Source organism: Gobio gobio (genome assembly GCF_949357685.1).
Source record: "Gobio gobio genome assembly, chromosome: 5".
NCBI lineage: Eukaryota > Metazoa > Chordata > Actinopteri > Cypriniformes > Gobionidae > Gobio > Gobio gobio.
This window is the reverse complement of record NC_137101.1, coordinates 64,305,131-64,430,552: the sequence shown is the minus strand read 5'-3', so window position 1 is coordinate 64,430,552 and position 125,422 is coordinate 64,305,131. Positions and strand designations below refer to the sequence as shown.

Sequence of the window (125,422 nt, the reverse complement as noted above, 5' to 3'; positions counted from 1 at the left end):
ATGACTCGGGGCTACCGAGTTGTCTCAGAGAGTGATTCGTTCATTTTGTGTTGACCGCGCTTGCGCATTACGCTGAATCTGTACTGGAAACAACAAAAATGATTAGTTCATCTTTTGAGTCTCGAGTTCGGGTTTGAGTCTTTCGTTCTTCCTGTCAGTCCCATAGAGTCTATGCTGTCAGTAGCGGAAACAGAAAAGATTAGTTCTTACGAGTCTTTTGGGTTTGAGTCTTTCGTTCTTCCTTTCAGTCCCATAGAGTCTATGCTGTCAGTAGCGGAAACAGAAAAGATTCGTTCTTTCGAGTCTTTCAGGTTTGAGTCTTTCGTTCTTCCTGTCAGTCCCATAGAGTCTATGCTGTCAGAAGCGGAAACAGAAAAGATTCGTTCTTTCGAGTCTTTCGGGTTTGAGTCTTTCGTTCTTCCTGTCAGTCCCATAGAGTCTATGCTGTCAGAAGCGGAAACAGAAAAGATTAGTTCTTTCGAGTCTGGGGTTTGAGTCTGTAAGAGTGGACTCCTGCAGATGGTTCAATCTACAGGGTTGCCATTAGACTAAAAAACGTTATCAGAAAGATGGAAGAAAACTGTACATTTCTTGTCTATTTCCACCCACTGCAACTCATACCAACGATGGAGATAAGCGCAGTTACAATAGCAAAATATGTGGGAGAGCGTTGCTATAATGTGACTATATTGTATTGCAATAGGGAGCACTTCAAAGTCAATACTAAATCAAAACTAGTTAGCACAGTATTTGTAATAGAAAGGATTTAATGACAAAATCTGGTTATGGTTACACTTAAAATAGTTTCAAAATGGATGGATGAGATGATAAACTTATACCATTAATCGTACACAGCATGAATACAATGTTACCTGAGAGATAGAGAGAGAGAGAGAGAGAGAGAGAGAGAGAGAGAGAGAGGGGGGGGAGAGAGAGTGGGGGAGAGAGAAGAAGAGAGCAAAGACAAGAAGCCCAGATGACTTCAAGAGCCAGAGGAAAAGAGAGCGAGAGCCTAGTTTCCAATCTTCTTTTATCTACTGTATTCCTTGACCATGTGACTGAAACCAAATGTATTCTTTTAAACTGACCAATCAGACCAAACTCACACATAACATTCAAACTGACCAATCAGACCAAACTTCCCCAACAGTAAAAGGTATGGCACCCCCTGCGGCCTACAGGCCTGCCTTTTGTCTTCCAGGTCCTTCTGATAAGCAAATGTGTTGACAACAGTAAAGCAAATTTCTTTGTTGGATTTCAAATATCAAATATCTTTGATTATTTTCAATCCTTTCAAGTCTTTCGTTCTTCCTGTCAGTCCCATAGAGTCTATGCTGTCAGTAACGGAAACAGAAAAGATTAGTTCTTTCGAGTTCGGGTTTGAGTCTTTCGTTCTTCCTGTTAGTCCCATAGAGTCTATGCTGTCAGTAACGGAAACAGAAAAGATTAGTTCTTACGAGTCTTTCGGGTTTGAGTCTTTCGTTCTTCCTGTCAGTCCCATAGAGTCTATGCTGTCAGAAGCGGAAACAGAAAAGATTAGTTCTTTCGAGTCTCGGGTTTGAGTCTTTCGTTCTTCCTGTCAGTCCCATAGAGTCTATGCTGTCAGTAACGGAAAGAGAAAAGATTCGTTCTTTCGAGTCTTTCGGGTTTGAGTCTTTCGTTCTTCCTGTCAGTCCCATAGAGTTTATGCTGTCAGTAACGGAAAGAGAAAAGATTCGTTCTTTCGAGTCTTTCGGGTTTGAGTCTTTCGTTCTTCCTGTCAGTCCCATAGAGTCTATGCTGTCAGAAGCGGAAACAGAAAAGATTAGTTCTTTCGAGTCTCAGGTTTGAGTCTTTCGTTCTTCCTGTCAGTCCCATAGAGTTTATGCTGTCAGTAACGGAAAGAGAAAAGATTCGTTCTTTCGAGTCTTTCGGGTTTGAGTCTTTCGTTCTTCCTGTCAGTCCCATAGAGTCTATGCTGTCAGAAGCGGAAACAGAAAAGATTAGTTCTTTCGAGTCTCGGGTTTGAGTCTTTCATTCTTCCTGTCAGTCCCATAGAGTCTATGCTGTCAGAAGCGGAAACAGAAAAGATTCGTTCTTACGAGTCTTTCGGGTTTGACGTTTGAGTCATTCGTTCTTTTGCCACGTGACTTGTCACCGTATTGAACACTAGTTCACAACCTTTTTACTAACAAGCACGTAATTATTTTACGTTACATTATTATTTTCTTGTCACATTGTGAACACTTGTAAGGTTTCTCTCCAGTGTGGATCCTCTCATGCGTTTTCAGATGTCCTGACCTACTGAATTTCTTGTCAGTGTGAACACTTGTAAGGTTTCTCTCCAGTGTGGATCCTCTTGTGTAATTTCAGAGTTGCTGACACACAGAATCTCGTCACAGTGTGAACACTTGTAAGGTTTCTCTCCAGTGTGGATCCTCTCATGCGTTTTCAGATGTCCTGACCTACTGAATTTCTTGTCACAGTGTGAACACTTGTAAGGTTTTTCTCCAGTGTGGATCCTCTTGTGTAATTTCAGAGTTGCTGACACACAGAATCTCTTGTCACAGTGTGAACACTTGTAAGGTTTCTCTCCAGTGTGTATCCTCTTGTGTAATTTCAGAGTTGCTGACACACAGAATCTCTTGTCACAGTGTGAACACTTGTAAGGTTTCTCTCCAGTGTGGATCCTCTCATGCGTTTTCAGATGTCCTGACCTACTGAAATTCTTGTCACAGTGTGAACACTTGTAAGGTTTCTCTCCAGTGTGGATCCTCTCATGCGTTTTCAGATGTCCTGACCTACTGAATTTCTTGTCAGTGTGAACACTTGTAAGGTTTTTCTCCAGTGTGGATCCTCTTGTGTAATTTCAGAGTTGCTGACACACAGAATCTCTTGTCACATTGTGAACACTTGTAAGGTTTCTCTCTAGTGTGGATCCTCTCATGCGTTATCAGATGTCCTGACCTACTGAATTTCTTGTCACAGTGTGAACACTTGTAAGGTTTTTCTCCAGTGTGGATCCTCTTGTGTAATTTCAGAGTTGCTGACACACAGAATCTCTTGTCACAGTGTGAACACTTGTAAGGTTTTTCTCCAGTGTGGATCCTCTTGTTTAATTTCAGAGTTGCTGACACACAGAATCTCTTGTCACAGTGTGAACACTTGTAAGGTTTCTCTCCAGTGTGGATCCTCTCATGCGTTTTCAGATGTCCTGACCTACTGAATTTCTTGTCACAGTGTGAACACTTGTAAGGTTTTTCTCCAGTGTGGATCCTCTTGTGTAATCTCAGAGTTGCTGACACACAGAATCTCTTGTCACAGTGTGAACACTTGTAAGGTTTCTCTCCAGTGTGGATCCTCTTGTGTAATTTCAGAGTTGCTGACACACCGAATCTCTTGTCACAGTGTGAACACTTGTAAGGTTTTTCTCCAGTGTGGATCCTCTTGTGTAATTTCAGAGTTGCTGACACACCGAATCTCGTCACAGTGTGAACACTTGTAAGGTTTCTCTCCAGTGTGGATCCTCTCATGCGTTTTCAGATGTCCTGACCTACTGAATTTCTTGTCACAGTGTGAACACTTGTAAGGTTTTTCTCCAGTGTGGATCCTCTTGTGTAATTTCAGAGTTGCTGACACACAGAGTCTCTTGTCACAGTGTGAACACTTGTAAGGTTTCTCTCCAGTGTGGATCCTCTCATGCGTTTTCAGATGTCCTGACCTACTGAATTTCTTGTCACAGTGTGAACACTTGTAAGGTTTTTCTCCAGTGTGGATCCTCTTGTGTAATTTCAGAGTTGCTGACACACCGAATCTCTTGTCACAGTGTGAACACTTGTAAGGTTTTTCTCCAGTGTGGATCATCTGGTGCTGTTTTAAACTGCCTGCTGTACTAAAAGTCTTCTCACACTCAAAGCACATGTACTCTCTCACACCAGTGTGTATTTTCTCATGTATATGTAAATATTGCAGCAGTGAAAAACTCTTTCCACACACAGAACATGAATGTGGCTTCTCCTTCGTATGAACTATCAGGTGTGTCTTCAGGTTTGATGGACAAAGAAACGTTTTTTCACACTCTGATCACACTTGAATTTCTTGATTTACAAAAAGCATTTGATACTGTAAACCACAATAACCTTTTGCAGAAATTACTCGATTTTAATTTTTTGATAGATTGTGTAAATTTAATTAAATCTTATCTTTCTTCCCTTTCACAACTAGTAAAAATTGATCATTTTAAATCTAGTTCATTATGTCTGTCAACTGGTGTTCCACTAGGGTCCATACTGGGCCCAGTTCTCTTTAGCATGTATATTAATGATTTACCCATGGTGTGTCAACAATGTAATATCCTAATGCAAGCTGAGGGATATAAAAAAAGAGTGAAGGGTACTCACCTAAGCATTGGAGATAGTGTGCTGATTGCTAACAAGGGAGAGAGAGGGAGGAGAAAACTCGCCGACAAGTGGGAGTCAACCCTGTATGTTGTCATCAACCAGAATCCCCAGATGCATACCTACAGGGTGCAGGATCAAAAAGGAACAAGGAGAGTTGAACATTGCAATCTCTTGTTGAACATCAGCTTCTTACCCATTCAGACGGAACTCGGAGGAGCCAGTAACCCGTATCTCAATGACTGTGATGATGATGGGGAGTCAGTTGCTCATCCACAGCCCCAGAATCTTGCAGATTGCTTGGTGAAAGTTCAGAGAGACGGACAAGCCTCTGGGTATTAGATGAAACGGAACATTCCCTGGGTCAAAGCTCACGAAGTGAAACTGGATCTGTGCAGTTCCATACTGAGGGAGAACAGCAGAGTCAAGATGGTGATTGTTCTGAGAAGTTTTGTGATCAGGACGGTCATATTACAGAGCCTTGTAATGTTCAGACAGACTGTCTTAGTCTTGATGGTGACAGAGCCTCCTCCATGGTGGAAACAAGAGACATGCCCAATACGGAACAGCCTAGTCAAGAGACTGGAGACCGAGACACTCAGGGTGTAGAAAATACTCAAGAATGAATTACACGTGCTGGAAGAGTGGTTAAGAAGGTCAATCGTCTTATTGAATCTATGGCACAAAGGCAGTTAAAGATTAAATCACTTACAAACACATTGGGTAGAAAGTCCCAGTCACTACTCAACTTGTTTTAAGACTTATTCTATAGTCCAAGTTCATATTCTCTGATACACTTGAATATTATCCCTGTGGCCGTAAAGCAATCTATTTGATGTGATTTATAGATGTTATACATTTGACTTGATGATTTGTGGTTTAACACCTGGTATGGTGTAAAAGTCATCATTTTATTTTGGGAGTTTTTTAAGGCTTCATCACCCTTGAATTTCTCTCGACCTTTTAAGAAGGTAGCATTTTCAGGCTGAAATGGGTAAAGAGACATTTTGAAGACCCTAGTCAAGTGTATAAGTGAAGTTGGTTGACTCTTTGGGATTTTGGTGAATTCAGAAGGGGGTGAATGTAGCAGGTATTAATTATAACTTGTTCTAATTTATATTCAGACAAAATCCTAGTTTTTCTACTACATATGTATGTGAGAAAAGAAAAGAAAAAGTATTTTTGTGTGTCTTTAATAAGTTTTGCGGTCGTCGCAGTTGTGACGTCATTGGCGCGTCGTGCGCACGGTCTGAGCAGAGCGAGGTATGCATTGTGTGCACTCCTGTTCAAACGAGTGTTATAAATGAATATAATCACTAATTCGTTTATTTGTTTAATTAAAAATGTAAATGAGTATGCACTAGTATGTAATCTATCCTCTTAAAGATGTTTTTCCTGCATAAGTGAGAGTTTAACCGAGTGAATGCAGTGTCACGTTGTACTGTATGTTAGTGTGAAAGTTGGCCTGTGAGGCGTGTCTGCTGATATCTTTTCTATGTTCAAATGTTTGACAGGAGAAGGCTGATTAACTTTGCACTTTAACACTGAATGCAACATATTTACTGCATATTTTCAACTCATGCAGGTATGGTTATGAATTGTTTTTGTGATTTCTTCGTTATGTGTTCAACCGTATTGGTTATATAAAATGCTGGAATGTGGGTGATTTAAAGATGTATATTATATGAGTTTGGTTAGTGTATATGTATGTGTATATATATATATATAGTATTATTTCACTGACTGTTGATACATCTGATGTGATATTATTTTCTTTATATTTTCTATGACTGTAAATGAGATTGTGTATCATGAACTCGCTCAGTCCGCGGGAGGTCTGAGCAGAGCGAGGAGAAGGCTGATTAACTTTGCACAACACTGAATACAACATATTTACTGCATATTTTCAGCTCATGCAGATAAAGCAACCTCTGGACCAGCAATTCGACTCCAGTCTTTATTCATTACACCACATAACACAACGCAGAGGGGTAGCCGAGCCGTAATGACCGAGACACACGCGAGGCCCAAACCGGCTACATTAACGCCACCTGTTGCTACCAAAGTCACGTCAGATCGTTTTATTTTTAGCTCCTTGAACATTTTTGTAAAGTCTTAATACGTTTGAAAGGTATTATGTTGTGTAAAATGTTAATAGCGAATGTTAAAAACTGAGTTTATGTAATGGTTAAAAACTAATGTTAAAAACAAATGTGATATATTTTAAAAGTGGTTAAAATAAGTTAAAAATCTGTCAGCTCATGCATTTTGGGGAAGAGGAAAAAATTACTTTAGCTGGAAATGGAAAATGCTTTTAAGCACCATATGTAATTGATAACATAAGCTATGTTTTATTTTGAGTTGGAAAGAGACAACTTACAGAGTAACAGTGGTTATTGTCATTTTGATTTATTTAATCACACAAAATGTATAACTCAGTATTTGCTGAAAAATGGGAAAAGAAGACAACTTGTATTTTATTTTGAAGCTGTGTTTTCTTAGTGATCATGGAGTGTTTGTAGCAGAGGAGAATTTAAATTGTGATTGTCTAATAAATCCTCTCTGCCCTCTTTCTGCTGAGCGAGATGAAAAAATGGATGCAGAGTTTGCCCTGTCTCATTTATTTCTCCTGTTTCCAGAGAGAGCATATAAGCTGTATACGTGGTGCCAGCCGGTACCTGTAACACATTGTTAAAAGCGCTATATAAATAAAGTTGACTTGACTTGACATGGCAAGATGTCACATGTAGTGGAGCTGGAATCATCTCAATGACTTCATCAAATTGGTACCAGTGGATGTCATCACGAGAAGCCCAAAAAAATCCAACACGATACATACACTTGACTTGAACACATGTTTTGTCTGTGTCAAGGACAATGCCTGGGTACAGGTCATCATCATATTTCAGTATCCACCACTGTCCAACATCTGGATGTACCAATTTTTCCACTTCCATGGGTTGTGGATTTTCCTGATTGTCTGCTGGCTGTGCAGGCATTGGTATGTTCTGACCAAAACTGAAGTGCTGTGTGTTAAAGCACGTACAGTTTAGGTCTTTCTTTGTTGAACAAAATTAGCTGACATCACGACATATCAGCTCACCTGGAGCAAGGGTGACGACCTGATGTATTCTCATTGAAGAGGGCACTGCTTCTATAGGACTCTGCATCATTTCTACAACATCAGTGCTTTTTTTCTCTCTTTAATGCTCCTCCTACACCATCGAGGGCCCCTTTCCCATGGCTTGATTCAAAATAGTTCCGTGTGCATGCTTTAAATCCACGTTTGTGGATTTCTGTAGTAAAAAGCATGACATTTCCTTTCTGTTTGTACTGTGTACAAGGTCCATCACTAAAAAATTAGGACATTTCTACATGAGTAGCCTGAAGGCGGTCTAGCACAGGATCAAGATATTTCCAGATAGCAGGAGGACCTTTGTATCTAGAAGGGGAGATTGTGGTGAAGCACACAGGCTCTTGTTCCCCTACATGCATTACCCCAGTGTGTAGAGTGGCTTGATCTCTGATGCATATATACAGACATAGTTCTCTGAAAAATCAATGTGGATCAATGCCTCATCTATTGCCAGGGTTTTTTTTTGTAGGCATGTTGCTGTTTGATATTGAACAGGTGCTTCTTAAACTTGTTAATGTTGTTGTGAAGCAAATCTGTAAGGGTCTCCTGTGTACAGTTTTCTTTAAAGTTATCTTTACTGTTGAACTCTTCTTCATGTGGTCTTTTTTTTCTAAAGCCTTGTCTTCACTGTAGAAAAGATGCTTTTGCCATCCCATCATATTGACTGGAGAGGGGGACACGCTTTTGTTAGCATAAATCACATTCCCCATACATACATCCCTTGCTAGAAGAATCACAAGACACCATCTCAGCCAATCGCTCTACATTTGAAGTCTCAACCACCTTCAGCTGATTCAGCTTGTCAGCCACAAAGCTCCAATTCTCATGGAGCTTACACTGGCATGTGTCTCGGTCAGATATAGAAGGGTGAACAACCCAAAAAGGTCTAAGAAGGTTTTATAAATTATTAGCTATTCATCAACTCAAACCCCCTGCAGTTCCTTCACACACCCCATGGGTTTAAAAGACCCAGTTTGGGGAACCGTGCATTAGACAATTGCACATGCTCTAAACTAATTTTCTACTCTCAACTTATGATTCTTCTGCCTGTTGCACTTCACCTTAACAGTGGCTGTCATGGCAGCTCTGGCATATGTTCAGGACATTGTGGTGGAGTGCTTATTTTTCTCTTCTTTCCTTGCTTCTTGTGTATGCTGCTCTCCACTCTTTATGCCTCTGACACTGTGCTCTCTCATTTAGGTCACTAATTGTTTTTTTCTTACCTGCCTCAACATTCCTTGGTAAATGGACTGCATTTATATAGTACTTTTAACAGACCCATGGCCATCCAAAGCGCTTTACACATTGCCTCACATTCACCCATTCACACACCGACGGCGGTGTCAGCAATGCAAGGCGCCATCCAGCTCGTTGGGAGCAGCTGGGGTTAGGTGTCTTGCTCATGGACACCTCGACACTTGGTCAGGTGGAACCGGGGATTGAACCACCAACCTTCCAGTTTGTACCATGAACCACTGAGCCACTGCCGCCCCCCTTCTCCATCTTTGCCTCTCTCTCGCAAGGTACTGTGCCCTTTTTTCTGGGTCAGCATCTCTGCGTACACGAAACTGCCTTTGCCTCTCTGCTGTTGATGTGGGTGCCATTTCTGACTAGGATGCCTGTTGAAGTTTTAGTGGACACATTACATCAAATAATTTATCTATAACAAAAATATGAGTTATGATTTTGGTAATAATATATTTACTGGAATCATTGATTAAATTAAGTGAATAACTCAACCCTGTCACAAAGTTTACAACCCCCGAAACAATGACATATGTGATGGGGTTGAGTGTGATTTGCTCAAAATGGCCACTGCTCTGTCTCGGTTCATGGATTCTCTGTCTCACTCACTGTGTGCGTTGTCTTGGGCAGAGCCTAGGATTGGCTCATCACGCACCTGTGGCTGGCCATCAGCGCACCAGCTGCAGCTCATCACCTTCACCCTATTTAGTCTCTCTGTTTCTCCATTGTCTTTGTCAGTGCGTTGTTGGATGTTCCCTCGTGTGTCACCCCGTCGTCTGCTGTTCCTGTGTCCTCGGTGTGCGTGGATCCCTTTCCAGACCTCCCTCGCTGTTCTCCCGAGTCCTGGCTGCCCACAGCCTGCCCGTGCTGCCAAGGGTCCTCACACATGGCAACATCCAGACACTGTCTGTACCTGCGACCTCACATTCTGAGACTCTGTCTTTACCTGCGATGTTCTGGTCAATAAAGACTGTGTTTTACTTGCTATTGAATCCTGTCTCTGAGTATCCGTTACATGCTCTTAATGTGGTGTAGAAGAGTGGGCCACATGGCAGCCAATGAAATAAGTATATTTTAGATTTTTATGGATTAAAATAAAATTTTGAAAAGTCATCATTTTCCATCTTAATTGTATGTGATGGGGTTGAGTTGTTGAGCTTGACAGTACCCTCCCTGACTATAATACACCTAAACAAATTAATAAAAAGTGTGATACCACTCATCTTCTTCTGCACCATGCTGAGCTGAATGATGCAACTTCCTGTGAATGATGTCACATTTGGGTGGAGTCTAAATTATTATGGGCGGAGAATGGTTGGCATGACAGGGTTGAGTTCAGACTGAGGGACGCAACTTTATAAGTTGTTATTTATCAGATATCTTGCATTTTTTTTGTATTTTTATTTTCAAAAGCAAAGAACACAAATAAAGACTTGCATTATTGCCGAAAATTATAGACACTGTGCACGTTTTATTAATTATTTTCCAAGTACAAATGGTTTATTATCATGTTAATTATTGTGTCTTCACCCCAAATACCATACTTTTACATATTCTTGTGTTATTGAACAACTGTTGTTTTAATGACCTAGAACATCACAATCATTACAGTTATCATAACACACACCGTTTCTGCCTATCTTGTGTTTCCAGTGAATGTGATCAAACAGTCGAGGAGAAGGTTTTTATTATTTCCAAGCTTGAGATCTCTGTGACTTACAGTCTCTGACGCCCAGACACGTTTAGAGCAGAAAAACAATAATAGACAAAACAGCACAAACACAATAATGTTCTTCAACCCCTAAAACACACCTGGATTACAATATGTGCAACAAATCACAATTACTGTATACACACATGAATTATAAACCATTATATCAAACTAAATGATCACACACACTGATCTCACACATACACACACACACACACACGCACACACACACACTAATATCACTGTTTATATGAGGATTTATCACACACATGCACACACAAACACAGATTTCACTGTCTATATGAGGATTTATCGCACGCACACACACACACACACACACACACACACACACACACACACACACACACACACACACACACACACACACACACACACACACACACACACAGATCTCACTGTCTTTATGAGGATTTATTACACACACACACACACACACACACACACACATACTGATATCACTGTCTTTATGAGGATTTATTACACACACACACACACACACACACACACACACAATGATCTCACTGTCTATATGAGGATTTATTACACACACACACACACACACACACACACTCTGATCTCACTGTCTATATGAGGATTTATTACACACACACACACACACACACACACACACACACACACGCACACACACTGATCTCACTGTCTATATGAGGATTTATTACACACACACACACACACACACACACACACACACACACACACACACACACACACACACACACACACACACACACACACACACACACACACACACACACACGTTGTTTCAGTGACACAGTTTCACTGATGATCCAGAAGTCCAAACCCCAAACCCAGGATAGAGTGTGTGAGTGAATGTGGTCTGGACTGTGTGGATGAGGCTCATTGTGTCTCCAGAGACTCTGTAGAAGGACAGAGTTCCTGCACTGGGATCCACATACACTCCTACTCTATAAATATCAGCATCATCATCATACACTCCTACTCTATTATCTCTAGTGCTGATGATGGGCTTTACAGGGAGATCAGTCTCTGTGTTATTGTGACAGAATGAGTAACTGTCAGGAGAGCAGAGAAAACTCCAGGACTGATCTTTACGTCCAAACACACATTCATCACCCTGTCCCTTCCTGCTGATGCTCTGATATGACACTGATATCCACACACCAACACCACTGCACTCAATCTCCCAGTAAGAGCGTCCACACACACTCTCTCTACACAACACCTGAGGACAATAATCAAATCTGTCAGGATGATCAGGATACGACTGAAGCTTTGGATAAGTGTTAGTAATCTCTCTGTTCCTCTCAGACAGACTGAGGTCTTCATGCGCTGTATTCCGGTCCGGAGTCAGCCGAAGTGAGTCTGATAGAGAGAAAACACATCAGAATGAGAGATTATGAATCTGATCTTTTAATGTATCTGAACTCTTCACGTTCAGTATATCATCAGTGTCTCAGTTCAGTTTAATCATCATTCACATGATCAACTCTAAAACTCTTCTGTCATGTTTTCTTTCCTCTTCTCCAGGAAGAACATGAACACACTCATGAGTTTCTCTGCTTGTGTTCTCAGTGACTTACATTGTAGGAAGTCGCTCCTGGTCTCAGGATCAGGGACTGTGGAAATCAACAGACATGAAGAGTGTGATTATCATGACTAGAGAAAATGATCCTGCATTCATCTATCTATCTATCTATCTATCTATCTATCTATCTATCTATCTATCTATCTATCTATCTATCTATCTATCTATCTATCTATCTATCTATCTATCTATCTATCTATCTATCTATCTATCTATCTCATCACTCTGGAATTATAAGTTTCTATCTGACATTTATCAGAATTGAGTTTTTCACATATTGTTATTCTGTCACAACTCATTTACATTATGGGATGTTTATGTTTAAGTTTTGGGACTTTACATTTAGAAAACAAAAGGTTAATCTTTCCACAAAGTCGAACTCTAGCTTGGTTCTATCCATCTATCTATCTATCTATCTATCTATCTATCTATCTATCTATCTATCTATCTATCTATCTATCTATCTATCTATCTATCTATCTATCTATATATCTATCTATCTGTCTATCTATCTATCTATCTATCTATCTATCTATCTATCTATCTATCTATCTATCTATCTATCTATCTATCTATCTATCAGCTTTTGAAACTTCTTGAAACTTTAAAGAGAAGAAGTGTGAAGAAGTCTCAAATGCCAGTCAATTATTCACTACAGAAAGTGAAAGTAAAAACTAACCGAGCTTATGGCATCTGATGCTGCATTAACATATTCTCTTAGAGACGATGAGAGATTAATCAAATTTATTTTCTTAATATTTCACTTGTGACCAATTGTGAAGAAATTTTTGGGAATCGAGAAGTATTTCGTGTTAAACAAGTTTTTTTTTTCAGTCAAGAATAACTTAAAGAGGTTGTTGTTTTCTAGACTGTAGTGATGTGATGGTGAGGACATTTTCCCACTGGTTAATCAACGTGTGCCAACACATTAATACCAGTATCACCGGGACTAGTTCTGCATGTTTTCAACCTGCCCACAGGGGAGGGATCTCACTCACAGAGTGTAAGACACAGACGGCCGCTCTGCTCGGGCATTCTTAACGGCGCGGTGCAGAGCAAAGTGAGTGTTTCAACTTTTCAATGAATTCTTATGAAAGTTTAGCTTTCATATATGATCTGATAACACTCCAGACTGGACACGCGCCTAGAATGAGAGCCGCGCTTACCTCAGCTCTGCTCAACTCTTCTCTCATGCTGATTGAGATCTGACTCCTGCTGCATCTGTGCCGTAACTTTCGTTCAGCTCACTCACACGTTATTGAAAAGACACGTTCAGTTTTTAATTGTAGTGTCTATTCTCTAACTGAACGAAATTATCGTATTAATCAAACCGAAGGCGGGGACCGTGTATGTGGGCAAGTAGCCGTGGCTTTGGGAGTGGCCTCGTGGGGCAGCGAAGCAAGTGCATTCTGGGAGTTGTTGTCTTTCATCCATTTGAGCCAAAAATACATTTTCTGTCTTTTCTGTCTAGAAGGCACCAAATTCAAAAATAATTCTACATTTCTACTACATAAATGACTGTGGCGGAGGGGGCATGGTTTCGCGATGTCTGCAGCGGGAGAGAGAGGGCAGAGCCAAGCGGTGAGTAAGTAGGTCAAGTGCAGATGACGAACACCTGTGTCTAATTGCAGTAATTGGCATGGAGAGACCACATATAAGCCGCTGCGAGGAGAGAGACGAGAGGGAGAGTTTGGATTGGTTTGGACTGGGACTGCACGCACGCCTGCTGACTCAAGGAAACGAAGTGGAAACCGAGTGATCAATCTGAAAGAAGTTCTGAGTTTATGTATTGTGTTTATGCGCCCATGTGCGCTTGTTGTGTTTGTATCTGAAAGTTTTGAGTATTAAAGTCGCGAGTCCCAGTCACGCCGACCCTGTCTTCTTCCTTCCACACCCCCACAACATACGAACCTTCGTTACAATGGTGCCGAAACCCAGGAAGGAAGAAGATCGCCGCCGCCATGCAGTCTCCGCCGGGAACGCCGCTTGTGGACATCGTACAATCGCTCGCCGGTCTTCACCAAGAACACCATCGAGACCTGCTGGCCGTGAGGGAGGAGCAAGAAAAGCGCTTCGAGGCCCTCCTCCGCGCCCAGCATGAAGACCGCGAGCTGTTCCGGAGCTGGATAGACCGGGAGATTCAGGCCGTCCCCACCCCCGCCAAAGACTCGGCCGCCACCTTGCCTCTCAACAAAATGGGTCCACAAGATGACCCAGAGGCCTTCATCGACCTGTTTGAGAGGTCCGCCGAGGTTCGGGGATGGCCCAAGACGGACTGGCCAATGCAGCTCACCAACTACCAGTCGAGAATCTCCTGGTCTACGACAACCTGAAGCGCGCCATCCTTCAGCAGGTCTTCCCTTCCCTTGAGGCCGGCCCTTCGCGTTCGCGCAACAGCTCCGGGACTGATGGCCGACGGGAGTGACTATGCTAGATATGGGGGTAATAGAAGAGACCAGCAGTGACTGGGCGAGCCCGATAGTTTTAGTACCTAAACCTGATGGCTTTGTCCGGTTCTGTGCGGACTATTGTAAAGTAAACCCATGTCTCCCATGTCCAAAGAAAAAACAGCTCTCACCACGGCATTTGGATTACACCAATTTGTCACCCTTCCTTTCGGCTTGTTCGGGGCTCCTGCGACCTTCAGGGTCTGATGGACAGAATTCTCCGGCCGCATGCTGCATATGCCGCTGCATACCTAGATGATATCATCATCTACAGTGCGGACTGGCAGCATCATATGCAGAATTTGCGAGCTGTCCTGAAGTCGATGAGAAGGGCGGGGCTCACGGCCAACCAGAAGAAGTGTGCAATTGGGCGGGTGGAAGTAAGATATCTGGGCTTCCACTTGGGTCATGGGCAGGTGCGTCCCCAAATTGATAAGACGGCAGCTGTTGCGACCTGTCCGAGACCCAAGACCAAAAAGGAGGTTAGACAGTTCCTGGGGCTGGCGTGATATTACAGAAGGTTTGTGCCTAATTATTCGGACCTCGCTAGCCCGCTGACTGATCTAACTATAAAGGAGGTACCAGATACAGTTCAGTGAACGGAGTGGTGCCAGCAGACTTTTACTCAGATAAAGGCTACTCTGTGTGGTGGACCGCTTCTACAGGCTCCTAACTTTTCTCTCCCTTTTCTTCTGCAGACTGACGCCTCGGACAGGGGGCTGGGCGCTGTCCTGTCCCAGGAGGTGGAGGGTGAAGAGCGGCCGGTGCTGTACATCAGTCGGAAGCTCTCTAAGAGAGAGACGATGTACAGCACCATAGAGAAGGAGTGTTTGGCCATCAGGTGGGCCGTTCTCACCCTTCACTGGGGCGGGAGTTCACCCTCTGTTCGGACCACGCCCCCTTGCAGTGGCTCCACCGCATGAAGGATACCAACGCGCGGATCACCCGTTGGTATCTAGCTGTACAGCCTTTTTTGTTCAAGGTGGTCCACAGGCTGGGTGCTCAGAAGGCTGTGGCTGACTTCCTCTCCAGGAGGGGGGGGGGGAGGCTGCAGGCCGGATGGCTCCCCGGCCTGAGTCAGGAGGTGGGGGTATGTGGCGGAGGGGGCGTGGTTTCACGAGGTCTGCAGCGGGAGAAATATATAATGATATATAAAAAAAATATATAAATGAGTCACGTGACGTGGTTGACGAGAATGGCTGCTTGAGTGAGAGCTGCGCCCACCCCCGCATGAAACTAACTTTGAAACTTGACATAGAGTCCAACTTTAGTTGAGTTATCGTGTGAAAAGTTGACGCTATATGCAACTATGCCAAACAATACCAGAAGCACCACAAATAGTCCGAAAACTGGCTCCGGTGGAGCGAAGGCTAACGAAGTGGCTAACGCTAGCCAAGCTACCCTGAAGAAAACACAGCTTCATGACGAGCCCGGCGCCGACGAAACGGACGCTAGCACCATCCCCGGTAATGTTGCCAAAGAATTTGCTAAACTCACTGCATTAATCCTGGAAAAGTCAGATGCTCACGACAAGAAGCTGGAGGCTATCTGGGTTACAACAAGTGCAACAGATAGCAAACTAGCTGAAATTACAACCCGCATTTCTCAAGTCGAGAGCCGTTTGGGCTTTCTCGAGGAGGCTAATGAGAGACAACAAGCTAACCCTCCAGCCACAGTTACAGAGGTGGAAGCCCTCCGCCAAAAACTGGATGATATTGAAAATCGGGAGCGAAGGAATAATTTACGGTTCATCGGGTTTCCAGAGGGTAGCAAGGACGGAGATACCATGTCATTCCTCATAAAAACTTTACCGGAGATTCTGAACCTCGCCTTCCCCGGGGGATTGGAAATCGACAGAGTGCACAGGATTGGAGGATTGCGCAAGAGCTCAGGTCCTGAGCATCCCTCGCCAGCAAGACCCATCATCGCCAGATTTCTCAGATTTCAGGACCGAAACCGCATCTCGGAGGCTGCACACAAGATGGGTAAAGTTACGTGGAAGGAGCATCGTATAATGGTCTTCGCCGATTTTTCCAAGTTGGTCAATGAGAAGCGCATAAAGTTCAACGAGTGTAGGAAGATGCTCCTTGGAAAACGCACAAAATTTTCTCTTGACTACCCGGCAGTGCTCACCGTGAGATCAGCGCAGGGCCCCCGCCGATTTGATGACCATAAAAAGGCCTTGGCTTACATTCATTCCCTTTGATAACTTGACGTTACTGCGTTTCGAATTAATGGTATTCAGCGCCACTGTATCACAGCCTTAAATTGTGAGGGACTGGCCCATGTGTATTCTTTTTTTTTCCTGTTGGTTTACCTTCGGCCCCCGGAGTGTACGAGGGTTAGTTGTACGCACAAAATGTTCTGGTTCATAGCGGCTTCAAGTTAGTGAGTCACGGACCAAACTGAGATTAGTGTAAGCATCTGGCTTCTCAGATGCATTTTCATTGCTTTTGTTATGTGTATGTTTAAAGTTTACAAGTTTCTTGTCTCTTTTTATTTAGTGATGTTCATAAATGAGTTATTCCGGTCAAAACTGGTATAACAGTCGTTTTACATTATTTCAGCTAGTAGTACAAAAGGATTAAAGCTTATGAGCTGGAACGTCAGAGGCCTCCATAACATGGTGAAGAAGAAGAAGGTGTTAACTTTCATTAGATCTAAAAAATGTGATGTAGTATTTATGCAGGAGACCCATTTACTACCACAAGAATCTCAAAAGCTTCGGGGTGATTGGGTGGGCTTTGTGGCGGCTACCTGCGGCAGTAGTAAGAGCAGAGGAGTGGCTACCTTAGTTAACAAACGACTACAATTTAAATGCTTAAAAGAGAGTGCAGATGAGGCAGGCAGAATGCTGTTGATGCTGTGTGAGATTCAGGGGATTAACATCATACTAGCGAATGTGTACTCTCCAAATAGAGACGATCCGCCATTCTTTGGGTTACTCAAGAAGAAACTGAATGATTTGGGGGACTATCCAGTTATCATGGGGGGCGATTTTAATGAGATAATGGACCCTATACTAGACCGTAGCTCTCCGTGGGTCCGTACTACTAGGGCACACGCAGTGCTCAAAGATATGTGCAAAGCATCGGGTCTAGTAGACATTTGGCGGTTACAAAACCCATCATCGAGAGATTTTACTTTCTTCTCTTCTCCACATAGTTTGTTTTCCAGAAAAGATTTTTTTTTGGTGTCTCAATCACTGGTATCAGCTATGGGAGCGAGCGACATTGGTAATATAATTATTTCAGACCATAGTCCAATATTTCTCCATATTTTGTCTTTTAATAGGCCAGCTAGGTCAACTAGATGGAGATTAAACTTTAGCCTTTTATTAGATGAGAACTTTAAGGCATCACTCAAATCAGAAAATTAACCTCTATATTGAGACCAATCTCCCAATGGCTCTGTCAGCAGGGGTAGCATGGGAGACTTTGAAAGCCTTTTTGAGAGGCCACATAATTCAATATGCGTCTTTCAGGAAGAAGGAAAACAATGCTAAGCTCCAGGAGCTTGAAAAGCAGATCATAACTGCAGAATCAAAGTTTTAAAAAAATATGTCCTCGGAAAATCTTACCAGGTTGACCAGACTAAAGTATGAGTTTAATTCAATTATGACCCAGAGGGCAGAATTCTCTCTATTTCGGGCAAGGCAGAAATACTTTGAGGATGGTGACAAGGCTGGTAGACTACTTGCCAGGTACATTAAACAAAAAGAGTTGCAGAGGCACTGAGAGCAATGAGTACCATTCCTGCTATTAGGAGGGACAATGGGTCTGTCCTGACTGATACCAAGGAGATTAATTCAGCTTTTAGAGACTTTTATATAAAACTTTACTCTTCGGATTCAGGGCGGGACGGGGAAGACAGTACGTCTTTTCTGTCAACTCTTGATCTGCCGGTGTAGTCAGAGGATCTGCTTGAACGTCTTGAATCACCTGTGACTATTGAGGAGATAAGTGACGTTATTAAACACCTTCCTTCAAGTAAAGTACCAGGCTTAGATGGCTTTACGGCCAAATTTTATAAAGCTTATGCTGAGGAACTTGCACCATTACTTCTAGACACCTATAATGAAGCTCTCGAGAAGGGTAAACTTCCTCCCTCATTATCTGAGGCCATTATCACCCTTATCTTGAAGGAAGGAAAAGACCCTTTAGACTGTAAAAATTTTAGACTTTTTAGTTTGACTTCCTGTGACAGTAAAATACTATCCAAAATGTTAGCTAATCGGCTGGACAAGGTAATAACCTCCTTGATCCATTCTGATCAGGTGGGCTTTATACGTTCGCGTTCCTCGGCTGACAACATCAGAAGACTTATTGATATTATGTGGGCCACTCAGGATAACACCTCTCCCATGGCTGCTATCTCGCTGGACGCCGAAAAGGCGTTTGACAGGGTGGAGTGGCACTATTTGCTCTCCACCCTCGAATGTTTCGGCTTTGGCAAAAAATTCATATCTTGAATTAGGCTCATATACACTCACCCCTCAGCGTCAGGGCTTACGAACGGTATCATCTCCCTCCCATTTGAACTGTAAAGAAGCACGAGGCAGGGAGACCCTCTCTCTCCTCTACTTTTTGCAATTGCGCTTGAACCCCTAGCGGTTGTTATACGTAGAGAACCTGCATTTCCAGGCATACAAATTGGTGACAAATGTCATAAATTGATGATGTATGCAGATGATATCCTTTTGTTTGTCACAGATCCCGAACATTCTCTTGCATCATTACTTAAAATTATTGACAAGTTCTCATCTATTTCTGGTTATAAAGTCAACTGGACAAAATCTGAGGCTCTTCCTCTCACACCATATTGTCCCAAATCCCTCTTCCAGTCAGGCACCTTTGCCTGGCCTAAGAAAGGCATTAAATATCTTGGGTTAACATTCCCCCCCAAATTGACGGATCTGATCAAAACAAATTTTGACCCCCTACTGGACAAACTGCGGGCGGATATAGAACGGTGGTCTCCATTGTATCTCTCTATGTGGGGCAAGGTAAACATCATTAAAATGATTTGTGCTCCGAAATTTAAATACTTACTACAGGCTCTCCCAGTCCAAATTCCTTTGCGCTATTTCAAACAATTTGATCAACTTTGTAATAATTTTTTATGGAATAACAAATGCCCCAGGATGAACCTGCGAAAGCTGCAGAGGTCAGTGGACAGAGGAGAATTAGGTGTGCCCAAATTGCTCTTTTACCATTATGCGTTCACCATTAGGCATATGGCACGGTGGTCTTTACCCCCTGAGAGAGCCCCGTGCTTTCACCTCGAAAGCGTGGTGTCCTCCCCTCTCATACCCATAGCATACATCACAGCTAAATTAGCCCAACAGAATCAGTCACATCCCATTTTGTCCCACATTCAGTGGGTCTGGAAGAGAGTAGCTAAGATCTTTAAATTTGATCCACCAGTCTGCCTGGATCTGGCAAAATCCCAAGCTCTGTATAAATAAATCTCCCTTCCTTTGGAATCTATGGTTGCAAAAAGGGATTAGGGTGCTCGGAGACTTGTACCAAGATGGGACATTAAAATCTTTTGAGGCTCTTAGACAGAAATTTGATTTACCATGTAATCAGCAATGGAAGTATTTTCAGTTAAGACACCTCCTGGTGCAGGTCTTCGGCTCCCGTTCAGTAGTTCCCCTGAGCTGTGACATATTAGAGAAGATCCTAACAATTTATGGGCGCGGCCATGAAGCCTCTGTTTACTATGCAATGATCCTTACGGCCTCGGACTCTAATACATTGTCCCTTAAAATGACATGGGAAACTGACCTAAAGGTGTAATTCACAGATGCAGAATGGGGCAGAATTCTTAGAAATGGGAAAAAAATCTCAAGAGAACTGCGAACGCGACTTATCCAATTTAAAATACTGAATAGATTCTATTAGACACCATCCAGGCTGCATAAGGTTGGTTTGGTTGATAACTCGGATTGTTGGAGGTGTCGGGACAAAAATGGTACCCTAGTACACATGCTCTGGAGTTGCCAAAAATTCAGACTTTTTGGTCTTCCCTACATCTAGTCGTAGAGAAAATTGTCAACCAGAATATCCTGTTCACCCCTAGTTTTTTTATTTTGGGGGACCCCTCCGCATTAAGTGATCTGACCCCTCCACTCTCTAACTGGACCCAGACTATCCTTATGTTAGGCCGGAAGCTTCTGGTCAAAGAATGGAAAGCCCCCTCTGCACCTGCACTGAATTTGTGGTTCGTTGCTCTAGGTCAGCTGGCTGCCCTAGAGCAACTGTCCTACAGGCTGCTTGATAAAGTGGAGTATAACTTGAAATGGGGGAAGTATCATTCGTACATTTTGGGTGTTTAATGGCGTTCTGGCTCATAAACATAGCATTTAACTAGAAAACATGATTGACAGACACTTTTTGATACAATTCTGTACCTACATATAGGAAAGGTTGTAAATTCAAGGGCTCTGTGCATCACTGTCATGGTTCTTTTTTATGTCTATGGTCGTGTTATGTCTTCCTTTATTCTATTTTGTTGTATGTGTAGTGTATTTTTTTGTTTTTGTTTTTGTTGACGGATTTGTGTGCGTGTTTAAATGTTTTGAAAAACCAATAAAATATTAATCATAAAAAAGGTAGTAACACGTCAACACGACTATCGCAGCAAAGTTCCTAGACCGTAGACTAGCATGACTCTCTGAACAGTGAGTTTTTCTTGCTTATGCTCTGACCGAGCCATTCATGTGGATTTAGATATCGCTCAGGATGCGCACTGTCGGTGGAGGCCTGACTAACCACTCCAACTTGTAGCGGAGCTGACGGCTCACATCGGGAAACTCCATGACTACAATAAATATGGATAGCATACATAAAGATTAATGCAAAGAAATGTGCATATGACACTTACCTGAAGAGGGTATGGGGCCGATAGTGTCACTGGCTTCACTCACTCCCACTTTACCCACTATCCTGTAGCGGATCAAGTACTGCTGTCCAAACTCCAATCCAGTCAGTATAAAGTCTTCATCAGGTGTGTTTATGACATGCCACTGTTCCTCTTTCACCTGCTGGTACTCCACTCTGTACTGCACAGTTTCTCCAGTTGGGGACTTCTGCAGTTTCAGGGACACACTGTGCTTCAGGACATCCTTCACTTCTGATGGGGGAGGCTTCGACACGGGCTGGTACTGCGTGTCTGTCAGCTGCCCTTTTTCATACAGATGAATGGAGGAGCCTGGACTGGATGGATCGGAGATGGTAGACATAATGAATCGGTATCTCTTTTCATCTTTATTAGCCTCTGAAAAACTTCTGAAAAGAGACAAGGTCTCTCTCATCTTTGAGATGACAGCAGGATCGTTGAACCACTTTCTGACAGATGCCACAGAAACCATGTTTTGTTTCCCATCTAGCTCTTTAAAGGCTTCAGATTCCAGAAACTCCTTCAGGGTTGAAAGATACGGGTCTTCATACTTCAGAGATGTGAAGGTCAAGCACACCACAACATCAATATCAGGATCAAAGAGGATGGAGTTGAGACGATCTGAGTCTTCAGTTGTGATTCTCTTCAGTATCTTGGTGTGAGAACTCAAGAGGTTAAGTTCAGACATTGCAACATTTAACCACTGGTTAAGCAGGTCAGCTTTAAAAGGGGAGCTGTAGTGGATCTTCAGGACGTCTTCCAGTGACTTCTCCTTCATCTCTCCTCCTCGTATAGCAGGCAGGACCCTGGCCACTTCTTTCATGAGCACTGTTTGGTAACTGCTGAATGAGCTCTGAAATAAGCGCAGCCTCTCTTTAATGTCACTGAAAACATTTACCAGTGTTTTTCTGGACAGGTCGTTGCATGTCCTCTCTACTTCTCCCAGCCCCTCTTTTATATCTTCAGTTTTGGAAACCAGACGTGTGGTGATTTCTCTCTCCAACCGAGCAGCTTTTGTATCCAGCAAAGCAAGAGGATAGAGCCAGACTCTTATTGGAACTGCATTCTGTGGATTCTCCTTCAGGTGATTGGGGAGCTTCTTGTACACCTCTACGGCCTCTGTGTAAGTGGTGGGGTTCTGCTCAAGACGGAAGTCACCATGAAATGTGCAAGCAATGCTCTCAGACTTTTCCTTATCACTATCTGTCATTTCTACAGCTCCTTTTCCCTCAATAGTAAATTCAGGGATCTTCTTGACCATGGCATTCAGTTCTCCCTCAATCTCCTGCTTTTTTTCCTCTTCTGAAAATGTCCGATCAAACACCATGAAGGCCTGAGCTCCGTACAGTACAGCCGTGACCACATGAGTTGCAGTTTTCTGGTCAAACACCTGAGGGTAAGTGATTCGGCCCAGATGGGTCATAGTGAGCTGTTTGAATCTGGTGTTTTCAGTGTAATACATTGTTACTCTGGACTGTTGGTTTGAGGATTTGGTGTCACGCAGAAACTTGGCAGATCCTCCCACCTCCACCAGCCCTCCTAAGAAGCTGGCCTTCAGGGAAGCACTTACATTCAGGAGACTGGACTTACTAGAGAGAGAGTCAGAGCTACTGAACTTCAAATCTGTCATGAGCTGTGGACGGGTGTCCAAATCTTCACTCAGTGACTTCTTATCCCACAGAGTAACACCTGAAATGAGAAATGACTTTAACAGTTGCGTATACGGACACAATGTACTGTTGAAGAAACATGAGGATGTTCCATCTATAAGACTACTAATTTAATATCTTAGTTTCATGGTGCCACTCTTCTCTCTAGTAATGTCTCTAGTCATGACCACACATGTACTGTTTTGTTGATTCATATTTGGGTGAAAAGGGGAATAAAAAGCATTTTAGTAGGTACAGTACAGCACCTGGAATGAAGGAATCCTTGCGGCAGTCATACAGCATCCCAGGATACAGAGGTCTTCCTAGAGCTGCCACTTCAATGGTCTCTAATGCCATGGCTGCAGTAAATAACAGTGAACAATGGGGATATATATTCATATTATACATATGAAGTTTAATAATGACTACTTTATCATTCTAAAGTTATTTTTACTTGTTACTGATTTCTTTAGTTATCACATTGTTTTAAAATCCCTTGACAGGGATGACATATGCATCTGATTAGTTTGAAGATATAACAGAGAAGGCAAAAGAAGTGCTGCACGGGGTGTGAGTTCCTTATCTCGGTGCTCTTTGGATGTAAGGGATGGTTCAACTAAAAAAATAAAGAATTTCCAAGGCACTCGAATGGTGTAGAAAAAGTAAAAAAGCCTTTAATTCTTCATGGCTTGTTCTTTTAAAAACAGTTGACAAGTACACCTACGCATTGCAGCTTACAAGCCTTCATCAGGGTGTGAGTAATGCCTAGTTCAGACTGCACGATTTTCAAACTCGTCGGATCACAGTTTTTTTCACACTGCATGGCTATCTTGGGTAGCATTCAGTCACTGCTGTGTTCACACTGCACGGTGGCGTTTCATAGTTTGTCCACCATATGGTACTCTACAACGTGCAGATTGACAACACAGCTGATCCAGCTGAGTCATGCTGCGTGCCGCGAACATTCACAACAGATCATCCGTGAAGTGCATGGTAAGATGGCAACTGTCACAAGACATACATTGTTTGAATAACAATTAAAAGAACATCCCCATCAGTTTAATACGCTCGTTAACGCTGGTGTGGAAGCGTCAGCGGGAGCGTTCAGCCTCCTCGTGTGAAGACCGAAGAGTGTAAAGACCATCGACTCTACTCTGCGCAACTCCACTCGAGCAAGGACACGACAAGGCACTTGACTATAGTTTTCCTTCTACTTTGTCCACTTTGTGTTTTCATCTGTTTATTTCTCTAACCCCTATTCACTATGTGCTTCCAAATTGCTACCATTATCACATACACCCGTAAATCACGCTCGTTACATTCTAGGCGACGCAATCCGAATAATCTGCAAAGTGTACCTATTTCCTCTGCTACATTAATGTCCATTCCAATTGGTCTGTGGAATTGCCAGTCTGCTGTAAACAAAGCAGACTTTATTCCATCTATTTCCACTCATTCATGTCTCAGTCTCATGGCTCTAACTGAAACCTGGATCAAACCAGAAGACACTGCCACTCCTGCAGCTCTCTCAAATAATTTTTTCACACACCCCACGCCCGATTGGTAGGGGTGGAGGTACTGGTTTGCTCATCTCAAATGATTGGAAATTTGAGCCCATTCCTTCTCTATCTGGCAACTGCTCATTTGAATCACACTCAATCACTATCACTCACCCGGCTAAAATCCATGTTGTAGTTATTTATCGCCCTCCAGGTCAACTGGGCAACTTCTTGGAGGAGTTGGATATTTTACTCTCTCACTTCCCTGAGGATGGCACTCCTCTGGTACTGCTTGGTGACTTCAACATCCACCTTGATAAACCCCAGGCTGCTGACTTCACCACTCTTTTGACCTCATTTGACCTTAAGCGAGTATCTACTACAGCTACTCACAAATCAGGTAACCATCTGGACCTGATCTACACACGCTGCTGCTCCACAGACAACACTTCTGGTTAGACCTAAACTGCATTTCGTTGCCTTGTACTTGTACTTGTGTAATGACAATAAAGTTGAATCTAATCTTTAGTTACTCCACTGCACACCTCAGATCACTTTCTCATCACTCTTAACCTCATACTGACTCCGGACACAACACACACTCCTCCGCAGATCACCTTTCGGTGTAATCTACGCTCGCTCTCTCCCTCCCGTCTATCCACTATGGTTTCATCCTCACTCCCTCCACCTGCTCAGTTCTCAGCACTAGACACTAACAGTGCTACTGACACTCTTTGCTCCACTCTAACATCTTGCTTAGACAACCTCTGTCCCCTTTCATCCAGGCCAGCCCGCACCACCCCCTCTGCCCCCTGGCTGTCCGATGTTCATGTGAACATCGCTCTGGACTCCGGGCGGCAGAGAGGAAGTGGCGCAAAACTAAAAACGCTACTGACCTAACCCTGTATCAGTCTCTTCTCGCTTCTTTCTCTACTAATGTCTCCACTGCTAAAACTACATACTACCACAACAAAATCAACAACTGCTCCAACTCTCGTGCACTTTTCAAAACATTCTCCTCGCTCCTTTGTCCCCCCCCCCTCCTTCGTCAAACCTTACTGCTGATGACTTTGCATCATTCTTTACTAACAAAACCTCTTCCATCAGCAGCCAATTCTCCACACCACAAACCGACACACACATCTCAACAACCATCACACCCACGCTTCCCTCCTTCTCTCTGAAGCACATGTCTCCAAACTCATCCTTTCCAACCACCCCACTACCTGTCCGCTTGACCCTATCCCCACCCACCTCCTTCAGGCCATTTCTTCTTCTGTTACTCCTGCACTCACTCACATTGTCAACACCTCTCTTCACACTGGGACTTTCCCCACAGCATTTAAGCTGGCTCGGGTAACCCCACTGCTTAAGAAACCCTCTCTAAACCCAGCACTTTTAGAAAACTACAGACCGGTATCCCTTCTACCTTTCATTGCAAAGACACTTGAGCGGGCTGTGTTTAATCAGCTCTCTACGTTTCTTGAACAGAACAATCTCCTGGACATCAACCAATCCGGTTTAAAAAGCGGCCACTCAACTGAAACTGCCCTGCTCTCAGTTACGGAGGCACTGAGAAAGGCAAGAGCAGCCTCCAAATCCACAGTACTTATCTTACTGGATTTGTCTGCTGCTTTTGACACAGTTAATCACCAGATCCTCCTGGCAACTCTCATGAAGATGGGCATCTCAGGAACCGCTCTCCAGTGGTTCAAGTCTTACATCTCAGGTAGGTCCTTCAGGGTGTCATGGAGAGGTGAAGTGTCTAAGTCACATCATCTAGCTACTGGAGTTCCCAGGGGCTCAGTGCTTGGACCACTTCTCTTCTCCATCTACATGTCATCATTGGGATCGGTCATTCAGAAACATGGCTTTTCCTATCACTGCTATGCCGACGACACTCAACTCTACTTCTCATTTCAACCTGAATCCATCGGTTGGTGTTCGTATCGCTGCCTGCCTAACAGACATTTCAGCCTGGATGAAGGAACATCACTGCAACTCAACCTTGCAAAGACAGAACTACTTGTGGTCTCAGCCAACCCGGCACTTCACCCCAATCTCTCCATTCAGCTAGGTTCATCAACCATAACTCCGTCCAGGACAGCCAGGAACCTTGGGGTTGTGATTGATGATCAGCTAAAATTCACTGACCACATCACTGCAACAACCCGGTCCTGCAGATTTGCACTATTCAACATTAGGAAGGTTAGACCCTTCCTATCAGATCATGCCACACAACTACTGGTCCAAGCTCTCGTTCTCTCCAGACTGGACTACTGTAATGCTCTTCTTGCGGGCCTTCCGGCATGCACTACCAAACCCTTGCAATTGATCCAGAATGCAGCGGCGAGGTTGGTCTTTGGTGAGCCGAAGAGAGCACACGTCACGCCTCTCCTCATCAGTCTGCACTGGCTACCAATAGCCGCTCGCATTAAATTCAAGGCACTGGTGCTCACCTTCAAAACATCCACTGGCTCTGCACCAATATACCTAAACTCGCTCGTTCAGACTTACACACCCTCCAGGAACTTGCGTTCTGCCAGTGAACGACGCCTTGTGGTGCCATACCAGAGAGGCATGAAATCGCTGTCACGGACCTTTTCCTGGACCATTCCCACCTGGTGGAATGACCTGCCTATCTCAATTCGTGCGGCCGAGTCTGTAGCCATTTTCAAAAAACGTCTAAAGACACATCTTTTCCAGCAACACCTGACCGATCGAGAATAGCACTTATCATTCTATTCATTGTATGTCTGTCTGTCTAATTTATTAAAAAAAACAAAAAAAAACAATTCTGTGCTAGACTAACTGAGACTTGTTACAGCACTTGCATATTGCTGATATTGTTGCCCTTCGACTGCTCTAGCTGCTTCTATTGCCCTCATTTGTAAGTCGCTTTGGATAAAAGCGTCTGCTAAATGACTAAATGTAAATGTAAATGTAAAATCAGTTCTCTTAACTCAAATAAGCATGACAAAATTTGTGACTGCCAAGTTCAGTTTTGCTGTTAACCTCTTAACTGTCACCCCCCTTTTTGAGAATACACTTGAAAATGCACTATCCAAACTTAAAGGGCTGTAATTCAAGAATGCTTTGGAATATAGACCAAAGTTTGGTCTCGTTTTAAAGACGACGTTCTGCAGATTATTGCGGAAGTGAAAGCAATTCAAAATATGAAAGTATGAAATAGTTATGGAAGTTTAAATTTACTGTAAATGAAAAATACTGTACTAAATATTTTTTATTTCATATAAAATATATATTTTACAAAAAAGCATTTACTCTAAAATTACTATAAAATCAAAGCCATATGTCTAACCAATTTGTGCTCCAAATTTGAAGTTGATATCACAAAAATTGAAGTCCCCATGAGATTTTGTTTAGGGTGCTGTACCAAAAATAGCCACCGGGTGTCATTCAAATTCCATTTATTGTTGTTTTGATGCATTTTCCTGTAAATTTCTGTCCAAATATTACTTCCATCACAAAACAGTCACCAAATATGGACCCTTGAGACTCAGACCTTTCCGACAATATGCGTTTTGTCAAGATTGGAAAAGATTTTGAATATAAAGTAGTTAAAATAATTGTTGTAATATGAAACATGACAGCGCCCACTAGGGGAGGAGCCCACTAGAATCATTTAGAGTAACGTTTCCATGGAAACACAATGTTCGATTTCAAAACGGTTTTCACAGGATGAATTTTGAGTTTGTAAGCTTTCAAATGATACCTAATTTGTGATAATTACTTAAATATATGATATGAAAAAAAGGCGATCAAAAAAAGAGCACCAGGCGTCCCACCTGTGGGACGGTGACAGTTAAAGGGTTAAGCCAAGAGTGAAATGGAATTAGCTTACGTTAGGTTGTTCCAGTATAGTTGACTGACTGTCAGTTCTGTCAGGTCCATTAAGTCAAGAACACACAAACAATAATAATAATTAAGAATTTTTTTTATTGAATAGATTGCAAACAAGTTGATGTTCCTGAATTGAAATTTGGCGGTATGGCTCTGTTCAGGGAGTCCTCTGACCTTTCATGAGCACCATGAAATAGCAGAGAGTCAGAGGACCAGCAGCAGCAGCATTAGGGAACGCTCACAGTTTAGGACTGAGCGCTAAAATATCCCCCTGTGAACAGAGCAGGCAACATGACAAAAGCAAAATGCCACGTTATGCATAAGGAGGAGCTGGGGAGGTGGCGGGCAGCAGTAGCGAGCAGCAAGCATGTATGAGCAAACCGAATGTGCTTTAAATAGGGCGCCTTGTTTGAGCTTTGGCCATTGAGCAGCGAGGGGAGTTAACCAGCTAATGCAGCACAGCTGAAGCAGATCAGCTGGAGCAGATCAGCTGACGGGACAGTGTTGTTACAAATAACATAGCAGCGTCTTGACTACCTGGCCTGCCAGAACTGACGCTGACGCTCAATTTTAACTCGGACAATGTGACTGAAAAAGATTCTTTAATAGCGTGACAGTTTGACAGCATGAGACGTATCATCTCTCCCCTGCCCGTTATTTTGAAAAAATTATGTTTTACAATATTTTGCAGTCCATTTCCAAAGCTAGACTTTAGCTAACCACAAAGCTAGCTAATGTCATGGCTATCAGTGGAAGACCGCTAACATTAATGCACTTGGAAATCGCAACAAACTTTTTCTGCCTACATAAAGTAATGATTACTGTATTTATAACTAGTATATTTGTAGTTCCAGTCCCTGTGTAACAGGTTAAAGAATGAGATATATTTTTTGTAACCTTTCATTTTCTATTTTGTAGTTATGTGAGTTTATTTCACCAAAATTTTGTATTGTTCATTCATTTTATGGCCGTTTATAGGCATTAGGAGAGTTATTTGTTGTGTAAGTGCGCCCTCTATTGGATAGAGGCTGGAACGATGGTCATATATTGAATTTTCATGTTCCTTTCTCAGTTTGCGTTCTACTTGACTGAGAGAGGTACGTGCTCACTTCAGTGCGATGTAAATTTGAAATATACCTGTTCTGACTTTAGTTAAATGCACATGGTAACTTGTACGTGTATTTTATGATGAATGCATATACATTTATTTGAGATGTGTTGAGAACTTTGTTGTTTTGAGAGCTTAAGAGATTGCTAACATCGCTAACCTCGTGTGTTGTTTTGCTGTATGCTAGCGCTTGCCATTCTATCATTTTGTGATGTTTCAGTTGTCCTATTTCTTTGTTAGGCTGATTCTGATCGAAGATAGAATCCTGATCTTTTGCTCTCTTTGAAATTTGTACATGTATGTACTCCCAATACCAGGTTTAAAATATAATGTGTTCATTGAATAGTTTTCTTGTATTGATTGATGTTCACTGGCACTGAACAAAACGTCTCGGTTACGTATGTAACCCTCGTTCCCTGAAGGAGGGAACGGAGACGTACGTCAGAACTGACCGACGAATCGGGATCTGTTTTCAGAGACCGACCTACTTCGAGTAATTAAAAACGAGCCAATAAACATTGGCATGCGATCACGCATTCCACGCACCGCCCCGTGTCCGGGCAGGGAAGGACAGTCACTGCTGTTCCTGCAAGACCCACTCAGCGTGACTATTGGATAACGCTGGGAAAGCGCGCCCGTCTCGGGAGATGGTACGCTGCGGACCACATCCTTCAATGGAAGGAGAGGTGGAATACACATAAGGACTAACCTAACAGGGTAGTGCAACAAATGGCAGTCTCTGGGATGGACCCAACCTGGTTCCAGGGGGGGAAGAACACAGCCAGAGACGACAGAGGAAGCTCTGTCGAGGGAAAGATACGGGGCTAGCCGAGTAGGGTAGCTGGTACCGTGGAAAATACACATATGGGGTAGCCTAGAGGGGACCGCAACATATGGAACCCAGCCTACACACACGTTCCACAAGCATACGGGTGCAGGCCTGGCATCAGACGGCCGCCACGTCTGACACCGAAGGGGTGACGGAGGAACTCACAGGGTTAGCCGAATTTCGGGGAACACGACTGGAGCAAAAAAGACGCACGTATCCGGCCCAGAGGGCGGGAGTGGCGTATGCAAGCCGACACTTAGAACGGGCACTTAGCGCTGCTGGCCACTGGGGGCGAGAATGCGGAAAGATACCGGCTCTACACGGAGGCTATAAAATCTAGCGAACGTGTTAGGTGTCGCCCAGCCCGCAGCTCTACATATATCTGTCAGCGAGGCGCCTTGAGCCAACGCCCAGGAAGAAGCAACACTCCTCGTTGAGTGTGCTCGCAACCCGAACGGGCAAGGTATGTCTTGGGACTGGTAGGCCAAGACAATGGCATCCACTATCCAGTGGGCCAACCTCTGCTTGGAGACAGCCTTTCCCTTCTGCTGGCCTCCGTAACAGATGAAGAGCTGCTGTGAGGATCTGAAGCTCTGAGTCCGGTCAACGTAAGCGCGAAGAGCGCGGACGGGACATAACAAAGCTAGGGCTGGGTCTGCCTCCTCCGAAGGCAGCGCTTGCAGGTTCACCACCTGGTCCCGAAAGGGAGTGGTAGGAACCTTGGGCATGTATCCAGGCCGGGGTCTCAGGACAACGTGAGAGTTGGCCGGCCCGAATTCTAGGCACGATTCGTCGACCGAGAGTGCATGCAGGTCCCCTACCCTCTTGATTGAAGCCAATGCAATCAGGAGAACTGTCTTCATGGACAGGATTTTTATCTCAACAGACTGCAAAGGCTCAAATGGGGGACCCTGAAGTGCTCTGAGCACCAGGGCTAAGTCCCAAGAGGGTATCGAGGTAGAACGAGGAGGATTTAGTCTCCTCGCACCTCTGAGGAACCTGACGATTAAGTCGTGCTTACCTAAGGATTCACCATCTACTGCATCGTGATACGCCGCTATTGCTGCGACGTACACTTTGAGGGTGGAGGGAGACAGCCTTCGATCCAACCCATCCTGCAGGAAGGAAAGCACAACGTTAATCGAACACTTTCGGGGGTCTTCCCGGCGGGAAGAGCACCACTCGACGAACAGGCTCCACTTCAGAGAGTAGAGGCGCCTCGTAGAGGGGGCTCTAGCTGAAGCGATGGTGTTTACCACTGCTTGTGGTAGGCCACCTAGAACCTCCGCGTCCCGTCCAGGGACCAGACATGGAGATTCCAGAGGTCTGGACGTGGGTGCCATAGAGTGCCCCGCCCCTGAGAAAGCAGGTCCTTCCTCAGGGGGATCGGCCAGGGAGGGGCTGTCGCGAGGAGTGTGAGTTCTGGGAACCAGGTCCGGTTGGGCCAGTAGGGCGCAACTAACAAGACCTGCTCCTCGTCCTCCCTGACCTTGCACAGTGTCTGTGCGAGAAGGCTCACTGGGGGGAACGCATACTTGCGTAGGTCCCGGGGCCAGCTGTGCGCCAGTGCATCTATGCCTAAGGTACCTCCGGTCAGGGAGTAGTACCACTGGCAATGGGTCGAGTCCGGAGAAGCGAACAGGTCTACCTGTGCAACTCCGAAGTGGTCCCATATCAGCTGGACGCTCCGGGGGTGGAGTCGCCATTCGCCCGGAGGTGTCGACTGGCGAGAGAGCTCGTCGGCTGTCTGGTTCAGCGCACCTGGGATGTGAATGGCACGAAGTGACCTCACAAACTTCTGACTCCACAGGAGGAGATGGCGGGCGAGCCGGAGCATGCAACGGGAGCGTAGACCACCCTGACGGTTGATGTACGCAACGGCCGCAGTGCTGTCCGAACGGACCAGTACGTGCTTGCCCCGAAGCGGTTTCTTGAACCGGGCCAGGGCAAGACGTACCGCCAGTAACTCTAGGCAATTGATATGCCAACGCAGTTGGGGCCCCGTCCACAGACCCGAAACTGCGTGCCCGTTGTACGTGGCCCCCCAGCCCGTGGATGAGGCATCCGTGAAGACCACAGCATGCCTCGACACCTGTTCTAAGGACACTCCGGCCCGGAGAAACGAGGGGTCTGACCACGGACTGAAGGTTTGGCGACAGTAAGGAGTAACTAGGACCCGGTACTGACCGCTCTGCCACGCCCATCTCGGGACTCGGTCGTGCAACCAGCGTTGAAGCGGTCTCATATGAAGCAATCCGAGCGGCGTTACCGCAGCTGCAGATGCCATATGCCCCAGGAGCCTCTGAAATAATTTCAGTGGGACCGCTGTCCTGCCTTTGAACGTATTCAAGCAGTTCAACACTGACCGGACGCGCTCTGGAGTGAGGCGCGCTGTCCGGCTGACCAAATCCAGCTCCATACCGAGATAAGAGATCCTCTGCGCGGGGCAGAGTTTGCTCTTCTCTCGGTTGACCCGAAGTCCCAACAGGCTGAGGTGACTGAGCACCATGTCCCTGTGTTCGCACAACTGCTCCCGAGACTGGGCGAGTATGAGCCAGTCGTCGAGATAGTTGAGTAAGCGAACGCCGCGTTCTCTGAGCGGAACAATGGCTGCCTCGACGACCTTCGTGAAGACGCGAGGCGACAGGGACAGCCCGAAGGGCAAGACTTTGTACTGATATGCCCTCCCCTCGAACGCAAAGCGCAGGAACGGTCTGTGTCGAGGAAGGATAGAGACATGAAAGTACGCGTCCTTCAGGTCGATCGCTGCGAACCAATCTTGGGGACGGATGCATTGGAAAATGCGTTTTTGCGTTAACATTTTGAACGGAAGCTTGTGCAGGGCCCGATTCAGAATGCGCAGGTCCAAGATTGGTCTTAACCCACCCCCTTTCTTGGGTACAATGAAGTAGGGGCTGTAGAACCCCGACCTCATATCGGCAGGAGGAACCGGCTCGACCGCACCCTTCGCCAGCAGGACATCGATCTCGGACCGCAAGACATGGGCATCGCTGCTCCGCACGGAGGTGAAGAGGATGCCCCTGTACTTGGGTGGCCGGCGTGCGAATTGAATCGCATAGCCGAGTCTGATGGTACGGATGAGCCAGCGAGACGGCCTGGGGAGACCTAGCCAGGCCCCCAGAGACCAAACTAGCGGGACCAACGGCACCACAGACGTACCCGGGGTGAGGCAGCGAGGTGGAGTATTCAGACCCGACTCGGGAGGCCCGGGGGCGGCCCGGAGTGTTGTCTGAATACTCCAGGTGGGGCAGAGAGTGGGTGAGAAGGCCCGGGGGCGTCCTCGGTGCCCACTCTGCTGCCCCCTGGCGAGGGGTGAGAGGGAAGGAAAGGAGTGGCAAGGCCCGGGGGCGTCGCGCACTGCCAACCTGTCCCTCTCGGGGCTCAGGGAGGGAAGAAACTGCTCTTTTATTGAGAATGTGGGTACCGCTGGACCCCGGAGGGCCAGCGGCAGGATGTTCTTTACGGTACCAGTCTTGACATTCTCCCCCCGGAGGAGGGGTGCGGACACCACCTCCCCTGGAGCAGCTCCTCTTCTCCCTGGGCTCCCCGTGTCAGGGCCGCTTGCCCTTGCGCTTGCCTGCCGACTCAGCGGGCCCCGACACGGGTTGGGCGGCACCCTGCTTCCCCGATGGTGGAGGCTGCTGCTTGGGTTTAGCAGGGGCGGAGGCGGCCGCAGGGGGACGCCCTCGGCGACGAGCAGGCGGAGGTGCTGTGAGGATCTGAAGCTCTGAGTCCGGTCAACGTAAGCGCGAAGAGCACGGACGGGACATAACAAAGCTAGGGCTGGGTCTGCCTCCTCCGAAGGCAGCGCTTGCAGGTTCACCACCTGGTCCCGAAAGGGAGTGGTAGGAACCTTGGGCATGTATCCAGGCCGGGGTCTCAGGACAACGTGAGAGTTGGCCGGCCCGAATTCTAGGCACGATTCGTCGACCGAGAGTGCATGCAGGTCCCCTACCCTCTTGATTGAAGCCAATGCAATCAGGAGAACTGTCTTCATGGACAGGATTTTTATCTCAACAGACTGCAAAGGCTCAAATGGGGGACCCTGAAGTGCTCTGAGCACCAGGGCTAAGTCCCAAGAGGGTATCGAGGTAGAACGAGGAGGATTTAGTCTCCTCGCACCTCTGAGGAACCTGACGATTAAGTCGTGCTTACCTAAGTATTTACCGTCTACTGCATCATGATACGGCGCTATTGCTGCGACGTACACTTTGAGGGTGGAGGGAGACAGCCTTCGATCCAACCCATCCTGCAGGAAGGAAAGCACAACGTTAATCGAACACTTTCGGGGGTCTTCCCGGCGGGAAGAGCACCACTCGACGAACAGGTTCCACTTCAGAGAGTAGAGGCGCCTCGTAGAGGGGGCTCTAGCTGAAGCGATGGTGTTTACCACTGCTTGTGGTAGGCCACCTAGAACCTCCGCGTCCCGTCCAGGGACCAGACATGGAGATTCCAGAGGTCTGGACGTGGGTGCCATAGAGTGCCCCGCCCCTGTGAAAGCAGGTCCTTCCTCAGGGGGATCGGCCAGGGAGGGGCTGTCGCGAGGAGTGTGAGTTCTGGGAACCAGGTCCGGTTGGGCCAGTAGGGCGCAACTAACAAGACCTGCTCCTCGTCCTCCCTGACCTTGCACAGTGTCTGTGCGAGAAGGCTCACTGGGGGGAACGCATACTTGCGTAGGTCCCGGGGCCAGCTGTGCGCCAGTGCATCTATGCCTAAGGTACCTCCGGTCAGGGAGTAGTACCACTGGCAATGGGTCGAGTCCGGAGAAGCGAACAGGTCTACCTGTGCAACTCCGAAGTGGTCCCATATCAGCTGGACGCTCCGGGGGTGGAGTCGCCATTCGCCCGGAGGTGTCGACTGGCGAGAGAGTTCGTCGGCTGTCTGGTTCAGCGCACCTGGGATGTGAATGGCACGAAGTGACCTCACAAACTTCTGACTCCACAGGAGGAGATGGCGGGCGAGCCGGAGCATGCAACGGGAGCGTAGACCACCCTGACGGTTGATGTACGCAACGGCCGCAGTGCTGTCCGAACGGACCAGTACGTGCTTGCCCCGAAGCGGTTTCTTGAACCGGGCCAGGGCAAGACGTACCGCCAGTAACTCTAGGCAATTGATATGCCAACGCAGTTGGGGCCCCGTCCACAGACCCGAAACTGCGTGCCCGTTGTACGTGGCCCCCCAGCCCGTGGATGAGGCATCCGTGAAGACCACAGCATGCCTCGACACCTGTTCTAAGGACACTCCGGCCCGGAGAAACGAGGGGTCTGACCACGGACTGAAGGTTTGGCGACAGTAAGGAGTAACTAGGACCCGGTACTGACCGCTCTGCCACGCCCATCTCGGGACTCGGTCGTGCAACCAGCGTTGAAGCGGTCTCATATGAAGCAATCCGAGCGGCGTTACCGCGGCTGCAGATGCCATATGCCCCAGGAGCCTCTGAAATAATTTCAGTGGGACCGCTGTCCTGCCTTTGAACGTATTCAAGCAGTTCAACACTGACCGGACGCGCTCTGGAATGAGGCGCGCTGTCCGGCTGACCAAATCCAGCTCCATACCGAGATAAGAGATCCTCTGCGCGGGGCAGAGTTTGCTCTTCTCTCGGTTGACCCGAAGTCCCAACAGGCTGAGGTGACTGAGCACCATGTCCCTGTGTTCGCACAACTGCTCCCGAGACTGGGCGAGTATGAGCCAGTCGTCGAGATAGTTGAGTAAGCGAACGCCGCGTTCTCTGAGCGGAACAATGGCTGCCTCGACGACCTTCGTGAAGACGCGAGGCGACAGGGACAGCCCGAAGGGCAAGACTTTGTACTGATATGCCCTCCCCTCGAACGCAAAGCGCAGGAACGGTCTGTGTCGAGGAAGGATAGAGACATGAAAGTACGCGTCCTTCAGGTCGATCGCTGCGAACCAATCTTGGGGACGGATGCATTGGAAAATGCGTTTTTGCGTTAACATTTTGAACGGAAGCTTGTGCAGGGCCCGACTCAGAATGCGCAGGTCCAAGATTGGTCTTAACCCACCCCCTTTCTTGGGTACAATGAAGTAGGGGCTTTAGAACCCCGACCTCATATCGGCAGGAGGAACCGGCTCGACCGCGCCCTTCGCCAGCAGGACATCGATCACGGACCGCAAGACATGGGCATCGCTGCTCCGCACGGAGGTGAAGAGGATGCCCCTGTACTTGGGTGGCCGGCGTGCGAATTGAATCGCATAGCCGAGTCTGATGGTACGGATGAGCCAGCGAGACGGCCTGGGGAGACCTAGCCAGGCCCCCAGAGACCAAACTAGCGGGACCAACGGCACCACAGACGTACCCGGGGTGAGGCAGCGAGGTGGAGTATTCAGACCCGACTCGGGAGGCCCGGGGGCGGCCCGGAGTGTTGTCTGAATACTCCAGGTGGGGCAGAGAGTGGGTGAGAAGGCCCGGGGGCGTCCTCGGTGCCCACTCTGCTGCCCCCTGGCGAGGGGTGAGAGGGAAGGAAAGGAGTGGCAAGGCCCGGGGGCGTCGCGCACTGCCAACCTGTCCCTCTCGGGGCTCAGGGAGGGAAGAAACTGCTCTTTTATTGAGAATGTGGGTACCGCTGGACCCCGGAGGATGGAGAACAGGATGTTCTTTACGGTACCAGTCTTGACATTCTCCCCCCGGTCCTCCTCCAGGGGGAGGAGGGGTGCGGACACCACCTCCCCTGGAGCAGCTCCTCTTCTCCCTGGGCTCCCCGTGTCAGGGCCGCTTGCCCTTGCGCTTGCCTGCCGACTCAGCGGGCCCCGACACGGGTTGGGCGGCACCCTGACGGCCGGCACCCTGCTTCCCCGATGGTGGAGGCTGCTGCTTGGGTTTAGCAGGGGCGGAGGCGGCCGCAGGGGGACGCCCTCGGCGACGAGCAGGCGGAGGTGCAGCCGGCGACTGTGTGGAGGCAGCAGCAGGTCGCCGGGGCAGGATGTTCTTGATGGCCTCCGTCTGCTTCTGTGCCACCGAGAACTGCTGGGCGAAGCTCTCGATGGCGTCGCCGAAGAGGCCGGCCTGACAGACAGGGGCGTTGAGGAACCGCACTTTGTCGTTTTCACGCATATCTGCCAGGTTCAGCCATAGGTGGCGTTCCTGGACCACCAGAGTGGACATCGCCCGACCCAGGGTGCGTGCGGCAACTTTCGTCGCCCGGAGGGCGAGGTCCGTTGCGGTACGCAGTTCCTGCATAACCCCTGGGTCGGAACTACCCTCGTGCAATTCCTTGAGCGCCTTGGCCTGGTAGACCTGCAGGAGCGCGATGGCATGCAGAGAAGACGCGGCTTCTCCACAGGCTGTGTAGGTCTTGCCCGTTAGGCTGGACGAGAACCTACACGCCCGGGAGGGGAGACGCGGATGGCCCCGCCAGTCGGAGCCGGTCTTAGGACACAGTTGCATCGCAACCGACCGTTCCACTGGAGGGACCTCCACGTAACCCTTAGCCGCGCCTCCATCGAGGGTAGTGAGGACGGAGGAACTCGCTGATCGTGAACGAGCGCTGTAGGGCGCCGTCCACGACTTCATGAGCTCCTGATGCACTTCCGGAAAGAAAGGCACTGGGGCGGGGCGCTGAGAACCAGCACGGGCCGTCCCGAGATACCAATCGTCCAGCCGCGAGGGTTCGGGACACGGTGGAGGGTTCCACTCGAGCCCGACACTCGTGGCGGCCCGGGAAAGCATAGCCGTGAGCTCTGGATCAGACTCGGGCAACGGTGCCACACCCGAAGGGGGCAACGCAGCCGAATCCTCATCTCCAGAGTCCATTAGCTCGTCCCCCGATGCAGCTATCGACAACATATCCTCTGTTGGAGCCCCGAAATAAACGGGTGGCCCCCCATGGGAAGGACCACCGCGATCTTCCGGGAACTGCGCCGGCGCAGCGGAGGGGGGAGGGGCCCGAGCAGCCTGTTGACTGGGCGGGGGTGCCCTGACCGTCACCCTCAGATCTCCACCAAAGGCATCAGCCAAAGTAGCAGCCCTCTGCTTTGCAGTGGGAGGACCACTAGATCGGGGGATACGCAATGGGACTCCACCCCTTTTCAGGTATTGGAGCCTAGACCGTAGCACTGCGATGGTCATGTTCGTGCAGTGCGAACATGAGTCATCCACGAAAGCCGCCTCTGCGTGCTGAACGCCCAAACACGAGAGACAGCGATCGTGTCCGTCAACTGGGGACAGAAATCGACGACATCCAGAAAACACGGTTTGAATGACATCTTGAAAAAGACGCAGGGTCAAACCGTGTTGCTCTTTTAGTGATAGAGAGAGAGAGAAAACCGCTCCGTCAGTGCCGAGGCACGCAGGGGAAATGGCCGCGGCTCACAGCAGTTCAAAAGTGCAAGCCCGCTGTGAGCACTCAGAGAAAAAAAGCCCAGCAAGCCGTGAGAACAGCTGTTCGTCCTTTTCTTCCTGGTCGCGACCACCGCTGCAGGGCACCGTCACACCAACACTGGAACACTGGAAGCAGGTAAGGATCTTCTGTAGACTCGTTTGTAGAAAAACTCTTTGTTGGGAACACACAGATTACTGCAATGCTCGGCTCCGAAGTTGAAAGCGGTATGCGGCACTTCCACTTCCTTATTTATACCCGCAACGCGGGGCGGTGCGTGGAATGCGTGATCGCATGCCAATGTTTATTGGCTCGTTTTTAATTACTCGAAGTAGGTCGGTCTCTGAAAACAGATCCCGATTCGTCGGTCAGTTCCGACGTACGTCGAACGTGACCGACTGAAAGGGAACATTTACATTTTGTTTCTTGCATAATATTGTATGCAGTAACTATTGTGTTGCATATTGTTAATGTAAAAGCTAAAAGCCAATAGTTGATGGTAGGAATAGTATGGAATATGACATACACATGATAATTAATCTGTATTTTATGTGATTTAAATATTCAGAAAGTTTGCATTCCACTTGACTGAGAGAGGCTGATTCTGATCGAAGATAGAATCCTGATCTTTTGCTCTCTTTAAACTTTGTACAGAATAAAGTGCCTTGAGGAATATCAGCGTCCTGTCTTTAATCCACCAGAACACAACGCAATAGTCGGCGACGTGCAAAGCGTGTCGGCTACACTTGCATTGTAAGTTAGGCACTTGGAGTGAAGGAAAGTGTTGCTGACTTTGTTCAGACGCAGCATTAACGAGTCACCTTTTAGAAGGCAGGCAGAAAATGATTGAAAATGGTTTGTTGTAGCTTGATGGATAGAATTAAAAGAGTGCATGTAAAGGGATAAGCAAGTTGACATTGTAATTATAAGGTAGCTCATATTTATACTGTATATAGTTTATATTTTGCTGTTGCTATTTATCAGAACTTATAGAATTTAACTGAATATTTTTTTTCCAGTCTTGCTCAGTTATATTTATGAAGCTTACCACATCTATTAATACTATATAGATTTTTTGTTTTGTTTTTGTTATTGTGTTTTCGTCCAAAGGACTTTAAGTTTCATATCTTAAGTTTGTATTTTTATACATTTTATTTATCAGAACTTTAATATATTTTTATGCTCCTCTGTTCTGTTGTAACAATAAAACAAACAAGTTTATTTTTAAACTGCATTATCATATTATTTTAGAGAGGCTGAGGGATCATGAATAACTACAAATAAGGGAAATCTTTTTAAGTTTTTTAAGTGTTTCTATATATATAGTCTATATATACAGTCTATATATCGGCCGATATATATCGGAATATCGGATTTTTAAATCACCAAATATTTGTATCGGTATCGGCCTTAAAAATCCTTTATCTGTCGGGCTCTATCACACGTGCGTCAGACTAGAGTTCTCGCGCGAGACTGGAATTGTTATTAAAATTGTCAAATGATTTCGGGCATTTGTCGGCGATTTCGCAAAACCTGTCGGCGAGTCAAAATCGGGGCTAAAATCAGGCAGTCTGAACTAGGCATAACAAACACAATCTCAAGTTCATTATATAAGCAGAAATTAATTAGTCTTATTACAATCACCTGGTGCTGTGCAGGGCAACCTGAGGAGATAAAGTTCAAGGAATACATAGAGGACATGTCTCTACAACAAAGTTAAATCAAATGCTATATGATAAGAAAGAGAGAAAAAATACATTGGATATATTCAATATACTCCGAAATTGGATATATTCAATGACAAAGTTCCCAAATCAAAATATTCAGGTCAAATATTGCATATTTTTGACTTGTATATTTTGATTTGGATACCTTGTCATTGCGTATATCGAATTGTGAATTTTTTCTCTCTCTTATATTAGCCGGTTCCTTCAACACTGCACTGGCTGCCTATTAAACATTGCATACATTTTAAAATCTTGCTTATTACTTACAACGCACTAAATGGTTTAGCTCCAGTACTTGAGCGAGCTCTTAACACATTATACTCCATCACGTCTACTGCGCTCTCTAAATTCTGGCCAGTTGATCATACCGAGAACATCAAAATCGACTGCAGGCGGTCGATCCTTTTCCTATTTAGCACCTAAACTCTGGAAGTCTTCCTTCCTTACACTTTTTCAAACATACAACCCCAAATCAGAAAAAGTTGGGACAGTATGGAAATGCAAAAAAAAAAAAAAAGAAGTGATTTCTAAATTTACTTTGACTTTTGACTTCATTGCAGACGATATGAACACAAAATATTTCATGTTTTGTCTGGTCAACTTCATTTCATTTGTAAATATGCATCCTTTCCTGTCATTCAGACCTGCAACACATTTTTAAAAAAAGTTGGGACAGGAGCAATTTAGGGCTAGTAATGAGGTAAAATGGTTAAATAATGATGTGATTTGAAACAGGTGATGTCAACAGGTGATTGTAATTATAATTTGGTTCAAAAGCAGCATCCAAGAAAGGTCTAATCCTTTAGGAGCAAAGATGGGCCGAGGATCGCCAGTTTGCCAACAAATACGTGAGAAAATTATTGAAATGTTTAAAAACAATGTTCCTCAAAGAAAGATAGGAAGAGATTTGGATATTTCACATTCAACAGTGCATAACATAATTAAAGGTCCCCTTCTTCGCGATTCCATTGTTCAAACTTTAGTTAGTGTGTAATGTTGCTGTTAGAGCATAAATAATACCTGTAAAATTATAAAGCTCAAAGTTCAATGCCAAGCGAGATATTTTATTTAACAGAAGTTCCCTTTCAAAGCCTACAGCGAACGGCTGGCTTGGACTACATCCTGGTACTTCCTTCTTTAATTACGTCAGTAGAGCAGTAGAACAGACTAACCTCCGCCCACAAAGAAACGCGAAAAAGGGGGCGCGGTCTTGTTGCTGTCCCACGTGGAGAAGCGGACGGTCGCGTGGAGAAAAGGAACTGTTGCGTTGAGTGTGTTTATCGCCATGTCATCGAGACGCTGTTATTTTCATCCAGGAGTCAAATCACCTTTGTTTGGCTTTCCCAGGGACGCTGTAGAGATTATTGAACGCATACATCTCTCCGTTAAGAGGCGTGACCTTTCCAACGTGCGCTAAGCTGCTGTCAAATTACAACACAGGAACCGCTTTCACGTGCGCTAAGCTGTGGTCGAATCACAACACGGGAACCGCTTGCACAATCAGAACTCGTTACGTGTTTCTGAAGGAGGGACTTTATAGAACAAGGAAATCACCAGCCGTTTTTAGGACAGTGGAAACAGCGGTATACAGATAAGTAAATAGTGTGAAAAATACAGTGTTTTTTTACACGCGAAACATGAACACATGTTATATTGCACACTGTAAACACAATCAAAGCTTCAAAAAAACACGAAGAACGGGACCTTTAAAAGATTCAATGAATCTGGAGGAATTTCAGTGTGTAAAGGACAAGGGCGCAAGCCTAAGCTGAACAACCGTGATCTCCAATCCCTCAGGCGGCACTGCATCAAGAATCGTCATTCATCTATAATCGATATCACCACATGGGCTCAGGACTACTTTGGCAAACCTTTGTCAAGTACCACAATACGTAGTTACATCCACAAATGCCAGTTAAAACTGTACTGTGCCAAAAGGAAGCCCTATGATAACAGTGTCCAGAAGCGCCGTCGACTTCTCTGGGCTCGGAGGCATCTGGGATGGACCATCACACAGTGGAAACGTGTACTGTGGTCAGATGAATCAGTATTTGAGGTATTTTTTGGGAGGAATGGACGCCGTGTGCTCCGGACCAAAGAACAAAAGGATCATCCAGACTGTTACCAGCAACAAGTCCAAAAGCCAGGGTCTGTCATGGTATTGGGTTGTGTCAGTGCCCATGGCAAAGGTAACTTGCACTTCTGTGAAGGCTCCATTAATGCTGAAAAGTACATAGAGATTTTAGAGCATAATATGCTGCCTTCAAGAAGACATCTTTTCCAGGGACGTCCATGCATATTTCAACAAGACAATGCAAAACCACATTCTGCACACATTACAAAGTCCTGGCTGCGGAGGAAGAGGGTACGGGTACTTGACTGGCCTGCCTGCAGTCCCGACCTGTCTCCAATAGAGAATGTGTGGCGCATTTTGAAGTGCAAAATGCGACAACGAAGACCCCGTACTGTTGCCCACCTTAAGACTTGTTTGCAGGAAGAATGGGACAAAATTACACCTGAAACACTTCATCACTTGGTGTCTTCAGTCCCTAAACGTCTTTTAAGTGTTGTGAAAAGGAATGGCAACATTACAAAGTGGTAAATGCTTTACTGTCCCAACTTTTTTTTTGCAAATATCTGTCAGCGAGGCACCACAAGCCAATGCCCAGGAAGAAGCGACACCCGTAGTGGAGTGGGCTCTTAACCTGAGCGGGCAGGGCACGTCTTGGGACGTGCGCCAAGACGATGGCATCCACTATCCAGTGGGGCATCCTCTGCTTGGAGACAGCCTTTCCCTTCTGCTGTCCTCCGTAACAGACGAAGAGCTGCTCTGAGGTCCTGAAGCTTTTGTTCTGTCCACGTAAGTCTGGAGAGCACGGACGGGACAGAGAAAAGCTAGGGTTGGGTCTGCCTCCTCCGAAGGCAGCGTTTGCAGGCTCACCACTTGGTCCTGGAAGGGAGTAGTGGGAACCTTGGGCACATATCCAGGCCGTGGTCTCATGATCACATGAGAGTTACCAGGCCCAAATTCCAGACACGATTCATCGACCGAAAATGCCTGCAGGTCCCCTACCCTCTTGATGGAGGCCAATGCAGTCAGGAGTACTGTCTTCAGTGACAGAACTTTTAACTCTGCTGACTGCAAAGGCTCAAAGGGTGCTCTCTGCAGTGCGGTTAGCACCAGAGACAAGTCCCAAGAGGGTATAGAGGAAGAGCGAGGCGGATTTAGTCTCCTCGCCCCCCTCAGGAACCTGACAATCAGATCGTGCTACCTAAGGACTTTCCATCTACTAGATCATGATTAGCGGCGATAGCAGCAACATAGACTTTGAGGGTGGAGGGAGACAGCCTTCGCTCTAACCCATCTTGTAGGAAGGAAAGCACGGAACTGATCGAGCACTTTCGGGGGTCTTCTCGGCGAGAAGAGCACCAATCGACGAACAGGTTCCACTTCAACGCATAGAGGCGCCTCGTAGAGGGGGATCTAGCGGAAGTGATGGTGTCAACTACCGCTTGCGGTAGGTCACCTAGAACCTCTGCGTCCCATCCAGGGACCAAACATGGAGTTTCCAGAGGTCCGGACGCGGGTGCCATAGGGTGCCCTGTCTCTGAGTCAGGAGGTCCTTCCTCAGAGGAATGGGCCAAGGAGGTGCTGTCGCGAGGAGCATCAGTTCCGGGAACCAAGTCCGGTTGGGCCAATACAGAGCGACCAACAGGACTTGCTCCTCGTCCTCTCTGACCTTGCACAGTGTCTGTGCAAGAAGGCTCACTGGGGGAAACGCATATTTGCGTAGATCCAGGGGCCAGCTGTGTGCCAGGGCATCCGAGCCGAGGGTCCCCTCGGTCAAGGAATAGAACCACTGGCAATGGGTCGTGTCCGGGGCGGCAAACAGGTCTACCTGTGTGGACCCGAAGCGACTCCAAATCAGCTGGACCACCTGAAGGTGGAGTCTCCACTCTCCCGGGAGCACTGGCTGTCGTGAGAGCTCGTCGGCTGCACGATTGAGCAGGCCCAGAATGTGAATTGCACGACGCGACCTCAGATGCTTCTGACTCCACAAGAGGAGATGGGGGGCGAGTTGTGACATGCGGCGGGAGCGTAGACCACCCTGTTTGTTGATGTACGCTACGGCCGCAGTGTTGTCCGTACGGACCAGAACGTGCTTGCCTCTGAGCGGAACTTTGAAGCGGTTGAGTGCAAAAAGAACTGCTAACAACTCGAGGCAAGCACCCAGAGATATCGGAAACTGCTCTTTTGTTGAAGTTTTGGGTACAGAAATCAAATAAGAACAAAGAATTCTCCCCCGGCCCTCCTCCGGGGGAAGGAGTGGTGCTGCAGCCATCTCAGGGAGAGCAGTTTCCTCCATCTCTGGGCGGCCCATCTCAGGGTCTCTTCCGATGGCGCTTGCCACCTGGCTTGGCAGCGGCCTGAGCGGGCTGGGCGTCCTTCCCACGGCTGGTCCCACGCCGTCAGCTGGTGTCAGGCTGCTGCGGTGCCTTGGCGGTGGCGGGCGGACGTCCTCTGCGACGAGAAGGCGGAGGCTGAGCCACCGGTGGCAGGGTGGAGGCAGCAGCGGACCGCTGGGGCAAGATGTGCTTGATGGCCTCCGTCTGCTTCTGGGTGGCCGAGAACTGCTGGGCAAAGCTCTCGACCACATCACCGAACAACCCGGCCGACGTAATGGGGGACTCCAGGAACCGATACTTGTTGATCTCCCTTATATCGGCCAGGTTGAGCCAGAGATGGCGCTCCTGGACCACAAGCATGGACATCGCCTGACCGATGGAACGGGCGGTGACTTTCGTCGCCCAAAGGGCGAGGTCCGTCGCCGTCCGGAGCTCCCGGAGGAGCTCTGGGTCAGGCCTACCCTCGTGCATGTCCATGAGTACCTGGGACTGGTGGACCTGAATTAACGCCATGGCATGCAAGGCGGACGCAACCTGTCCACAGGCCTTGTAAGCCTTCCCAGTCAGACTGGAGGAGAACTTACAGGCCCGGGACAGGAGACGCGGGTCACAGCGCCAGTTGGAGGCGGTCGCCGGACACAGTTGCATCGCGACGGCCTGCTCCACTAGCGGGGGTACCCCACGTACTCCTTGGCTGGCCCGCCGTCAAGGGTAGTGAGGGGGGAGGAGTCACTCGGTCGGTTTCTGGCAGAAAAAGGTGCCGTCCACGACCTCGTGAACTCCTCATGCACCTTCGGGAAGAAAGGCACCGGGGCGGGACGCTGAGAACCGGCGCGACCCTCCCAGAGAAACCAATCATCCAATCTAGAGGGTTCGGGACATGGGGGAGGGTTCCACACAAGCCTGACCCTTTTGGCGGCCCGGGAAAGCATAGAAGTCATCTCTGGGTCCGGTGCGGCCGTTGCCACTCTCCCAGAGGGAGATAGTACAGCCGAACCTTCATCCTCCGAGGACTGAAACTCCCCCTCCGATGCAGCGATCGACATCTGTTTGCCCACCAGAGCTCCGAAAGTCACCCATGGGAGGGGCCAGCGGGTTCTCCCGGGAGCTCTACTGGCTGCGGAACTGAGGGAATAGGGGCCTGCGGAGACTGACTCGGCGGGTGTGCCCTAAACGTGCTCAAATGTGAAAAAACGCCCTCACTGAACCAACAGGTTGCTGTGAAAACAGCATTTTTTTCACTCTTGTTAAGGCAGCTGTGAGCACCGCGATCCCGCTGAAGTGTGCCGTCTCTCCAACACCGTGTTCCACCTCTTCTCCGGTTCTTCAAAATAACTGTTGCTGATAGCAGCTTTAAACTCAAACGCTAGTCTTCTTCAAACGCTGTTCGGCTCCGAAGTGAATGACAGCGTGCATTCGCTCTCGCTTCCTGTTTATACCCGCCGCGCAGGGCGGAGCGCGAGATGCAAATCTTGCACGCCAATGTTCATTGGCCAGTTCTATATAGCTCGAAGCTGATAAGGGCTCCCAGAAGTGATCCCAATTCGTCGGTACGTCCAACTTACGTCGAACGTGACCGACTGAAAGGGAACAGTTTCTTCTTGTCTACAAAAAGGACACTCCTGGTTTACTTGTGGATCAAGGTGTGCTCTGTGTCTGTTTGTAGCTATTATATCATGCACAACCCGCCACTGTAGATCACCAGTTCTCTTTTCAATGGGGGGCTTGTACAAGGTCCTCCAGCTGCCTTTCGGGGAAGCATCTGACCCAAGCACTTCATGCCACTTTGAATCTTTAAGATTTTCAAGAGATTTGAGATGTAACACTTTAATACACGTTGTGTACAGAGTTTTCTTGCTGATATTTTACATTCATTACAACTGTAATGAGCACTGTGTCACTGTACGTGCTTTGTCCGAACTGCTTGCATTTTAATTTATGTTTCAATTTAACCCTGTTTTTATTTTTATTTTTAATTATACTCTGTATTTTTATCTTTCAATATTTTTATTTTGTTAAGGCTATCTGGGTGGAAGATGTTGAGAGACGGGGAGCGATAAATAAGTGGGGTGGATAAACCATAGGTGGATGACTGATTCTGTGGTAAATGCAACGTGATTTAAATTTTGTTTAAGATATCACGTGGGCAAGGAGGCCGTGCTGTGAGCCGGTTAAAACCAAAGAAGCAGACGGCAAATATGGGGAAGTCCCAAAGTAAACCTGACTCTCCATTTTCTTCCACCACGAATAGGGGTTTTCATCTTTATTTTTTATTTATTTTCATTGCTATTATAACTGTTTTAATTCTCTTACGAATATTTTTATTTCATTTCTGTGTAAAGCACTATGAATTGCCACTGTGTATGAAATGTGCTATACAAATAAACTTGCCTTGCCTTGCCTTGCATATCTAGTCTCAGCGCGCCCTCGGGGGCGGAGACCTATCCCAGCGTCTCCTGCGCTGGTAACGGGCTTTTGCCCCGGCGTCCTTCCGGTTCCTAGCGCGGGAATCCCGCCTCTTCTGCTCCCTACTCCCTACTGTAGGGCCTCCCCCTGAGTGAGATCCTTCAGCAAGTCGGCCTGGTATGCCTGTAGCACTGCGGTGGTGTGCAGTGCTGCAGCGGCCTGACCTGCTGACATGTATGCCCTGCCGTTCAGACGCAAGGTGTTTTAGTCGAGCCACGAACGCTGTGCTAAGCTGCGATAATTCCTATCGACCAGCTCACTTAGCACAGCGTTCGTGGCTCGACTCGTCCAAGATGGCTCCTGTCTGTATATGCGTAATGTACTGCCTTTATAAAGTATCTTCTTATTAAACTGTTGGTACACTTAAAAAGTTCTCAATGCTTCGGTTTGCATGTAGGGACCCTCATTATGCTACCGTGTTAGTGTGAGGCTATTTTGAGCCTTGTTAGTGGTATTAACTAGCGATCTGATCGGTAACCATGTGTAATTACCCCTAGGTTCATTTTTCACCGGAGTTGTCCTTTAACTATCTTACCAGTTTTTTTAAAGCCCTTAGTACAAAGCATGTGTCATGTTTAGGACAAATTGCATCATGCACTTTCCCTGCATCAGCTCACTCTGCGTACTCCGCTATTTTTCAGATGCGTTCGTATCAAACTACTGTATATCGCCACTTCCGAACGACAAGCTGAACTAATCAGTTAGTAATATCAAATTTAGGACTAAGATAGTTCCTTATTAGGTAATCAATAATTACTGGATGGGATTGGCATCACTAAGAACTAATAGGTAACTATGACAAATTATAAAGAATGACTAATTAATTACTAATCACAACATTAGCGTGTCTGAGATGTGAGAAATTGTCCTTCTTTACTCTGAATAAAGTCATAAAATGCATCAGTAATTACTCAATTACCTAGTCACTCTTCAAGAACTACTAGTGATCTGGACCATTATTTTAAAGTGAAAAATATGTTTTTTTCACTTTAAAATAATGGTCCAGGTCATTAGTAGTTCCTGCATAGTGACTAGGTAACCCTTGAGTAACTAGTGATGCATTTTATGAATTTATTCAGAGTAAAACAGATGATTGATTACGTCTCGGACACACAATAATGTTCTTTATAGTTTGTCAGTTAGTGAATAGTTGAGGCTAATCTCATTCAGTAAGTACTGATTACTTAACAAGGTAATATCTCCTAAATTTGATATTACTTGAAGATTAGTTCAGCTTGTTTCTATATTAGTTAGTAATAGTAGCTGAAGTGTTAATGTAGTACTACTCATTAGTCCTGCATTACTTCCTGCATAGATACCTATTAATGACGGACCATTATTCTAAAGTGTTACCCTTTTATTAATAAAACAAATGCAAGTGATTTTACAAGTCAACAGGAAGGTTACATTTGCCAGAATATATCCCAACATTGCAGAGAACCAACAGGAAGTGTGTCTGTAGCAGCATATTTGTAGTAAATAAATACAGACATCAGCATATTCTGAATCACTAACATAAAGTAATAACCAACACATTCCTGTTATGTGCAACAAGCAATATAATCCTTCAGACAATAAAATAAACATTTTGCTTTACCAAAATCAAGCTTTTATAAAGAAAATACAGAATTCTGCACCAGCAGCTCTCATACAAAAGTAGTGCTTGTGGACTTCAGCATATTCTGAATAACTAGAAATAAATAATAATGTATAATAATATAATATGCTTTTTTTCTAAGCAAGTTCATGATTATGAATTAAATTCACACTTTTTGATTTCCGTACCTCAGTAACCCCGTTACACCAATCATTCTCCCCCCCATAAAAATAATGAATTGATCCTTACGTGACATCAACAACAGAAAGTGAAATCATAGATGTCTTCTGAACAACAAGTTCAAGTAAGTTACCACCTTCTCTTAAAATTATAACTTATGTGATATTGTGGTTTTCAAGCTCAACCCGTTACATCAAATAGAGATAGAAAACTATTACTTGTGAAAATTAACTTTGTTATTTCAACAGTAAACATGATTTCTTAATATCATGTGTGTCATGTGCTTTCCTGTTATTCACTACACGTAGAGCAGTCGCCATTTTGAGCAAAAAATGACTGGTTTTTAACACTGGTTATCCAGTAATTTCACTGAATTATTATATTTGATCAAAAGTCTTACACCACATGCATATGTTGAATGCAGTGTTAAGTAAATTGCTCTGAAAGAATGTTTGCATTAAGTCCAACTCGTACCGCTCAATCTTATGATTTGTTTCAGTCTTTTTGAGTGGAACTTCCCCAAACCGGAAGAGCCTCCCATAATCTAACACACAGTCTGGCTCAATCTATATAATCTCATCTAATGCAGACACACACACACACACACACACACACACACACACACACACACACACACACACACACACACACACACACACATCACAACATCATGTTTGAGTTATTATGAGGAGGACATCACTGAACTTACCAATAATTATGATTTGATGATGTTCACGGGTCTGAAAACGGCGTGCCTGGTCTGAAGATAAAGGCAAACTTTCACTTCTGACTTTTTCTTCCTCTTCTTCTCTTGTGAAAAAAGCTTTTGGTCATCACTGGACGAGAAGCAGAACTGGGAGTTTATATAAATCACAGTTCAGACGTTATAACTCATCTCATAAATCATAATTCTGAAAACCAAAGGTCCGAATTATGAGATGAACGTCACAATGACATCTTTTTTACAAGCTTTGAGTCACGTGTCTGTGGTTAAACAGTGATGACCCTTTCTTAAGATATTATTAATGTTTGCTGACTGTGTTTAAGACGACACGCTGCTGATGGTATTACCACACGCTCACACTGCATGAAAACACTGAAATCCGGCAATATCCGGGCATGGTATACTCATGTGTAATTTGATGTTTACCGGATGTATGTGGGAAAAAGCGGATCAGAGTAACACGGAACAGTATATTTCCAGAAAAACCCGGAAACCTCACGTATGTGGACGTATAGGCAAGGCAAGGCAAGGCAAGGCAAGTTTATTTGTATAGCACATTTCATACACAGTGGCCATTCAAAGTGCTTTACACAGAAATGAAGTTAAAATAGTTATAAGTGAATAAAATAAAAATATATATAGTATAATAGTTATAATAGGAATTAAAAGGAAATTAAAAGGAAATAAAAATAAAGATGAAATCCCCTATCTGGGGTGGAAGAAAATGGAGAGTCAGGTTTACTTTAAAACGGGTCTTCCTCGCACCGGAGGGAGTACTGAAAAAATATTTGTCAGGTAACTGTGCATTTAAACATTACCCTTACAGACAAATCTTCCTGGACAGGAACACCAGGGCTATCTCTACTTTGTTCGACCGTCAGAGCGGATCTACACGGTCCTTCCTCTCACCACCAAGGCTATACAGATCTATCCGTCAGAGCAGATCTAAACGGATCGTCCTCGCGCGGAGGGATTTCGATTTATCGCTCCCCCGTCTCTCAACCTCAACCTCAGGAATATACAGGAATCCGTGAAATTTCATGGACATATACAGCTTAAACACTGCTGGGTGTGTTAGGACTGAAGACTGTAGGTGTGAAGAAGACCTTTCATATGTTAATGACTGACACTAGTGCTGGCTGTTCTCAGAGGGAGGACTTCAGGATTGAGAATTATCTCTGGTCTACTGTAGGCAACAGCAAACAAGCTTTTTGTACAGAAAAATACATTCTTAAGGCCCTGAAACACTAAACCGAACTAGCAATGACTAAAGCCGACTGTGGGGTTGGTTCACGTTGCCTGGGTCTGAGCCAAACCATCAGAATGGTGTGTCAGGGCCTTAAAACCACTGCATGAAAAGAGTCTCTTAATCAAATATTTTTGATAAAAACAGTACAAAATAAAAACCCTGTCTGAACATATACGTTCACAAAAAAATCTGAATATGTAATGAAATAAACAAAGAAATGTAATGGAATTAACAAAGGATGATTAACCAATCATTTTAGACTATCCCCAAACAATTTTTGCAAAGTTTTACAAATTGCAGGCAATAATAGAATTAAATAAAAAGGAGATGAAATGTGGAATATAAAAAAAGTTTGTTTAAAAAACACCAAAAACTGATATGCTCAAAATAAAAAAGAGCAGGGATTCACTTGCTCAAGAAACAGAAACACAAGCAGATCTTTCAGCTCTGCAACTATTAACAAAAAGTGTCACTCCAAGATTCTTAACTTTAACAAGATGCAAAAAAGGGGCGTTTTGAGGTTTGAAATCCACCACTCACAATAGATGAGGTGACGCAATGGAGGTGCAACCAATAAGGTTACACTGTTAAAAAAATCCTAATTTTACAGAAAAAACTTCAGCTTTTTTACAGTATTTTCTTGTCATTTTGAATTGTTTAAAACGATGTACAATTACAAACAATATCTAAATAAACAACTTGACTGTTATTTTAAGGATTATATCATTAATGACAAATTACAGTAATTCTAATTTTTTTATACAGGAACATCACTGTATTATTTTTCTGTTTTCATAAATAACATACAAATTCATGTAAAATTACAAACAATATCTGTAAATTAACAACTTGACTATTATTTTATCATTAATGACAAATTACAGTAGCCTAATTTTCATTTTTTATACAGGGAAATTACCCTAGTATTTATACAGTATTTTTCTGTTTTCATAAATTACATACAAATTCATGTAAAATTACAAACAATGTCTGTAAATTAAGAACTTGACCATTATTTTATCATTAATGACAAATTAGAGTAATTCTGTTTTTTATACATGAAAATCACTGTATTATTTATACAGTATCTATACAAACAATAGCTGTAAATAAACAACTTGACTGTTATTTTAAGGATTATATCATTAATGACAAATTACAGTAATTCTCATTTTTTTATACAGGAACATCACTGTATTATTTTTCTGTTTTCATAAATTACAGAAAGGTTTGTAAAGGTTTATGTCCATACTAACAATTTAACATTATTCTTTGTAATTTTAAAGTATATCTTATTAGTTTTATATTTACACTGTAAAAAATAAAAACCTAAAAAAAACGGTCAAATGACTGGCAGCTACGGCTTCCAAACAAAAAACGTAAAATTAAAGTAAACAATCTTAAGTCAAATAAAGTTAAAAACTTCACAGAAATTTACATTAAAAGTTTTATAGAAAACAAACTGAAACAAAATATTCAAACTGTAATTCTGGATACAAATATAATAAACTATAAAGCAAATTAAATATCAAACAATAATTGGTTTTAAAGAGTACAAATCTGCACTGCTCTCCAGGTTGAAACTTCCAGGCCTCTGCCCACACCACAAAACACCATTTGACCAATTAATTAAATATAACCGCAAATAAAAATAAATATACACATTTTCTAACTGTAGTTTAAAACAAGTTTTTTTTCTATGGTTGCAAGGCTATGCTGTCTTTCCGTCTTTTGAGCGTGATTGGTCAATCTGAACGTCATCCAGAAATCTGGCCAATGACAGTGCGCGCCTTCAGTTTGAATTATACACCGGTTGTCGTTGTGGCTCACGGCTCGCGGGGACGCGGACACGGCTTCTAGTTCTAATCTGCAACAGGACTGCTTTGTCGGTCCATTAATGGCATTGCATGGATAATTTTACATCTGAAAACACATCTGTTTACATCATTTTGATTGTGGGATGTCGACTGAGAACGAAAAAACATGAATACGAACAGACTAAGTTACCAATGGCGGACAACAGACGGCAGAAAGGTAACGTAACGTTAAATCCCATATTTTTTCTACTGCTCATCAAGATATAACGTTAGTGCATTAAAGTCATATGCTAACCGCGATTAACTTACATATTCTGTGTTTTGTTGTGTTGTAATACTGTTAAGCTAGGGCTGGGTGTTATGACGATCATAGTTATGACTATTGTTAGCGATATTGCAGTAAACGTTAACATTATCTTTTTATATCACGGAATGTGAATATGAATATAGCGTATATAACGTAGCACTGACTGTACTAAAAGTTTTTGACATTTTGACAAAGAAACATGAATGAATGTAGAATAATGAGTGGGACATGCATGTGTTAAAATAAGCCTCTCTCAGACAGCAGGCGATCCCGAAATCAATTATCTTTCTGTAAAATGCACACAGTTGTCTCAGAAACACTGTCATGTGAGGTATTCACTTGATTTAAACAGTCAGTTATGTCTTAAGTAAGTTAAACAGTTCAAGTTAACGTGGGGAAACCCGGATGTGTGTCATTATGTGCATCCGTTCTTAAAGGGGCAGCAGATTAATAAACTGATGTCTGTCATAATTTTAATCAAACAACAAAAGAATAGAGAAGACCTTCTGCTTCTTTAAGAATCCATTGATATTAATTCATAGAATATCATAAAGTGAAGACTTTTAAAGCAGTATTATTCTGTAGCATTTTAATAAAATATCTATCAAAATAAAATAAATATATTGTGATATCGTTATTGTGAAATAAAATTTCTCATGTATGTAGAATAACATGGTCATAATGCCCATCCCTACTGTCAGCTAGTTTTAAGATCAAGCTTGTCATAAATGTAAAGGAGCTTTGTAATGATTAATCTGAGATCATGTACTCATTCAGCAGAGAGGACAGGAAAACACCATCCTTGGACTCCGAAGAATTACAGGAAAACCAGGATTTTGGATCTACTGTGGAGTTTTTGTATGGGCCTGGTGAGTATGTTTCGCAAGTCCATGTCAGTAAGTTGATAATTAATATTAATGTTTTATCAAACAAATTAATATTCATTTGTGTGTGTGCATGTTTCTTCCCCCCTCATGATCCAGAAGTTTTGGATCCCTGATCCTGAAGAACTTTTACAGATGTTGACCCTGAATGTGTTAAAGGTAATCTTAAAAATGTTGTAATTATTTTAATGTTCTCTGTTTTTTCTGTAATGTAGACGCATGCATTTTCTGTGAAGTTGCTTTGAAACAATATGTATTGTGAAAAGCGCTATACAAATACATTTTAATTGAATTGTTTTACTTACTTTTATTGGCATTAACTATATATTATTAATGTATTATTTGGCAGGTCGCAAGATGTATTTTATTTTGTGAGACTTTGCTGAGGAAGTATTCTTTGGCTCAGTCTGAAAAGGCCCAGAAAAGAAACACTATGAAGAACATCACACAGAACCGTCAGAGAAAGAGACGGGTAAGTTAAGAAAGTGCTTAAGCAGTTTTCCCCCAGAATGTTACTATACCACTCTCTGAGTTTTAATGTTAATTTACTGTCATGTTTTGCAGTTGCTGGAGACCAGGTCCAGGGTTGCACAAACCAACACAGAACCTGTGGAAGACCGCAACTATAGACCTGATGTCTGATGAAGATGCTGCTGTTGTTGATGGAAGGCCAGTGTGGATGGTTAGGCTAGCTACTACAAACCAGACTAGGCTGACCCACGCTACGTGTCACATCACCAGCCCATCACAGCAGTTTGAAAAAATGTTCAAAACTCAAACAACATTGTGTTAGAGTTGGTCACAATTCCTTTATATTTATATTTATAATTTTAATATTCAATTGTTCCATTTTATATTTTCTTTATTCCTATGTTTATATACTTATACTTTTATTGGTTCCCATATATAGAATATTTACATATATTTTATATACACTTTTTAATGTATAGATCTCTTTGTCTCGTTTTATATTGTATACTTTGTATATTTGTTCCTTTTTAGATGTCCATGTTGCTTTTGATCTCCACGCTTTGTATTGTTGTTCCTTTTATGTCGCCTTCCTTCCTTTAGATACATTTTGTTCACTTATCTTTCCCCCATTCATTTTAATGTATGTTTATAATGCTCTTTGTTCTTTTTACTTGGAATATTTATGGGTATTTTATATACACTTTTTTTTGGTCTTGTAAATTTATTGTTCTAATTTTATATTGTGTACTTTGTATATTTATTCCTTTTTTTATTTGTTCCTTTTTATGTACACTGTGTATTTTATTCCTTTACATCTCTGTCCTTTTAAATGCATTTTGTTCACTTTTTTTTCTTTACCAATTCATTTTAACGTATGTTTATAATGTTCTTTGGACTGTTTATATTTTTACATTTGTTCCTTTACATTTTCATCCCTTTTAAACATTCACATTTTGTTACATTTGTTTCCCCATTGTTTTAATGTTTGTTTATAATGCTCTTAAGAATGTTTTTTTTAATAAATATTTCAGACTTTATCAAATTGTTTTGTGTGTATTTTTCTTTTGGGGGGAGAGGGGATATATATATATATATATATATATATATATATATATATATATATATATATATATATATATATATATATATATATATATATATATATATTGCATATATATGAGCAAAATCTGCATAGCTGGCCTATAACCAATCAAGTCCCTATGCTACAAAACCTAGCCCACCCTTAGCCTTAGAAGTAACCAATAAAATCACTTTACTGGGTTTTCAATGCGTCCTGTCCTCCAATAGCAGTCTGGGTTTTGGGAGTGGTTTTAAAAAAACAACCAATCCAGTTTGAGATGAAGGACCAATAGGGGGTGGAAGGCAAAGCTGTTTAGAGGTGTGAAAATGTCTCCTGGGAAAAACTTGATGGGATTATTTGCCATGGCAACAAATGGCTGTAGCATGGGAGTATATGGCCACAACATACATCCGATTTGGTACCATTTCGGATGTATACGGATATTTACGGATCCATGGAATTTGACCTATCCGGCCAGTATACTCCTGGATTCTTCCGAATTTCAGCAGTGTATACAGAAGTATACTGGTCCGGATACACCTTTTTTTTCATGCAGTGAATTTTATTCAGCCGTCTAGCCATTCTGGAGAAAAAATTTCATAATATGTCTAGTTTAATAATTAGATTTATTTGGATATTTAGGTGAAAAATTTAGAAAAATGTAGTGTCCCCAACTGAGCACGCCAAGCCAAAGGCAACAGTGGCAAGGAAACCAAAACCCCATCAGAACAGAACTGGAAAGGCTTGAAAATACGAACATAGTGTATACATACCAATTTGCCACCTGTAAGAAGAACTGAAAAAATACTGAACATAGTAGAATTTCAACAGAAACAAACAGAGTCAGTGAAAAGATCACAACAACGGAACAAGAACATCATATGAACTCTTCAGAAGCTTGACAATTATAAATAACCTCTTTGATTGGTGAAGAGGTGTACCATCTTTCATCACCAAACTGATCAAATATTCCCTCTTCTCAACAAGAACTCCTCTACTCTATCACTCCAATTCCAAGAACCCAGGGGACTTTTGAACCCGTGGATTGCAGCTGTTCATTATGTCAGATAGCCTGTCAATCGTCTAAGAGCAAATGTTTGCATTAAGAACATTTTTGCATAGTATTACCTCAATGAATTCAGCCGTTGCTTCACAGTTTTTAAACAAAATAAACATTTTAAATAGCCAAGGTCTCTCAATGTGCAGCAACTGAGCAGCCAAAGACACCTTCATCTTCTGTGAATCAATTTTCCGCCCAATTGGGCGGTTGCGCAATCTATTTTGCGGGCAAAAATGGGTTTGGGTGGGTGGATAAAAATTGGGCTGGTTTTGGATCAGTTCGGCGGGTTTATTGTAGCCGAAACACTAGAGCTAGAAATATGACAAAATGATCTGAATTTGAATTGTGTATATCTGAATTATTGACAAGTGTAATCTAACAAAATTGAATATTATGTTGAATTTTACATAGTTCTGAATTTGAATTTTTAAATCTTGAATACTGAACATTTGAAATTGAACACACCTGAAATGTTTTTATGTCGAAATTGTATAGACACGTATTTTCAAACAGCAGATATTTTGTTCTGAATTAATAGACTGGAAATATTCAGTTTTTGAAAATACAGATTCACGATTTCAGATGAAGAAGAAATTCAGAACATCAAATTCAGTATTCTAAAATTCAAAACGCACAAATTCATATCTTACAGAAAGTAGGTCAGGGGTCATCATCAGGGAAGAGTAAAGGGTATCGGAAAAATCGAACTGAGCATTTTGGCCAATTACAGATGCAGTTCATTTTCTGGCGCGAGTGTGGATCTCTTCGCTAGGCCTATAATGAATCGTCCGGAGGCAAGTGATTCTGACACATTTATGATTTATATTAGGTTAGCACATGGAACATTTGTCTGAGCCATCTCTGGTGTTTGTTTTAAAGTATATTTGGGGTAAAAGTGATTAGTATGGCACCGTGTGCTGTTGGGAATTTGACGTGACGTATCGCGCCGCATTCATATTTTATTATATTTTATTAATTATATTGTAGACACTATTACTGATAATAATATCACTGATTATAGTCAAGTATAATCCTATTGTGTTTTGTCGCGGATGCAATGCGTGGCACTGCTCATGTCCAGTCTAGTTTAAGCATCACTCACAATTAATGCAATTCTGCTTCATTCTGTGATCGGAATCCACACCAGATCCAAGTTGGTGTAATGTCACACACTGCTGTTTTTAAGCTGTTTTGATCTGGTTTCCACTCAATGTCATAGACATAGGCTTTTTGTAAGCCATTTGGCTAATTTACTCTGATAAACTGAATGTAACCAAACTGCAATAAACCATATTGTTACAGACTGTTATGTTCACTCAGTGCGCGTCTGTTTTCTTGATTACCACTACAGCACTTATACAAATGTTTGTTAAAAAAAATAAAGTTTTACATTGATTTAAAACAAAAATACTATTCTTTTTTTACTTGTAATAGCATGGTATTATTTTTTTTAAGGGTGTGACTAGCTTGACTGAATATTTTATGTTTTTTTAGTAAATCTTAAAAGCTGTAAATTAAGTTTAAGCAAACAGCAAAAAATGGTTCTATTTTGAGTAATGTTGATTATTGTTAAGTATAATGGTGTAAAAACATATACGACTTTTTACTGTTTCATAGTTTTGTTGTGTGTTTGAGTAAATGGTCATATTTGTTATAAATTATGTACAAGAATGTTTGAGCAAGTGTCAGCTTTCCAAACTAAGTCCCTAATGAGCATTAATCATTTTGGTCATGTCATTTATAGACATCTAGCTAACTTTTGTCTTTATTGTTACAGGGACAGATGCTTCTAGATCATATATGGGAGAGGCTTGGTTTACGCTTGGAGCTCACCCTTACGAGGACGCCTGTGGATTTGGACTATTTAGAACTGATCTGTCTTCAGGAGCTAGTGTTCCTCAGTGCCGCCCGTATCCCCCCAGGTCATCAATCCTGTTGACATATGGGAAGGATTAACTGGTCTGCATCATGTGATTACTTCAGAAAGACAAAGCAACGAGACGCATGTAATGACAGCACACTTTGAACAAGGTAGTTGTGGACGACCAAGATTCAAGATTCAAGATTCAAGAGTTTTATTTGTCACATACACAGTTATGTACACAATATACAACTGGCAGTGAAATGTAAACAGGTCCGCTCCATGGACAGTGCAAATAACAGTTACAAGAAACACAAGGGGAAATTGAAATAGAAATAGAATAAAATTAGAATAAAAAGTATTAACATAAGTAGAATTATAAATAAATCAAGTAAAGGATAAAAATAGGAAATAAGATAAAAATAAAAAAATAAAAATAAAAAAATAAAAATATAAAATAAGTGGATATGATAAGTGAGATAAACTGTAGACTTAAAAATAAGTGGTTAACATAAAATATATATATATATAAATATATAAAGAAGTATAATGGATGTGTAAACAGGAGTATGATGTGCAAACAGGTTTATTACAGGTTGTTACGCAGTAACAATAGGAACGTAAAGTGCAGTGCAATGGCAGTATGTGGATGTTAATGTTTAAACTGGATGTTTATGTGTGTACGGGGTGAAGTGAAGTCACGTGACTGAGTTCAGGAGTCTGATGGCCTGGGGGAAGAAACTCCTCCTGAGTCTTTCAGTCTTTGCCATCAGGCTACGGAAGCGCTTACCAGATGGCAGCAGGGTGAAGTGAGAGTTTGCAGGGTGATTAATGTCTCTGATGATTTTAGTAGCTCTACCTCTGCAGCGTTTGGTGTAGATGTCCTGCAGAGACGGGAGAGCTGAGCCTGAGATGCGCTCGGATAAGCGCACCACTCTTTGCAGGGCTTTGCAATCGTGACTGGTGCTGTTCCCGTACCACGCTGTGATGCACTGAGTCAGGACACTTTCTATCGCCCCTCGATAGAAAGTTTTCAGGATGGCTGGTGAAACCCTGAATTTCCTCAGCTGGCGCAGATGGGACAGTCTTTGCCTGCCTTTTTTCACCTGTGTCTGGATGTGTGCAGTCCAGGTCAGATCCTCGGAGATGTTCACACCCAGGTATTTGAAGCTGTTCACTCTCTCTACCGGTGTCCCGCTGATCATGAGAGGGGAGTATGACCGATGCTGTCTCTTCCTGAAGTCCACAATCAGTTCTTTGGTCTTGTTAACATTCAGAGAGAGACAGTTGTCCTGGCACCATGATGTCAGTTGCTCCACTTCGTCCAAGTATGCCGTCTCATTGTTGTTGGAGATGAGACCCAGGACAACAGTATCATCAGCAAACTTGATGATAGAGGTGGAGCTGTGTGTGGACAAACAGTCATGGGTGTAGAGAGAGTAGAGCAGGGGACTCAGCACACAGCCCTGTGGAGCTCCAACACTCAGGGTGATGGAGGTGGAGGTGAAATGGCCTACTCTCACCGCCTGGGGTCTGCCAGTGAGGAAATCTTCAATCCAGAGGCAGAGAGAAGAATTCAGGCCTAGATCCAGGAGTTTGTGTGTTAACTTAATGGGAACTATGGTGTTAAAGGCTGAGCTATAGTCAATAAATAGCAGCCTGACATAGTTCCCACTTTTGCTGTCGATGTGAGTGAGGCAGGAGTGAAGGACGTGAGAGATGGCATCTTCAGTCGATCTATTGGGACGATAGGCAAACTGAAGAGGGTCCAAAGTGTCAGGAATGGAGGAGCAAATGTTGTTTTTAATGAGTCTCTCAAAGACCTTCATGACTAAAGATGTGAGAGCCACTGGACGATAGTCATTTAGGCAAGAGGGTTTAGTGATCTTAGGTACAGGGATGATGGAGGATCGTTTGAAGGAGGTGGGGACAACAGATGTAGCAAGGGACTCGTTAAATATGGATGTAAAGAGCCCTGCGAGCTGATCAGCACAGGACCGCAGAACACGACCTGAAATACCATCCGGCCCAGCAGCTTTCCTGACATCCACACGTTTGAGTGCCCTCCGAACCTCGTCCTCCGAGACAGAGATCACGTGACTGTTGCTGCTCTGAGGGACTCTCTCTGACGCGTCACTCGCCGGAGTCGCGCTGCCGCGATTACCATCAAAGCGAGCGTAGAAAGAGTTTAACTCGTTCACCAGCAACGGATCAGCTCTCACCTCTGCAGAGGATTTAGTTCCAAAAGCACAGATGGTCCTCAGTCCCTGCCACATCCGCCGGGAGTCGTTGAGTTGGAAATGAGATTCCACTCGGTCTTTATATCGGAGTTTTGCGGCTTTAACGGCGCGCCGGAGGGCGTAACATGAAGCTTTGTACTCCCTCATATCCCCCGTTAGGAGACCGGCATTGTAAGCGTTAGTGCGCGTGTTTACTGCAGTGCGGATTGAACTGTCCACCCACGGTTTCTGATTAGGGAAGGACGTTATAGTTATTGTTTGTGTGGCTTGCTCTGTCAGTGTATTGATAAAGCAGAGCGCCACTTCTGTGAACTCGCTGACGTCTTCAGAACTCGCGCGGAACATGTCCCAGTCGACGTCATCAAGAGCTGCCTGTAGCGTGATCTCTGAATGGGATGACCAGCGTTTGACTTCCCTCCTCACCGGGGGCTCTTGAACGAGCCTTTGTTTATATTCAGGTGTGAGAAAAATGGCGGCATGGTCCGATTTGCCAAAAGCTGGCTGTGAACGAGCTTTGTAGGCGTTCTTAAACGGAGAGTAGCAATGATCCAGTGTGTTTGCTCCTCGTGTGGGACAGGAGACATGCTGGTGAAAGTTTGGCAATACTTTCTTTAGGTTTGCTTTGTTAAAATCACCCGCGACGATGAAAGCAGCGTCGGGGTGTTTGTTTATGAAGCCGCTGGTCACATCATGGAGGGCAGATAAAGCCAGCCCCGTGTCTGCCTGTGGTGGAATATAAACGGCAGTGGCGATGACCGAGGAAAACTCCCTCGGTAGGTAGAAAGGCCGGCACATGAGAGTTAAATGTTCCAAGTGAGGCGAGCAGGATCGCGAAAGAATGGAGATGTTCCTAGGATCGCACCATTTCTTGTTTATCATGAAACACACTCCACCGCCTTTAGATTTCCCGGCCTCGGCTGTTCTGTCCATCCGAAAAACAGAGAAGTTCTCGGACGGCGTCACGGCTGTATCCGGGACCGCTGGCGTGAGCCATGTTTCGGACAGACAATAGATGTTGCAGTCTCTCATGTCCCGTTGAAAACTTATCCTGGCTCTAAGATCGTCCATCTTATTCTCCAAGGATTGGACATTTGCGAGCAAAATGCTCGGGAGAGGAGGACTGAATGCTCTTTTTCTCAGTCTGTTGCGGATCCCAGCGCGTTTCCCGCTGTGTTTTTTGAATCTTCGCCGTCGACTCGAGTGGCCATTGTTCAACTCGGCGTCCCGGCGAATATCAGATGGAAGATTGGAGAAAGTGTCCAGAAACAGGTCAGTGTAGCGGTAACCGAAAGCAGTCATTGGACCAAAAGCAGTCATTGGTCGTGAATATCTCGGCAGTTGGCTTGAGATGAACTTACCAGTCAGGTGCATTGCTAACCTTTTGGGGGTGTCTGAACAGACTGTACATAGAAGACTGGCAGAGTTCAACCTATCAGTTCGATCACTGTATAGTTCACTAACAGATAACGAGTTAGACATGTTAGTGTCTAATATTAAGTCCAGAATGCCAAACTCTGGGTACAGGATGCTGAAGGGTGCTTTGAAAGCTGAAGGGCACAAGGTACAATATGAGCGGGTGAGGGCATCACTTCATCGAGTGGCAGAGCTGGGGGTTTTATCTAGGATGGCAGAGCTGGGTTGTGTTGTTCAGAGGACATATTCAGTGCCAGGGCCCAAATCAATGATGCACATTGACACTAATCACAAATTAATACGGCAAGTAAAATTCGTAATTTTCTGTGTAAGGTTCTGTGTAAGGTTTTACTCATTTATTCATTTTAACTGTATTGTCTTAAGATGGAAACTTTCATTTAATGTAGCGGTTCTAAAACTCTGGCCCTTGGGGTCTATTTTTCTGCAGAGATCAGCTCCAACCTTAATCAAAGACACTTGAACAAGCTAATCAAGGTCTTCAGGATTACTAGAAAGTTATAGGTAGGTGACTTTAACCAAAGCAGGAGCTAAATTCTGCAGAAAAGTGAATCCCGAGGGCCAGAGTCGAGAACCCTGGTCAAATGTCTGATGTCTGTGATTTTAGGTATAACATTGTCTTGTTTGGAGGGGTGGATGGCTTTTCACGAAAGGTGATTTTTTGTTGTTGTTGTACAGTGTAAAGCAACATTTGAATTGTTTATGTACCACATAAATAGAACTAATATTATCATTTCTAATTTTACAGATAATGTACCTTGGTGCTGCCACAAACAATTCAGCCTTAACTGCACTGACCTTCTTCCAAGAGTCTGTGGAAAGATATGGCTTCCCTCTCAGGCAAGTTGTGTTATGGAGTGATAAAGATTAAAAAAATACATATGCTTGCTATAATAATCGTGGTGTATTGTGGAAGACATTTCCCCACTACGAACATGATTTAAGGGATAGTTCACCCAAAAATGAAAATTCTATCATTTACTCACCCTCATGTTGCTCTAAACCTATAAGAATTTCCTTGTTTTGCATAATGTTATGACTACTAACAGGTGTGTGTGTGTGTGTGTGTGTGTGTGTGTGTGTGTGTGTGTGTGTGTGTGTACTGGGTTAAGTATTAAAACATTGCCTTGACCAACTTTATTATAGGGTCAGAGGGGACCATGGAGTTGAGAATGTGGACATTGCACGTTTAATGTTCACAATTCGTGGCACAGAGAGAAGCAGTTTCATTTCAGGAAAAAGTGTCCACAACCAAAGGTATGTAAAGATGGTATTATCTTGCATACAAATATCTACTCTGCAACCTTGTGCTTTATTCTCCAAATGTTTGTTTGAACCATTAAATTGCATATGATTATTATTTTTTGTAATGCTTTATTATAGAATAGAGAGACTGTGGAGGGATGTGTGGACTGGAGTGACCTGTGTGTACTATGATGTGCTACACTATCTTGAGGAAACCAACTATCTTCATATTGCAGACCAAACACATCTCTTCTGTTGCCACTATACATTCCTACCAAGGCTACAAGATGATCGAAACTTTTTCAGAGATGGGTGGGATAATCACCCTTTGAGAACAGAACACAACATGTCTCCGAACCAGCTCTGGGAATTGGGTCAAATCCACTATCCAGTTGATGATCCAAGTGGTATTAATGTGCATGCAAACTTAAAAGCCATGTTTACATTTTTTAAGATAAATTACAGGGGTCACAAGTATTCAAATGTTTATTCACTGGCATTTAAACACCTCAATTAGTGTTGTAGTAACCATAAAAATGTAGTATTTGGAACTGTTATAGGAACTGAGATTACTCTACAAATGGTGTACAATGTTGTTTTGTTTACCCAGGAACTGAGCATTGCTGATATTCACTGGGAAAGCAGTGGATTGCCTCCTGATGAAAATGTTGGAGTTAATGTCCCTACTGTAGAATGTCCACTTACACCAGAGCAATTTACAGCATTGAAGGACACAGTGAATCCTAGGTCACCATCACAATCCCATGGGATAGACATTTACATGGCTGCAGTGGAGTTTTGCCAAGCACTTGAGTAACAACACATTAACTGGACTACTGGAACTGAATTACTTTATTTGATGAATAATTCACCCATAACATTCAATCAAGTCAAGTCAAGTCAACTTTATTTATATAGCGCTTTTAACAATGTAGATTGTTCCAAAGCAGCTTTACAGTGTTAAACAGGAAAATAATGCAGCATAATTTTATTCAGCTGTATAGCCATTCTGGAAACAACGCTGATGTCATCAGTTCATTTCAATTATCATACAGTGACAGTGTGGGCTTTAGATCAATAATTCGATCAGTAATTTAGTTTAAATGGTTCATTTAGTTTATTAATTAGATTTATTTCGATGTTTAGTTGAAAAATGTAGTGTCCCCAACTGAGCACGCCAAGCCAGAGGCAACAGTGGCAAGGAAACCAAAACCCCATTAGGTGACCTAATGGAGAAAAATAAACCTTGGGAGAAACCAGGCTCAGTCGGGTGCCAGTTCTCCTCTGGCCAATTAACAAACAGCGTATGATTATTATTATTCTGACAGCTTTACAGCTCAGAGGTCATAATAGATCGGAATATTCGAGGGACCGGGGGCAACATGCTGGAGACGGGTTTATTGAGGATGATGTTGATTAAATAATTATTAAAGTGCAATATTCGAATGATCGGAGGCAACACGCTGGAGACGGGTTTATTGAGGATGACATTTCGATTTAAGTATTATTTAATTGTAATATTCGAACAATCTGAGTCAACACGCCGGAGACGGGTTTATTGAGATGCCGTGTCGATGAGGCAGTTGCAGGGGGAGTCTAATCACGGTCTCCCAGACATTTCGGGGTCCTGTGTTGGTCTTCTCTGGGCGCAGGTCCACCATCTGAACTGGATACGGCCCGGATCCGGCTGACTGCAGTAAACCTCGGGATAAAACACAGAGACTATCATTAGCGTAGATGCCATTCTTCTGATGATGTCACGAGTACATCAGGTGTTATGGGAAGTGTTCCCGGTTCCGGCTGACCTAGTTAATGCAGCCTAACAATCATTTCATTGAAAAAGTGTTTTATGTGTATGCCACAGTAAAGAGATTTAAACTAGATTTCAATGTGTATTTTGTTTTTAAGAACTTTCATTTATACATAGAATGGATAGCTAAAGAGGTCTGTTGTAAAATATTGCATTGGGGTTTTTCTAAAAAAAAAAAAAAAAACTGCAATATTACATGAATGTGCATAAGTTAATTGCATCAAAAATCAAAGTCTCAACTAGTCCAAACAACAGGACAAATTGTGGCACTGTAACTTACAGTAATTTATAAACATGGTCTTTGTGTCATCTCTATCAAATTTCACATATCTAAAGAAGTCCAAACCAACTGGACACATTAACTGCTGGAATTGAACTTAAATTTATGTACACATGTACATATAACATGTATTTTTTTGTTTTGTTTTCAAGACCCGTTCCATTAATACATGTGGATAGATTAGTTGCATCAAAATCAATGTACCAACAGGTCTAACTATGGTACTGTAACATGTCTATAATAATTTATAGACATGGTGTCTGTGTTGGATTTCATATCTAAACAAGTCCAAAACCAAACTCAGAAGTGCCAATGCACATAAGGAGTTCAAGCGTAGCATGTTGAAGCAAGTGGAGGACTTCGGCATGTCAGCATTAATAACTTCCACTACCATATTTTCATCTGGCACTTCCCACCCCAGCCAAAACTTCACCAAGTGCTTAAGGTCAGAGTGCTAGATAAAGAAAAAAGAAAAAAACAACAACACAGATTAATTCCTAATACAAGTAGTTGTTCTTCCTAACAGTCAGTCTTACCTCTTTCCTATTGAAGAAATAGAGTGGAAGTAGTCTGATGTCAAAACCCCACCCCTTGTTCCCTCTAGATTTTCTTAATGGGGCTTAATGAGTTCCAATAAAGTCTGTGGTGAACATAACGTGACAAAACTTTGAGCATTTGTTCTACAATATGTTTATTCAAACACGTTTTGAAAAATTAAATGCTTAATTCATCTTTTCAGTATGGGTTTGTGCACTGTACATTGTAGAAGAAAAAATATAAAGTTATGTTTACCACAGGCGTTATTTTACTCAAATTATAAACCCACATAGGAAAATCTTGAAGGAACAAGTGAAGAAAGTCTTTTCTGATGTCATCCCTGCCATCACACCATTATATAATCCAGGTCAAACATGTAGTTGTAAAATAAAGCAAATTGTATCAAGTATGTTAAATGCAGACCTAAAAACAAATGTAAAGATTTATATACCAGTCTCAATGAAACAACGCAAATACCCGGAGATGCGACATCTATCTTCTAGTGAACAATCTTCATCTTCGTCTTCATCCACACTGCTAACAGAGGGCCAGCAGATACAGGGAAGCAGCATCCGGAAACAATTATATATATATATATATAATTATATATATATATATCACTATATTCCTGATGATTACCTGAAGATTTATAGACAAGCCAATCGCCTTTTATTTCTTGAAATTTAAGGTAGAGCTCCTTCAGCTGGGCACATACCTAATACAAATAAGGCAAAACAGGGTAGTCATTAAGGCTTTGTTTTCAGTAAAGAACACTGATTAAAAATTAAATATCAGTTAGTTTCAACTGCAACACCGGTACAGCTTATAGTGTTTAAAATGTTAGTTCACCCCAAAATTTAAATTCTGTCTTTAATTACAACATTCTCCTTTCATATAGATTAGCTTTTCAATCTCTTTATAAACTTTTTGAAGCATTAAAGATCAAGTAGCTGTCAATGGACGGACATAATTCATTTAGGGGTGAAGTAACCCTTAAATTGTAGTAATGTGCTTGAAAGCACCTCAGTGCCTATATACACATATACATTTACATTTATGCATTTGGCAGACGCTTTTATCCAAAGCGACTTACAGTGCACTAATTACAGGGACAATCCCCCTGGAGCAACGTGGAGTAAAAGTGCCTTGCTCAAGGAAACACTGGTGGTGACCGCTGGGATTGAACCAGCAACCTTTTGCTTACCAGTTAAGTGGTTTAACCCACTGGACCACCATCTCTACATACATACAGAGGTACTAATTAAGCTCTGAGTCTGTTGCACTTTGAAAAAGAGAATTTTAAAAGATACAAGAGACATCATTCATTCATACTTCCTCATATGTTGCATGTTCATCCATATGCATTGTCTTTCGTCCCAACCCAGCTTGCATGTGTACCAGTTGCTCACTCTCCTTAGGCGTTCGCTCATATTGGTGAGGCAGCAAATAAAAATTAACAGGCAATATTTTTGCGGGTTTACTAGGGGTCTGTGACAGCATTCGCCTTTTACACCGTCCTTTGCTGAAAAAAACAGGAAATGATCTATTGGCAAAAAGCACAGTTACAAACCAAAATAACTACCATTAAATAACGGAATGTTCCTTTATATCAGTATTAAAGGTCCCATGGCATGGCATTTTTCTATTATTTTATAGTGTTTCCTGAGGTGTACTTATATTGTTAGTATGATTTTTACATCATAAAATGTCATAATTTAGAAATAAAAGGCATTTTGTCTATACTGCTGTTTGCCCTGTGGCTGACTGCCCTGTTTCAAGAGGCGTGTCTGCTGTAAAAACGCCCACTGTTGTGATTGGCTGACATCTTTGCATTTGAAATGAGCGGAGGGGGCGTGGTTTAACGAGGTCTACGACGCACGAGCTGCTGCCAGAGAGACGGATGGACCTGAGTTCACTTCTCATCAGTTCTCTCAGCATGTCTCAGTTCAGGGTGAACTGTTGTAGTTACTAGAATATTCTTCAGGTTATTAGTTTATTTCTAGTCGGAGGGGCTGTCACTCATGTCAGAAAGTTAGTAACTTTAGTAAATTATGGATCAGCGCTGACTTGAGACGCAAACCGTTTAGAACGATTCAGTCCAATTTGGTGAACTGGTTCGGTTCACTAAAAAGAACCGATTCAAAAGAATGATTCGTTCGCGAACCGGACATCATGGAGACGGAGCGATTGCTAACAAAGTTATTTATAGTAACTACTGAGTTGTGAGAGAGCTGTCTGTCAGCGCGAGTTTATTGTGTTTGTATCTGAGAGTTCTGAATAAACACGAGTCCCAGTCACGCCGAGTCCGTCTTCATCATTATTACCAACTTTGTAACACATGCAATGTACCATTACAGCGAGATGAACGAGTTAGTAAGTGTTGAGTATAGCATTATTTCTAGATATGTTCCAATCATATGAAAAGCGTCAGTGACGCGCATTGAGTAACTTACACAGCGCAAACAAAGACACAACAGCAGTAATCGAATGTAATCCAGTTTATTGTGGGGAAAGCTGGCTAGCCTAGCCGGATACGCTCACGCTTACCCCCCTTCTGCTTAATCTAACGCCGCGTTTGGTGCCTCCGCTGTGGGCCAGATGCAGTACTGGGGGTCGGGGATGTTGAAGGCCGAGCTTCGCTGTGCGTGAGGTTTATCTCTAAAGATGTTACTCTGCCGATGTTGAGCAGAAACTCCCGACTGTATGCACATTTAAGAACAGATAGACGCGACGAGGACGTACAAAAACACTGACTCACAAGATAGAAAACACGAAAACACTGTTCTGTCGGGAGAGAGAGAAGCCGCAGTGTGTGCACGAATAATAAATAATTAGCTACACATCAGAAATCACTGATCACAGATCAGAAGGAACTGAAGAAAGACTTCTGTTTTCATTTGTACATCCAAACATTGAGAAACTGCAAGCATTCACTCGTTCACAAGCAATGATCTCTCGAGCGCTTGCATGGGCGTGCCAGATTCTCTGGGCGGAGGAAAGGGAGGTAACCGTTCCTGCCTGGACGTCAAACCAGGAGAATTCAGGATTGGCTCGTCTGGCCTGTCATTTTCTCAAAGGCAGAGAAAGACAGCCAGAACTCGGGTTACACCGATCAACATTTCTATCCACTTGGGGACAATATTCAGGCTAGGGGAACTCATATTAATGTTGAAAAACCTCATAAAATGAAAATTTCATGCCATGGGACCTTTAAATAAAAAAAATAGTTGCAAAACCTGGTCATCTCAGTTTGGATGGTGGCCCTCTGCCCTCACCATGTGCTGCCTACGGACATTGAATCAGGCAATGCATACAATTTTAAGTAATTTCAACAAAACTAACTATTCACAAAAAAAAAAAAAAAAAAATAGACAAATACAAATAAACCTGTTGTTATCCTGACTGGGACCAGCTGCAGTGCCTGAAGTCAGCAAAGACAACAAATGCCTGGCTGATCTGACAACTTCACTGTCCTGTAAACACAGTTTAAACAGAATCGTTTTTATCTCGTACAGTCTTAAAAACGTTATTATTATTATTATTATTATTATTATTATTATTATTATTATTAATGGTCCACTACTTTAAAATGCTAGAATTTTTCTAGATATCAGTTTAGGGTGTGGGGTAATGGCACTGATTGAACGAGTAAATTAGCCAAATGGCTTACAAAAAGCCTATGTCTATGACATTGAGTGGAAACCAGATCAAAACAGTTTACAAACACCAGAGAGTGACATTTCACCAACTTGGATCTGGTGTGGATTCCGATCACAGAATGAAGCAGAATTACATTAATTGTGAGTGATGCTTAAACTAGACTGGACATGAGCAGTGCCACGCATCGCGTCCGCGACAAAACACAATAGGATTATACTTGACTATAATCAGTGATATTATTATCGGTAATAGTGTCTACAATAAAATTAATAAAATATAATAAAATATGAATGCAGCGCGAATTCCCAACAGCACACGGTGCCATACTAATCACTTTTACCCCAAATATACTTCAAATCAACACCAGAGACCGCTCAGACAAATGTTCCATGTGCTAACCTAATATAAATCATAAATGTGTCAGAATCACTTGCCTCCGGACGATTCATTATAGGCCTAGCGAAGAGATCCACACTCGCGCCAGAAAATGAACTGCATCTGTAATTGGCCAAAATGCTCAGTTCGATTTTTCCGAGACCCTTTACTCTTCCCTGATGATGACCCCTGACCTACTTTCTGTAAGATATGAATTTCTGCGTTTTGAATTTTAGAATACTGAATTTGATGTTCCGAATTTCTTCTTCATCTGAAATCGTGAATCTGTATTTTCAAAAACTGAATATTTCCAGTCTATTAATTCAGAACAAAATATCTGCTGTTTGAAAATACGTGTCTATACAATTTCGACATAAAAACATTTCAGGTGTGTTCAATTTCAAATGTTCAGTATTCAAGATTTAAAAATTCAAATTCAGAACTATGTAAAATTCAACATAATATTCAATTTTGTTAGATTACACTTGTCAATAATTCAGATATACACAATTCAAATTCAGATCATTTTGTCATATTTCTAGCTCCATAATACACCGGCACTTCAGATCCTTCTTCCTGCGACTCCATATATCCACTAACATGTTTTCATGTTAGGCTAATGCTTTTGTTCCAAGCGACTATATTGACAATAAACAGACTCATTGATCGCCTAAGTTGAATGCATTATTTCCCGTAACATAAGCTTATAGTTTAATAGTATAATAATCAGACTGAAGACGCTTTTGCGTCCATTCCGTTTTCCTTTTTTAAACTGAACAGAAATGAAATATGGAAACGTGGTTTCTTCTTTTTTTATTTTAACTCTGATTAATAGAATTAGTAGGTAATTATTTTATTAAAAATAATATAAATTATTTATAACTTGTTTTTTTATGTGTAAATATGCTCAATTTAATTTTTAGGGTTTTTGCGTCAATACACAGATTCTAAAAGTGCCTTTTCTTCTGGAATCAATAGCATGACCACGGACAGAGGCATAGAAGGTCCGTGTAGTTTTTTGTTCATTCATTATTCTATTTCGGAATGAAAGATGAAATTTAAAAAAGGGTGCAGCTTGGTGTTTTGTTTAAAAGAAAAAAAGCAGCAATGGCTGTATTTTGTTTTCCAAATGTATTGTTGTCATCAAATAATAGTATTAGAAAATTGGACGACATTTCCAATCGTTTTTTAATTTGTAATCATTATTTGTAAGTGTTTCATTTGACTGATCCTATCTTTACCTGGAAATAATTTTCCAAAAGAACATTTGTAAATTGATATTTTTTATATGAATCTGTTCGTTTTTAGTTTATAAAAATGCAAAACGTAATTAAGTTATTTTATTTTGTGCGCATGGAATTTGTGTATAGCCTACGTTTTTATTCAAATGTTGTTATTCAACATAGTATTTATAAAAACCAACAACCATTCCATTTTAGTTTTTGTTTCCATGGTTAAAAACGAAAAAGGAATGGACGCAAAAGTACACGGACCGCTGTGTTCATTTCATTGAATGTTGTTTCTGAAATCGGATAGGCTAGTCGATAAATAGGTCATTTTAAAGCTTGTTAATGGTTTCAATGTATTTAAACGAGAAATTTTGGGCTGGAAAACCCTGCTGGCATCTGGCAACCCTGCCTGCAACATTTTCCGAGCCAGCTTCAACATGTGGCAAGCATCCATCATCACAAACACCTTCTCACCAGTCACTGGATGTGCCAAAAAGGTTTTTAAGGGCTCAAGAGAGTTTGCCTTTAACTGGCACCCAAGTTGGTTGCACATGCTAATATTAGAGGCATGTCCATCCATTGTGACACACCACTCTGATTCCATGCTCATGCAGTTCCTCTAAGGCATGCACAATTAAGACCTTCTGTGTGTCTGGTGACAGAGAGTTGGTCAGGTAGTAGGCAATTGGAGCCTTCCAATGGCCTTGTAGGCCAACAACCATAAAAACAAGAGCTTCGGTGGCAACATCAGTTTCATTCATACGGTCCCCCATATCCACAAATCCAGACATTTTCTGTGTATGAGGATTATACTGAACATGTTTTTTGATAGCCATGGCATCCAACATGAGAGGCACACATCCATATTTAGCTGGGTCTTCCTCTTGTCGTCTTTTCAACATGTCCAACATCATCATGTTGAGGCCAGGTTTGGAATCTACAGAACTCATCCACCTTAGTAAAATGAAAAGTAGTTAGTTAATGTATAAATCAATCAATCAATCAAATTAAATTAAGAATACCTCTGTAATGTATGTGGATGTGGAAGGTGGAGATGGAGTGACTTTCTCAAATAATTATAGGCTTTTGGGCCATGTAAGTGAAGAGTGAGGGCAAACTCCCTCTGCTCTTTTGTGTACTCATGGCTCTGTTTTGACAAGAGGTCTATCGGAAGATCTGAAATTCAGTTATAACAGACTAACTAATAAGTGTGCTTGCAATAAAAATGGAAATAATAATAATAGCAATGAGAAAGTGTACACGTAAGTTATGCATAATTTTTTTTTTTTTTACCAGAGTAGAAATTGAGCCTCTCTTTCAAGTCTTCATTTATGAGGTTCTTCCCCTTCAGATCTTGCACTGTTAATATACCACTGAAGACTAATTTCTACAAATTTATGATGTCTAAACCATGGAAGAGAAGGACTTAGTAAGGAAAGGGAGCGATATTTTGAGAAACTTAAGTTAATAGGCGGTAAAGATCCGTACGAGCTAGCTCCTTTGTCGTGGACTGACGACCCGACAATTCTCCCTTCGATTTCTTATCCGGACATAGTGAACTACTTAGTTTTTTCACCAAGCCCATACACAGCTGAAGACCTCAAATGTTACAAAGGTTTGGAGGCCTACAACCAGATGGTGTGTGGGTGGGTGAGAGAGGCACAGCATCAGCTCATCAACAACATGTGCATTGTGAAAGCCAAGGTAGGTGATCCACTTCTCTATAGCCTGTTGCATCAGCTAACACTTCGTTAGTTAGTTCATTAAAGAATAATCGTCATTAGTTAACATTAGTTAATGTATTAACTAACATGAACTAACTAGGGATGGGCGATATGGACTAAAAAATGTATCCCGATATTTTCTAGTATTTATTGCGATAACGATATCAATGACGATAAATGTAGTATCATTCCCCATGTTTTTGGATACAAGTGAGAGCTGCATGCATTCTTGAGAGACCCAGAAAAACAAACAATGATCTAGTAAAACGTACCTGTCATCAAATAGGCTCCTATAATACATAATATATATATATATATATATATATATATATATATATATATATATATATATATATATATATATATATATATATATATATAATATTTATATATATATTTTTTTTTAATGTAAAATTCCACACCAGCCTTTTCAGAAATGGAAAAGTTGCAGATATAATTGTCTTCTGTAAAAGTGCAGGTAATGTTTAAATAGTGCAACTGTGCTGAAAAACATCACACAATACAAACAATAATAATTAAAATGACAAGTTTTAAATGTAAACCGATTCTGTATTTATTCATACACTCATGGTGCAAACAGTGGTAAAAATAGCAGAAACAGCAAAAGTAATTATCCCCAAAATGTCTTCAGATTACAAAAAAGTTGAAAATAATGATTTAATGATAGAACTTCAGTAATTTGAGGTAATAATACCACGAATTCTTCTACTAATAAAAATAAACTGGACTAAGGAATAATGACTTCTGGGTTCATGAATATTAATCATGTTGTCAGCGCTCATTCAAACTGATTTGCTGAAATCAAAACAATAGGTGTAATAGGTGCGCGCCAGCCAATGAGATTCCCGTTTGTGCATTCGTTTCTTCCTGTTCATGAAAGGCTGAATAATTCCAAATAAACGCCATTATTTTACAGGAAAATACAACAAAGGATATTGTTTACATGTAGCACGTCAATTCTGTGTGGTATAAGACTCTCTCGCTCTCTCTTTGAGTGTGTGTGAAACACTGAGCGCTCTCAGTCGTGCGCCTCACACTAGTGTTTACTGTGTGTCAAATACACTGCGCATTCATTGAGTTTAACTGTAATAGTGTGCTTTACCGATCGATTGAGACAGAGCGAATCTCTTAAGCGCTCAGTCCAAGTGCTCAGCGAGTGAAAATACATCTGTATGGTTCAGATTGCCCTCAGGTAGCCCCTTGTTTAGCTATGAACTCTTCCGCCATAGTTGTTTTGGCTCTGCACGTGAGATGCGGATTCAGTGCCGCCCCATCACGCGCAGCGCTTAGGGCACCGAGTGCTGCGGGGGGGCACCACAAGAAAATTCTCTCTCCAACCCCGGTTCAGCTATACAAAGTGACGAACGCAGCCACCGCGGCCATCAAAAAGTAATAACGCTTAGGGCATCAAGAGACGGCCAGCGGTGGCACTGTGCGGATGGGTCGCGCCATCAACTAGGCTTTATCGTTATTATCGCGGGAAGACAAATTCTTATCGTGGGGAGAATTTTTACCGGTATGTCGCAAACGATAAGATATCGCCCATCCCTAGAACTAACCATGAGCAGTGCATTTGTTACTGTATTTGTTCATCTTCGTTAATGTTAGTTAATATAAATACATCTGTTCATGGTTTGTTCGTGTTAGTTCACAGTGCATGAACTAATGTTAACAAGATTTTAATAATGCATTAGTAAATGTTGAAATTCCCAGGTGAAAAAGTCGTACTATTAAATATATTAAAAATATACTTGGAATTTAAGTAGCATGCTTATAATACATTTGTATTCCCAACATGCTTATTTGAAGTGCATTAAAAATATATTGAATTGCATTTTAATATATTTCTAAAAAGTATACTAAAAGTACTTTGGTAATAAATATATACTTAATTATACTTTTAAAAAATATGCTAAACACAAGCGTACTTTTAATATATTTCTAAAAAGTATACTAGAAGTACTTTGGTAATAAATATATGCTTAATTATACTTTTAAGAAATATGCTAAACACAAGCGTACTTTTAATATATTTCTAAAAAGTATACTAGAAATACTTTGGTAATAAATATATGCTTAATTATACTTTTAAGAAACATATCTTTAGTGTATTTATATATGCAATATATTTATGCAATATACAATACATATATAATGCAAAATATATATAATACATTTATGCATTTATATTTTTAATATTTTCAAAAGATATTTTAAAAAACATTTAACATTAAAATGTACCAAATTATAATGTATTATAAACATTTACAAACTATTATTAAGCATTTCAATATGTATACTTATTCATATCATAGATTCATATGTTGTTCATTACATGATCCGTTTGTAATAGGCTACTACTGAAATTCCCATAAGGATTTCAACATCATTTTATTTGAAATGCATCATAAACACTGATCTATATAGAGAACCTTTAATAAAAAAGCCCTGTTTTTACTTGTGTTTAAATTCAAACCAAACATGATTAAACTCCTGATTGGTTCCAGAGCCATTGAGCAGCTCTGATTGGTTCTCATGATAATAATGAGCTCGGCCTTGCTCTTACCTCAGATTATCTGATGCTGTGCGTGTATATGTTGCTTGAATGCGATTATAAATCTAAAATTAAACTGTAAATAATATAGAGCGATCCTGTCTCTTCAGAGGACTTTGAGGAAAACATGTGATTCATATGGATTACTTGGGCAATGTTTTTTTGTTGTTTTTTACGTGAGCATTTTGAAACGTGATCAGTTTTGAAGAATTGTCTTTCATCGGAGGGTTATAAATCTCTCATTATTTTGTGACTCCAGGTAAGATTTGTATTTAATTAACGTTATTTTCTATGCCAGTCGTATTTTTGACACAAAATGTATTTGACACTTTTTCGTTTTCAGTTAAATTACATTCAATTTGACCAATCAGAGCCAAAGCTACATTTAATCGAAGCAAACACGAAGAGATGAAGATACCCAGAGGAAAATATTACTGCTCAAAGCTTGCTTTTCTATAGCTCAGGAGACAAATTTGAGATTCTCATCTAAGCCTTATTTTAATCTCTATTTTGTCTAAAATGTTTCTCATATGTTTCTCCTAAAATTCACTAGGAGCAATAGGTGAGACAGAGGAACATTTTACTGCTCAGAGGTTGCTTTTAGGAGACAAATTTGAGATTCTCATCTAAGCCTCATTTTAATCTCTATTTTGTCTAAAATGTTTCTCATATGTTTCTCCTAAAATTCACTAGGAGCAGGTACTAATCAGAGGGAGTCATACCTGAGACTAAAAGGAGATGCCTTGCTAATCTCAATTCGGTGTTTTTTAATGACTCCTTTATTTCTCCTTTGAAAAAGAAAATGAGCAATACTGGAGCTACTATGGAGCAATATCTGAGTCTCTCGCTCACTCTCCCTCTCATGCACACAAACACACGCACGCACATGAATTACTAATTCAATCATATGACCTTTTCCTCCTACCAGACTAGATTCACCATTCTAAACAACACAGATCCACTTCAGAACATCTTGATGGACCAAAGAAACAACGGACGGGAATGCTACTCTCTCTACACTGCTGGACTGACAGAAGATCTATCCACAACCATCAGGCTTTAAAAATCTATAGCAAATGGCAGATTAGCTGATGTAATAAAGAAATAAAGAAATTTGAATTTGAATCTTTATTTAAATCTAACAGAGCAGTTATTTAAAAATAACATTAACAAATTTAAAGACATTTTAAAGACAGCAAAAACTGTTTAAACATGGTCATTACAAAATATGAACTAAAGTGCTTTTTTTGTTGTAAAATTCTGTTTTTAAAACAGTAACAATTTTAACAATGTTATGAGCAGTGGCAGGCCAGGTTTACAACAATTCACAACAATAAACTTGAGTCTCTGACGCCAACATACATCATTTGAAAACAAGGACTTTTTGTGAACATTGCCATTTCAACAAATGTCTCTGTGTGCCCCATCTGATATTTACAGTGTTGTGGCCCTGATGCGGCATTTGTTTATGAAGGCTTTTTTGACCTTACTTTTCTCAACCGGTGTCCAACCATCCAGTGTACTACAGCGCATGACGTAAGCTGCAAGAATAAAAGAAAAGAAAGCACAAATTACAGATTGCATTGAGTAACTGCAGTTACCACAACAGTATTAACAACTTTTTTCATCCTGATACGACAAAATTCACATTGTAATATCTCTATGGATCACACATAAGGAAATGCAGCAAAACTGTGAGGACAGTAAAACAATCATAACATTTAACGTAGCTATGTGATATATGGGTATCCAACACCTCTTATTGGGTTCCCACACATTTTTTACCGATGAATTTTCACAACTTTTTCCACAAATTGTTAACAACCACATGAGCAACATACTTACTTAGAATTGCATTGACTTTGAACTTATCCAGGACTCTCTTCCCATATGGCACCTTTCCGTGTTTCCCAAATGCCACAGCATTCTGGCACTCCTCTGCAGTAAAGAATTCATCAAAAAGAAGATGGAACAAGCGAAGGCAGTCCTTCTTTGCGTCTGCAAGGATTGCAGCCAGGTGAGTCGAGGACAAGAAGAGGCCACTTCCTGGATATAGCTCCTGCTGCCGAGATCTGCCTTTTGGAGCCCAAACACCAGCCTGAGGTTGGATCTGTTCCACTTTGTCCAGAAAACTTCTGAATGCCTCGAGGTGCTCACCACCTGTGACACAAAAGATGTATATTACCTTACAGGGACACAGCAGCATTCATAAAGTAAAAACAAAACCAAAAAAGACAAGTTTTTAAAAAGTCCAAAAGATTTCATGATTGGATAAGAGTTTTACCAAATTGTTTAAAGTAGAACTTTAAACATATACCAATATAAACTTACTTATACCACACAGCACATCATGCAGTTTGGCCTTTTCCTCCACTAATTTTTCCACCTCTGTCTTGCATGCTTCACATGGCTTCCATGATCTGTCTTCTGCTGACTCAGGCGAAATGAAACATGGTTCTCCATATTCTGGAATTGGATCACGCTCGATGATTAAATTATCTGCAGATGAGCTTGAAGAAGTCTCATGTTCAGAGGTGCTTGTCTGGCTCTGGTCCCCAAGAACAGCAGGTTTTTGATGTGTATTAGGACTGTGCAACATTTTGAGGAAGCTTTCTTTGGCTGTAGGAGCTGGTGGCTGTCTTCGCTGATCCAAATCTGCAAAAACAGGCTGCTGTTGTGTTTGGTCTGAAGGTGTGGGTAGTGCTGTGTGAGGCTGGTGATGCTTTGAATACTGCGAAAGGCTGGAATTGTGTGGAATTGGAGACAGAGTAGTTCCATACTGGTTGAGCGACTGGACTGGTGAATGCTGGTAATGTTGTGGCGTATTTGGTGATGTCTGGGAAACTGGAAGTTGGTATTGTGGCCAGGCAGTTGCATGCTGGTGCTGTGGCTGGACAGGTAGAAATGACTCTGTAGGTGGAGGCTGGTACACTGGCCAGGTTGTTGGAGGCTGAATGACATTTTGGTCCAGAGTATTTGGGTGATCCTGTGCAGAGGTGGACTGGCCTGCTTGAGGTAGGAATGGAAGGTTGTAGAATCTTTGTGCAGCTGCATCTCTTTTTTTCATGTCCTTCTTTGTCGCCTTCTTGGTATCCACCGTTTTGTCAGCTGTTCCAATGAAGTCTACTGTAGCATTGTAGAACTTATTGTCAGACCATCTTGCAAGTACTTTTTCTCCTGGTGTCAGATCTCTAAAGCAAGCAATGGGTTTATCATCTTTGTTTAGTATATCACAGAGATTAAAAATCTTTGCTGTGTATCCATCTTCAAAGGTCAAAAATACAAAAAGTCCTGTAAATGAACACAAAGTAAACAAACAGGAGATTGTGAGTAAATCAGTGCAGGCTAAAAATCAATCTTACTTAAACATGCTACAATATCTTTATTGTCTTATTTCTAACCCTCTTAGCAAAGCAACAAAATTACCTCTTCACTTTAGCCTTCAACTAGGATTAACTTTATTCTTTTAGCACTTTCAAATTTATTCGCTCCTGCAACTCTTTGATTTATGCACTCTCTATTCTATTTTTTCAATGTTTTTAATCCCTTTCATTATTTAATTATCACACATTTTATTTGTTTATTTATTTATTTATTTATTTTACACATTGTCTATGAAGAGTATGGCGCAGGAATACTTTTTTGTAAAGAACTTTGAGCTGCAATTCCTATACAAATTATTTTATCCCTTAAATTTTGAGATGATTCGCTAAAATGTACAAATAAGTTTCACTCCTTTTTCATGACATTCCATTAAAAATTCCTGTAGGCTATAATCAATATTTGTGCCTCAAGCTACCAATATACAGTATTTATAAAAATTCCAGTAATAAGAGACCAAATACTGACTAATATTTTGGTTAGTAAAGTGTCCAAAGTACGTTAAAAATAACCACTTAAACCAGTTTTAATACTTAACAAAATTAGCTAAGCTGTAGTATAGTAAAATAACTCAATTACCATCTTGGTTATCTCTGGGGGAGCTGGGGTCTGGTTCATACAAACTCATCTTTTTCGGAGGGTTTCGCGCTCTTCTGGGCAGTTTTGTATTAGTTCCTGCACTCATTCTGTAAAATAAACAAAAGTACAACACATTTAATTATTGGGGTCTCACTGCACGAGATCATATTTTTCCAATCATACACAATTTATGTAACTTCAAGAATGTAGGCCTCGGTGAAAAGTCACTTCATCTTTAGGTTTTAGCTCTAAGAACTTATTGGAATGATATTTTAATGTAGTTAAAAAAAAATTAAAAATTAAAACATAAAAATAAGCATAATTTACATAGAAAATATGGTACTTTTTGAAGTAAATAAATTCAAAAACACCCCCAAATAAAAAAAAAAAACACCATAAATGGATAGACAAAACTTTATCGAAGACAGTGATATAACATTTATAATAAATAAAAAATAGGATCACACCTGAGTCCTCTGTGCCCACATTTGTCCACAATTACAGGATTAAGGGCTATAAAGTGAATATGGTTTGAGGGTTATATCGGCTTCCCTGCCAGTGTATAATCGTTAGGCAATCATACCATACATTAGGGGTGTAACGGTACACAAAACTGACGGTTCGGTACGTACCTCGGTTTTGAAGTCACGGTTCGGTACGGATTCGGTACAGCAGTTTTACAAAATTGCTTTTTATTAATTTTTATTCAACAGTGGTTTAATGAAAAAAATTTGTGTCAGTACTTAAATTAATTCAGTTATAACTAAAAGTTTCTTAAAGATAATGCTGTAAACTATATAGGGAGCCCTTACTTACATATTGCTATTAAAGATTAACAACAGAGCCCAAACTATTAGCCTAAATTAAGTTGCTATTTATTTTTAGATATAATAATCAGCACTCATAAGCTTCTTATAAGGCAGTTTTTGCATTAACTTCTAAATCTAATTATTATTTTTTTCTCCAATTTGTTGTTGAAATATAATCATTTAGTGGCTGTAATTTTCATGACAGATTTATTTAAACATACATTAAATAAACAAGACATCACTAACAGGCTAAGTAGTGTATAATGAATATATATAGGCTAATATAATGAATATATAGGCTAATATAGTGCATGTATTCAGTGAAAGAGTTAATCTCTCTAGTAAACTAACAGCTGTGGACACTGAATGACTTCTGAGGTAAACGTGATTCTACACGACCTTGTTTACAAAATGTTTTATTGTCTTTCCGCGGTTGAAACACTGATGGAGTGATTACACAACATATGATACGTTTCAGTAAGTTGTAATGTATCCTCAACATACCTTAATATATTCATTTATATTTATTCCTTCTCAAGTGGCAGCGTGCGGCGCGCCAGTGAACGCAATCATCTCTTCCTGATCGCGTTCACTCACGCGCCGCACGCTGCCGCTTGAAGTTGAACTGATACGCGTCTATCAGTCACGTCACATTAAAGAGCGTTAAAACGGCATTTATCGTTTGAATTTTGTGATAAAATGGACTGAATACTCAATATGTTCGTGTGGGAACTAGGACTGAAGTGTGTTCCGCGCTTTAAACAAGCGGACTGTATTCATATATTGCATTCATAACCGTTCGGTACACGCGCGCACCGAACCGAGAGCCCTGTACCGAAACGGTTCAATACGAATACGTGTACCGTTACACCCCTACCATACATTGATTCTCGTGGAAAAGTGAAAATTACAGGTCATGACTCCTTTAACTATTTGCTACAAAATACGACCAGTTTCTTCAGAGAGTATCAGAACCCGCATACACTCGCCATTTAAAATGTACTCAAATTCTGTTTTAAAAAAACATGTTGCTTACCTTCTTTTGAGTCCTGCAACTGTTTTTTCCTCCATTCCGTCTGCCTGCACCTCCATCCATACGTTAACTAACGCGCGCCTTAACCTCGTTGATTCAGCAGCGCCCCTCCACTGTGAATTAACCAATGACGATGCAGCATTTGTGACTGATGGCTCTTCTAATGCTGATGTTGGGGCTGCATCATCTACAAGGTTCAAGGTTCACAGTGTTTTTGCGCCAACTGAAGCTCAAAAAAGAAAACAAAGGTGGCGGTGCAGCATCTATAAGCGGTGAGTGCAGCGACTTTTTAATAATAGAATAAACTTACTTGTGTTTTCTTTGTAATTTAAGGTTTTTGTGAGCTTTGTAAATGTACAACACATTATCTTTTAGTACTTGATTTTTTATTTTTACATTCAAAAAATCAAGTTTTATTTTTATTTCAGTTAACTGAAATAGTTCTTACACGCCCATTATTTCAGTGTCATATAATTTTGTTTTCATTTACTACAATAACCTTATGAAACCCTAATAATGATGGTTAGTAAAATAAGTGATTGTCACATATGCCAAGAGTTTTCACTTGTGCATTCTGTACCAGCTAATAAATGTTACAACTGCGATCATTTTCATTATGATCATAATTTAGTCAACTTTGTGTTAATCAATTTCTATTTAATAGGAAAGGTTGCACGTGTGTATAATTATTCATTTAATGTAACCCTTTTCAGTCTGAATAAATTTAATATATTTTGTGCCCTTTTATGAACTATCTGTACCTTTTTTTTCTGTCAACCACAGGTTATTTTCCCTGCAGCCCCCGACACCAGTCAATATTGCTCTTCCATAGAGGTTACTGATACATTTGATAGTAGAGGGGGGTAAGTGTAACACTATTTAACACTGTGTATTAGACTGCACTGTCTATACCACCATCATCAAAGAAGAGCATCTTCTATATTTGTGTGTGTGTGTGTGTGTGTGTGTGTGTGTGTGTGTGTGTGTGTGTGTGTGTGTGTGTGTGTGTGTGTGTGTGTGTGTGTGTGTGTATTATACAGTTGGAGCTACATATATTTAAAAAAAATAATAAAATGGCGCAGAAGTACAACTCACGCTGGAGGAGAAGGGTGAAGAGCCAGCAAAATACTTGCAAAAGATACAGAAGAAAGGTTGGGAAATTTACATTTTATTGTTTTTATATTGTCATCTGCAGTGATTGAACACAAGCACATTCACCCAAGTTCTGTATTTACGTACCATTTGAGGTGTTGGTACTTAACTTGCCACTTGATATTTCCACTCCACTACATTTTAGGGAAAAATAATATTTTAATGTTTACTACACTACATTTATCTGATAACTATAGTTTCCATTTGCTTTACAGATTACATGAAGCTTCAGAGTCAAAACAGCACATTTTTAGATTAATTTACATGAATGACTTAACTGATTCAGGTCAATAACAAATATGATAATTGTCCAGGACATAATCAACCAACCCATACATGTAAATATTATGTAATTTACTTACACTTTTGAAACTGAAGTACATTTACTGTGATATCATATACTTTAATACTTCTACTAAAGTCTTTTTCATGTGGGTAACTAGCTTTTACCATATTTTAACAACTTCCCTTTTACTGAAGTGTGACTTTTAGGTAATTTATAAAAATAAAAAAAACATTTAGCTGCTATGTTCTTTACTCAGCTACATTTCATCAGCTCCATTGGTTCTGACAATGTTCCTCAATAATTTTATATAACAATAAAATATTTGTTTGAAATGACAGTCTGTTAAGATCACCTTTATATGTGGGATTAGCAAAATATTAAGAACATGTCTGACCTAGTAGTGTTCAACAGCACTACAAAGTAGTTTTCAAAATGGCCATCCAAGTAAATAATCACCTCTTTTAAACAGATCCAATAAAATGTTAATATTTTAATCCCCATGAGGGGAGAATTTATAGCAGGATTTCCTACAGTATATACTGCATTGTTGTAACCTAGGTATGCCTTATAAATTTGCATGCGAGTGTTAAATATGCTTAATGTATTATCATTCTCGGTTTTCTGCAGGACACACAAGGACAGGAAAATAGAGGTAAAACATGTGCAAAAATGTAAAACAACTAACTCCATTTCCTTCAGTCTCCAAGATGGCATGTAGTTTATTTATTCTGTGGAAATCGCATGTTGCAAAGCTTTACATTTTGATCGACTGGAGCGTTAATTCAAATAAAAGTTAATGTGTCCAATAAAACACTGTTACTGAAGTGAGACCTTCAAACCTCACTTGGGTTGTCAAGGGTTTACTGACAGCTCAGGTGATTATTATAACACTTTAATAGTCTAGTAATTAGTAATGTGTTTAGCATAAGTATAATGAAAAATAAACATGTTGAGACTAGTAAGCCATAAATTCACCAATCAAGTAAAAGCAAATTAATCAATTGATTTTTTTTTTTCTAGAAGCAACAAACTGGAGGTCAGATGATTGTAGCACCGAGCAAGTGACCAGATCTGCTAATTTGGAAGACTCTTCAAACACAAATGTGTGTAACATCCATTACACCAACCATTCATCCCAGTGCTATGGACACACAAGTGAGATGCATCACTCTGGTCTTAATGTTGAATCAGAGCCTGAACAGCCTATTTACATGGAAACCATTCCTGAGCACCTACCTGAATTTGTTGAAGAAGGGACTTTAGATGAGAATGCGTTATTTGATGAAGACTTTTCAATTGATGATGACCTATCATTTGAAGACAGTTTTGAGCTTAACCAAGAGGAGGGAACAGAACTTGAAAGCTCTACAAACACTGTAGATCATCCACTGTACAGAAATGCACCAATTTCTGTTGCAGAGAGTCTTCTCCTCATAATGACTTTTGCAAACAGACACAAAATAACAGGAAAAGCTCTCAGTGATTTGCTTACATTAATATCTCTGCACTGCCCCTCTGATACACAGACTGAGTGTCTTAAAAATTTACACAAATTTAAACAGTTTTTTGATGATCCCTCCTCTCTGCTTTTGCACAAATATTGTAGCTCATGCTTCATGATTGTTGAGAGTACAGACACCCAGTGTAAAACCTGTGAAGCCAATGTGTTGATGGAGGGGTCAACCTCCTATTTCATTGAGGTTCCCATTGAAGCACAACTGAAGAGATTGTTTGCTCAGGAAGGTTTTGAAGAAAAACTTAAGTTAAGGTTTAATAGACATAAAAAGTGTCATGACAATATTGTAGAAATATATGACGGAAAAACCTATCAGAAATTGACTACTTGCAATGGGCCTCTCAGTGATTCCAGAAACATTTCGTTAATGTGGAACACAGACGGCATACCTATTTTTAAGTCTTCAAAGTTTTCTGTTTGGCCTTTTTATTGTGTCATAAACAAGTTAAATTTTGTTGAACGCACAAAACGAGAAAACATGATATTTGCAGGTGTTTGGTTTGGGGATTCAAAGCCGTCAATGTTGACCTTCCTTGAACCACTGTGTGGCACTCTGAACAAAATTGAAAGAGAAGGAATTTCTCTTCAGTTTGCAGGAGCTCAAGAACCTTTCATATGCAAAGCCTTTACCATTGCAGGAACCTGCGATTTGCCTGCAAAAGCTTTGGTACTTAACCATATAACATACACACTAGCTAATATCTATGGACCAAACAATGATGACCCATCATTCTTTCATAGTTTTTTCACACTATTACCTGACACAAATAATATTATTATCGCTGGAGACTTTAATACTGTTATTAACCCACAAATGGACAGATTAAATTAATCCAATACAACAAGAACATGGCAATCTACAGAAACAATAAAACAATATATGACTACCTTTGGACTTGGCGATAGTTGGAGAATGAATAAAAATATACTTGTTTTTCTCCTTTTCACCAATCTTTTTCTCGAATTTACCTTTTTCTTATCAGTAATTTACTAACCCAGCATGTAACAGAAACTTCAATTCATCCAATCATAATCAGCGATTACGCTCCCATTTCAATCAAGTTTAGTATTAAATCCTCCGTTAAACCCCCCAACAGATGGCGCTTCAATACCTCACTACTTCAAGACTCTGATTTTGACAGTTTTATCAAGAAAAAGTGGGCATTCTTTCTTGAAATGATTGACTCTCCAGGGATTTCACCATCATTATTATGGGAAACAGGTAAAGCAGTAATTACAGGGAAAATAATATCATATTCATCATATAGGAAAAAACAACAACAACAATTAGAAAATAACTTAGAACAGAGAATTAAACACCTTACAGATACCTACACTACCAACCCCAGTGAACAAATACAAAGAGAACTAAACCACCTTAAAGCTGAGCTTGATGGCATCATAAACCAAAAAACACAGTTCATTATCCAACAACTCAAATACAAACAATACCAATATTGCAACAAGATGGGCAAATCAACTAAAGCAAATCAACTAAAACATAAGCCACTATTGCTAAAACCAAACAAGGACCCAATGCTCCCTTCCAGTTACCGCCCACTCTCATTAATAAACACAGATTTAAAAATCATTACCAAAGCTTTAGCTACCAGAATAGAAACAGTTATCCCGATTGTTAATTCACCATGATCAAACAGGTTTTATTAAACACAGAAATGCTTCCGATAATATACGTTGACTATTCAACCTAATTAACCTTGCTCAACAAAAACAAACCAAAACTATAATTGTATCACTTGACGCAGAAAAAGCATTTGACAAAGTTAACTGGACATTTCTTCTCAGCACTTTACACAGATTCGGCTTTGGAGAGTCATTCATCAATTGGATAAAAATATTATATACTTCACCGAGGGCCACAGTAATCAGTAATGGGATCACATCACAAAATTTCACACTTCACAGAGGGACCAGACAAGGATGCCCACTCTCTCCTTCTTTATTTGCCATATTTATAGAACCACTCGCAGCAGCAATACAACAAAACAATAATATCCAAGGTATTCAAAACATCAATACACAGCATAAGATTTGTCTCTATGCAGATGATTTATTGTTATGTTTACAAAACCCCTACAAATCACTAAAAGAAACCTTTAAAATTATTAATAATTTTTCCAAAATTTCAGATTACACCATAAACTGGAATAAATAAACTATATTACCACTTTCTGAGGATGCCTGGGATTCTACAGCATATATTTCTTCTCTTCCACTCCATAAGGCAACATTACATACCTGGGTATCAACATTTCCCCCAGACTGTCAGAGTTGTTTAATCTCAACTATACCCCACTTTTAAGAAAGATTGAAGATGATTTAAAATGATGGACTAACCTACCACTATCACTTATCGGCCGCATTGCTACAGTTAAAATGAAAACTCTACCACAAGTCAACTATCTGTTCTCAATGCTCCCAACAACACCCACCGATAAATGGTTCAATTCACTCAATTCATTAACCTCTCGCTTCTATTGTAAGAATAAAACAGCAAAAATATCTCTGGAAAAATTGCAAAAAGCTAAGTCACAAGGTGGCCTAGAAGCTCCAAATTTTCACTATTACTTTTTAGCAAACCAGCTACAATATTTATATAAATGGACTCACAAAAACAATCACAAATATAGCTGCAAGCAGCAATACCAGGGCCAAGCGCAAAGAAGAAGACAAGACATGCCAAAATGGCTGGCAGTGTCAGATCAACTGGAGCAATAAGCAGTTAATCACGTTTTAAGATGATTTTAGGCAAAATGGCTGATATATTATATAAAGATTCACTGATAATATAAGTTAATGGTTTATCGCTTTTGACCAATAGGTGGCACAGTTACAAAATTGATGTGGTGTGGTCAGAATAAGGGAACAATGACACATGCAAAGTTTGATGCCAATATGTCAAAGCATTGCAGAGATACAGCCTCAAGAGTCATTTTGGCATCATGCCTCAACTTCGTCGCTGCGGTTTACAAAAACGGTTTCATCTATTGATGCAAAATCCCTAACTTTTTGTTGACACAGTCTGAAGATGATACGATTCGATTTTGGTGGAAATTGGACAACCGGTCTAGGATGAGTTTGAAAAAGTAGATTTTGATCAAATAAGAACATTGAGGACAGTATGTTTGACCAAATATGGCAAAATTAGTATCTATATTCTTGGCATGAGCCAATAAATGTATTTTGACCCGTTTCATTAAACTAGGCTAATTTAATCAAAAGTTATTAGCATTTTTGTAAATTTTGTTATAACCTTTGACCACAAGGTGGCACTACCCCAAAACTTTTTGAGTACCTTCAAAGCATGGTGCGGAAGACAAATACCAAGTTTCGTAACGATAGACTAATGCGTTTGTAAAATATAGTATTTTAGCACATAATTCAAAATGGCCGAGAGCCAAAATGGCCGATATGGTAAAATTGAAAATCAGACAACTCTGAATACCGTCCTGAATCTAACGAGACAACTTTTTATGATTTTTGGACAAACGGTTCAAAAGTTATAAGCAAAAATAGCAATTTTTTTGTATCTCCGGACCAGTAGGTGGCGCTATGCCGAAACGCTGCAAGTTGCCTCAAGTCATGCTTGTGATGACATGTACCAAGTTTGGATTGAACACGATAAAGCGTTGCGGAGATATAGCCTTATGAGTGTTTTTGCAACCGCTACGTAAAATTTGTGTGCACGTTTATCAAAAACGATTTGACGAATCAACTTGATTTGCAAGATTTTTTGTCAGCATGGTCTGAAGATGATCTGGTTCAATTTTCGTGCAAATCGGACAAACCGTCTAGGACGAGTTCACAAAAGTAGGTTTTTTGGAAAATTAAATATGGCGGGGAAATTATCATGACCGAAAATGACGTCATAGGGTGCAATTGAATCGGCATGAGCCAATGAATGTATTATGACCAGTTTCATTATACTAAGCTAATTAAATCAAAAGTTATTAGCATTTTTGTCAAGTTTGTTTTAACTTTTGACCACAAGGTGGCACTGCCCCAAAACTTTTTGAGTACCTTCAGGGCATGGAGTGGAAGTCACATACCGAGTTTAGTAACAATACACTAATGCATTTGTAAAATATAGCATTTTAGCACATAATTCAAAATGGCCGACAGCCAAAATGGCCGATATGGTAAAATTGAATATCAGACGACTCGGCATGACGTCCTGAATCTAACAAGACCACTTTTATGATGGACAAACGGTTCAAAAGTTATAAGCAAAAACAGCCATTTTTTGTATCTCCGGACCAGTAGGTGGCGCTGCGCCGACACACTGCATGTTGCCTCAAGTCATGCTTGTGACGACATGTACCAAGTTTGGTTTGAATACGATAAAGCATTGCGGAGATATTGCCTTAAGAGTGCTTTTGCAACCGCTACGTAAAATTTGTTTGCACGTTTATCGCAAATGATTTGACGAATCAACTTGATTTGCAAGATTTTTTGTCAGCATGGTCTGAAGATGATCTGGTTCAATTTTCGTGCAAATCGGATGAACCGTCTAGGACGAGTTCGCAAAAGTAGGTTTAATTAAAAATGGCGGGAAAATTATTATGACGGAAAATGATGTCATATGGTGCAATCGAATTGTCTTGAGCAAAGGAAGCAGAGGAAAAATTTAGTTTCTAGCCCTTATGGTTCAAAAGTTATTAGCATAAACATGAGTCTAATTTTGGACTGATGGTGGCGCTAGAGGGATTGAGTTAGAGACTCCAAATTTGCTATGGTGACATTTCAGACTGTCCTCTATTAGTGTGCCAAATTTCACAAGTTTTTATCATACGGTTCTATGGGCTGCCATAGACTTCGTGGCGGAAGAATCGGAGGAATAATAATAATAGGAACGGGAACGGTTTCAATAGGTGCCTTCGCACCTTCGGTGCTTGGCCCCTAATAATTTATGGATGGAACTGGAACAAAATCAATGCAAAAATACTTCAGTTTCAGACCTCGCCTTCCTACCTAAATCAATAAAGAAAATGCACTATTTCAATAATATTACAATTGCATCAACTCTGACAGCCTGGTGGAATGTAACCAAAATTACTAATTCACCACTAACACCATGTAGACACACCCCCATCTGGTCCAACCCTGATTTCCAATTGTGTAATAAACCGGTCAATTTTCCATCATGGCAACACAAAGGAATTACTCACCTCCATCATTTGTTTCCAAATAACGGATTTGCATCATTTAAAACACTAGTCCAGAGATACGGTCTTGGGGGAGAGCAGTTTCTCCAATATCAACAAATTAAATCTATAATTAAATCCAAGATAAATATAATAAATAATCCACTTCATCTCTCAAAGCTAATGGAAGACATAATGAAAATCCCTAACTCCAAAAAATTTACCTCCAAACTATATAAACTTATATCAAATAATGATGCAACAATTATAATACCCATGGCAAAATGGGAACAGGATTTAACCCTCTCCCCCAACACCGACCTCTGGAAAGAAATCTGTAACAACACATTTTCTATGACTAACAACACAAACCTCCAACTCATACAGTTCAAGGTTATTCACAGGAGTCACATCACTGAAAGAAAGAAGTTTATAATGGGCTTGAGGGACACGGAAAGTTGTTCACAATGCACATTGAGGCTTCATGCCACATGGACCTGTCAACCAGTTCACTTATTTTGACTATCAGTAACCACAAAACTCTCCAATATCATGGGCTGTAGAATCCCCCCATCTCCTTCACTCTGTTTACTCAATAACAGCATAGAAGTTGATAATCTCCCAGCCAAATATAAAAACCCACTACTCATATCACTAACTATCGCCAAGAAAGTAATTTTACTAAATTGGAAATCCAAAAATTGTATACATATCAATCACTGGACCAATCTTCTTATAGAATACATCACATTAGAAAAAATAACATACATTAACAAGAATAATATACCTACATTTCTTGATTTTTGGAAACCATTCCTAATTCATCTTCATATAAATTACGTGGACCCGGACCCCCCGCACTCTCCCAACCACAGGTTCACAAACTTATAATAAATAACCTCTGAGCATTATTGAATACATCATTCCACAATTGATTACTGCTATATGTCTTTTTTATGTAAATGTATGTGTATTTGGTATATGTTAATATATATTTCTATACTTCTTTAATTTATTACCAATATATGTGAAATATGCATAATATTGCAATTGCTATTTATTTGTTGATGATGGTGGTAGTAGGGGTGGTGGTATTGGTATTGATATTAAAATAGAACTAATTTTATTCTTCTATTTATTTATTTATTTATTTTTCTCCCCTTTTCGTTTGCTTATTCTAAATAAATAATATTTCAGATAACATTATACATAAATATTGATTTATAAACATAATTTTTATATTTTACTTTATAAAATAATCTGGGTCATGCGCCGTTGTAGGTGGTGTCGGTGGGCGCGACTGGCTTGTCCTGTAGACATGGTCATCACAGAACCGGTGGTTGGGTTGACTGGCCCCTACCTCTCACCGCCTTTGACCCAACCCCTCCTCACATGTAATACTATACTGTTTGACTAATATCTCAGTTGGATATGGTGTCTCTGGCTGGGGAGCTAACTGGTGCACACCATGGTCCAAGCCATAGATTAAAAAAATAATAATAAAATAAAAAATTATAATAATAACCCTTCTATTTTTACGGGTCACAACCAAACTGACGGTTAACGGTCCTGCCGGATTTCCTCAGAGGCGGCTTTGAATTTTCTCTTTCGTTGGTCGAAAAGGTATTAATAATTTTTTATTAGTAGACATATAGCTACCATAGCCATTTTCCAATTTGTAATGTTTAAAATATGAAAATGTTACCTTTTAAAACGTTTGCTGAAGTTTTCCATCGTGTAGTACAGCTGCTAACCGTTATGCTAGCACTTCGAAGCTATGTTAAGCTGAAATGAGACGACATTATCTGATATTGACAAATATAGGGATTAAATATCGAACTTTTTACAATTCTACAGTAAATACATACTGAGACAAAAGACAGCCAAAATTGGGATGACCTTTATCTTATAATGTGGGCTAATATGGACAAATATAGGCTAATTTGGACCATGGTCTAACGATATAGTCTTTTTTTTAGTCAAAAGTCTTTTTTTTTCAATGGACAAACGATGACATTATTCATATAAAATCATAACAGTACTGAGTGTGTTCATTTTGTTGTTTTAGGTTAGAAGCCAACTGGAAGAATTGCCATCGGACTAACCCCACAGCTGACAACCAGACACACACACACACACACAGGGGCGGAATGGCCATCTGGCATACGGGACGTTTTCCCGGTGGGCCGCTGGACAATGTGGGCCGGCCCGTTGCTACGTAAATATATATGAAGACTAAATATAGTAAAATTACGCAGCCTATATCCTTCCGTCAGCCCAGACCAATGGCCCGCGCCGCCCACCTGAGGCATAACTCTAATCTATTTAGCCTGATCAGTCTCAGTGGTGCAAAAGCGCTAGTCAATGTCAAAATGTTTGTGATATCCAATCAAATTGAAGGAGGCGGGATTCACTGTCCACAGCAGCCGAGCAGCGCAGCATGTGAATGCAATCTGAGGTCAGATAAACAGCTGAATATGACGAGTCAATAGGCTACAGCAATATTTCCAGACTGTTAATGATTTTAAAAATGTTAAACAATGGACATTAATTTCCAGGGATGTAAAACTACTGAGAATTTCTCAGATTGTAATGCCTTTTACGTTATTCGTCACACAATGCACAAAGGAACATTAGCGTAGGTGTTGCAGTTTTCAGCCTTTCAGAGGGAATGTGTGTCTTCTGTTTCCAGGCTTTCTTCAGTAATTTCACAATCATTTTCAAATGATTCATAGGCTTAGTCTACACATACATGGTCAAACTGGCAACTTTCATATTCAAGCAGCCTATGAGCCATGTAGAAAAGTGTATAATAAATATATAGTGCGCTAGTTAGTTCACGTGCATTATTTTACACACTGGTAATCAAAAGTTTGATATAATAATAAAAAAAAAATTAAAAATTAAAAAATTTTTTTGAAAGAAGGCTGAATTTATTTGATCGAAAATACAGTAAAACCACAAATATTAAGAAATATTAATACAATTTCCAATAGGCCTGGTTGTTTTCTATGAGAATGTATTGTAAAATGTGATTTATTCCTGTAAAAGCTGACTTTTCAGCATCATTATTCCACACTTCAGTCAGTGTCATATGATCCTTCACAAATCATTTTAATAATCTCTATTTTCATATAATTTTAAAACTCTTTTCCACTGTTTGAGCTCTATTCCAAATGACAGATATCTAGAGACTATAACCACTAGAAAGGCACCCTAGTCCACATCCACAGTCTTCTAGACCATAGCATTGTATATGGTCTGATTTTATGGTAGGTATTGAACTTAGAGATATTAAACTACAGTGTATGGAAAAGTGAATTACAAATTTGTATTAAAAAAATACTATTTGCCATGTGCACCAGGAAAGACAAATTATAACCTAAAGAAGTATGCCAGTATGATAAGCATTACAATAAAACAATTAATATAATTGATATTTGTGTATAAATGGGTTTAATATTGCCCTGTGTATAATGAGCTGGTGGGTTTATGGTGAGATGTGTGTTGCAGAGCGGACGTGATGGGCCGCTTGTGCCAGAAAGTCCAGGGCCAATTTTTTGTCCCAGTCCATTTTATGTTACGTTTATATATTTGCAATTTCTGAATTTGTGTCAGGGACATCTGATTAATAGGAAAATTTTGATTTCATTACAAATTAATTTTAGAATCATATTCGAGAGCTCCCATAATGTCCATAACGGGGTTGAGGATCCATATCTTAAAATAATGACCAAAAATAATAGGGATTTGATGTCTGAGGTGGGAAAATATATTTTCTGGAAGTTAAATATGTCATTAATGTTGTGTGGTGTTCAGCAAAGTAATACATTTTGGTAAAAAAAAAAAAAATTAAGCAAGTCCAACTCGTACCGGTTTGGTGGAATGACTCTTGGAATGAATTTGATTCAGTCTTTCCTCCCATAATCTAACACAGTCTGGCTCAGTCGATATAATCTCATCTAATGCAGACACACACACATCACAACATCATGTTTGAGTTATTATGAGGAGGACATCACTGAACTTACCAATAATTATGATCTGATGATGTTCACGGGTCTGAAAACGGCTCGTCTTGACTGAAGATGAAGGAACACTTTCACTTTCTTCTTCCTCTTCCTCTCTTGTGAAAACAGCTTTTGGTTCATTATCGCCACCACTGGACGAAAAGCAGAACTGCGAGTTTATATAAATCACAGTTCATAAATCATAATTCTGAGAACCGAGATGAAAGTCACAATTACATCTTTTTACAAGCTTTGAGTCACGTGTCTGTGGTCAAACAGTGATGACCCTTTCTTAAGATATTATTAATGTTTGCTGACTGTGTTTAAGACGACACGCTGATGTTGGGATTACCACAGGCTTATGTTTGACTCGTCTGTATTGTTTAATGCTGTTATGACAGCTGCACTAATACATCTACAGCATGTATATTGATTTGGTTTCATAAACTGTTAAAGACAGACACACTGTATGTGTAACCTAGAGGTTGTTTTCTTTCTGACTGAATTTTTTAAAATATATGAATACATTTCTCTCTGGTTTTGTTTGGCATTTTATGGTTATTAGAAGGACCGTAGAACATTTACAGTGTATTACTGACAAATGCTTTGATGATAAATAGACTTAACTCACAGAAATTGCAATGTGCAGTTTTATTTCCATGTCAGAGAGATATGACATTTCTCATTACAGTACAAGAACACATTCATAGACGCAAACAAAGTATGTGGTCATAACTAAACAAATACATTCAATGTAACAGGAGAGGGGTCATCAGAACAACTCACGCCTCTCCTTGCGCTCCTTTAGAGCCTCTGACGGCCAACACTTGGGCCTCCCAGATCTTTTGCCCTGACTCAACCACATTTGTACAGCCTCTTTGGCATCAAACTCTTCCAAGCTACAGTAGGTCCCTCCATACGGATTCTACCCAGCTAACAGGGAACGTTTCCATAACTTTCACTAACGTTATGTAAAAGTTATGGAAATGTTAGAAAAAAACATTCCTAAAATAATGTTTCAGGAACATTCTTATAATGTTTTCATAGTTCAAAAACATTCTCGTAACGTTGAGAGGAAACATTCTTAGAACAACATTGTTGGAACGTTTTTATCATGTTATTTGTGCTTGACTGATGTTCTCATAATGTTCAGCGAAAACGTTCTCATAACAACGTTCTTGCAACGTCTTTATGTCATATATGGAGATTATGGTTTATTTGATTTGGCTGTGTTTTTGTGTGTGCGTGTGTATTTTGCACTGTTTTCCTTTGATTTTCTTTTATTATTTTTTTTGCACATATTATTGTTTGATTGTGATTTTAGAATGTTGGGTAACACCCCTGTACTCTCTTAGCTGTTCGTATGACAGCTGATTAGCAGATGAACAGCTGTTGGTAATTGACGTTAAATCAAAGACGGCTTAAAAAGAGCGAAGGAACTGAAACGGGGTGTCTGCTGCCCCGCGAACTCTGTTGTTGCAACTCTGTCCCCACGTTATTGCTGGATTGTTATATTTGTTGCCGCGATCATCGCACAGATAATTGTCTGCTTGTATCGAAGCCTGAAGTTCTACTGATGTGCCGGTTCTGCTGTCGACTCGGGTTCTGCTGTGTGTTGTCTCCTCTGCTGCGCTGGGATTGCTGTCATCCACTGCTGTGCTAATCTTGCCGTCATCCGCTGCTGTGCTGGAATTTCTGCCGTCCTCTGCTGCGCTGGGATTGCTGCTGTCCTCCGCTGTACTGTCCGAGCCCCGCCTCGTTCGTTCTGGTCCTGTGGTTTGAGGAGCGCTGTTCAACGAGACTGGGAGTTAGATTCGTCTGCTCCCAGTTTATGGGTGAGTGACGTTCTATCCCAAGTTATGCTGTCTTGCCTCGTCCAAAGTTAAGATCCACGCCACGGTCTCATCTAAATTAGAGAGCGTCAGTCTGTCCACTGTAGTCATACCATTATAACTTATATTTGCGGATTGTAGTGCTGTAATTGATTAGTGCACGAGTGATAGCTTTCTAGTGGGGTGCTGTGCTTATGCTGTGTTTGTTTTCTATTGTGGAGATACTGGCGGTTTTCTTTTTGTTGTGTGAGTGTTGTGCTGGTGCGTGTGGTGATTGACAGGTGGCCTGCTGCGTATACGTCACTGCCTGGCGTGAGACGGACTTGCGCGAGAGCCGAGGGACTGCTTATGGACTGTGCACCTATGGACTTCCAGTGGACTTGAACGTGTTTGTCTGATGTCCAGTTTTACCTTGATGAATAGTTTTAAAAGCCCGAGTGTGTGCGTGCATGGGCATCTCCTTTTTCTATTGAATTAGAGATTATAATAAATATATTTTTTTACTAAATTTGTTGTCTTGGTGAATCTGTTGTGTTGCTCCCACCAAACTAAAAGAACTTTCAGTTATTAATTAATCGAGTCCCAGCTCTCCAATTGGATGGCGTAGTCGAGCTACATTGCCTGCATTACATTTGGCAGTAGTTGGCAGGGTTTGGTTTGGAGCTTCACATACAGGTTAGCCAAACTACATAACTTGTTATAATTTATATATATATATATATATATATATATATATATATATATATATATTAGTTGTTGTTTATTATTATTAGGGGCCAAGCACCGAAGGTGCGAAGGCACCTATTGAAACCGTTCCCGTTCTTATTATTAGGGGCCAAGCACCGAAGGTGCGAAGGCACCTATTGAAACCGTTCCCGTTCCTATTATTATTATTAGGGGCCAAGCACCGAAGGTGCGAAGGCACCTATTGAAACCGTTCCCGTTCTTATTATTAGGGGCCAAGCACCGAAGGTGCGAAGGCACCTATTGAAACCGTTCCCGTTCTTATTATTAGGGGCCAAGCACCGAAGGTGCGAAGGCACCTATTGAAACCGTTCCCGTTCTTATTATTAGGGGCCAAGCACCGAAGGTGCGAAGGCACCTATTGAAACCGTTCCCGTTCTTATTATTATTATTCATCTTCTTCTTCTTCTTCTTCTTCTTCTTCTTCTTCCGCCACGAAGTCTATGGCAGCCCATAGAACCGTATGGTAAAAAGTTGTGAAATTTGGCACACTAATAGAGGACAGTCTGAAATATCACAGTAGCAAATTTGGAGTCTCAAACTCAATCCCTCTAGCGCCACCATCAGTCCAAAATTTGACTCATGTTTATGCTAATAACTTTTGAACCATAAGGGCTAGAAACAAAATTATTTTTTCCTCTGATTCCTTGGCTCAAGACGATTCGATTGCATCCTATGACGTCATTTTCCGTCATAAAAATTTTCCCGCCATTTTTAATTTTCCGAAAAACCTACTTTTACGAACTCGTCCTAGACGGTTCATCCGATTTGCACGAAAATTGAACCAGATCATCTTCAGACCATGCTGACAAAAAATCTTGCAAATCAAGTTGATTCGTCAAATCATTTGCGATAAACGTGCAAACAAATTTTACGTAGCGGTTGCAAAAACACACTTAAGGCAATATCTCCACAACACTTTATCGTATTCAAACCAAACTTGGTACATGTCATCACAAGCATGACTTGAGGCAACATACAGCGTTTCGGCGCAGCGCCACCTACTGGTCCGGAGATACGAAAAATTGCTATTTTTGCTTATAACTTCTGAACTGTTTGTCCAAAAATCATAAAAGTGGTCTCGTTACATTCAGGACGGCATGCCGAGTCGTCTGATATTCAATTTTACGATATTCGCCATTTTGGCTGTCGGCCATTTTGAATTTTGTCAAAAAATGCTATATTTTACAAATGCATTAGTATATTGTTACTAAACTCGGTACGTTACTTCCATGCTATGCCCTGAAGGTACTCAAAAAGTTTTAGGACAGTGCCACCTTGTGGTCAAAAGATATAACAAACTTGACAAAAATGCTAATAACTTTTGATTAAATTAGCCTAGTATATTGAAACTGGTCATAATAGAGTCATTGGCTCATGCCGATTCAATTGCAACCTATGAAGTCATTTTCGGTCATGATAATTTCCCCGCCATTTTTAATTTTCCAAAAAACCTACTTTTGCGAACTCGTCCTAGACGGTTTGTCCGATTTGCACAGAAATTGAACCATATCATCTTCAGACCATGCTGACAAAAAATCTTGCAAATCAAGTTGATTTGTCAAATCGTTTTTGATAAACGCGCACACAAATTTTGCGTAGCAGTTGCAAAAACACTCATAAGCCTATATCTCCACAACGCTTTATCGTATTCAAACCAATCTTGGTATATGTCATCACAAGCATGACCTGAGGCAACATGCAGCGTTTCGGCGCAGCGCCACCTACTGGTCCGGAGATACAAAAAATGGCTATTTTTGCTTATAACTTTTGAACTGTTTGTCCAAAAATCATGTCTTCCGCACCATGCTTTGAAGGTACTCAAAACGTTTTGGGGCAGTGCCACCTTGTGGTCAGAGGTTATAGCAAAATTTACAAACATGCTAATAACTTTTGATTAAATTAGCCTAGTTTAATGAAACTGGTCATAATACAGTCATTGGCTCATGCCGAGAACAGAGATACTAATCTTTCCATATTTGGTCAAACATCCTGTCCTCAATGTTCTTATTTGATCAAAACCTACTTTTTCAAACTCATCCTAGACCGTTTGTCCAATTTCCACCAAAATCGAATCGTATCATCTTCAGACTGTGTCAACAAAAAGTTAGGGATTTTGCATCAATAGATGAAACCGTTTTTGTAAACCGCAGCGACGAAGTTGAGCCATTATGCCAAAATTACTCTTGAGGCTGTATCTCTGCAATGCTTTGACATATTGGCATCAAATTTAGCTTGTGTCATTGTTCCCTTATTCTGACCACACCACATCAATTTCGTATCTGTGCCACCTATTGGTCAAAAGTGATAAACCATTAACTTACATTATCAGTGACTCAATATATGATATTTCAGCCATTTTGCCTAATTTTCTTAAACTGTATAATTGTTAAATGTTGCAGTTGGTCTGACACTCTCAGACTACAATGCATTTTCAGCCTTTTGCTTCAAATCATCTTAAAACGTGATTAATTGCTCATTGCTCCAGTTAATCTGACACTGCCAGCCATTTTGGCATGTCTTGTCTTCTTCTTTGCGCTTGGCCCCGGTATTGCTGCTTGCAGCTATTTAGGGGCCAAGCACCGAAGGTGCGAAGGCACCTATTGAAACCGTTCCCGTTCTTATTATTATTATTCATCTTCTTCTTCTTCTTCTTCTTCTTCTTCTTCTTCCGCCACGAAGTCTATGGCAGCCCATAGAACCGTATGGTAAAAAGTTGTGAAATTTGGCACACTAATAGAGGACAGTCTGGCATGTCACCGTAGCAAATTTGGAGTCTCAAACTCAATCCCTCTAGCGCCACCATCAGTCCAAAATTTGACTCATGTTTATGCTAATAACTTTTGAACCATAAGGGCTAGAAACAAAATTCTTTTTTCCTCTGATTCCTTGGCTCAAGACGATTCGATTGCAACCTATGACGTCATTTTCCGCCATGGTAATTTTCCCGCCATTTTTAATTAACCGAAAAACCTACTTTTACGAACTCGTCCTAGACGGTTCATCCGATTTGCACGAAAATTTAACCAGATCATCTTCAGACCATGCTGACAAAAAATCTTGCAAATCAAGTTGATTCGTCAAATCATTTGCGATAAACGCGCAAACAAATTTTACGTAGCGGTTGCAAAAACACTCTTAAGGCAATATCTCCGCAACGCTTTATCGTATTCAAACCAAACTTGGTACATGTCATCACAAGCATGACTTGAGGCAACATACAGCGTTTCGGCGCAGTGCCACCTACTGGTCCGGAGATACGAAAAATTGCAATTTTTGCTTATAACTTCTGAACTGTTTGTCCAAAAATCATAAAAGTAGTCTCGTTACATTCAGGACGGCATGCCGAGTCGTCTGATATTCAATTTTACCATATCGGCCATTTTGGCTGTCGGCCATTTTGAATTTTGTCAAAAAATGCTATATTTTACAAATGCATTAGTATATTGTTACTAAACTCGGTAAGTGACTTCCATGCTATGCCCTGAAGGTACTCAAAAAGTTTTAGGGCAGTGCCACCTTGTGGTCAAAAGATATAACAAACTTGACAAAAATGCTAATAACTTTTGATTAAATTAGCCTAGTATATTGAAACTGGTCATAATAGAGTCATTGGCTCATGCCGATTCAATTGCACCCTATGATGTCATTTTCGGTCATGATAATTTCCCCGCCATTTTTAATTTTCCAAAAAACCTACTTTTGCGAACTCGTCCTAGACGGTTTGTCCGATTTGCACAGAAATTGAACCATATCATCTTCAGACCATGCTGACAAAAAATCTTGCAAATCAAGTTGATTCGTCAAATCGTTTTTGATAAACGCGCACACAAATTTTAGTAGCGGTTGCAAAAACCCACTTAAGGCTATATCTCCGAAACGCTTTATCGTATTCAAACCAATCTTGGTACGTGTCATCACAAGCATGACCTGAGGCAACATGCAGCGTTTCGGCCTAGCGCCACCTACTGGTCCGGAGATATAAAAAATGGCTATTTTTGCTTATAACTTTTGAACCGTTTGTCCAAAAATCATAAAAGTAGTCTCGTTAGATTCAGGACGGCATGCCGTGTCGTTTGATATTCAATTTTACCATATCGGCCATTTTGGCTCTCGGCCATTTTGAATTATGTGCTAAAATGCTATATTTTACAAACTCATTAGTCTATCGTTATGAAACTTGGTATGTGTCTTCCGCACCATGCTTTGAAGGTACTCAAAAAGTGTTGGGGCAGTGCCACCTTGTGGTCAAAGGTTATAACAAAATTTACAAAAATGCTAATAACTTTTGATTAAATTAGCTTAGTTTAATGAAACTGGTCATAATACATTCATTGGCTCATACCGATTCAATTGCACCCTATGATGTCATTTTCGGTCATGACAATTTCCCCGCCATTTTTAATTTTCCAAAAAACCTACTTTTGCGAACTCGTCCTAGACGGTTTGTCCGATTTGCACAGAAATTGAACCATATCATCTTCAGACCATGCTGACAAAAACTCTTGCAAATCAAGTTGATTCGTCAAATCGTTTTTGATAAAGGCGCACACAAATTTTGCGTAGCGGTTGCAAAAACACTCATAAGGCAATATCTCCGCAATCCTTTATCGTATTCAAACCAATCTTGGTACATGTCATCACAAGCATGACCTGAGGCAACATGCTGCGTTTCAGCGCAGTGCCACCTACTGGTCCGGAGATACAAAGAATGGATATTTTTGCTTTTATCATTTTTTTAACCGTTTGTCCAAAAATCATAAAAGTTGTCTCGTTAGATTCAGGACTGCATGCCGAGTCGTCTGATATTTAATTTTACCATATCGGCCATTTTGGTTTCGGCCATTTTGAATTATGTGCTAAAATACAAACGCATTAGTCTATCGTTATGAAATGTGGTATGTCTTCCGCACCATGCTTTGAAGGTTCTCAAAAAGTTTTGGGGCAGTGCCACCTTGTGGTCAAAGTTTATAACAAAATTTACAAAAATGCTAATAACTTTGGATTAAATTAGCCTAGTTTAATGAAACTGGTCATAATACATTTATTGGCTCATGCCGTGAACATAGATACTAATTTTGCCATATTTGGTCAAACATCCTGTCCTCAATGTTCTTATTTGATCAAAATCTACATTTTCAAACTCATCCTAGACCGTTTGTCCGATTTCCACCAAAATCGAATCGTATCATCTTCAGACTGTGTCAACAAAAAGTTAGGGATTTTGCATCAATAGATGAAACCGTTTTTGTAAACCGCAGCGACGAATTTGAGGCATGATGCCAAAATGACTCTTGAGGCTGTATCTCTGCAATGCTTTGACATATTGGTATCAAACTTTGCATGTGTCATTGTTCCCTTATTCTGACCACACCACATCAATTTCGTAACTGCGCCAACTATTGGTCAAAAGTGATAAACCATTAACTTATATTATCAGTGACTCAATATATGATATTTCAGCCATTTTGCCTAATCTTCTTAAACTGTATAATTGTTAATTGTTGCAGTTGGTCTGACACTCTCAGACTACAATGCATTTTCAGCCTTTTGCTTAAAATCATCTTAAAACGTGATTAATTGCTCATTGCTCCAGTTGATCTGACACTGCCAGCCATTTTGGCATGTCTTGTCTTCTTCTTTGCGCTTGGCCCCGGTATTGCTGCTTGCAGCTATTTAGGGGCCAAGCACCGAAGGTGCGAAGGCACCTATTGAAACCGTTCCCGTTCCTATTATTATTATTATTCATCTTCTTCTTCTTCTTCTTCCGCCACGAAGTCTATGGCAGCCCATAGAACCGTATGGTAAAAAGTTATGAAATTTGGCTCACTTATAGAGGACGGTCTCAAGTGTCTCCATAGCAAGTTTGGAGTCTCTAACTCAATCCCTCTAGCGCCACCATCAGTCCAAAATGTGACTCATGTTTATGCTAATAACTTTTGAACCATAAGGGCTACAAACAAAATTCTTTTTTCCCCTGATTCCTTGGCTCAAGACGATTCGATTGCACCATATGACGTCATTTTCCGTCATAAAAATTTTCCCGCCATTTTTAATTTTCCGAAAAACCTACTTTTACGAACTCGTCCTAGACGGTTCATCCGATTTGCACGAAAATTGAACCAGATCATCTTCAGACCATGCTGACAAAAAAACTTGCAAATCGAGTTGATTCGTCAAATCATTTGCGATAAACGCGCAAACAAATTTTACGTAGCGGTTGCAAAAACACACTTAAGGCAATATCTCCGCAACGCTTTATTGTATTCAAACCAAACTTGGTACATGTCATCACAAGCATAACTTGAGGCAACATACAGCGTTTCGGCGCAGCGCCACCTACTGGTCCGGAGATACGAAAATTTGTAATTTTTGCTTATAACTTCTGAACTGTTTGTCCAAAAATCATAAAAGTGGTCTCGTTACATTCAGGACGGCATGCCGAGTCGTCTGATATTCAATTTTACCATATCGGCCATTTTGGCTGTCGGCCATTTTGAATTATGTGCTAAAATGCTGTATTTTATGAACACATGAACGGATTGTTACGAAACTCGGTATGGGTCATCAACACGGTGCCCTGAATGAGCCCAAGAAGTTTCGAAACAGCGCCACCTAGTGGAGATTTTTTTTTTTCAAATGCTTATAACTTTAGGTGAGATTGACTTATTTTCATGAGAGTAACTTTTTTTGTCTCCTGAATCCTTGCCGAGTCCAACGATACCAGACTTGCCAGGTTTCGGCGTATTATTTGTGCAGCGTTGTAATTTAGCACTTTAAAAACATTAGCTGATATCTTCGAAACCGCTAGTCCGATCGAGACGAAACCAGCATCAGAAGTTCGAAAACATAGGTCGATAAATATACAATAATGCCCAAATGTCAAAATATTGATAGTAAGGGGGTGTAAAATCCAATCAAAGTCAGGTGTCAGTCATTTTTCATGTGTTTTTTCATATAAATGTCTATAACTCCAAAACCAAATGAGATATTTTCACCAAAATTGATACAGACATGTATGGGCTCACTACGAGGACACGTAAAAAAAATGGTAGGATTGTGCCACTTGGTGGCGCTATAATAGAACAAAACATGAAATTCCCATTGACTACAATGCAGTATTATGATATAAAATGCTATGCTTTACAAATGAATTGGTGTATCATTACGAAACTTGGTATATGCCATCAGCACCATGCCTTTAAGCTGCTTAAACGGTTTCAAAACAGCACCGCATGTGGTCCATTCTTATATTGAAAAGGCCTCTTTAGGCTAAATTTTTGCAATGACATATTGACACATACAATGCATTTTTCATATTAGTCAAGAAGACTTTGTCTTCTCGACTAATATGTTTCATTTAGATTGTTATTATATTTCATTAAGCATGTCAAACACTTTTGTGTTAGTATTGTATATTAATACATGTATAATTAATATTAGTCAGTGTTTGAAATATTTTTTTTTTTACTTGGTAGCATTAGTGCTCCCAATTAAAAATTTAGGAGCACCAGCAAAAATGTAGGATTACCACAACTAACATGTTTATATATATATATTGTGTGTTTGTGTGTGTCTGTGTGTGATGAAAATATAATGTTTATTTTATAAATACCATTTTTTTAATCAATATTCTCACCATTTTTTATGAAGGCCATTCCCCTCTAATGTTATTAAATGCATTTTTATTTTCAATTCTTTAATTTAATCAATACATTAAAAGAATTAGAATAAAAGTGTCTATTAGAATAATTATTAACTATAGGGCTGTTGCCAATCAAATTAAATAATTTACACATGAACATAAACATCCAGTAGGTGACGGAAGGTGACCATCTTAATGGGTGAGTCATTGAGTCATTTATTCAAACGATTTGTTCAAACGGCTGATTCATTGAATGAGGCAGTTGTTTATGAAAGGGTAATCACTAATGATAAGGTGCTGTCATGACATGCTGCTGTGATTTGTTTCTAACTATTTTTTTCTGCTGAAAAAGAACAAGTACATATTGTGTCTAAAATGTAATTCACTTCATTTGAACTGTTTATTAAACTGTTGTATGAAACTAGTGTTAATTTCGTCAGACGAGACGAGACTAAATATGTTCGTCAACAACCTTTTTTTCCCTGACGAAGACGAGACGATGACGAGACTGCATCAATGTCCAAAAACGCCGACTAAGACTAAATTAACATGCACTATTGTTGACGAAAAAGGACGAGACTAAAATGTTTTGCATAAAATAAAAACTAAGATAAAATCTCTCTTCATTTTCGTCTACAATCGTCTCTACTTTTTCATCATGAGATGAAAATTCAGCAGTTCAAAATATTCCGAAAGAGTTCGCGCTGTTGCTCGAGTAGGCTACAGGTCTCTCTCATTCTCCTCCTGTCATCTAGCTGCGGCGCGCGCGGTCAGTCACGTGGTTCACGGAGCGCTCAATACTTCTGCGCAAGTTACACAACAGCCGCGCAAGTTACACAACAGCTTCACTACACAGGTGTTTGCATCAATTTTTGGTAAACAGTAGCCTACAGCATATAGTGTGCATTAATTATTACGTCAGCCACATTTACAGTATCATTTTATTATGGAGAGTGGTAGTGGAGATGCAACATTGTTAACATTAATGTTAATGTTTTTCTTGTATTTAGCCCTCAGGTATTCTAATTAAGTCACACTTATACTCATTGATGGTCAAATGTGACCGTACATCTTAACAATTTTTTTAAATAAATAGCCTATATTTTAGTTCAATAATATTTATTGAATATTTGGAGGTGATCTTTTGGTACTAAATACTATTTGTGCAATACTTATGGTCCATTAATGACCACTTAAAACATTTTTCTTCTAATATTTGTATTATTTATATTACAATTAGTGTATTAATCAAGGTTAAAATAGAGAATTCCAATGCAAAGAGGCAAATTAGAGCCATTTTGTGGCTGGAACAATAAAAAGTTTCACTTGTAATGCCTTTACTGGTGCCTGTATGGCTCTTTAATAAATATACATGTAGTCTAGTTGCTCAAAAAAGTATTGCAGATTATAACTGCTTACTTATTTGTTACATTTTAAGATGTTAATAATAGTGAATAGTGAATGCAAGCAAATATAATATAACCCCCAAAAAAGTTTAAAATAGTGCTAAAAGGCAAACTTGTTTTCCTTATATGTACAGTAGGCTATAGGCCTATACATATGTAATTCATACTGAATCAAGATCGAAATCAATATTTGTGCCCATCGTCTCATAAGCTAATGCTGATTTTAGGCATCTACACTGTAAATCATCCAGTTAGCTGTGGTGTTGTGGCACATACATTATGCAGGTTGTATGCAGAGTTTTCCTTTGACTAAAACTAGACTAAAATGACGAGACTTTTAGTAGACTAAAACTTGACTAAGATACCTTGAGTTGTTTTTTGACTAAAACTAGACTAAAATGACGAGACTTTTAGTCGACTAAAACTTGACTAACAAAAAAAGATATCTAAATGACTAAATATGACTAAAACTAACAAGGACATTTGGCACAAGACTAAGACTAAGACTGAATAAAAAATAGGTGACAAAATTAACACTATATGAAACTATCACATTTTCAATCTTTGTGTGTGCTGTTGATTTGTTTTAATTTCTCCTTGAGAGGCTGCACCAGCCTCAACAGGGCAACCTTGTTACCGTCAGTAACATTATAGTAGGCCCTACATACATTATTATCCACTATCACTTACACTAAATTAAATACAATCTGAATCATTATTGCGTTTTGGTTATTCTTTAGTTATGTTTGTTATTCAACAGTTAATCAGACTACTTATGTCTGGTCGGGCAAGTAAAATTCTTTCAGCTCTTTAGATTAGATTCAACTTTATTGTCATTACACAAGTACAAGGCAACGAAATGCAGTTTAGGTCTAACCAGAAGTGCAATAGCAGCAAGTGCAGGATATACAAAGGTTGCATAAGTGCAGGACATGGAAATGTACTGAATATATATAAATATATATAAATAGAGAGATGGTTATTACTATAAACAGAACAGAATTTACAGGTGAATATGTACAGTGAATAAATATACAGATGGCTATATTGCTATAAACAGAATTTACAGGTGAATATGTACTATGAATATAATATACAGATGGCTATTACTATAAACAGAATTTTACAGATAGAGGTATACAATAATATGTTAGGCTAAACGAGGAATATAGCAGTGGATTAAGTTAGTGCAATAAATTATGGACAGAAGCTATCCAAGAAAGTGTAAAAGTGCAGTGGAAAGTGATTGCATATTACAGTTAGAAGTATGGTGCAAAATGCAAATGTAAACAGTAGGTACTGTAAATAACAGTCGGCAGTGCAAATGAGCATAATCCAGTTAAGGTATTTTAGTGCAAAATGCATAAGTAAACAGTTGTTACTGTAATAAACAGTCGGTAGTGCAAATAACAAAGTGAATGTAGGTGTGAGGTAGGAGAGTTAGCAGTTTATGAGGGAAGTGGATCAGCTGGGGTTTGAGTTCAGTAAAGAGACAGCTCTGGGGAAAAAACTGTTCTTAAGTCTGCTGGTCCTGGTCCGGTGGATCCTGAAACGCCTGCCGGAGGGCAGGAGAGAAAACAGTCTGTGGGCTGGGTGAGAGGAGTCCTTGAGGATGCTGCGAGCTCGATGCAGACAGAGTTTCCTCTGGATGTGCTCGATGGCAGGTAGTGGAGTCCCTGTGATGCGCTGGGCAGTTTTCACCACCCGCTGCAGTGCCTTGCGCTCCGCAACAGAGCAGCTCCCATACCATACTGCCACACAGTTGGTCAGGATGCTTTCTATTGGGCAGCGATAGAAGTTCACCAGGATAGCCGAGGAGAGCTGATTCTTCCTCAGTGTCCTCAGGAAGAAGAGGTGCTGGTGAGCCTTCTTGACCAGGCTGGAGGTGTTGGTCGTCCACGACATGTCCGCCGAGATGTGGATTTACATTTTGCGTGCTGCATTTAGCTCTCTGTCATGTGCACAAAGCACAGTGAAAGGAAGTAACTAATTAAACAACCTAAAGCCTGCTTTAAAGTTTAGAGTGTGAAGATGAAGTTGAATTTGTTAATTATAGAATGGTGGTTCAGTCAGTGTATCAGCTCACAGCAGGCACAGTAATTACAATTTGTAGAAATGAAAAAAAAGTTTGCACCACCACAATTATTTGCACTTGCATATTCAACTTGCATATTCAATTTTACCATATCGGCCATTTTGGCTTTCGGCCATTTTGAATTATGTGCTAAAATGCTATATTTTACAAACTCATTAGTCTATCGTTATGAAACTTGGTATGTGTCTTCCGCACCATGCTTTGAAGGTACTCAAAAAGTGTTGGGGCAGTGCCACCTTGTGGTCAAAGGTTATAACAAAATTTACAAAAATGCTAATAACTTTTGATTAAATTAGCTTAGTTTAATGAAACTGGTCATAATACATTCATTGGCTCATACCGATTCAATTGCACCCTATGACGTCATTTTCGGTCATGATAATTTCCCCGCCATTTTTAATTTTCCAAAAAACCTACTTTTGCGAACTCGTCCTAGACGGTTTGTCCGATTTGCACAGAAATTGAACCATATCATCTTCAGACCATGCTGACAAAAAATCTTGCAAATCAAGTTGATTTGTCTAATCGTTTTCGATAAACGCGCACACAAATTTTGCGTAGCGGTTGCAAAAACACTCATAAGGCAATATCTCCGCAATGCTTTATCGTATTCAAACCAATCTTGGTACATGTCATCACAAGCATGACCTGAGGCAACATGCTGCGTTTCGGCGCAGTGCCACCTACTGGTCCGGAGATACAAAGAATGGATATTTTTGCTTTTATCATTTTTTTAACCGTTTGTCCAAAAATCATAAAAGTTGTCTCATTAGATTCAGGACGGCATGCCGAGTCGTCTGATATTCAATTTTACCATATCGGCCATTTTGGCTGTCGGCCATTTTGAATTATGTGCTAAAATACAAACGCATTAGTCTATCGTTATGAAATGTGGTATGTCTTCCGCACCATGCTTTGAAGGTACTCAAAAAGTTTTGGGGCAGTGCCACCTTGTGGTCAAAGGTTATAACAAAATTTACAAAAATGCTAATAACTTTTGATTAAATTAGCCTAGTTTAATGAAACTGGTCATAATACATTTATTGGCTTATGCCGAGAATATAGATACTAATTTTACCATATTTGGTCAAACATACTGTCCTCAATATTCTTATTTGATCAAAACCTACTTTTTCAAACTCATCCTAGACCGTTTGTCCAATTTCTACCAAAATCAAATCGTATCATCTTCAGACTGTGTCAATAAAAAGTTAGGGATTTTGCATCAATAGATGAAACCGTTTTTGTAAACCGCAGCGACGAAGTTGAGGCATGATGCCAAAATGACTCTTGAGGCTGTATCTCTGCAATGCTTTGACATATTGGCATTAAACTTTGCATGTGTCATTGTTCCCTTATTCTGACCACACCACATAAATTTCGTAACTGTGCCACCTATTGGTCAAAAGTGATAAACCATTAACTTATATTATCAGTGACTCTATATATGATATTTCAGCCATTTTGCCTAATCTTCTTAAACTGATAGATACTAATTTTGCCATATTTGGTCAAACATCCTGTCCTCAATGTTCTTATTTGATCAAAATCTACTTTTTCAAACTCATCCTAGACCGTTTGTCCGATTTCCACCAAAATCGAATCGTATCATCTTCAGACTGTGTCAACAAAAAGTTAGGGATTTTGCATCAATAGATGAAACCGTTTTTGTAAACCGCAGCGACGAATTTGAGACATGATGCCAAAATGACTCTTGAGGCTGTATCTCTGCAATGCTTTGACATATTGGTATCAAACTTTGCATGTGTCATTGTTCCCTTATTCTGACCACACCATATCAATTTCGTAACTGCGCCACCTATTGGTCAAAAGTGAAAAACCATCAACTTATATTATCAGTGACTCTATATATGATATTTCAGCCATTTTGCCTAATCTTCTTAAACTGTATAATTGTTCATTGTTGCAGTTGGTCTGACACTGTCAGACTACAATGCATTTTTCAGCCTTTTGCCTAAAATCATCTTAAAACGTGATTAATTGCTCATTGCTCCAGTTGATCTGACACTGCCAGCCATTTTGGCATGTCTTGTCTTCTTCTTTGCGCTTGGCCCCGGTATTGCTGCTTGCAGCTATATTTATTCATCTTCTTCTTCTTCTTCTTCTTCCGCCACGAAGTCTATGGCAGCCCATAGAACCGTATGGTAAAAAGTTATGAAATTTGGCACACTAATAGAGGACAGTCTGAAATGTCACCATAGCAAATTTTGAGTCTCTAACTCAATCCCTCTAGCGCCACCATCAGTCCAAAATTAGACTCATGTTTATGCTAATAACTTTTGAACCGTAAGGGCTAGAAACGAAATTCTTTTTTCCTCTGATTCCTTGGCTCAAGACAATTCGATTGCACCCTATGACGTCATTTTCCGTCATAATAATTTTCCCGCCATTTTTAATTAACCGAAAAACCTACTTTTGCGAACTCGTCCTAGACGGTTCATCCGATTTGCACGAAAATTGAACCAGATCATCTTCAGACCATGCTGACAAAAAATCTTGCAAATCAAGTTGATTCGTCAAATCATTTGCGAAAAACGCGCAAACAAATTTTACGTAGCGGTTGCAAAAGCACTCTTAAGGCAATATCTCCGCAACGCTTTATCGTATTCAAACCAAACTTGGTACATGTCATCACAAGCATGACTTGAGGCTACATGCAGTGTTTCGGCGCAGCGCCACCTACTGGTCCGGAGATACAAAAAATGGCTGTTTTTGCTTATACCATTTGAACCGTTTGTCCAAAAATCATAAAAGTAGTCTCGTTAGATTCAGGACGGCATGCCGAGTCGTCTGATATTCAATTTTACCATATCGGCCATTTTGGCTGTCGGCCATTTTGAATTATGTGCTAAAATGCTATATTTTACAAATGCATTAGTGTATTGTTACTAAACTCGGTATGTGACTTCCACTCCATGCCCTGAAGGTACTCAAAAAATTTTGGGGCAGTGCCACCTTGTGGTCAAAAGTTATAACAAACTTGACAAAAATGCTAATAACTTTTGATTTAATTAGTTTAGTATAATGAAACTGGTCATAATACATTCATTGGCTCATGCCGATTCAATTGCATCCTATGACGTCATTTTCGGTCATGATAATTTCCCCGCCATATTTAATTTTCCAAAAAACCTACTTTTGCGAACTCGTCCTAGACGGTTTGTCCGATTTGCACGAAAATTGAACCAGATCATCTTCAGACCATGCTGACAAAAAATCTTGCAAATCAAGTTGATTCGTCAAATCATTTGCGATAAACGCGCAAACAAATTTTACGTAGCGGTTGCAAAAACACACTTAAGGCAATATCTCCGCAACGCTTTATCGTATTCAAACCAAACTTGGTACATGTCATCACAAGCATGACTTGAGGCAACATAAAGCGTTTCGGCGCAGCGCCACCTACTGGTCCGGAGATACGAAAAATGGCTATTTTTGCTTATAACTTCTGAACTGTTTGTCCAAAAATCATAAAAGTGGTCTCGTTACATTCAGGACGGCATGCCGAGTCGTCTGATATTCAATTTTACCATATCGGCCATTTTGGCTGTCGGCCATTTTGAATTTTGTCAAAAAATGCTATATTTTACAAATGCATTAGTATATTGTTACTAAACTCGGTATGTGACTTCCATGCTATGCCCTGAAGGTACTCAAAAAGTTTTAGGGCAGTGCCACCTTGTGGTCAAAAGATATAACAAACTTGACAAAAATGCTAATAACTTTTGATTAAATTAGCCTAGTATATTGAAACTGGTCATAATACATTTATTGGCTCATGCCGAGAACATAGATACTAATTTTGCCATATTTGGTCAAACATCCTGTCCTCAATGTTCTTATTTGATCAAAACCTACTTTTTCAAACTCATCCTAGACCGTTTATCCAATTTCCACCAAAATCGAATCGTATCATCTTCAGACTATGTCAACAAAAAGTTAGGGATTTTGCATCAATAGATGAAACCGTTTTTGTAAACCGCAGTGACGAAGTTGAGCCATGATGCCAAAATGACTCTTGAGGCTGTATCTCTGCAATGCTTTGACATATTGGCATCAAACTTTGCATGTGTCATTGTTCCCTTATTCTGACTACACCACATCAATTTCGTAACTGTGCCACCTATTGGTCAAAAGTGATAAACCATTAACTTATATTATCAGTGACTCTATATATGATATTTCAGCCATTTTGCCTAATCTTCTTAAACTGTATAATTGTTAATTGTTGCAGTTGGTCTGACACTCTCAGACTACAATGCATTTTTCAGCCTTTTGCCTAAAATCATCTTAAAACGTGATTAATTGCTCATTGCTCCAGTTGATCTGACACTGCCAGCCATTTTGGCATGTCTTGTCTTCTTCTTTGCGCTTGGCCCCGGTATTGCTGCTTGCAGCTATATTTATTATTCATCTTCTTCTTCTTCTTCTTCTTCTTCTTCTTCTTCTTCTTCTTCTTCTTCTTCCGCCACGAAGTCTATGGCAGCCCATAGAACCGTATGGTAAAAAGTTGTGAAATTTGGCACACTAATAGAGGACAGTCTGAAATGTCACCGTAGCAAATTTGGAGTCTCAAACTCAATCCCTCTAGCGCCACCATCAGTCCAAAATTTGACTCATGTTTATGCTAATAACTTTTGAACCATAAGGGCTAGAAACAAAATTCTTTTTTCCTCTGATTCCTTGGCTCAAGACGATTCGATTGCACCCTATGACGTCATTTTCCGTCATAAAAATTTTCCCGCCATTTTGAATTTTCCGAAAAACCTACTTTTACGAACTCGTCCTAGACGGTTCATCCGATTTGCACGAAAATTGAACCAGATCATCTTCAGACCTTGTTGACAAAAAATCTTGCAAATCAAGTTGATTCGTCAAATCATTTGCGATAAACGCGCAAACAAATTTTACGTAGCGGTTGCAAAAACACTCTTAAGGCAATATCTCCGCAACGCTTTATCGTATTCAAACCAAACTTGGTACATGTCATCACAAGCATGACTTGAGGCAACATCCAGCGTTTCGGCGCAGCGCCACCTACTGGTCCGGAGATACGAAAAATTTCTATTTTTGCTTATAACTTCTGAACTGTTTGTCCAAAAATCATAAAAGTGGTCTCGTTACATTCAGGACGGCATGCCGAGTCGTCTGATATTCAATTTTACCATATCGGCCATTTTGGCTGTCGGCCATTTTGAATTTTGTCAAAAAATGCTATATTTTACAAATGCATTAGTATATTGTTACTAAACTCGGTATGTGACTTCCTTGCTATGCCCTGAAGGTACTCAAAAAGTTTTCGGGCAGTGCCACCTTGTGGTCAAAAGATATAACAAACTTGACAAAAATGCTAATAACTTTTGATTAAATTAGCCTAGTATATTGAAACTGGTCATAATAGAGTCATTGGCTCATGCCGATTCAATTGCAACCTATGATGTCATTTTCGGTCATGATAATTTCCCCGCCATTTTTAATTTTCCAAAAAACCTACTTTTACGAACTCGTCCTAGACGGTTTGTCCGATTTGCACGAAAATTGAACCAGATCATCTTCAGACCATGCTGACAAAAAATCTTGCAAATCAAGTTGATTTGTCAAATCGTTTTCGATAAACGCGCACACAAATTTTGCGTAGCGGTTGCAAAAACACTCATAAGCCTATATCTCCACAACGCTTTATCGTATTCAAACCAATCTTGGTATATGTCATCACAAGCATGACCTGAAGCAACATGCAGCGTTTCGGGGCAGCGCCACCTACTGGTCCGGAGATACAAAAAATGGCTATTTTTGCTTATAACTTTTGAACTGTTTGTCCAAAAATCATGTCTTCCGCACCATGCTTTGAAGGTACTCAAAACGTTTTGGGGCAGTGCCACCTTGTGGTCAGAGGTTATAACAAAATTTACAAACATGCTAATAACTTTTGATTAAATTAGCCTAGTTTAATGAAACTGGTCATAATACAGTCATTGGCTCATGCCGAGAACAGAGATACTAATTTTTCCATATTTGGTCAAACATCCTGTCCTCAATGTTCTTATTTGATCAAAACCTACTTTTTCAAACTCATCCTAGACCGTTTGTCCAATTTCCACCAAAATCGAATCGTATCATCTTCAGACTGTGTCAACAAAAGTTAGGGATTTTGCATCAATAGATGAAACCGTTTTTGTAAACCGCAGCGACGAAGTTGAGCCATTATGCCAAAATTACTCTTGAGGCTGTATCTCTGCAATGCTTTGACATATTGGCATCAAACTTTGCATGTGTCATTGTTCCCTTATTCTGACCACACCACATCAATTTCGTATCTGTGCCACCTATTGGTCAAAAGTGATAAACCATTAACTTACATTATCAGTGACTCAATATATGATATTTCAGCCATTTTGCCTAATCTTCGTAAACTGTATAATTGTTAATTGTTGCAGTTGGTCTGACACTCTCAGACTACAATGCATTTTCAGCCTTTTGCTTAAAATCATCTTAAAACGTGATTAATTGCTCATTGCTCCAGTTGATCTGACACTGCCAGCCATTTTGGCATGTCTTGTCTTCTTCTTTGCGCTTGGCCCCGGTATTGCTGCTTGTTATTCATCTTCTTCTTCTTCTTCTTCTTCCGCCGCGAAGTCTATGGCAGCCCATAGAACCGTATGGTAAAAAGTTGTGAAATTTGGCACACTAATAGAGGACAGTCTGAAATGTCACCGTAGCAAATTTGGAGTCTCAAACTCAATCCCTCTAGCGCCACCATCAGTCCAAAATTTGACTCATGTTTATGCTAATAACTTTTGAACCATAAGGGCTAGAAACAAAATTCTTTTTTCCTCTGATTCCTTGGCTCAAGACGATTCGATTGCACCCTATGACGTCATTTTCCGTCATAAAAATTTTCCCGCCATTTTGAATTTTCCGAAAAACCTACTTTTACGAACTCGTCCTAGACGGTTCATCCGATTTGCACGAAAATTGAACCAGATCATCTTCAGACCATGCTGACAAAAAATCTTGCAAATCAAGTTGATTCGTCAAATCATTTGCGATAAACGCGCAAACAAATTTTACGTAGCGGTTGCAAAAACACACTTAAGGCAATATCTCCGCAGCGCTTTATCGTGTTCAAACCAAACTTGGTACATGTCATGAAAAGCATGACATGAGGCAACATGCAGTGTTTCGGCGCAGCGCCACCTACTGGTCCGGAGATATGAAAAATGCCTATTTTTGCTTATAACTTTTGAACCGTTTGTCCAAAAATCATAAAAGTGGTCTCGTTAGATTCAGGAAGGCATGCCAAGTCGTCTGATATTCAATTTTACCAAATCGGCCATTTTGGCTGTCGGCCATTTTGAATTATGTGCTAAAATACTATATTTTACAAACTCATTAGTCTATCGTTACGAAACTTGGTATGTGTCTTCCGCACCATGCTTTGAAGGTACTCAAAAAGTTTTAGGGCAGTGCCACCTTGTGGTCAAAAGATATAACAAACTTGACAAAAATGCTAATAACTTTTGATTAAATTAGCCTAGTATATTGAAACTGGTCATAATAGAGTCATTGGCTCATGCCGATTCAATTGCAACCTATGATGTCATTTTCGGTCATGATAATTTCCCCGCCATTTTTAATTTTCCAAAAAACCTACTTTTGCGAACTCGTCCTAGACGGTTTGTCCGATTTGCACAGAAATTGAACCATATCATCTTCAGACCATGCTGACAAAAAATCTTGCAAATCAAGTTGATTTGTCAAATCGTTTTCGATAAACGCACACACAAATTTTGCGTAGCGGTTGCAAAAACACTCATAAGCCTATATCTCCACAACGCTTTATCGTATTCAAACCAATCTTGGTATATGTCATCACAAGCATGACCTGAAGCAACATGCAGCGTTTCGGCGCAGCGCCACCTACTGGTCCGGAGATACAAAAAATTGCTATTTTTGCTTATAACTTTTGAACTGTTTGTCCAAAAATCATGTCTTCCGCACCATGCTTTGAAGGTACTCAAAACGTTTTGGGGCAGTGCCACCTTGTGGTCAGAGGTTATAACAAAATTTACAAACATGCTAATAACTTTTGATTAAATTAGCCTAGTTTAATGAAACTGGTCATAATACAGTCATTGGCTCATGCCGAGAACAGAGATACTAATTTTTCCATATTTGGTCAAACATCCTGTCCTCAATGTTCTTATTTGATCAAAACCTACTTTTTCAAACTCATCCTAGACCGTTTGTCCAATTTCCACCAAAATCGAATCGTATCATCTTCAGACTGTGTCAACAAAAAGTTAGGGATTTTGCATCAATAGATGAAACCGTTTTTGTAAACCGCAGCGACGAAGTTGAGCCATTATGCCAAAATTACTCTTGAGGCTGTATCTCTGCAATGCTTTGACATATTGGCATCAAACTTTGCATGTGTCATTGTTCCCTTATTCTGACCACACCACATCAATTTCGTATCTGTGCCACCTATTGGTCAAAAGTGATAAACCATTAACTTATATTATCAGTGACTCAATATATGATATTTCAGCCATTTTGCCTAATCTTCTTAAACTGTATAATTGTTAATTGCTGCAGTTGGTCTGACACTCTCAGACTACAATGCATTTTCAGCCTTTTGCTTAAAATCATCTTAAAACGTGATTAATTTCTCATTGCTGCAGTTGATCTGACACTGCCAGCCATTTTGGCATGTCTTGTCTTCTTCTTTGCGCTTGGCCCCGGTATTGCTGCTTGCAGCTATATTTATTATTATTTTTCTTTTTCTTATTTTTTTTATCTGTTTGAACATGATGATGATGCCAATTTATGCGGGTGCACCCTGGATTCCTAAGTTTAAAGGGGTGGGGGGTGATTTAAAATTCAGTGAGTGGAAAGAACAAATTCAGAGTTTATTGCAGACACGAGAGTTTAATGAGCAGCAAAAAGTCAGTATAGTGTTGGGGGCATTAACAGATGAAGCTAAGCGGGAGGTTTGTGTGTTAGGGGATACAGACCGTGATACTGTGGTAAAAATTTTGAAACATCTAGACACCCTGTATGGAGATCAGGTTCCTGTGGCAAAATTGAGATTACAATTTTTTAGCTGCACACAAAATGCCAGTGAGAGTTTAAGAGCTTATGTTCTCAGGTTGCGGGAACTGTTCTGTAGGTTAAAGAAGCGAGACCCAGATGGCCCCCTTGATGAAAGTCACTTGCTGGACCAGCTTTTGATGGGACTCCGTAATGCAGAACTGAGGAGCACAATTAGGACCTATGCACGTCGTAATCCGGACGCCACTTTTAACACCGTATTGGAAGAAACCTTTTTGCTGGAATGCGAACAGCGGCCTGGGGCTGGACATGAAATTGTGGCACAAGCTGTAGGTGAGTCCTCTACTTCTAAATCCGTAACAGGGAAGGAGGACTGGGCTGAGACTTTTCGACGGGAGCTCCTCCAGGAAGTGAGGGGGCAGATGAATGCATTAAGGCAAGAAATTACCCAGCAGTTACAATCCGCTGCAGACGAGCCGCCGCGGTACCCACCGCAACCTAATCAGCCGCCACTTAGGAGGAGGTTCCAGTCCTACACACCTAACACCTGGGCTGCAGACGGTAAGCCTATTTGCCGCCAGTGTGGCCGCACTGGACATATTGCCAGGTTCTGTAGACCCCCATCCGAGTCCAATGCTGATTTAAACTAGTTTGTCCTGCTACTGAGGCCCAAGTAGCAGGGAATTTGGGGGAAGCAGGACAAAGGGCCGTATTTGTAGGTGACTGCCCCAGGGTAGAGGTTAAAGTAAATGGTGTGCCCCTAATTGGACTAATTGACACCGGTTCACAAGTGACATTAATGCGACAGAGTGTATTCGACCAACACTACCCAGCAGATGCCCTATCATATGGCGCGGCCCCCAACAAATTGACACTTAGAGCGGCTAATGGGTTAGCCATCCCTTATCAAGGCTACGTGGTGATGGATTTTGAAATAGGAGGTGCTAATATTTCAGGGAGGGGGGTTGTTATTGTAGCCGATCATTGTCTAACTGCCCCATTACTGATTGGTATGAATGTTATTACAACCTGCTGGCATGATTTACTTAATCAACCAGATGGCCTAAAGACTGTGTTTCAGGATCAAGGGACAAGGAAAGCCTGGACGGGTGCATTTGCTGTGTGCCAGCGGGCAGCTGCCGTCGAGGGGGAAGATGGATACATGGGGTTTGTACGTCCAGCAAGCCGCAGGGGCCTAACCGTTCCAGCCAGAAGCGAGGTCGTGGTCTGGGGGCGTGCGCGGATGGGCCCGAGGGGGCAGGACTACTGTGGCCTGATTGAAGCACTGCCTGAGCTAGGGGCTTTTTCTGTGGCAAAGACTGTTGCATTTGTCAAACATGGCCGACTTCCTATTTGTATCCAGAATGTGACCTCTTATCCTGTCTTTATAGGCCGCTACCAGAAGCTGGCGAAAGTGTTTCATGTTGACCGCGCTGATGTTCATGGCCAGATAGATCTAAGCCTGACTGTGGAAGATGATGGAACTGTTGCAGTGGATATTGTGGAGGCTGAAGATGGAAGACCAGTGGGACCACCTGTTGAGGTATTAGGAGATTTACAAGGCAGAGATGACTTGACTGAACAACAGAAGCAAGACTTTAAAGCGCTCCTACAAAGGTGGGTCAGGGTGTTTGCCCTCCATGAGGAGGACTTTGGGCATACTGATGCAGTGCAGCACCAAATCCACACTAGTGATGCGCTCCCAGTAAGAGAAAAATATCGCCCTCTACCACCTATGATGTACCAAGAAATGCGTGCCCTGTTAGCCGATATGTTAGAGAAGAAGGTTATTCAGCCAAGCTCCAGCCCTTGGGCTGCACCCATCGTGATGGTCCGCAAGAAAGACGGCAGTTGGCGCTTTTGCGTTGACTATCGTAAATTGAATGCCCTGACTCATAAAGATGCCTTTCCGCTCCCCCGTATAGAGGAGACCTTAACCTCCCTGACTCAAGCCTCCTGGTTCACCACACTTGACTTAGCCAATGGTTATTGGCAGGTCGGAGTCGACCCCCAAGACAGACCCAAGACGGCCTTCACCACCCCACTAGGTCTATACGAGTTTCAGAGAATGACATTTGGCCTCTGCAATGCTCCAGCGACGTTCCAGCGGCTTATGCAGCAATGCTTGAGTGGCCAAATCACTGACTCTGTACTCGTTTATTTGGATGATATCATTGTCTATTCTCCAGATTTTTCCTCCCATCTACGCCACCTGGAGGCTGTCTTTGAGCGACTGCAACATCATGGGCTCAAGCTGAAGGTAGATAAGTGCCAGCTGCTACGGAGGGAAGTAAGGTTCCTGGGCCACGTGGTCACTGGAGAGGGAGTGAAACCAGACCCTACCAAGGTTACTGCTGTGACTGAATGGCCGGCTCCAACGACAATCAAAGAGGTACGTGCTTTCTTGGGCCTAGCAGGCTATTATCGCCGCTTTATTGCCAACTTTGCAAAGATAGCACGCCCCTTGAATGCCCTCTTAATTGGAGCCCCTGCAGATAAGAGAACAGGATCTCGTCAGATCTCTTGGTCCGGTGAGTGTCAACAAGCCTTTGACCGTCTAAAAAATGCTTTAACCGAGGCCCCTATCTTAGCCTATGCCAACTATGCAGAACCCTTTGTGTTATACACTGATGCGAGCCATGCTGGTTTGGGGGCTGTTTTAGCCCAGCTACAGGATGGGCGTGAGCGAGTTGTGGCCTATGCCAGTAGGAGCCTGCATCCTAGTGAGAAGAATGATGCAAACTACAGCTCCTTCAAATTGGAATTGCTAGCTTTAAAGTGGGCCATAGTAGAAAAATTTAAAAAGACCTGCTCCTCGTCCTCCCTGACCTTGCACAGAGTCTGTGCTAGAAGGCTCACTGGGGGAAACACATATTTGCGTAGGTCCCGGGGCCAGCTGTGCGCCAGTGCATCTGTGCCGAGGGTACCCCCGTTCAGGGAATAGTACCACTGGCAATGGGATGAGTCCGGAGTGGCAAACAGGTCTACCTGTGCGGCTCCGAAAAGGTCCCATATCAGCTGGACGCTCCGGGGGTGGAGTCGCCACTCTCCCAGAAGTGGACACTGACGAGAGAGCTTGTCGGCTGTCTGGTTCAGCGCACCAGGGATGTGAATGGCACGAAGCGACCTCACCCATACGGAAATGTAATATATGTACATATATGAAATATACATATATTAAATATATCCACATAGAAAGTGAAAACATATGTAAATTTCCATCCATTAGCCCAAAAACCGAAAACTAATGACGTGGTCAAAAGGAATTCTGCGCCTTCTCAGCCTTTCGGTGAAGTTCTTTTAATTTATGATATCTCATTTTAAATCTGACTCCATTAATAATTTTATCTGACTCCAATTCTATCTGACTCCATAAAGTGTGTTACATTTAGAGTTTATCAGCTGATTTGAAGATTAGTTGCAATTTAATTTAGATCAATGATTTTTCATTGTATCACTTATTTTCAAATATTAATATCCTCCATGGGACACGGAGTCTCAAATAGGCTAAGCGTCCGGATTTCGCTTGCTCTAACGGTCACAGATTAGTCAGTTCTGATATTACAGAGGATTGCAGGGTGAACTATCTTACCTCTAAGTGAGTCACACATGTGAAACATGTAATTTTAGTGATAGTCACGGAAACTGCAACTTATAATAACAGTGGCAGGTCAGAAATCAGGTTTTCCCTCATGCATGGCTCAATGCTCCCGCTATGGAGTTCCCAGTATGGCCTGCCCTGGCAGAGAGATCTGCGGTAACCCCTACTTACCCCGCATGGACATGAATAAAATAATGATTTCAGAAAGATACAGAATAAATCAAGATTAACATTTATTTTGGCCAGACCGGAAAAGTAAATAAGTAAACAAGAATCCATGGTACACAACTGATCAGCGTAAAAACATAAAACACAATTGCAAAGCAATATGAAAATAATTTAAAAGAGTCATCATGTCTGGCACATCTACATGCAGTTTGCACGGGGGGGTCTGATTACAGAATATTCCCCCAGAGAGTTAGGACATCCAGCCTTAAATACTCCAACTAGAACAAAAGGGCTGTAAATATTTGCAACACCCCCACCTGGTTTTGGGGGAGTGGATCAGATATCTTTGAAGAGACTACTCAAAGGAGAACTGAATTCTCATTAGTTTTCCAATCTTTCTAATACTACCATTGACTGCAGTGAAACTGAGACCATTTTACCATTCGCACTGAGACCTTTAAAAAGACATCAAACATGAAAAGGATAAAACAATAGATTTACAAAATACATCATCACTGATATATCTGCATTTGGTGACTTGAAACCAGGACAAGGAGAGGGCAAAATGGGGAGGGGGGAGGAATGTTTGTCAGGGTGTTGTCACAGTTTCTGTGAGATCTTTTCCTCAAGATTAGTGACTTTTATTGTTCAATTGCTGAGGTATGTATCTCAGCTTTTGTCTTAGCACCAAAACCGACTCTTACACATATATGTACATATATATCTGCCCATATATAAAACCTATTAGAAAATGGAACAATTTCATATATTGACATATAAAACTAGCCCATATATTTTATGTATGTATCATACAGTATTTTATATATATGTCACATATATAATTATCAATATACATGACATATATTTCATTGTATATATGTTCAATATACAAGCTACACATATATGCATAGCATATTACTTGCATACGTTTATATGTCCCTAATATGTTTTTATATAGTCTTATTATATATTTTACATTTAAAATGAAATATATAAAATATATAAATTACATTATATATATATATATATATATATATATAAATAGTGTGCACATATATTTTAAATATATGTTATGTTCTTATATTATGTATATCAATTGCTAAATATTTTGATTTAATGGTGTAAACTAAACAAATGTAAAAAAACATGCTTTCATTAATTTCGTACATATTTTTTAAATATAGGTTATGGATGTGTACTTACACACTTGCAATGCAAAACATATGACATGCCGAAGCCTTAAATGTTAAACGGTGCAGTTAGCAAAAAATAAGTAATACAGTAAAACATTTAAACTTTATTAAAACAGTTTTAATATAAAAAGAAAAAGTAAGCTGCACAAAATTAGAAAACTACTGAACACACAACTTTATTATATATAAATACAATATTACAACAAAACAAGTAACAAATAAAACAGCACAGAACATGAAAATCCACCAACAGGTATATGGTACAGCCTGTAATTTTTTTGGATGTCCTCAGCTCAGTGATCTTTTGATTTATAGCTACCCCTAGTTGGCCCCTGGTGGTTCCAGGAAATTTCTGGATCACAGATCACGGTTGTTCAGCTTAGACTTGCGCCCTTGTCCTTTACGCACTGAAATTCCTCCAGATTCCTTGAATCTTTTAATTATGTTATGCACTGTTGAATGTGAAATATCCAAATCTCTTCCTATCTTTCTTTGAGGAACATTGTTTTTAAACATTTCAATAATTTTCTCACGTATTTGTTGGCAAACTGGCGATCCTCGGCCCATCTTTGCTCCTAAAGGATTAGACCTTTCTTGGATGCTGCTTTTGTACCAAAATCATAATTACAATCACCTGTTGACATCACCTGTTTCAAATCACATCATTATTTAACCATTTTACCTCATTACTAGCCCTAAATTGCTCCCGTCCCAACTTTTTTTGAAATGTGTTGCAGGTCTGAATGACATGAAGTTGACCAGACAAAACATGAAATATTTTGTGTTCATATTGTCTGCAATGAAATACAAGTCAAAGTAAATTTAGAAATCACTTTTTTTTTTTTTTGCGTTTTCCATACTGTCCCAACTTTTTCTGATTTGGGGTTGTATATATGTATATAAAAAAAACTTTTTTTAATGAAATGTGGATTGTGTAGACTTGTTAAAAGTTCAAGCTGTTCAAATAAGGAAAGAAGGAATGAATTAATAAGGAAACCATAGGCATATAAAATGTATGTATGTTGTTTAAATAAATGGGCATATATAAATTAAACATATCGGTGACATATATGGTCATAACATACAATATTATATACACAATAGTCATATATATCGTATTAATATATGTAAATATACTAATTTAATATGGAAAATGTATATATGTTATAAACTTATATCAACATATATCTAGAGATATGTATATATGTGATAGCAATATATTGTCTTATATTTAGCATATATGACGGCGTCATTTGCGATATAGGGACATATATGTCATATATTACATTTCCGTATGGGCAGATACTTCTGACTCCACAGGAGGAGGTGGCGGGCGAGTTGGAACATGCGACGGGAGCGCAGACCACCCTGACGGTTGATGAACGCAAAGGCCGCAGTGCTGTCCGTGCGGACCAGTACGTTTTTGTGCTGAAGCAGCTTCTTGAAGTGACTTTAAGCCATTTAACTGCCATTAACTCCAGGCAATTGATATGCCAATGCAGCTGGGGCCCCGTCCACAGACCCGAGACTGCATGCCCGTTGTACGTGGCCCCCCAACCCGTGGCTGAGGCATCTGTGAATACCACAACATGCCTGGACACCTGTCTTAAGGGCACTCCGGCCCGTAAGAACGAGGGGTCGGACCAAGGGTTGAAGGTTTGGCGACAGTACGGGGTAACTGGGACCCGATACTGGGCGCTCTGCCACGCCCACCTCGGGACTCGGTCGTGTAGCCAGCGCTGAAGCGGTCTCATATGAAGCAACCCGAGTGGCGTTACTGCGGCTGCAGATGCCATATGCCCCAGGAGCCTCTGAAAGAATTTCAGTGGGACCGCCGTCCTGCTCTTGAATGTATTCAAGCAGTTCAACACTGACTGGATTCGTTCCTCTGTGAGGCGCGCAGTCCGATTGACCGAACCCAGCTCCATGCCGAGATAAGAGATCCTCTGCGTGGGACAGAGTTTGCTCTTCTCTCGGTTGACCCGAAGGCCCAACAGGCTGAGGTGACGGAGCACCAGGTCCCTGTGTTTGCACAACTGCTCCCGAGACTGGGCAAGTATAAGCCAGTCGTCGAGATAGTTGAGGATGCGAATGCCGCGTTCTCGGAGTGGAACAATGGCTGCCTCCGTGACTTTCTTGAAGACGCGGGGCGACAGGGACAGCCCGAAGGGCAAGAATTTGTACTGATATGCCTTCCCATCGAACGCAAAGCGTAGGAACGGTCTTTGTCGAAGGAGAATAGAGACATGAAAGTACGCGTCCTTCAGGTCGATCGTTGCAAACCAATCTTGGGGATGGATGCATTCGAAAATGCGTTTCTGCGTTAGCATTCTGAACGGAAGCTTGTGCAGGGCCCGATTCAGAACACGCAGGTCCAAGATTGGCTGTAACCCACCGCCTTTCTTGGGTACAATGAAGTAGGGACTGTAGAACCCCGACTTCATATCGGCTGGAGGAACCGGCTCGACCGCGTCCTTCTCCAGTAGGACATCGATCTCTGACCGCAAGACATGGGCATCGCTGCTCCGCACGGAGGTGAAGAGGATGCCCTTGTACTTGGGAGGCCGGTACGCGAACTGAGTCGCGTCGCCGAGTCTGATAGTACGGATGAGCCAGCGAGACGGTCTGGGGGCTCTAGCCAGGCCCCCAGAATCCATGCAAGCGGGACCAATGGCACTATAGACGTATCCGGGGTGGGGCAATGAGGTGGAACATTCAGACCCAACCCGGACGACCCGGAGGCGACCCGGAGTGGTGTCTGATCGTTCCAGGGTGGGGCAGTGTGTGGGAGAGAAGGCCCGGCGAAGAAGACAGGGGAAGCAAGGAGTGGCAAGGCCCGGGGGCATTGCACACAGCCGGCTTGAGGCCCAGGGACAAAGGAAACTGCTCTGAGAACGTGGGTACCGCTGGACTCCGGAGAGCCAGCAGCAGGACCGAAATCGAAAAATATATTCTCCCCCAGGTCCTCCTCCGGGGGAGGGAGGGGTGCAAACACCGACTCCCTGAGCAGTTCCCCTCTTGCTGGGCTGCCTGTTTCAGGGCCGCTTGCCCTTGTGCTTGCCAGCAGACTTTGCGGGACCCTGGACGGGTTGGGCGCCTCCCCTTGCTTCTGGGCCACCAAGAACTGCTGGGCGCAATTCTCGATGACGTCGACAGACAGGGGCGTTGAGGAACCAAACTTTGTCGGGCTCACGCATATCTGCCAGGTTAGCCCCAGCTTTCTGGACCACTAGTGTGGACATCGCCTGACCCAGGGAGCGTACAGTGACTTCTGTCACCCGGAGGGCGAGGTCCATCACAACACGCAGTTCCTGCATAACCCCTGGGTCGGGACTACCCTCGTGCATGCAGGACAGAGGGCAGCGAGAGAGGGAAAAAACGTAAACATATTATGGCCCTTTTGGTGTTCCATATTTTGGCACCAAATAGTTCCACACTGCTAAGTTTTTCCTATGCACATCCGGGCAGCCACCCCAGAAAGCATGGCTGTCAACTCTGAATCTGATTTAGCAGGAGCACACTATTATAGTGAGAAACTAAGCATTATAATTTCCAGCGCATAACAGCCCTCTCTCCGATGCAGCAATTGACATCTGTCCTTCGCAAGAGCCCCAAATGAAACGCTAGGTCCCCCCTTTTTTCAAAAAAGGACCAGCAATCCCATCTGTAAGCTACCAGCAGGCATGTGGGACAATGAGCGTGGCCGTCCGACTTGACAGCACACGGCGCACTGAACACTCAAGCCTCCAAGAAAGAGGCACGGTGAACAACGCGCCGATGTGGTCATGTTCTCATAAGGGAACATGAACCACCCACGAACAAAGTATCAGCATGCTTGTGATGCGGTAGAGGAGTGAGGGCCCACGGGGAATGTACTCGGCGGGGAAGCCCCACTATAATCCTCAGGCCACCAAGGCTTATTAGCCAAAGTAGACCTTTTCTGGTGCACCAGAAAAGGAACTAGATCGGGGAATAAGCAAAGGGACACAACCCCGTTTGAGGTTTCACAGTCTCGACCGCGCACCAGAGGACCGAGTGACGCGCTGGGTTGCCTTGGCAACTCCC

General features: G+C 41.4%; 3 protein-coding genes and 1 long non-coding RNA gene across 4 annotated transcripts; 1 reads left to right on the top strand and 3 right to left on the bottom strand.

Annotated features, from left to right (window-relative positions):
* Positions 1-11,176: 11,176 nt before the first annotated feature.
* LOC307126932 (stonustoxin subunit beta-like) lies at positions 11,177-49,873 on the bottom strand. The gene is made up of 5 exons (XM_079817811.1): positions 49,817-49,873; positions 23,343-23,435; positions 21,413-23,116; positions 12,073-12,108; positions 11,177-11,854 (listed from the first exon to the last, which is right to left on the bottom strand). Exons 2-5 carry the CDS (start codon positions 23,431-23,433, stop codon positions 11,274-11,276), a joined length of 2,412 nt encoding a protein of 803 aa, XP_079673937.1. The 5' UTR covers positions 23,434-23,435; positions 49,817-49,873; the 3' UTR covers positions 11,177-11,273.
* Positions 49,204-65,359, top strand: LOC307126934 (uncharacterized protein). Its single transcript, XM_079817813.1, has 6 exons — positions 49,204-49,231; positions 58,478-58,731; positions 62,981-63,072; positions 63,379-63,489; positions 63,616-63,884; positions 64,088-65,359. The coding sequence occupies exons 3-6, from the start codon at positions 62,984-62,986 to the stop codon at positions 64,102-64,104; spliced, it is 486 nt and encodes a 161-aa protein (XP_079673939.1). The 5' UTR covers positions 49,204-49,231; positions 58,478-58,731; positions 62,981-62,983; the 3' UTR covers positions 64,105-65,359.
* LOC307126935 lies at positions 64,308-71,976 on the bottom strand. Its single transcript, XR_013816574.1, has 7 exons — positions 71,843-71,976; positions 69,492-69,577; positions 69,341-69,389; positions 67,437-67,626; positions 66,744-66,819; positions 66,151-66,641; positions 64,308-66,103 (listed from the first exon to the last, which is right to left on the bottom strand). It is a non-coding gene; the product is annotated as an uncharacterized lncRNA (long non-coding RNA).
* Positions 71,977-76,782: 4,806 nt separating this feature from the next.
* LOC307126933 (uncharacterized protein) lies at positions 76,783-93,693 on the bottom strand. Its single transcript, XM_079817812.1, has 6 exons — positions 93,620-93,693; positions 81,473-81,656; positions 79,628-79,734; positions 77,999-78,958; positions 77,513-77,827; positions 76,783-77,208 (listed from the first exon to the last, which is right to left on the bottom strand). The coding sequence occupies exons 2-6, from the start codon at positions 81,526-81,528 to the stop codon at positions 77,102-77,104; spliced, it is 1,545 nt and encodes a 514-aa protein (XP_079673938.1). The 5' UTR covers positions 81,529-81,656; positions 93,620-93,693; the 3' UTR covers positions 76,783-77,101.
* Between the last annotated feature and the right edge of the window lie 31,729 nt (positions 93,694-125,422).

Coding starts and splice junctions, on each gene's coding strand:
- LOC307126932 (XM_079817811.1), bottom strand. CDS start 23,433: ATGGCATTAGAGACCATTGAAGTGGCAGCTCTAGGAAGACCTCTGTAT. Junction 23,117..23,342: donor CAAGGATTCCTTCATTCCAG/GTGCTGTACTGT, acceptor TTCTCATTTCAG/GTGTTACTCTGTGGGATAAG. Junction 12,109..21,412: donor CGGCCCCATACCCTCTTCAG/GTAAGTGTCATA, acceptor TGATTTCCACAG/TCCCTGATCCTGAGACCAGG.
- LOC307126934 (XM_079817813.1), top strand. CDS start 62,984: ATGTACCTTGGTGCTGCCACAAACAATTCAGCCTTAACTGCACTGACC. Junction 63,073..63,378: donor AGATATGGCTTCCCTCTCAG/GCAAGTTGTGTT, acceptor ACTTTATTATAG/GGTCAGAGGGGACCATGGAG. Junction 63,490..63,615: donor AAAAGTGTCCACAACCAAAG/GTATGTAAAGAT, acceptor GCTTTATTATAG/AATAGAGAGACTGTGGAGGG.
- LOC307126933 (XM_079817812.1), bottom strand. CDS start 81,528: ATGGAGGTGCAGGCAGACGGAATGGAGGAAAAAACAGTTGCAGGACTC. Junction 79,735..81,472: donor GTTGCAGGACTCAAAAGAAG/GTAAGCAACATG, acceptor TTTATTTTACAG/AATGAGTGCAGGAACTAATA. Junction 77,828..77,998: donor TGATGTGCTGTGTGGTATAA/GTAAGTTTATAT, acceptor TTTGTGTCACAG/GTGGTGAGCACCTCGAGGCA.